Genomic DNA, 144,179 nt, shown 5'->3' on the forward strand with positions numbered 1-144,179 from the left:
AAACCGTGCCACATGAAACCGATGCAGCAGTGATGCAAAAGATGCACCATGTTGCAAGACAGGCCTCACTTGGGGCCATATGTATCAAGCTAATTAGCATTCGCAAAGGCCAAAATTCTGCGAATTTCGGCCTTTGCGAATGCTAATTAGACAAATGGTATGTATCAAACAAGTTTGATGCAAAATAAGGAATAGCAAAATTTGCTATTCCTTATTTTGCGATTGCACTTAAGGATTTGCAAATTTTGCGATTCCTTAAATGCAATGTATCAAACAAAAAATATGCAAAAAATGCCATTAAGGATTTGCAAATTACCACCAACTTCTAGTTGGTGGTAATTTGCGAATTCTTTTCGAAAAGCTTTTTTTCCAAAAAACAAAAGATGCCATATGACGCCCATACATGCCCTTAGGGCATGTATGTGCGCCATATGCCCCCAAATTTCTTTTTCAGGGGTGCAGTAGGGTGTTCTTGAGACACCCCTGCACCCTTGGAAAAATTCCTAATTTGCGATGAGCTAATTGCTAATCGCAAATTGCACCTTCATTCCTATGGGCCTCCTGGCCCATGGAAATGAATGGGTAATTTGCAATTAGCAATTTGCTCATCGCAAATTAGGAATGGTAAAGAATCGCTATTTATTCCTTAAAATTCGCTATTTAGGAAAAGCAAAATAGTTTGATGATACATATGGCGGTTCATCTCTAACAAGATAAGAAGCTTAGGGATAGATTTATGATGACTGGCGCAATGAAGTGGACATAACTTACTTCATTGGTAGGCCTTTACATGTATTATCTCCTCTGTATTCTTCATCAAGCGTAACTTTAATCTGCAATCCTGAGTAGGTCTCACCTTAAACAAACCTCTGGATAGGCCACACCTTATCGTCATCCTGAATTAATCATTTAAAATGCTAGGGACAGATTTATGATAGGTGTATGCCTCTTTTGCGCCACTGTGCGTCACTTTTCTGATGCAGCGGCGGTGCAAAAGATTTGCTATGAGGCGACAAAATTACAAATTGATGCATTTAGGCAGATGTGTCATGGTGTAAAAAAACCGTGCCACATGAAACCGATGCAGCAGTGATGCAAAAGATGCACCATGTTGCAAGACAGGCCTCACTTGGGGCCATATGTATCAAGCTAATTAGCATTCGCAAAGGCCAAAATTCTGCGAATTTCGGCCTTTGCGAATGCTAATTAGACAAATGGTATGTATCAAACAAGTTTGATGCAAAATAAGGAATAGCAAAATTTGCTATTCCTTATTTTGCGATTGCACTTAAGGATTTGCAAATTTTGCGATTCCTTAAATGCAATGTATCAAACAAAAAATATGCAAAAAATGCCATTAAGGATTTGCAAATTACCACCAACTTCTAGTTGGTGGTAATTTGCGAATATTTTTCAAAAAGCTTTTTTTCCATAAAACAAAAGGTGCCATATGATGCCCATACATGCCCTTAGGGCATGTATGTGCGCCATATGCCCCCAAATTTCTTTTTCAGGGGTGCAGCAGGGTGTTCTTGAGACACCCCTGCACCCTTGGAAAAATTCCTAATTTGCGATGAGCTAATTGCTAATCGCAAATTGCACCTTCATTCCTATGGGCCTCCTGGCCCATGGAAATGAATGGGTAATTTGCAATTAGCAATTTGCTCATCGCAAATTAGGAATGGTAAAGAATCGCTATTTATTCCTTAAAATTCGCTATTTAGGAAATGCAAAATATTTTGATGATACATATGGCAGTTTATCTCTAACAAGATAAGAAGCTTAGGGATAGATTTATGATGACTGGCGCATCACCAGGGAGGTGCCAGTCATCCTGCGCCGCTGTTCCGCCACCCATGGTGTGCTGCATTTACAATGCGGCGCAGCATGGGGCAAAAATGGCACAGATGCGTGACGCATCTGTGCCGTAAAGGTGGCGCATTGCTCGAGTTGTATCGCAAGTGCGATGCAGCTCCAGCAAGGCTCAGGGGTGCCCCATCTCCACAATGTTGCGTCAAGACCTATGCCTGCTTCAAGCAGGCGCAGGGTTTTGACGCAGCTTTGTCCTATCTGATTGTAAATGCGGCACACCATGGGTGGCAGAGCAGCGGTGCACGTTAACTGGTGCATGCCTGGGGATGTGCCAGTTAACATAAATCTGCCCCTTTACATTTAAGTATGTGCAGGGGACACAGAGTCGGTGAGGCTTATCCAAGGTTAAGAAGAGATGAGTCCTGTTCACTGAAAAATTAGACATAGGCTTCACCTTCTCAGCATCGCTGGACATGGCTAAATAATAGCTGCAAAATGTTACTCTTGTTAAACAATTTTACTATTATAATCTCTGAGATTTGTCTCTTACTCTGCAACATCTCATTGTTGTTATCTTTCTTTAAAGATAAAGACAACATCAACATGAGTGACAATCAGCAATCAGTTGATTTCGACCTCATCATTGAACTCGTAATTGAAACATCAGTGGATGTTGATCCCTTGGATGATTTAAATCCTGAGGATGAAGAAGAACGTGATGAGGATGCAGATTTGTCAGAATTATATGACATAGGATGGGAAGCTGACGTGCTTGAGCCTATGGAACTATAAACATTTATTTTAAAAATTTATAATAAATAAAAAGTAAAAATGTAAACCGTTTAATTTAAAAATAAAGACACCTTCAAAAACAGGTTATGTGTAGTGTCTTCAATAAAATATTAAAATATGCTCATAAAATTAGATCAGATTCACATATAAAATAGCACAGGTAAAATGAATATAAATTCCATTTCTTTTCTGCTATTTCTGTATTCTAAATTTGCCAAGCACTAAAAAATCTTCTATGTAAAAATGTCAAGTAGTGTTTTAAGTTTTTGATTACTGTTATTGATTTACTGTTGGGTAATAGTGGTTAATAACATTTTTTAATATATTTTACCACAGATTCAACTGCAGATCATTTCAAGATTTCACCATGCCAACCAAAGAAAGACTGAGAAAGGCTGCAAAACGTCAAAGACAGCAGGTCAATGAAAAAAAGCAGCAGTCCTCTAACAAAAAGATTTGTCAAGTCACCAAGAAAGCACCGGGTAAGAGTACAAAAACATTCATAAGAAATATCTGTAGTAAAAAAAATATTACTACAGAAAATGTTTCAGTCCAGAAAAGGAGAAGCAATTCAAACGGAAAGGAAAGGCCAATGAAAAATGTTACTGCTAGAGCAAGAGATAACTCTGTGCATGATAGTAGAAGGAAACAACAGTTTAGGGACATTCGTAAACGAATGTTCCGCAACAGGATAATTGGCAATTTGTTAAAAAATATTAAGAAAGGTCAACAGAAAGTGGTTTTTTATAAGAGAAAAAAAAAAGTTGAGAAAGTTATTGATCAGGCATTTGAAATTAAACGTAAGTTATTTATTTTGATAATCAATAGAATTAGGAAGCTAAACAAGGCAATTTATGATTTCAAAAGAAATAGTAGATGGAAGAGAATAGTTAATCGTAGTAATTTTTGTGAAGTTTTTTCTGGAGAATGGATGCATAGTTCAAGCTGTGAGGCATTTTTTAATGAGGAGAGTTATTTCCAGGATAATGATTTGGTGCATGCAGTTGACACCAGTGGTCGAGCTTATGAAGTGAAAGATGGTTGTCCAGTTGAAAAAGAAAAACTTGTGACAACAGAGGCAGAAGAGGTGTTAGGTAATGAGGTTTTAGGAAGACGTCCTAAGGGTCCTGTGTACACCTGGAAGTGTAGTAGTATTTGCAGTGTGCGACAGGATTCCATCAATTTGCTTTGTGATTTTGTACGGTCATTTAATAAGAAAAGTTTGAAGCAGAAAATGAAGTTGTTGCAAGAATTAGATCCTTGCAGAGTGAGAGAAGTGACAGGTTTGCATGGTCATTCACTGGCTTGTCTTTCCAGGAGAGTATGCCAGAGTGTTTTTCATCATTTCAGGATGCTAGCAGTGCATCATAATAAAGTGAGGAAATTAGTTAGAATGTTGTATTATGCTAAGAGTCCAGCAATTATGCTTAAACAATTATGCGCTGCTCTTTTGCATGGTTCTGAAATAGATGTGAAGAAGATATGTGAAGAAATTGAGTTTTGTTGCTTTGGAAGTAAAGAGGAGAATGTTGAAATTGACCAAGAAGAAGCGGGTAATGTGGAAGATAGTGTACAGGTTTTCAGTACAGATAATTTCCAGAGGGAAATTGCGACGTTTCAGGTCAAATCAAGTGAGAGGCCAAATTTCACTTGTGTGTGTTGTCGACGCACTTATTATAAGAATCAGACTAAGTTAGTGGATTTATATGCAAAAAGTGAAAGGGAAAATAATAGTGAATGGAAGGATTTCACAACATACTTGATGGTAGAAAATTGTTTTGATTTGGGATTGGATCAACGTGTGTGTACTTATTGTTGTAACAAATTAAATCAAAACCAGATGCCTGCTAGAGCAGCTCATAATAATCTGGAATTGGTTGAGATTCCTTCTGAATTGAAGGATTTAAATACTTATGAATCTATTTTGATTCAAAGTATCCATCCCTTTCAGGCTATTGTAAGAATGGAGCCAAAGACAGGGAAATTGCCTCCATCAGATTTACAGAGAGGATTAAAGGGAAGAGTTGTTTATTTGCCTCTAGATTTGAAGAAAAACATTAACACAATTGGAGTAGAAAAAGTGGAAGAGGAACCTCTGGTTATCTTAGTTAATGGGGTTCCGACAAAGAATAAGAAAATATGGCAAGATTTAGTGGATGTTAGGAAAGTTAAAAAGGCAACATTGTATTTGAAAAAAAATAATAAATACTATAAGAATGTATATGTTGCAGAAGAGGAAGTAAGTGAGGAAGAGGATAGCGATTTGTGTGCTGGTCAAATTGAGAAAGTAGAACCCTCTACTAGTGAAGAAATATATGAACATTATAGTGTTCATCCTTTGCATTCCAAGGAAGTCATGGGGAATGCTATTGAGTTGTTTCAAATGAAACAAGCCAAAGGGAGTCCCATTAGTGTTTGGGAGGAAAGTTTGGAAGCTCGGTGTTTCCCACAGCTTTTTCCAACAGGTCAGGGAGGAAGATATGATGAGCGACCTCATCAAATTCCTGCTTCTGAATACCGGACTTTGCGATTGTATGCAGAAGATGCTAGGTTTCGACAATGCATTCCCTATTTGTTTCATCTCCTGTTTGAAAGCGATCTGTCTGGACTGTCATATGCAGTGAACCACATCTTGAAAAGTGGTATACACATGCAAAACATCTCGGCAAGTGACTTTATGGATAAAGTCAATGTCCAAGACAGTATTTTGGATTCTCACCTGATTAATCTCATGGCGTGTCAGCGTGGTACTAATGAGTACTGGTACCGTCGTCATGGTGATTTAAAATGTATGCTGAGGAACTTAGGAACTCCCACATGGTTCCTCACTTTGAGCTGTGCCGAGTATGGCTGGGAAGACTTACTTGAATTTCTACGAGAGGCAAATGCTAACATAGAAAACATCGAATTCAAGACACCCGGAGAACTGTGCTCTTTGGATCCAGTCAATGTATGTAGGTACTTCAATCATAGATTTGAAGCTATGATGTCTTTCATCATGAATAAGAAGAATCCACCTCTTGGAGAGGTGTTGGATTTCTTCTGGAGAAAGGAGTACCAAGCAAGAGGTGCTCCTCATATACATATGTTGCTGTGGATCAAGGATGCACCTAAATTTGGAACGGATCCAGAAGACTCAGTGATGAGTTTCATACAACAGTATTCTACGTCTGCTGTTCCAAACGCAAAGGAGAAGAAAAGCCTAAGAGAAAAAGTTCTACGTTTCCAAAGCCATCGATGTGGAAAGTACTGTCGTCGTAAATTCCGAAACAAGGACAAGTTCTACACCAAATGTCGTTTCGGCTTTCCACGACCTGTGATTTCTAAAGGAAGAGTGAACAGTTTGATGTCTTCGCTGCGACATAATGTGATGAAGAAATCACCTAAAAACACATACAATTTGAAGAGGAACGAAGAGTCTAAGTACATCAACGACTACAACCCGGTGATTTTGTCCATGTGGAATGCTAACATGGATATACAGTTTGTGGCTGATAACTGTATGGCTGTGGCTCGGTATGTGACATCTTATATCACCAAAAAAGAGAAGACAGAATTGAAGGATATGTGGGGAAGACATTTCCCATGAAAAGAGCCTCAGCAAGAAGTTGTACAGTTTCAGTCTGAAGATGTTGTCGCATCGAGAAATCGGAGCTTACGAATGTTCTGACCGGTTGTCTTCAGCAAGTCTCTATGCCAAGTCCAGGAGTATCGTTTGGGCGAGTCTTGGTCTTGCTGCAACGCGTAATCGAGTTCTCAAACCTGTGCGGGAAATTGAGTATTTGGCGGAAAAGGAGCCAAACAGTACAGACATTTTAAAGACAAACATGTTGGATACATATTATCCAAATCGAAGCAGTCACCTCGAGAATGTTTGTCTGTATGAGGTTCTTCAAAATTACATATTCAAGAGGAACATCAAAGAAGATAATGAGAAAGGAGTGTATGCTGTAATAGGAAGTGAGGGATGTCTGGTCAAGCAAAGAAAATGCCACTTGGTAAACCATCGAAAATTGAGTGGCGAATCTCCTGAGTTTTTCTATTTAGCACTTTTGCAACTTTTCAAGCCTTGGCGTGCAGAAGAGGAACTGCTTGGAGATTTCCTCTGTTACGAAGACTCTTTCAATGCTGCCAAGGAGACCATAGAATGTCCTGCTTTTCCCAAATATGTAGAAATGTTGAATGCGGAAATTGAGCAGGAAGCAACGATTGCAGCCGAGATTGCCAGAGACAGTTCTCAGGACAGTCAGAGTTCTGCTTCATTGAGTCAGGATCCACTAGGAGGACCTGTTATCGAAAATGAAGCTGCCACTGCTATGAATGAAGTGGAAAGAGCCATGGCACATGCTCAGGAGGATGCGGTTAACTTAGAAGAGTTGGAAAGACAACTCAACGTTGAGCAGAGGAAAATATATGACGAAGTTACCATGCAAATTGATCATGGATTAAGTCATGACAAGAAAGAGTGCTCATGTACGTCGTTGAAGCCTGTCCGACTGTACATGAGTGGAGAAGCGGGAACTGGAAAAAGTTTCCTTATTAAAGCAATTTCATGTTATTTGCAGGAAAGGACAGAGTCATCGCTGTCTTGTGTTGTCACCGCTCCAACTGGACTGGCAGCACATAACATTAAAGGGATTACTTTACATCGTTTACTGATGCTGCCAGTGGAGCATGACAACAAATTACAATATCACAAGCTATCTGGAGATGCTTGTTGTGAAGTTTCAAGAATCTTGAGGAAAATGAAACTTCTTATCATTGACGAAGTAAGCATGGTTTCCAATGTCATGCTTGCCTTTGTGCATTTGAGAATGCAAGAAGTTCTCAAAACAGAGTATGATGTGTTATTTGGTGGCAAACACATCATTGTTTTCGGAGATCTTCTGCAGCTGACACCAGTGAAAGGGCAACCTGTGTTCAAAAAGCTCACGCATGAAGATACCAGGAAGTGCCTAGGGAGCATTGGCAATGTCAATATATGGTTAAACTTCAATTATGCTGAACTGCATGAAAATATGCGTCAGGCGAAGGATGAAGTTTACAAGACTATTCTACAAGATGTTAGAATTGGAAAAGTGACCGAGCATGGGAAAGAAGCTTTACATGCACGATTACTGACAAATTTATATCCAGAACAAGATGTTGTGCCTGAGAATATTTTTCAGAAAATTACTGAGAAGAAATCTGGAATATGTTTGATGCCAACTCTTGCAGAATGTGCCAAATTCAACCACAAAATGTTGCATTTAGAAAAGCAAGAGATTGTGAAACTGGAAACTATTGATAGAGTAGAGCATATGGGATCAACAATTATTTTGTCTGAGAATTTGAAAACAAAATTGGATTCATTAGAGAAGACTATATCTAAAACTGCAGGTTTTGAAAAGACTCTGAATGTGTGCTTGAACTGCCGTATAATTTTAAGAAGGAATTTACATGTTGAAAGAGGTCTGGTAAATGGATCAATGGGTAATGTTGTTGATTTTGTAAAATACAGAAATAGAGATGGAATTGAATTTTTAAAAATTAAATTTGATGGCATTGAGGAAGTACAGCTAATTGGTCGTTGTTCTGCTAGATTTTTGCTTGTAAAAGACTTATATGTTCGCCGTAAGCAGTTTCCTGTTTGCTTGGCATATGCGGTGACAATCCATAAATCGCAAGGTTTAAGTGTAGACAGTGCATTGGTGAATATTGGCAGTTCTGTGTTCAAGGAGGGTATGGCATATATGGCATTGTCACGAGTTAGAACTTTATCGGGATTGTACTTGATTGAGTGTGATGTGACAAACCTTTGTGCGGATCTAGATTGTGTTAAGGAATACAATAGGTTAAGAAGAGAGTATGCGCCACATTTGCCTCAATATCCTTTGTTTGAGAAACGTGTGGTAGGCCGGAAACGAAGAAATGTGACCAATACTGGGGAGGTTGTAGCAAAAAGACGAAAAGTCGATGAACCTGAAATTATAAGCAGAAACAAAAAGAATTCTGTTGAAGATGTTGTTGGTTTTCAATTTGAAAACAGTTCTGGTGTCAACTGCTATGCTAATGTAGTGGTTAATGTTTTGTTTTCTCTAGAAAATGTAAAAGAAGAGATTGTGGTCAATTCTGATCAAAGATTTTGCAGTTTGTTAAATTCTGTGTTAGAGAAATGTAGCACAGATAGAACAAAAATAGAAAGTGTGTCTGAAATTCGAAATCTGTTAGACAGATGTTCAGGCCAAACACAATTCTCTCAAAATATTCAGCAAGATTGTCAGGAGTTTTTAATGTATATGCTTGATGTATTGCATGCTGAAGGTGTAGATGTAGATCACCTGTTTGGGCTTTCTTATCAATGGCAGCATGACTGCGAGAACTGTAGGGTATCAAGTACTACTAGTGTAGACTCAGAAAGATTTATATATTTAACTTTGCCAGACAGTAAATCAGTCCCTTTTAATAAACTAGTAAAAGCAGCTGATCACAACATGGAGTGTAGCCAATGTAAATCTGAAATGATGTCCACATTATTTATACGAACATATGGCCAGTATGTTATTTTAATGTTCCAACGATGTAGGCCTGATGGAACAAAATTGACAACTTTAATTAAAAATTTAGTGGCTTCACAGTTGTCAATATCAGGAAGGTCTTTTGTAACTGCAGCAATTATATATCATGACGGTCCTTCAATAACATCAGGACATTACACAGCTTATTTAAAGTCTAGAAATGGCTGGTCATTCTGCAATGATTCTGTTTTAATTTTCAAAAAAAAATTGCCGTATGACCTTAAAAACTCTTACCTGGTGTTTTTAAAACCAAAATTTTAGGGAAAGAATCTCGGGATGTGCTCTGAGGAATTTCAAGAAGTTCTAATGGCTCCTACACGATTTGGCCTTGAGGATCAGTGTAGTACAGAGACATAACTTCTTACCATAACACTGGACGTCATGGAGAAATAAGTGCACTTTGAATGAGTTCAGAAAAACTGTTTCTTTTTATAATCTAATTGAAGCAGCCAATCAAAACATGGAGTAGAGGGAATGTAAGTCTGCAATGCTGTCTACTGTTTTACATTGCTTTGTGATTAAAAGTGATGTAGAGAATTAAATAATTGTAGTAGTCATAGAGGTAGTGTAAGTCTGCTTCATAGTAAGCAGTATCAGTGTCATAGGAAATGTAGAACATGACTGAGCAAGAAGGGGAAGATATTACTAGTCCAGGATTGTGAAAATGATCTTCAACATTTTAATTGTGAAAGTTGTGGAAATACAACATGACGGGATTGGCTTACAAGAATTCTAAGAGTTATAAATGGCTCAGACATGATTTGGCCTTGTGGAAACGTGTGGTAGAGAGCAAGAAGTCATTTATTGTATGTAACATGTTTTTCAAAACGATGGAGGTTTTCTTTCAGAAAGTGGCGGTCTGAAAGTAATAACAGCACAACAGAGTGTAAGCTGTTCATAGGACATCCTTCGACGTCATGGAAAGTAAGTTAACTTTAAGGAGTTCTGAATTCTGATTTGTTATGTTGTATGGGTTTTTTAAACACAATCATTTTGATTGTGTTTTTTTTCCCCGCTGTTATATGATGAATACCTTCAAGTCACTGTTTTTAGTGAAATTTGATACATTCTGAGAACAGCAAAAATAAACCATTTAACATGTATAATTAATTCTGTACTGTTTGTATTTATGATGTACATTTAGAACTGTGTAGGAGGCATGGAGAAGGGGAGGCTTCTGTAAGTGTCAAAGTTGTTGCATACAGTGCTCATATTCTACGTAGTCTTTCATATGATAGACTACATTTCCACAATGAGATACCTAAGCAAAGAAAACACAGGTGATATGATTGTGGAATGAGCAAAAAAAATTGCACGTTTTTCAATTATATTACCTGTGTTTCCTAACATTACACATCACATTGTGTAGATGAGGTTTAGGCCTGTTCCTGGAGACAGAGGAGGTCTGACATTTGTTCAACAGTGCAGTGGACATGACTCACTTCGTTGGTAGGCCTCCACATGTATTATCTCCTCTGTATTCTTCAACAAACCTAAATTCCATCTGCAACCCTGAGTAGGACTTACCTGAAACAAATCTGTGGATAGGTTACACCTTATTGGCATCTTAAAACAATCATTTAAAATGTTAGGGTCAGATTTATGGTGGCCGTGCGCCTCTTTTGCTCCATTGTGGGTCACTTTTGTGTAAAAGATGCACCATGTTGCAAGATAGGTTTCAGTTCATCTCCAGCAAGATACCATCAGTTTAAAATGTATATAATTAGCACTGTGTAGGGGGCATGCAGAAGCTGAAGCTTTTGTAAGTGTCAAAGTTGTTCCATGCAGTGCTGCACTTCTGGGTACTGTTTAATATGCTGCACTACATGTGCACTATGAGATACCTAAGTAAAGGCAACACAGGTGATGTGATTGTGAAATGAGGAAAAGAAACTCCACATTTTTCAATTACATCACCTGTGTTTCCTAAGTTTACGAATGACATTGTGCAGATGAAGTTTAGGTCCGTCCATGGACACAGAAGAGGTCTGGCCTTTGTTCAAGAGTGAAGTGGACATGACTTACTTCATTGGTAGGTCTTCACATGTATTATCTCCTCTGTACTCTTCAACAAGCGTAAATTTCATCTAAAACCCTGAGTAGGCCTCAGCTTAAACAAACCTCTGGATAGGCCACATCTTATCGTCATCCTGAATCAATCATTTAAAATGTGAGGGACAGATTTATGATAGGTGTATGCCTCTTTTGCGCCACGGTGCGTCACTTTTGTGACGCAGCGGCGGTGGAAAAGATTTGCTATGAGGCGACAAAATTACAAATTGATGCATGTAGGCAGATGTGTCATGCTGTAAAAAACCCGTGCCACATGAAACTGATGCAGCAGTGATGCAAAAGATGCACCATGTTGCAAGACAGGCCTGACTTCATCTCCAACAAGATAAGAAGCTAAGTCTTCTGTAAATGTCAAAATTGTTGTATATTTTGCTCAACTTCTATGTACTCTTTGATATGCTAGACTCCATCTGCACTATGAGATACCTAACCAAAGGCAACACAGGTGATGTGATTGTGAAATGAGGAAAAGAAACTCTGTTTCTCCTTCAATCTTTTCCCTTGTCTTTTCTAATTTTTAAATACATGTTTTAATATTTTTCAAATGTTTGTTCTCTCTTTCACAGATTGAAAGTATAAAAACAAAAAGTGAGTAAGTTAACGACAATTATAAGGTAAATGTTTTGTACTCTTTTCGTTACATTTCTATCACATTCACCAACTAGTAGTTCGACAGCTTCATTTCTTTAACCCTCAGTTTCCTGCCTTTGCTACTTCCCTCATTCCTTTCTCTATTACCTACTTACTCTACTCCTTCCACTCCTTTTCTCAGTCTTTCTCTTCTCATAGTTCCTCACTCTTGTTCACTCACTCCGTCTCTATTACTCTTAGTGTTTCTGACTGATCACTGTTTCACTACTTGTTCATTATGCTTTCTCTGTGTAGTTGAAGCACACTAAGGGGCATATTATGAACACAGCCAATAAAATTATTGCTGTTTTTATTGGAAGAAAACTGTTGCAAAAGTGGTTTTAGCTGCAGTTTTCCGCCGCAAAAGCGGCTTTAGCGACACATTTCTGCCGATAAAAGCTGCAAAACTTTTATTGCCTATGTTGATGATATGGTTCTATGTTATTTACATTTCTTTGCTGTTTCAATTAATCTTTTCTGTTATTTTTTCTTTTCTGTTTTCTGTTTTTTCTCTCTGTTATTCCACATGTTTTAATCTTATTTTGAACATTCACTCACATTCTCCAAGAAACTCTTCTTTGTTATTGTTCTACTCTCTTTTTTTTCTTTCACTTCCTTATCTATTTTGTTTTTCACAATTATACCCTCTTCCATCTTTTCTTCGGTAAATAGATCTATTAAACAGTATCTCTGGATAACTCCCTATAGCTGTCTTTCTTTTAACATTACTCTCTGTTTACTTCCCTTATACTTACTCTTCTTTTTTTTTTTTTTTTTTTTTTTTTGGTTCGCTCCCGGTTCGCGGACCGGGAAGCGAACGGGGAAGCGAACTAAAAGAAACAGAGCTTGCCAGAGTGCTAAACATTTTAGCAATTTTTTTTTGAAAGGGGAGGTAGTTCTGAAAAGAACTTTTTTTTTAATGTTTTTGTTGTTTTATATATTTTATTTTTTTTTCTGAACATTTTTTCTTTTTTTTGTATTTTTTGAACATTTTTATGTTTTTTTTTTGTTTTTGATGGAGGGGAAACAACAAAAAACAGGCATTGAAAAGGGCTCAACAGGAGCAAAAAAAAAATTACTGTCTGGGGCGGTTAGGGCAATTGTGATTGTTAATAGCTAGGTTTATTAAATTAATGCTCATGTTACCACATGATAGCAATGCACCGCAATACATACAGGTATGTTTGATATGAGCAAAGTTCTCCTGAATGTTTGGCACGGTTTCCCGTGCCTCTGCTGCTGTCAACGATATTAGTGATGTTGACCTGGCCACAGGAGTTGTTGTTGGGTTATCTTGCATGTCACGTATCTCCGCCTGGCTGTAGTTCAATGGATGCCACCTGACCATGTGACGATGCATTGTATGGTTTCCTTAGCTATATTTTTTATCAGTGCCTCTAGATAACCGGTCTTTACAAATCAGGCAGGTGACATACCTAGCATTTACTTTTTTTTGCCCTCGAGGGAGTGAAAAAAACTGCCAAATAAAGCTGGCTTTCCGACGTGAAACCCGGGGCACCTCCTGTAAGAACTGTGGTCCTTCGGTCTCCTCTTCCTCTAGTTCATCCTCTTCCTCCTCTGTCTGGCTGATAAACTGGGGAGGTGGTCCTCTCTTCCCATGAGGAGGTGGAGGTGGTGGTGGGGGTGCACCAGCTGAAGCAACTATTGAAGCCATTGCTCAACTCTCAAAAATGGTCTTCCTCTCACAAAGATGAAAGTCAGAGTGAGGAAAGAAGGAGGGGTTTTCATCATTTGGGATAAAGAATATTTCTAAACCAATGAAAAGTGTTATTTTTAGGTCACCTGACCTAGCCTTACATCATTATGAAACCAAAAGTGAAATGAACCAATGAAAAGTTTTATCAACAAGTCACATGACCTCTTACGCTTAAGTTACGCGCTGCGGAACGCGCCCCGGATCGCTTCCGGGTCGCTGCCCTTCGCGCCTCGGTTCGCGCTCCAGAGCGCTTCCGGGTGCGCTAACGCGGCGCGTCATAAGACGCATTACGCGGCAACGCGATACGTCGCGCTTTTGCGACGTGCCGCGGATCGCTTCCGGGGAGCTGCGCTTCGCGTCTCAGTTCGCGTACCGGAGCACTTCCGGGTGCGCTAACGCAGCGCGTCATAAGACGCATTACGCGACAAAGTGATACGTCGCGCTTCCGCGACGCGTCACGATGTTGATTTCTAACGCGGCAGTTGCGCTAACGGAACGTTTACCGTATCGCGGACTGGGTCGCGGCATCAAGATGAGCTAACGGGAAGCTTCCCGGTTCGCGGACCGGGAGCGAACAAAAAAAAAGTATTAAAAAAAAAAATTATTAATAAACATATAAAATATATTTTTGGATTTAAAGAAGAATACATTTTACAGCTACAGATATTAGCTTTTAAAAACCAATGAAATTCACTGAAAAAACCATAGGTTATAGACCATATATAGTTAGGAATTAGCATTTACAAAACCTTGAAAATTCACTGAAAAAACCATAGGTTATAGACCATATATAGTTAGGAATTAGCATTTAAAAAACCTTATTTTACTCACACAAAACCATTGAAATTCCATATATAGTTAGTTGTACTAACTATATATCGCGCACCCGCAATCCACTGCTGATCATGTCACATATTACATCATTCATGACATGGTCAGTGACATCACTGATGACATCACTGATGACATCTCAAATGACATCACTGATGACATCACTGATGACATCTCAAATGACATCACCCCCCCCCTTTCTCGACCAGGTAAATTACGTTTTTGATGTATTGAATTCATTTTTTGCCGAGACACCCATGCTGTAGGAAGTCTGAAGTATATGTTATCATTTATTTAACAGGTACCGATTGTGTACCACTTCGGACATTATTCAACAGTGAGAACTTTGTCAGCTGGCTAGCGATATTACTCAATCAGCAGGGTAAGACACTGTAATTAATTATTCTCACTTGAGGACAGAATTAATTTCAACTTCAGTCTGAAGGAGACTTTGTTGTTATTTCTTTATCATAGGTATCATCTATGTGATACTGTGCTATCAATCACCAGTGAGGATTGTATTAGCCACTTTTTGGAATTGAGACCTTCACCTATCCGTATCTCCCAACCAGTAGGGGTAAGACACTGTAATTAATTATTCTCACTTGAGGACAGAATTAATTTCAACTTCAGTCTGAAGGAGACTTTGTTGTTATTTCTTTATCATAGGTATCATCTATGTGATACTGTGCTATCAATCACCAGTGAGGATTGTATTAGCCACTTTTTGGAATTGAGACCATCACCTATCCGTATCTCCCAACCAGTAGGGTAAGAGTAATGTCTTTACCACTATGTGGAGTCAGATAGGTTTTTAATCTTTATTTTGAATCCTTAGGACCACGGTTAGTTAATTCTCTTTATTAATCTTTTTAGGGTTATCCTTATCCCTTGGTTGCCCTTGTATTCTCTTCGTCCTGATGAAGACTCGCATTCCCCAGGTTCAAATCTCCGTATGGGCATAAGACGAGTCGAAACGTCGACGTCATTTGTAGTAAACCTTGGACCAATTAATATTGTATATAGTGCTAAATAATCCTAGGACTGATATGCCTAGATGCAATAACATTGTTTTTTGATCTTATTATTTGGCCAGGTTTCAGAAAATACAATATACATGTTGGATATTGTTTTGTTTAATATTATGACCTTTTGAGCACCTCTATGATCTCGTCTCTCGGATCACTCACTTTACTCTCTTGAGCACGGTTTTTCTTGCACTCCTTTTTCTTTGTTTGGGCGACCACTCTGTTTTTATTGACAGAATTTTTTTTTATTTTTTTTATTTAAACCTTTATTGTACAGAAGGCGCGCACAGATACGGGCCTACAACCCACCGGGCCGGCCACCACAATTAAGAGACATACGAGGCAATACAGAAGAGACAACAGGATTTCTAAGTAGCTCATATGAAAGGCAAAGGCAACAAGTCTCTAAGTCGCCATCACGGACAGGATAAAAAAGGGTTAATTTTATAATAGAAATAAGGGTGTCACAGGATAATGACAAACTGTAAAGTCCGGAGTGCCGTGGCGGGCCGTGAGCAAGCCGAAGTCTCGAATACAGGAAAAAACCAACAAAGCAATACATTTTGGCAAAGGCAGAACGTGAGTCCCACATCAAGAACAATCGCAATCGCTGCTCAGCACTACCAGGGCACATAATAATAAAACAGCGAAAAATACGCTTACAAAACTAAAAGCCCTCCGTCACAACAACCCAAGGGAGGAAAAGAAAATGGGGTGGGGAAAGGGAAAAAAGGGGAGGAAGAGGACATCAAAAAAGGGGAGGGGGAAAGTGAGGGCGCAGCGTCAGTGCACGCCCCCCACGGCTAACAAAGCACCCAATACTAATTCGGCACATGGAACTAGTGGCAAAAGGAGAAATAAGTGCGTAGTAAACCGGGAAAGCAGACATATCAAAAGGGCCATGCCAGCACAAACACCCCGGGGGGCTACGTGCCGACACCCCGCCACGAAATTAGGGGATACATAAGAGCCATAGAACCAAAAAGAGGAACAGGGAAAGATACAATAAAGAGACCCCCCACCACCCCGCACAGCCCACCCTGCACCCCTGCAGAAGGCTATGGCCTACCCCCCAGCAGCGTGCCTGTCGCCCTAATTAGAACCCGAAATATAGAGAAATATAAGAAAGAAAGAATCACTTAGATTAAAAAGGGGGGGAAGGGAAAACAGGGAAAAGCAGCGGGAGAGGAGCCACATAATCAAAACCCCTTCAGCTCCCACCCCCCCGCCCAAAAATACTCAGAGCCCACGGGAAGATAATAAACACACGGATAAGCTCCAGGAACGTAAAGACGTATCAAACATAATCATACAATTATGAACGGATCACCCAACCATACCACAAAATAACAGTCCACAGAGGCAAGATCAGCTCAACCCTGTCCTCGTTTTTCGCAAACTGTAATCGTCCAGCGCACCAGGAACCAGATCACAGAAAACAGGAGGTGATTAACAGGGAGTCGAATCAAAAATACACTCAAGTTGTAGCGATCGTGACCCGGATGATCCAGAAAGTACAGTAACCACTTCAGGCAAAGCAGGCAAAGTTGCGGTGAGAATACGGAGAAAGCCGGTCCAGCGGCACCGTCACAGGATCTTCGTACGGCCATGTGAGGCAAAAGAGGCAAAGGAGACCCATCGAGGTCGGTCTAGACGGGATCCAGCCCGGGAACCTCCGGAGCAGAAGGAGGCACAGGATGAAGAAGGGCAGCGGACCCCCGTACATCCACACCAACAGCAGCCTCCAGGTCCACGACCCCAAGGAAAGTTCCAGCAACACACAACAGAGATGAAGCCGCACAAACCGAGGGGGGTCCGGCAGGCCCAACAAAGGGTCCCCCCTCCAGGATAGCGGTCGGTGCGGTCATGGGTGCCCCCCAGGAGCGCAGGGCGGCGAGGATGTCGCGAAGCGTAGGCTCACCTTTACAGTATTCAGCAAACGTGCCGCGCGGCGGACCCGCATCGTCGGTCCCCGCAAGGCCGAGAATCATGGGGCCGGCCGCCATCTTAGGAGCCCGGCGGGGCCGCTGCGAACACCGACCCCCGCCCGGGTATCAGCGGGGCAAACCAGGACACCGGTAACCACCAGCGGAAGTGCCACCAGGGCAGGAAGGGGAGCCACCAGAAGAAGGCGATGCGCCGGCACCCCACACGCCACCGGCACCGTTCTCCGAGTCCGGGCGGAGGAACTCAAAATGGCCGGGCCGGAGAACAAAGGGGAGACGAGCCAGATGTACGGTTAACCCCGTCCATGGAAGTCAGCTCCCCAACACCAGGCCGCAGGACCGCCGGACCAGGCCCGGGAGGCCGCAATCGGTCTATTAGCACATCGGCCCCTCCGACCGACTCCACACCACCACCAAGGGCCGGCCACTGCGCCTCGTTCAGCCCGGGCGCCGCCAAGGAGTGCGAGGCCCGGCCGCTCCGGAGGCCCCGAAGCAGACAGGGGCGTAACTCAGGATCCGTGACACTCAGGAATCACCGGAGCAAACGGTAAGCGCCTGTGAGTTATCGTCGTTCCACTGCACATCGTGGAATACTTCCCGGGGCAGGATAAAGTACAGGATATTTGTTGCAGTCAGGAGAGTGATCGGAGCCGAGCTAAAACGCAGCCATCTCGGACGCGAGCTTGGCTCCTCCCCCCTGACTCAATTTTTTTGATGATGTATATAAAAATACTTTCTATAAAAATGTTTGTTGTAGAAAATGGAAAACAAAATTAAATATGTTTTCTCCTAACCGTGGTTTTATGTTAATCTTGTGGTACTAAATTTTCAGTACAGAGCATACTGTGTTGTGGGTGCTCCTTGGAAGTAAATGAAAAGCTACTAAAATATATAAGGTTTGGAATTCATAGGTTCAGGACCATTGTTTTTTGATAACATTGTATACCCAGGTCCATGCCTTAGGGTTACCCCATTTTTTCTTAATGGGAAGTTATCATTCAGCAAGAGGAGGAAGAAGAGGAAGAAGAGGAAGAGCAGGAAGAGAGGCAGTTTTTGCCAGAGGAGCCCAGGAGGTCTCATTTGAAAGAAAACTTTATTTGGCAATTTTTTAAATATCCCCGGGGCCAAAAAAAAGTCAATGCCCGGTACGTAACTTGCCTGATATGTAAGAAAGATTTGTCCAGAGGGACAGATAAAAAATATAGTTACGGTAATTACACAATGCATCGACATATGGACAGGTGGCATCCTAACAACTACAGTGCTGCGCAGCTACGTGACCAGCAAGATAATCCTCCTTCTGTGGCCAGAAGATCAGTTGTAGAGGAAGTGACGGGACCAGAGGCGAGGGAGACGGTCCCAAATATACAGATGAGGTTCGGGGCAGTCAAACAAGTGTGTATACGTTGCGGTCAGATGATTTGCTACAGAGAAAGGAGCATCACTTTAATCAACTTAGCAATTGATAATCATGTTTGTTCAGGACGATTCAGAAAATAAATTATCTTTTTTTTTGTTGCTCCTGTTGAGCCCTTTACAATGAATAGTTTTTGTTCCCCCCCCCCAAAAAAACAAAAAAAATATAAACCGTTCAAAAAATACAAAAAAAGTAAAAAAATGTTCAGAAAAATAATATAAAAAATATAAAACAACAAAAATAATAAAAAAAAGTTCTTTTCAGAACTACCTCCCCTTTATAAAAAAATTGCTAGAAGGTTTAGCACTCTAGCAACCTCTATTTCTTTTGGTTCGCTTCCCGGATTCGCTCTCCGGTACGCGAACCGGGAGCGAACCAAAAAAAAAAAAAAAAAAAAAAAAAGAAGAGTAAGTATAAGGGAAGTAAACAGAGAGTAATGTTAAAAGAAAGACAGCTATAGGGAGTAAACCAGAGATACTGTTTAATAGATCTATTTACCGAAGAAAAGATGGAAGAGGGTATAATTGTGAAAAACAAAATAAATAAGGAAGTGAAAGAAAAAAAGGAGAGTAGAAGAATAACAAAAAAGAATTTCTTAGAGAATGTGACTGAATGATCAAATTAAGATTAAAACATTGGAATAACAGAGAGAAAAAACAGAATGCAGAAAAGAAGAAGTAACAGAAAAGGAATGATTGAAACAGCAAAGAAATGTAAATAACATAGGGGCATATTATCAACATAGGCGATAAAAGTTTTGCTGCTTTTATTGGCAGAAATCTGCCGCTAAAGCCGCTTTTGCGGCAGAAAACTGCCGCTAAAGCCGCTTTTGCAGCAGTTTTCTGCCGATAAAAGCAGCGATAATTTAATTGGCTGTGTTGATAATATGCCCCTTAGTGTGCTTCAACTACACAGAGAAAGCATAATGAACAAGTAGTGAAAGAGTGATCAGTCAGACACAGTGAGAGTAATAGAGACGGAGTGAGTGAACAAGAGTGAGGAACTATGAGAAGAAAGGGACTGAGAAAAAGAGTGGAAGGAGTAGAGTAAGTAAGTAATAGAGAAAGGAATGAGGGAAGTAGCAAAGGCAGGAAACTTAGGGTTAAAGAAATGAAGCAGTGGAACTAATAGAAGTTAAATGTGATAGAAATGGAACGAAAAGAGTACAAAACATTTACCTTATAATTGTCGTTAACTTAGTCACTTGTTATTTTTATACTTTCAATCTGTGAAAGAGGGAACAAACATTTGAAAAATATTAAAACATGTATTTAAAAATTAGAAAAGACAAGGGAAAAGATTAAAGGACAAACAGTTTTTCAACAACTTTGACACTTACAGAAGCCTCTGCTTCTCCAGGCCCACTACACAGTCCTAAAAATATACATTTTAAACTAACAGTATCTTGATGCAGATGAAGTGAGGCCTATCTTGGAACATGGTGCATCTTTTGCACTGCTGTTGTCTCACAAAAGTGACGCAATGGCAGCGCAAAAGAGGTGCACAGTCATCATAAAACTGTTCCTAACATTTTAAATGATTGTTTCAGGATGCCAATAAGGTGTGTCCTATCCAGAGGTTTGTTTCAGGTGAGGCCTACTCAGGGTTGCAGATGAAATTTAGGCTTGTTGAAGACTACAGAGGAGATAATACATGTCCATGCCTACCAATGAAGTGAGTCATGTCCACTTCACTCTTCAACAAAGTTCAGACCTCCTCTGTTTCCCTGGACAGGCCTAAACTTCATCTGCACAATGTGATTCGTAATGTTAGAAAACACAGGTAATGTATTTGAAAAACATGCAATTTCTTTTGCTCATTTCACAATCACATCACTTGTGTTTCCTTTGGTTAGGTATCTCATTGTGCAGATGTAGTCCACCATATGAAAGAGTACGCAGAAGTGCAGCACTGCATGCAACAACTTTGACACTTACTGAAGCCTCAGCTTCTGCATGCCCCCTACACAGTCCTAATTATATACATTTTAAACTGACAGTATCTTGCTGGAGATGACGTGAGGCCTATCTTGCAACATGGTGCATCTTTTGCACTGCTGCTGTCTCACAAAAGTGACGCAATGGCAGCGCAAAAGAGGTGCACAGCCATCATAAAACTGTCCCTAACAATTTATATGATTGTTTCAGGATGCCAATAAGGTGTGTCCTATCCAGAGGTTTGTTTGAGGTGAGGCCTACTCAGGGTTGCAGATGAAATTTAGGCTTGTTGAAGAGTACAGAGGAGATAATACATGTCCATGCCTACCAATGAAGTGAGTCATGTCCACTGCACTCTTGAACAAAGGCCAGACCTCTTCTGTGTCCCTGGACAGGCCTAAACTTGATCTGCACAATGTGATTCGTAATATTAGGAAACACAGGTGATGTAATTGAAAAACGTGCAATTTCTTTTGCTCATTTCACAATCACATCACTTGTGTTTCCTTTGCTTAGGTATCTCATTGTGCAGATGTAGTCCAGCATATGAAAGAGTACACAGAAGTGCAGCACTGCATGCAACAACTTTGACACTTACTGAAGCCTCAGCTTCTGCATGCCCCCTACACAGTCCTAATTATATACATTTTAAACTAACAGTACCTTGATGCAGATGAAGTGAGGCCTATCTTGCAACATGGTGCATCTTTTGCACTGCTGCTGTCTCACAAAAGTGACGCAATGGCAGCGCAAAAGAGATGCACAGCCATCATAAAACTGTCCCTAACAAGTTAAATGATTGTTTCAGGATGCCAATAAGGTGTGTCCTATCCAGAGGTTTGTTTCAGGTGAGGCCTACTCAGGGTTGCAGATGAAATTTAGGCTTGTTGAAGACTACAGAGGAGATAATACATGTGCAGGCCTACCAATGAAGTGAGTCATGTGCACTGCACTCTTGAACAAATGTCAGACCTCTTCTGTCTCCTGGAACAGGCCTAAACCTTATCTACACAATGTGATGTGTAATGTTAGGAAACACAGGTAATGTAATTGAAAAACGTGCAATTTTTTTTAGCTCATTCCACAATCACATCACCTGTGTTTCCTTTGCTTAGGTATCTCATTGTGCAGATGTAGTCTATCATATGAAAGACTACGTAGAATGTGAGCACTGTATGCAACAACTTTGACACTTACAGAAGCCTCAGCTTCTCCATGCCTACTACACAGTTCTAAATGTATATCATAAATACAAAAAGTACAGAATTAATTATACATGTTAAATGGTTTATTTTTGCTGTTCACAGAATTTATCAAATTTCACTAAAAACAGTGACTTGAAGGTATTCATCATATAACAGCGGGGAAAAAAAACACAATCAAAATGATTGTGTTTAAAAAACCCATATAACATAACCAATCAGAAATCAGAACTCCTCAAAAGTAACTTACTTTCCATGACGTCGAAGGATATCCTATGATCAGCTTACACTCTGTTGTGCTGTTATTATTTTCAGCCCGCCACTTTCTGAAAGAAAAGCTCCATCGTTTTGACAAATATGTTACATACAATAAATTACTTCTCGCTCTCTACCGCACTTTTCCACAAGGCCAAATCGTGTAAGAGCCATTTATAACTCTTGGAATTCTTCTAAGCAAATCCCGTCTATTTGTATTTCCGCAACTTTCAGAAAGAAAACGTTCAAGATCACTTTCACAATCATGTACTAGTAATATCTTACCCTTCTTGCTGACTCATGTTCTACATTTCCTATGACACTGATACTGCTTACTATGAAGCAGACTTACACTACCTCTATGACTACTACAATTATTTAATTCTCTACATCACTTTTAATCACAAAGCAATTTAAAACAGTAGATAAAATTATATCAACCCCTAGAATCATTATAGGCCAGTTACCTACCCTAAATTCTCTTTTCTGAAAACAGAAAGTAAGAATATTTTTAAGTAAAAAGGCAACATTGTATCGTAGTCAAATGGGAATCATTTCCGAAACAGCAGCTTTTTTTACATTTTCAATAAGCTGTGTAATAAGCGGATCTTGTCAAAGGACCATCATGTCATATAATAGCTGCAGTTACAAATGTTCTTCCTAAAATCAATGACTGTGTAGCCACAACATTTGTAATTAAAGTTGAAGACTTACTTTCATCAGGTTTATATAGTTGGATTTTAAAATGACATTATAACCAAAAGTTTGGACAAATAATCTAGACAGCATTGCAGACTTACATTACCTCTACTCCATGTTTTGATTGGCTGCTTGAATTAGCTTATAAAAAGAAACAGTTTTTCTGAACTCTTTCAAAGTGCAGTTATTTTTCCATGACGTCAAGTGGTATGGTAAGAACACCGTTTGCTTTGGGAAATACTCTGTTGTCCTTTAACTAATCCGTGCCCACCACTTTCTGTAAGAAAACCTTCTTTTTTTCCAGGAACTATTTAAAACTCAAAAATAACTTTTGACTCTGTACTACACTTATCCTCAAGGCCAAATTATGTAGGAGCCATTAGAACCTCTTGAAATTCCTCAGAGCAAACCCCGAGATTCCTTCCCTAAAATTTTGGTTTTAAAAACACCAGGTAAGAATTTTTAAGGTCAAAAGGCAATTTTTTTTGGAAAGTTAAAACAGAATCATTGCAGAATGACCAGCCATTTCTAGACTTTAAATAAGCTGTGTAATGTCCTGATGTTATTGAAGGACCGTCATGATATATAATTGCTGCAGTTACAAAAGTCCTTCCTGATATTGACAACTGCGAAGCCACAAAATTTTTAATTAAAGTTGTCAATTTTGTTCCATCAGGCCTACATCGTTGGAACATTAAAATGACATACTGGCCATATGTTCGTATAAATAATGTGGAGAACATTGCAGACTTACATTGGCTACACTCCATGTTGTGATCAGCTGCTTTTACTAGCTTATTAAAGGACACTGATTTACTGTCTGGCAAAGTTAAATATATAAATTTTTATGAGTCTAGACTAGTAGTACTTGATACCCTACAGTTCTCGCAGTCATGCTGCCATTGATAAGAAAGCCCAAACAGGTGATCTACATCTACACCTTCATCATGCAATACATCAAGCATATACATTAAAAACTCCTGACAATCTTGCTGAATATTTTGAGAGAATTGTGTTTGACCTGAACATCTGTCTAACAGATTTCGAATTTCAGACACACTTTCTATTTTTGTTCTATCAGTGCTACATTTCTCTAACACAGAATTCAACAAACTGCAAAATCTTTGATCCGAATTGACCACAATCTCTTCTTTTACATTTTCTAGAGAAAACAAAACATTAACCACTACATTAGCATAGCAGTTGACACCAGAACTGTTTTCAAATTGAAAACCAACAACATCTTCAACAAAATCCTTTTTCTTTCTGCTTATAATTTCTGGTTCATCGACTTTTCGTCTTTTTGCTACAACCTCTCTACTATTGGTCACATTTCTTCGTTTCCAGCCTACCACACGTTTCTCAAACAAAGGATATTGAGGCAAATGTGGCACATACTCTCTTCTTAACCTATTGTATTCCTTAACACAATCTAGATCCGCACAAATGTTTGTGACATCACACTCAATCAAGTACAATCCCGATAAAGTTCTAACTCGTGACAATGCCACATATGCCATACCCTCCTTGAACACAGAACTGCCAATATTCACCAATGCACTGTCTACACTTAAACCTTGCGATTTATGGATTGTCACAGCATATGCCAAGCAAACAGGAAACTGCTTACGGCGAACATATAAGTCTTTTACAAGCAAAAACCTAGCAGAGCAACGACCAATTAGCTGTACTTCCTCAATGCTATCAAATTTAATTTTTAAAAATTCAATTCCATCCCTATTTCTGTATTTCACAAAATCAACAACATTACCCATTGATCCATTTACCAGACCTCTTTCAACATGTAAATTCCTTCTTAAAATTATACGGCAATTTAAGCACACATTCAGAGTCTTTTCAAAACCTGCAGTTTTAGATATAGTCTTCTCTAATGAATCCAATTTTGATTTCAAATTCTCAGACAAAATAATTGTTGATCCCATATGCTCTACTCTGTCAATAGCTTCCAGTTTCACAATCTCTTGGTTTTCTAAATGCAATATTTTGTTGTTGAAGATGGCACATTCTGCAAGAGTTGGCATCAAACATATTCCAGATTTCTTCTCAGTAATTTTCTGAAAAATTTTCTCAGGCACAATGTCTTGTTCTGGATACAAATTTGACAATAATCGTGCATGTAAAGCTTCTTTCCAATGCTCAGTGACTTTTCCGATTCTAACATCTTGTAGAATATTCTTGTAATCTTCATCCTTCGCCTGACGCATATTTTCACGCAGTTCAGCATAATTGAAGTTTAACCATATATTAACGTTGCCAATACTCCCTAGGCACTTCCTGGTATCTTCATGCGTGAGCATTTTGAACACAGGTTGTCCTTTTACTGGAGTCAGCTGCAGAAGATCACCGAAAACAATGATGTGTTTGCCACCAAATAACACATCATACTCTGTTTTGAGAACTTCTTGCATTCTCAAATGCACAAAGGCAAGCATGAGATTGGAAACCATGCTTACTTCGTCAATGATAAGAAGTTTCATTTTCTTCAAGACTCTTGAAACTTCACAACAAGCATCTCCATATAACTTGTGGTATTGTAATTTGTTATCATGCTCCACTGGCAGCATCAGTAGACGATGCAAAGTAATACCTTTAATGTTATGTGCTGCCAGTCCAGTTGGAGCAGTGACAACACAAGACAGCGATGACTCAGTCCTTTTCTGCAAATAACATGAAATTGCTTTAATGAGGAAACTTTATCCAGTTCCCGCTTCTCCACTCACGTACAGTCGGACAGGCTTCAACGACGTACATGAGCACTCTTTCTTCTCATGACTTAATCCATGATCAATTTGGTTGGTAACTTCGTCATATATTTTCCTCTGCTCAACGTTGAGTTGTCTTTCCAAGTCTTCTAAGTTAACCGCATCCTCCTGAGCATGTGCCATGGCTCTTTCCACTTCAATCATGGCAGTGGCAGCTTCATTTTCGATAACTGGTCCTCCTAGTGGATCCTGACTCAATGAAACAGAACTCTGACTGTCCTGAGAACTGTCTCTAGCAATCTCGGCTGCAATCGTTGCTTCCTGCTCGATTTCCGCATTCAACATTTCTAGATATTTGGGAAAAACAGGACATTCTATGGTCTCCTTGGCGGCATTGAAAGAGTCTTCGTAACAGAGGAAATCTCCAAGCAGTTCCTCTTCTGCACACCAAGGCTTGAAAAGTTGCAAAAGTGCTAAATAGAAAAACTCTTTTCTTTCAGGTGATTCACCACTCAATTTTCGATGGTTTACCAAGTGGCATTTTCTTTGGTTGACCAGACATCCCTCACTTCCAATTACAGCATACACTCCTTTATCAATATCTTCTTTGATGTTCCTCTTGAATATGTAATTTTGTAGAACCTCATACAGACAAACATTCTCGAGGTGACTGCTTCTATTTGGATAATATGTATCCAACATGTTGGTCTTCAAAATATCGGTACTGTTTGGCTCCTTTTCCGCCAAATACTCAATTTCCCGCACAAGTTTCAGAACTCGATTACGCGTTGCAGCAAGACCAAGACTCGCCCAAACGATACTCCTGGATTTGGCATAGAGACTTGCTGAAGACAACCGGTCAGAACATTCGTAAGCTCCGATTTCTCGATGTGACAACATCTTCAGACTGAAACTGTACAACTTCTTACTGAGGCTCTTTTCATGGGAAATGTCCTCCCACATATCCTTCAATTCTGTCTTTTCTTTTTTGGTGATGTAAGATGTCACATACCGAGCCACAGCCATACAGTTATCAGCCACAAACTGTATATCCATGTTAGCATTCCACATGGACAAAATCACTGGGTTGTAGTCGTTGATGTACTTGAACTCTTCGTTCCTTTTCAAATTGTATGTGTTTTTAGGTGATTTCTTCATCACATTATGTCGCAGCGAAGACATCAAACTGTTTACTCTTCCTTTAGAAATCACCGGTCGTGGAAAGGCGAAACGACATTTGGTGTAGAACTTGTCCTTGTTTCTGAATTTATGACGACAGTACTTTCCACAACGATGGCTTTGGAAGCGTAGAACTTGTTCTCTTAGGCTTTTGTCCTTCTTTGCGTTTGGAACAGCACATGTAGAATACTGTTCTATGAAACTCATCACTAAGACTTCTGGATCTGTTCCAAATTTAGGTGCATCCTTGATCCACAGCAGCATATGTATATGAGGAGCGCCTCTTGCTTGGTACTCCTTTCTCCAGAAGAAATCCAACACCTCTTCAAGAGGTGGATTTTTCTTGTTCATGATGAAAGACATCATAGCTTCAAATCTATGATTGAAGTACCTGCATACATTCACTGGATCCAAAGAGCACAGTTCTCCGGGTGTCTTGAATTCGATATTTTCAATGTTTCCATTTGCCTCTCGTAGAAATTCAAGTAAGTCTTCCCAGCCATACTCGGCACAGCTGAGAGTGAGGAACCATGTGGGAGTTCCTAAGTTCCTCAACATACATTTTAAATCACCATGACGACGGTACCAGTACTCATTAGTACCACGCTGACACGCCATGAGATTAATCAGGTGAGAATCCAAAATACTGTCTTGCACATTGACTTTATCCATAAAGTCACTTGCCGAGATGTTTTGCATCTGTATACCACTTTTCAAGATGTGGTTCACTGCATATGACAGTCCAGACAGATCGCTTTCAAACAGGAGATGAAACAAATAGGGAATGCATTGTCGACACCTAGGATCTTCTGCATACAATCGTAAAGTCCGGTATTCAGAAGCAGGAATATGATGAGGTCGCTCATCATATCTTCCTCCTTGACCTGTTGGAAATAGCTGTGGGAAACACCGAGCTTCCAAACTTTCCTCCCAAACACTAATGGGACTCCCTTTGGCTTGTTTAATTTGAAACGGTATACACCCGTTACAACGGATCTTTTACTCCGCAGACCCATTACAACGCGACCATTACTCCGCATACCATTACAACGCATTGCGCTGGGGGGCGCTCTAGGATAGGTAATAAGTATAATTTACTATCCAACACCTTCCCTAGGGTCCACGGGGACTGGAGTTAGAATAGTAAATTATACTTACCACTATCCAGCGCCCCAAGGCGCTATGCGTTGTAACGGTATGCGGTGTAAAAGTCGCGTTGTAATGGTCTGCGGAGTAAAAGTATGCGTTATAACGTCATACATCCTTTGAAACAACTCAATAGCATTCCCCATGACTTCCTTGGAATGCAAAGGATGAACACTATAATGTTCATATATTTCTTCACTTTTAGAGGGTTCTACTTTCTCAATTTGACCAGCACACAAATCGCTATCCTCTTCTTCACTTACTTCCTCTTCTGCAACATATACATTCTTATAGTACTTATTATTTTTTTTCAAATACAATGTTGCCTTTTTGACTTTCCTAACATCCACTAAATCTTGCCATATTTTCTTACTCTTTGTCGGAACCCCATTAACTAAGATAACCAGAGGTTCCTCTTCCACTTCTTCTACTCCAATTGTATTAATGTTTTCCTTCAAATCTAGAGGCAAATAAACAACTCTTCCCTTTAATCCTCTCTGTAAATCTGATGGAGGCAATTTCCCTGTCTTTGGCTCCATTCTTACAATAGCCTGAAAGGGATGGATACTTTGAATCAAAATAGATTCATAAGTATTTAAATCCTTCAATTCAGAAGGAATCTCAACCAATTCCAGATTATTATGAACCGCTCTAGCAGGCATCCGGGTTTGATTTAATTTGTTACAACAATAAGTACACACACGTTGATCCAATCCCAAATCAAAACAATTTTCTACCATCAAGTATGTTGCAAAATCCTTCCATTCACAATTATTTTCCCTTTCACTTTTCACATATAAATCCACTAACTTAGTCTGATTCTTATAATAAGTGCATCGACAACACACACAAGTGAAATTAGGCCTCTCACTTGATTTCACTTGAAACGTGGCAATTTCCTTCTGAAAATTATCTGTACTGCAAACCTGTACACTATCTTCCACATTACCCTCTTCTTCTGGGTCAATTTCAACATTCTCCTCTTTATTTCCAAAGTAACAAAACTCAATTTCTTCACAAATATTCTTCACATCTATTTCAGAACCATGCAAAAGAGCAGTGCATAATTGTTTAAGCATAATTGCTGGACTCTTAGCATAATACAACATTCTAACTAATTTCCTCACTTTATTATGATGCACTGCTAGCATCCTGAAATGATGAAAAACACTCTGGCATACTCTCCTGGAAAGACAAGCCAGTGAATGACCATGCAAACCTGTCACTTCTCTCACTCTGCAAGGATCTAATTCTTGCAACAACATCATTTTCTGCTTCAAACTTTTCTTATTAAATGTCCGTACAAAATCACAAAGCAAATTGATGGAATCCTGTCGCACACAGCAAATACTACTACACTTCCAGGTGTACACAGGTCCCTTAGGACGTCTTCCTAAAACCTCATTACCTAACACCTCTTCTGCCTCTGTTGTCACAAGTTTTTCTTTTTCAACTGGACAACCATCTTTCACCTCATAAGCTCGACCACTGGTGTCAACTGCATGCAGCAAATCATTATCCTGGAAATAACTCTCCTCATTAAAAAATGCCTCACAACTTGAACTATGCATCCATTCTCCTGAAAAAAGTTCACAAAAATTACGATTAACTGTTCTCTTCCATCTACTATTTCTTTTGAAATCATAAATTGCCTTGTTTAGCTTCCTAATTCTATTGATTATCAAAATAAATAACTTTCGCTTTATTTCAAATGCCTGATCAATAACTTTCTCAACTTTTTTTTTCTCTTATAAAAAAACCACTTTCTGTTGACCTTTCTTAATATTTTTTAACAAATTGACAATTATCCTGTTACGGAACATTCGTATACGAATGTCCCTAAACTGTTGTTTCCTTCTACTATCATGCACAGAGTTATCTCCTGCTCTAGCAGTAACATTTTTGATTGGCCTTTCCTTTCCGTTTAAATTGCTTCTCTTTTTCTGGACTAAAACATTTTCTGTAGTACTACTTTTTTTTCTACAAATGTTTCTTATGAATGATTTCGTTGTCTTACCCGGAGCTTTCTTGGTGACTTGACAAGTTTTTTTTGTAGAGGACTGCTGCAACAATTTCTTAAGCTGCTGTCTTTGACGTTTTGTAGCCTTTCGGATTCTATGCTTAGACGGCATTCTCTAATTTCAAAATGATCTGCAGTTGAATCTGTGGTAAAATATAATAAAAAATGTTATTAACCACTATTACCAAACAGTAAATCAATACCAGTCGTCAAAAATTTAACACACTACTTGTCATTTTTACATAGAATAATTTTTAGTGCATTGGCAAATTTAGTATCCACAAATAGTAGGAAAGAAATGGAATGCTTCTACATTTTACCTGTGCTGTTTTATATGTGAATCTGATCTAATTTTATGAGCATATTTGACTATTTTATGAAAGACACTACACATAACCTGTTTTTGAAGTTGTGTTTAATTTTAAATGAAACGGTTTACATTTTTACTTTTTATTTCCAGTAAATTTTAAAAATAAATGTTTATAGTTCCATAGGCTCAAGCAGGTCAGCTTCCCACCCTATGTCATACAATTCTGACAAATCGGCATCCTCATCATGTTCTTCATCATCCTCAGGATTTAAATCCTCTAAGGGATCTACTTCCACTGACGTTTCAATGACAAGTTCAACGATAAGATCGAGATCAACGGATTGCTCATTATCACTCATGGTTGATGTTGTCGTTATCTTTAAAGAAAGAGAACAACAATGAGATGTTGCAGAGTAAGAGACAAATCTGAGAGACTATAATAGTAAAATTGTTTAACAAGAGTAACATTTTGCAGCTATTATTTAGCCATGTCCAGCGATGCTGAGGAGGTGAGGCCTATGTCCAATTTTTCAGTGAACAGGACTCATCTCTTCTTAACCTTGGATAAGCCTCACCGACTCTGTGTCCCCTGCTCAGACTTAAATGTAAAGGGGCAGATTTATGTTAACTGGCGCATCCCCAGGGATGCACCAGTTAATGTGCACCACTGCTCTGCCACCCATGGTGTGCCGCATTTACAATGTGGAGCACCATTGAGTAAAAACAGCACAGATGCGTCACGCATCTGTGCCGCAAAAGCAGCACATTGCAGGAATCACGTCGTAAGCGAGACATGTCTACTGCAATGCACAGGAGCAAGCCACACATTGCAAGGTGCATCACTCCTTATGCCTGTTTCAAACAGGCGTAAGGATTTGATTCAGCAATGCCATAAAGCTGACTCAGTGAAATCTTCTAAAGTCACTGTGTTAGTTTTACAGGGCTTTCATGCAAATGAATGCCCACCCTGCAACAAAACGCCTATATGAAACCTGACGCAGGTTTCATGTGGCACAGGACTTTACAGCATTACACATCTGCCTAGATGCATCAAGTTGTAAATATGTCGCAACATAGCGCATCTTTTGCGCCGCCGCTACGTCACAAAAGTGACTCACAGTGGCGCAAAAGAGGCACACGGCTATCATAAATCTGTCCCTAACATTTTAAATGATTGATTCAGGATGACGATAAGGTGTGGCCTATCCAGAGGTTTGTTTGAGGTGAGGCCTACTCAGGGTTGCAGATGAAATTTAGGCTTGTTGAAGAATACAGAGGAGATAATACATGTGCAGGCCTACCAATGAAGTGAGTCATGTCCACTGCACTCTTGAACAAAGGTCAGACCTCTTCTGTGTCCGTGAACAGGCCTCAACCTCATCTGCACAATGTGATTCGTAAAGTTAGGAAACACAGGTGATGTAATTGAAAAATGTGGAATTTCTTTTCCTCATTTCACAATCACATCACCTGTGTTTCCTTTGCTCAGTTATCTCATTGTGCTGATGGAGTCTAGCATATCAAAGAGTACACAGAAGTTGAGCACTGTATACAACAATTTTGACATTTACAGAAGATTCAGCTTCTCCATGCCCCCTACACAGTCCTAAATGTTTACAGTTTAAACTGACGGTATCTTGTTGGAGATGAAGTGAGGCCTGCCTTGCAACATGGTGCATCTTTTGCATCACTGCTGCATCGGTTTCATGTGGCACAGGACTTTACAGCATGACACATCTGCCTAGATGCATCAAGTTGTAAATATGTCGCCACATAGCAAATCTTTTGCACTGCCGCTGCGTCACAAAAGTGACCCACAGTGGCGCAAAAGAGGCACACGGCTATCATAAATCTGTCCCTAACATTTTAAATGATTGATTCAGGATGACGATAAGGTGTGGCCTATTCAGAGGTTTGTTTGAGGTGAGGCCTACTCAGGGTGCAGATGAAATTTAAGCTTGTTGAAGAGTACAGAGGAGATAATACATGTGCAGGCCTACCATTGAAGCAAGTCATGTCCACTTCACTCTTGAACAAAGGCCAGACCTCTTCTGTGTCTGTGTACAGGCCTAAACCTCATCTGCACAATGTCATTCGTAAAGTTAGGAAACACAGGTGATGTAATTGAAAAATGTGGAATTTCTTTTCCTCATTTCACAATCACATCACCTGTGTTTCCTTTGCTTAGGTATCTCATTGTGCAGATGGAGTCTAGCATATCAAAGACTACGCAGAAGGTGAGCACTGTATGGAACATGGCTATATAACTCAAAGAATCAAAATCTAAATTTGCCAAGCACACATGGGGGTGTATTTACAAGGACCTTGCACCACGGGGAAAGGTCTTAAATTACAATGGGAAAAATAACATCAGAGACACTCAAAGGCCTTATAAATATGCCCCAAGCAACCTATGAAACTCTAGCACTACATATCCAGAAACCTAATTGATTTCAAAAAACTTTTTTAAACACATCATCTAAATCAATTATATACCTACATTCATCGGGAAATGACTTAAAATGCCCTATGACACATGAAAGCGTTTTTTTAAGGCCCTTGCACCATTTTTGGGTCACTTTTAACATCGCTATGTAACTCAAAGAATCAAAATCTAAATTTGCCAAGCACAGATGGGGGCGTATTTACAAGGACCTTGCACCACGGGGCAAGGTCTTAAATTAAAATGGGAAAAATAACATCAGAGAGACTCAAAGGCCTCATAAATATGCCCCAAGCAACCTATGAAACTCTAGCAGTACATATCAAGAAACCTAATTGATTTCAAAAAACGTTTTTAAACAAATCTTGTAAAGCAATTATATTCCTTCATTCATGGGGAAGTGAGTTAAAATGCCCTAAGACACATGAAATCGTTTTTTTAAGGCCCTTGCATCATTTTTGCGTTACTTTTAACATGGCTATGTAACTCAAAGAATCAAAATCTAAATTTGCCAAGCACACATGGGGGCGTATTTACAAGGACCTTGCACCACAAGGAAATGTCTTAAAATAAAATGGGAAAAATTACATCAAAGGAACTCAAAAGCCTTGTAAATATGCCCCAAGCAACCTATGAAACTCTAGCAGTACATATCAAGAAACCTAATTGATTTCAAAAAACGTTTTTAAAAACATCTTGTAAAGCAATTATATTCCTACATTCATGGGGAAGTGAGTTAAAATGCCCTAAGACACATGAAAGCATTTTTGTAAGACCCTTGCACTATTTTTGCGTCACTTTTAACATGGCTATGTATCTCAAAGAAACAAAATCTATTTGTAAAACACTTGACACAAATCAACTTTTTAAATACACAACTTTCTTCTTAATTTTCTCCCTAAAGCATACTATTCTCTATCTAAATTAAATGAATCTTTTCTCACCTTAGCAAATACTTTATGAGTTTCAAAACAGTCTCAGACACACACCAATTTGTCTTTAGCAGAGCAAAAGGTATGCACTCCAGAGGCTGCAGCCATAAAAAGCACAGAAATGCTGTAATTCATCACACATATCTCTCATGTCACCCAATCAAAACTCTTCCCTCACTTTTTTCAAATCAACACCCTTCCCCCCTCTGCCCTTTCTGCCTTTTTTGCATAGCAACCACCTCCTGAAAGACCTCTGATGTGTGCAAGTTCACACAACAATGTTTCATTTGAACTCTGAACTCTTAGTACACCTGCATTTCCAGTGCAATCTTTCATTAAATGATTTTTTCTTGACCATTCAAAATACATCTTTCAAAGAACTCATCCATGCACCCTAACTTTCTGTTTTCAGCAATCAAAATCCACCAATCACTGCTACTGCTTCATTAACACAGAAACTCCACAGTTTTTTTCATTTTAAACTCTTATTTTTTCAACTGCCATTTCATTGCCACACTTCATCTGACTGCAGCAGAACCTTCTCTCACCATGTTTTCTGTCTGGATTGTTGGACATAGTTACATCTACTGGGCTCAACGGTATGCTGATAACAGAAATTTACCTAACCTCAATTTACAAAATGTGGAAATTAAGTGGATTGGCCACAGAAGATTACTAAAAGTGACACTTTGAGTAGTTACCTTCAGTGACACTTTGAGTTGGACCCATCAGATCGAGCTTATGACCATGAAACACCAACAGCTGGGCGGGGCACTGATCAAGGAACATAAAGGGTCATTTACGAGGCCAATGTCCCCGCTTATTAAGATCTACGGTGGTAAGGTTCTATCAGCAGTCCTGTATGGTGCGGAACTATGGGGTGGTAGTAATTTGGATCCGCTAAAACATGCCCAAAATAAATTCTTAAGAATGTCCACAGGTCTGCCACAGTCGACACCACTAATCCCCCTTCTCTACGACTTAGGTTGCCACTCGGTGGTGGACCAAGCAAGACTCCGTCCATTAACATTCTGGCGCCGTCTGTGGACAACGCCAGAACTCCATCATTATGCAGAAGCCTGCTCGGAGGTTAAAAATAGCTCTGGTGCCGCAAATATTGGATGGTTTAGAGACCTTAAGGCTACCTTATTAGCTTTGGGTTATGGCGCTCTGTGGTCCTCGCCCGAGTCAGCCAATTTCCCCTCTAAAAAGGAACTTAAAAAATGTTATTGGGATTGGGTGACTCACAACATGTATTTAAAAATGAGCCCGAGCAGTCTCACTGGACTGTTCATTGTACATAAGGACACGCCCAAGTTAGAAGGGTACTGGGATACTATAACTAAACCCTTGGACCGCAAACTATTTTTTCAATTTAGATGCGGTTCACTTCCCATTGGGGAGTTCACTAAAAAGTGGGGAACAGAAAGGTCGGGGTTTTGTCCTAAGTGTCAAGGTATTGGGGAAAGCCTGAATCACTTTTTGTATGTGTGTCCACTATACTCTGCCCCCAGAGCCAAATGGCTAAGACCGGTATGTAGACATCTAGGTACCAGATCGGCTGTGGAAGCAACTAGATTGTTAAAAACCAACCTGGATCCCCTTATTGTTGTGGGGGTTGCTAAATTCTTTGGGTGGGCCTGGGTGCTTAGAAGCAGGCTCATCAAAAATAACCAAATGGTGACTGCCTAGTATCCTGTAACCTGTAGACCCATGGTTGTACACGAGTCCCTCTGTAAAGTTCTGTATATTTGTACAAGAAGCTGATTAGCTTATCAATGATTTAATACTTGTTTTAACTGTTTTATATGTATATATTGTATTTTATGTCTTTTATGATGAACTAATCGAATAAAGACTTCTTGAACTTGATTAAAATGTCACCAATTGATACCATTGGTGAAAACCTTTTTGCATTTGCCAAAACCTGACCTGTTAATTGTGCACTGTGGAGGTAATGACTTGGGCACTTTGACTGGGGTAGGTCTGGAAATGCTTTTAAAGGACACCTTTGACCAATTGATGGCACTTTTTCCTCAAACTGCCTTGGTATATTCAAATATATGCCAAAGACAGAAATGGAGGTGGTCGAACCAATTTTGTCCACAAATTGAGAAATCGAGGAAGCATGTAAATAAGTCTGTTTCAGCTTACATGAGAGACCATGGAATGGGCTCCATGTACAACAATAACTTGCGTTACTACATGCAAGATATCTACAGAGGAGATGGAGTTCACTTCTCAGATGAGGGGAACAGAATTTTCATTCTGAATTTAAGACTGTGCATTGGTACCTACTTATAAGTACCTAAATCTACCATAAACCCAAAAGCTCTTCTCAGAGCTACCCTAACTATGATCACCATAAACAAATTTTAAATGTAATTTTTTTTTACGAATTTTCACAATTTACGCTTCCTGGAGCGCTACCCAGTACACGCACCAAGCGCTAACCGGGCGAAATTTTTTTAAAAAATGTTTTTTTTTCGCACATATGGACCTCCTCAGCCACCCTCAGAAAACCTAGGGGGTCAGGATACATCTACCGTGCCCCCTTCTACCCATTCTGAACATTATTTGCCCTTCATCTTGTATCTCAATTCTACCGAAACACAAAATGGAGGACTCCCGTAACGCTGCCGGTTCACGTACCGGGGCGCTCACCGGGAAGCGCTCAATTAAAAAAGGTGGGAAAGTAATTTACAGAAAAACTACTGGAGACACTTTCACCAAATATAGATTAGCTCATACTACATACCAATCCCTACCATTTTCACAAATTTGATTGAAATTCCATTTAGCCATTTAGCCTGTAGACCTCTCTAAATACCCTGAGGTAAATTACTTCACAAAACACATCTGAAGTGTTGGAATTGACAACCAATTAAAATGTTACTTTCATTTTCTACTTTTTTTACCTGACATTTGATTGGTTATGTACCTGAATATATATAAAAAAAGAGAGAGAAACACAGCCATTTTGACTACTACTTCCTGAACTACATTGCAAGATCATTTTCACTCACAACTTAAACTTGTTTTTAAAAGGTAAGATGTTATTTTATAAATTTGAAAACATTTTCAGATAGTTATATACTATCCCTCTGTAAGAGTTAGACATTGAGAAAGGCTTGTTTATTATAATTATGGATTGATTTAGGTTTCTGTGGTATAATTATGAATTTACTTAGGCTTTTTCACAGGCACTTTTTAATAGTACTACTTCACGCCTCAAAAGTACCCGTCTGAACTTAAACCCAACAGTGCCCTATCTCTACTGATATATTTATTTTTTATGCAAATTTCAGCACAAAAATGGAAGAAGAACAGAACGTTTCCTTTGAAATTATCCTAGACATGAACAATGAGGAAATCATTGAACCCATTGACTTGGAATTCATGGATGAATCACGAGACCATGAACTTCTACAATGTGTAGAATCTGTGGATTTCTTACTTCAATATGAGGACGGTCAAATGTGGGAAGTTATGTTCAGTCAAAAAGAAGACATATCGGACAGTCAAATGTTAGACGTTCTATTAAATTTTGAAAAAGAATCAGAAAAATAAAATTATATTTAATATTAAAAAATTGTTTGAGTCTTTAATCATTTTTATATGTAATTCATAAACTAGTACCAAATTGATTATAATGTAAAGTCAGACTTATAGTATACTGTGCACAATCCCAAAAATAAATTTATATTTAATAATCATAAATACTGCTACTTAAATAAAAAAAAACAAAAAAAAAACAACAAAAAGAACAATCAATAAACATACAATATTTCAAAATATCATAGTCTAGCATTCTTTTTTCCTTATAGTACGCTCCCCAGACCGCTTCCCGGTGCGCGTACCGGGCGCTCCCCACGCAAAAAAACAAAACATTTTTTTTTTTTTTGCCCCGCGGGGCCCTTTTAAACCCTCCACATCAAACCTAGGGGGTCAGGGAGGATCTACTATGCCCCCTTATGGTCATTTCCCCCTTTGTTTTGGCCTCCTCTTGTCTCTCGATCCTACCGAGAGACAAGATGGCGGCCGCTCCGGACTGTTTAGAATGTTGACAGACACCGGAGAGCCAATCAGCTTCGCTTCGCGAAGTTCCGTTACGCGTCAGGTACGCGAACCGGGGCGCTGCCCGGAGCGCGCTTGCAGATATATATATTTTTTTTAACGTTAATTTCTCAAAACTCACTGGAGCACATATATTGAGACGTAGCAATGGCACATCGGGCTAACAGTCCCTACAATTTTGCCAAGTTTCATGCAAATCCATTCAGCCGTTCGGGCTAAAAGTGAGGCCAACCGCCCTATGGAAATTAACATGGGAAAAACGCGTTTTGGGACCCCCCTTTTTTCTCGGCCCCCCCTTGACGAACCCCCCCAAATTTTCAGGGGCTGCTCAGAAACAAAATGTGATGTCATTTGAGATGTCATCAGTGATGTCATCAGTGATGTCACTGACCATGTCATGAATGATGTAATATGTGACATGATCAGCAGTGGATTGCGGGTGCGCGATATATAGTTAGTGCAACTAACTATATATGCGAATTTCAATGGTTTTGTGTGAGTAAAATAAGGTTTTGTAAATGCTAATTCCTAACTATATATGGTCTATAACCTATGTTTTTTTCAGTGAATTTTCAAGGTTTTGTAAATGCTAATTCCTAACTATATATGGTCTATAACCTATGGTTTTTTCAGTGAATTTCAATGGTTTTTTAATAGCAAATATCAAAAGCTTTAAAATGTATTCTTCTTTAAATCGAAAAATATATTTTATATGTTTTTAATACAATTTTTTTATGTATTTTTTTTTAATAATTTTTTTTTATTCGCTCCCGGTCCACGAACCGGGCAGCTTCCCGTTAGCTCAATTTTGTGCCGCGACTCGGTCCGCGAACCGGTAAACGTTCCGTTTGCGCAACTGCTGCGTTAGAAAACAACATCGTGACGTGTCGCGTAAGCGCGACGTATCGCGTTGTCGCGTAATGCGTCATATGACGCGCCGCGTTAGCGCACCCGGAAGCGCTCCGGTGCGCGAAGCAAGGCGCGAAGCGCAGCTTCCCGGAAGCGATCCGGGGCGCGGCGCGGAGCGCGTAACGTAAGCGTAACAGGTCATGTGACCTGTAAATAACACTTTCTATTGGTTCATTTCACTTTTTGTTTCCTAATGATGTAAGGCTAGGTCATGTGACCTAAAAATAACACTTTTCATTGGTTTAGAACATTTTTTTTTCCCAAATGATGAAAGCCCCCACCTTCTTTCCTCACTCTGACTTTCATCTTTGTGAGAGGAAGATCTGTTTTTGCTTATTAAAATAATGGCATCTGTAGTAGCTGCAGCTGGTGGACCCCCACCACCACCACAACCACCTAGGAAGTAAGGACCACCTCCACAGTTACTTCCCAACCCAGAGGAGGAAGAGGAAGAAGAAGAGGAAGAGGAAGTAGAGAGGAGGCAGTTCTTACGTGAAGAGCCCCAGAAATCCCACCACAAAGACAGTTTTATTTGGCAGTTTTATTCTTTTCCTCGAGGCCAAAAAAAAGTGAATGCCCGACATGTGACATGCCTCATTTGTAAAGATGTTTTATCTAGAGGTACAGACAAAAAGTATAGTTATGGTAACTATACTATGCACCGTCATATGCAGAGGTGGCATCCACTGAATTACAGCGTTGCAGAGATGCGTCACCTCCAAGACAACCCACCAACTCCTGTGGCCAGTACATCGGCACAGGTAACTCTGTCGGGACCAGAGGCGAGGGAAACGGTCCCAAACATCCAACAGAATTTTGTGCACATGAAGATAGTGTGCCTTTATTGTGGTGACCTACTCTCATGTGCAAATATGAGTATCAATTTGATAAACAGAGCATTTGAAAACCACAAGTGCTCAAAACGCCCCAAAAAATAATAATTTTTTTTTGCTCCCGTTGAGCCCTTTCTAATGCCTGTTTTTCGTTGTTCCCCCTCAAAAAAAACAAAAAAAATAAAAAAACGTTCAAAAAATACAAAAAAAGTAAAAAAATGTTCAGAAAAATAATAAAAAAAATATAAAACAACAAAAACAATAAAAAAAAAGTTCTTATCAGAACTACCTCCCCTTTATAAAAAATTGCTAGAATGTTTAGCACTCTGGCAACCTCTATTTCTTTTGATTCGCTTCCCGGTTCACGCGCCGGTACGCGAACCGGAAGCGAACCAAAAAAAAGAAAAAAAGAAAAAAAAGAAAAGAAAGTATAAGGGAAGGAAACAGAGAGTAATATTAAAAGAAAGACAACTAGAGGGAGTAACACAGAGATACTGTTTAATAGATCTATTTACCGAAGAAAAGATGTAAGAGGGTATAATTGTGAAAAACAAAATAGATAAGGAAGTGAAAGAAAAAAAGGAGAGTAGAAGAATAATAAACAAGAATTTCTTAGAGAATGTGAGTGAATGTTTAAATTAAGAAGAAAAACAGTAAAGGATGTGGAATGAGAGGTAGGTATAGAACCGGACTAAAAGAACAACCCTGAGGGAAAGTGTTAAGAAAACAGTGAGCAAAAGTAAATAGGAATAAAACAAAATGTATGACAGTAACTAAGTTTAAAACATGTGGAATAACAGAAAGAAAAAACAGAAAGCAGAAAAGAAGAAGTAACATAAAAGGAATGATTAAAACAGCAAAGAAATGTAAATAACATAGGGGCATATTATCAACACAGGCGATAAAATTATCGCTGCTTTTATCGCCAGAAAACTGCCGCTAAAGCCCCTTTTGCGGAAAAAAAATGCCGCTAAAGCCGCTTTTGCAGCAGTTTTCTGCCGATAAAAGCAGTGATAATTTTATTGCCTGTGTTGATAATATGCCCCTTAGTGTGTTTGAACTACAGGGAGAAAGCATAATGAACAAGTAGTGAAAGAGTGATGAGTCAGAGATAGTGAGAGTAATAGAGACGTGAGTGAACAGGAGTGAGGAACTATGAGAACAGAGGGATTGAGAAAAGGAGTGGAAGGAGTAGAGTAAGTGAGTAATAGAAAAAGGAATGAGGGAAGTAGCAAAGGCAGGAAACTGACGGTTAAAGAAATGAAGCAGTGGAACTAATAGAAGTTAAATGTGATAGAAATGTAACGAAAAGAGTACAAAACACTTACCTTATAATTGTCTTTAACTTAGTCACTTATTATTTTTATACTTTCAATCTGTGAAAGAAACAACAAAAATTTGAAAAATATTAAAACATGTATTTAAAAATTAGAAAAGACAAGGGAAAAGATTGACAATCATCCAATTTTACAAAGAAATAAAGTTAGAGATAAACATGCAGAAAAAAAGAGAAAGAAACGGTGATAGACAGTCAGAGACAAAAAGAAAATGAAATAGAGTAAATTACTAAGAGAAAAAAAAGGAAGATACTTTCAGTGACAGAAAAGAAGGATAGAAGAGAAAACTAAATTGAAGTTGTGTAAGCTAGTAAAAGAAAGTGAATAAGGTAAACTATATAAGGAAAGGGTGAATAAGGAAAACAGAGTGAGGGAGAGAGGAGACAGAGGAAGTGAAGGAAAGAGTGTCAGATACAGACTGAGTGAGGCATCTACACAATGTGATTCGTAATGTTAGGAAACACAGGTAATGTAATTGAAAAACGTGCAATTTTTTTTGCTCATTCCACAATCACATCACTTGTGTTTCCTTTGCTTAGGTATCTCATTGTGCAGAAGTAGTCTAGCATATGAATGAGTACGCAGAAGGTGAGCACTCTATGCAACAACTTTGACACTTACAGAAGCCTCAGCTTCTCCATGCCCCCTACACAGTCCTAAATATATACATTTTAAACTGACGGTATCTTGTTGCAGATGAAGTGAGGCCTATCTTGCAACATGGTGCATCTTTTGCACTGCTGCTGCGTCACAAAAGTGACGCAACGGCGGCGCAAAAGAGGCGCACAGCCATCATAAATCTGCTCCTAACATTTTAAATGATTGATTCAGGATGACGATAAGGTGTGGCCTATCCAGAAGTTTGTTTGAGGTGAGGCCTACTCAGGGTTGCAGATGAAATTTAGGCTTGTTGAAAAGTACAGAGGAGATAATACATGTGAAGGCCTACCAATGAAGTGAGTCATGTCCACTGCACTCTTGAACAAAGGCCAGACCTCTTCTGTGTCCCTCGACAAGCCTAAACCTCATCTGCACAATGTGATTCGTAATGTTAGGAAACACAGGTAATGTAATTGAAAAACGTGCAATTTTTTTTGCTCATTCCACAATCACATCACCTGTATTTCCTCAGCTTAGGTATCTCATTGTGCATATGTAGTCTAGCATATCCAAGAGTACGGAGAAGGTGAGGACTGTATGCAACAGAGCAATGTACATTACTCACCTCCCTTGACACTTACAGAAGCCTCAGTTTCTCCATGCCTCCTGCACAGTTCTCAATGTATATCATAAATACAAAAAGTACAGAATGAATTATACATGTTAAATGGTTTATTTTTGCTGTTCTCAGAATGTATCAAATTTCACTAAAAACAGTGAGTTGAAGGTATTCATCATATAACAGCGGGGAAAAAAAAACACAATCAAAATGATTGTGTTTAAAAAACCCATATAACATAACCAATCAGAAATCAGAACTCCTTAAAAGTAACTTACTTTCCATGACGTCAAAGGATGTCCTATGAACAGCTTATACTCTGTTGTGCTGCTATTATTTTCAGCCCGCCACTTTCTGAAAGAAAAGCTCCATCGTTTTGACAAATATGTTACATACAATAAATGACTTCTCGCTCTCTACCACACATTTCCTCAAGGCCAAATCGTGTAAGAGCCATTTATAACTCTTGGAATTCTTCTAAGCAAATCCCGTCATTTTCTTTTTCCGCAACTTTTAGAAAGAAAACGTTCAAGATCACTTTCACAATCCTGTACTAGTAATATCTCATCCTTCTTGCTCACTCATGTTCCACATTTCCACATTTAACTTTTTACTCTGTACTACACTTATCCTCAAGGCCAAATAGTGTAGGAGCCATTAGAACCTCTTGAAATTCCTCAGAGCAGATCCCGAGATTCTTTCCCTAAAATTTTGGTTTTAAAAACACCAGGTAAGAATTTTTAAGGTCAAAAGGCATTTTTTTTTAAAGTTAAAACAGAATCATTGCAGAATGACCAGCCGTTTCTAGACTTTAAATAAGCTGTGTAATGTCCTGATGTTGTTGAAGTACCGTCATGATATATAATTGCTGCAGTTACAAAAGTCCTTCCTGATATTGACAACTGCGAAGCCACAAAATTTTTAATTAAAGTTGTCAATTTTGTTCCATCAGGCCTACATCGTTGGAACATTAAAATGACATACTGGCCATATGTTCGTATAAATAATGTGGAGAACATTGCAGACTTACATTGGCTACACTCCATGTTGTGATCAGCTGCTTTTACTAGCTTACTAAAGGACACTGATTTACTGTCTGGCAAAGTTAAATATATAAATCTTTCAGACTCTACACTAGTAGTACTTGATACCCTACAGTTCTCGCAGTCATGCTGCCATTGATAAGAAAGGCCAAACAGATGATCTACATCTACACCTTCATCTTGCAATACATCAAGCATATACATTAAAAATTCCTGACAATCTTGCTGAATATTTTGAGAGAATTGCATTTGACCTGAACATTTGTCTAACAGATTTCGAATTTCAGACACACTTTCTATTTTTGTTCTATCAGTGCTACATTTCTCTAACACAGAATTCAACAAACTGCAAAATCTTTGATCCGAATTGACCACAATCTCTTCTTTTAAAGTTTCTAGAGAAAAGACAACATTAACCACTACATTAGCATAGCAGTTGACACCAGACCTATTTTCAAATTGAAAACCAACAACATCTTCAACAGAATCCATTTTTTTTCTGCTTATAATTTCAGGTTCATCGACTTTTCGTCTTTTTGCTACAACCTCCCTACTATTGGTCACATTTCTTCGTTTCCGGCCTACCACACGTTTCTCAAACAAAGGATATTGAGGCAAATGTGGTGCATACTCTCTTCTTAACCTATTGTATTCCTTAACACAATCTAGATCCGCACAAATGTTTGTGACATCACACTCAATCAAGTACAATCCCGATAAAGTTCTGACTCGTGACAATACCACATATGCCATACCCTCCTTGAACACAGAACTGTCAATATTCACCAATGCACTGTCTACACTTAAACCTTGTGATTTATGGATTGTCACCGCATATGCCAAGCAAACAGGAAACTGCTTACGGCGAACATATAAGTCTTTTACAAGCAAAAACCTAGCAGAGCAACGACCAATTAGCTGTACTTCCTCAATGCCATCAAATTTAATTTTTAAAAATTCAATTCCATCTCTATTTCTGTATTTCACAAAATCAACAACATTACCCATTGATACATTTACCAGACCTCTTTCAACATGTAAATTCCTTCTTAAAATTATACGGCAATTTAAGCACACATTCAGAGTCTTTTCAAAACCTGCAGTTTTAGATATAGTCTTCTCTAATGAATCCAATTTTGATTTCAAATTCTCAGACAAAATAATTGTTGATCCCATATGCTCTACTCTGTCAATAGCTTCCAGTTTCACAATTTCTTGGTTTTCTAAATGCAACATTTTGTTGTTGAAGATGGCACATTCTGCAAGAGTTGGCATCAAACATATTCCAGATTTCTTCTCAGTAATTTTCCGAAAAATATTATCAGGCACAACGTCTTGTTCTGGATACAAATTTGACAGTAATCGTGCATGTAAAGCTTCTTTCCCATGCTCGGTCACTTTTCCGATTCTAACATCTTGTAGAATATTCTTGTAATCTTCATCCTTCGCCTGACGCATATTTTGACGCAGTTCAGCATAATTGAAGTTTAACCATATATTGACGTTGCCAATGCTCCCTAGGCACTTCCTGGTATCTTCATGCGCGAGCATTTTGAACACAGGTTGTTCTTTCACTGGTGTCAGCTGCAGAAGATCACCGAAAACAATGATGTGTTTGCCACCAAATAACACATCATACTCTGTTTTGAGAACTTCTTGCATTCTCAAATGCACAAAGGCAAGCATGACATTGGAAACCATGCTTACTTCGTCAATGATAAGAAGTTTCATTTTCCTCAAGACTCTTGAAACTTCACAACAAGCATCTCCAGATAACTTGTGGTCTTGTAATTTGTTATCATGCTCCACTGGCAGCATCAGTAGACGATGCAAAGTAATACCTTTAATGTTATGTGCTGCCAGTCCAGTTGGAGCGGTGACAACACAAGACAGCGATGACTCGGTCCTTTTCTGAAAATAACATGAAATTGCTTTAATGAGGAAACTTTTTCCAGTTCCCGCTTCTCCACTCACGTACAGTCGGACAGGCTTCAACGACGTACATGAGCACTCTTTCTTCTCATGACTTAATCCATGATCAATTTGGTTGGTAACTTCGTCATATATTTTCCTCTGCTCAACGTTGAGTTGTCTTTCCAAGTCTTCTAAGTTAATCGCATCCTCCTGAGCATGTGCCATGGCTCTTTCCACTTCAATCATGGCAGTGGCAGCTTCATTTTCGATTACTGGTCCTCTTAGTGGATCCTGACTCAATGAAACAGAACTCTGACTGTCCTGAGAACTGTCTCTAGCAATCTCGGCTGCAATCGTTGCTTCCTGCTCGATTTCCGCATTCAACATTTCTAGATATTTGGGAAAAACAGGACATTCTATGGTCTCCTTGGCGGCATTGAAAGAGTCTTCGTAACAGAGGAAATCTCCAAGCAGTTCCTCTTCTGCACGCCAAGGCTTGAAAAGTTGCAAAAGTGCTAAATAGAAAAACTCTTTTCTTTCAGGAGATTCACCACTCAATTTTCGATGGTTTACCAAGTGGCATTTTCTTTGGTTGACCAGACATCCCTCACTTCCAATTACAGCATACACTCCTTTATCAATATCTTCTTTGATGTTCCTCTTCAATATGTAATTTTGTAGAACCTCATACAGACAAACATTCTCGAGGTGACTGCTTCTATTTGGATAATATATATCCAACATGTTGGTCTTCAAAATATCTGTACTGTTTGGCTCCTTTTCCGCCAAATACTCAATTTCCCGTACAGGTTTCAGAACTCGATTACGCGTTGCAGCAAGACCAAGACTCGCCAAAATAATACTCCTGGATTTGGCATAGAGACTTGCTGAAGACAACCGGTCAGAACATTCGTAAGCTCCGATTTCTCGATGCGACAACATCTTCAGACTGAAACTGTACAACTTCTTACTGAGGCTCTTTTCATGGGAAATGTCCTCCCACATATCCTTCAATTCTGTCTTTTCTTTTTTGGTGATGTAAGATGTCACATACTGAGCCACAGCCATACAGTTATCAGCCACAAACTTTATATCCATGTTAGCATTTCACATGGACAAAATCACTGGGTTGTAGTCGTTGATATACTTGGACTCTTCGTTCCTTTTCAAATTGTACGTATTTTTGGGTGATTTCTTCATCACATTATGTTGCAGCGAAGACATCAAACTGTTCACTCTTCCTTTAGAAATCACCGGTCGTGGAAAGGCGAAACGACATTTTGTGCAGAACTTGTCATTGTTTCTGAATTGACGACGACAGTACTTTCCGCAACGATGGCTTTGGAAGCGTAAAACTTGTTCTCTTAGGCTTTTGTCTTCCTTTGCCTTTGGAACAGCACATGTAGAATACTGTTCTATGAAACTCATCACTAAGTCATCCGGATCTGTTCCAAATTTGGGTGCATCTTTGATCCACAGCAGCATATGTATATGAGGAGCACCTCTTGCTTGGTACTCCTTTCTCCAGAAGAAATCCAACACCTCTCCAAGAGGTGGATTTTTCTTGTTCATGATGAAAGACATCATAGCTTCAAATCTATGATTGAAGTACCTGCATACATTCACTGGATCCAAAGAGCACAGTTCTCCGGGTGTCTTGAATTCGATATTTTCAATGTTTCCATTTGCCTCTCGTAGAAATTCAAGTAAGTCTTCCCAGCCATACTCGGCACAGCTGAGAGTGAGGAACCATGTGGGAGTTCCTAAGTTCCTTAGCATACATTTTAAATCACCATGACGACGGTACCAGTACTCATTAGTACCACGCTGACACGCCATGAGATTAATCAGGTGAGAATCCAAAATACTGTCTTGCACATTGACTTTATCCATAAAGTCACTTGCCGAGATGTTTTGCATCTGTACACCACTTTTCAAGATGTGGTTCACTGCATATGACAGTCCAGACAGATCGCTTTCAAACAGTAGATGAAACTAATAGGGAATGCATTGACGAAACCTAGGATCTTCTGCATACAATCGTAAAGTCCGGTATTCAGAAGCTGGAATTTGATCAGGTCGCTCATCATATCTTCCTCCTTGACCTGTTGGAAATAGCTGTGGGAAACACCGAGCTTCCAAACTTTCCTCCCAAACACTAATGGGACTTCCTTTGGCTTGTTTCATTTGAAACAACTCAATAGCATTCCCCATGACTTCCTTGGAATGCAAAGGATGAACACTATAATGTTCATATATTTCTTCATTTTTAGAGGCTTCTACTTTCTCAATTTGACCAGCACACAAATCGCTATCCTCTTCTTCACTTACTTCCTCTTCTGCAACATATACATTCTTGTAGTACGTATTGTTTTTCTTCAAATACAATGTTGCCTTTTTCACTTTCCTAACATCCACTAAATCTTGCCATATTTTCTTACTCTTTGTCGGAACCCCATTAACTAAGATAACCAGAGGTTCCTCTTCCACTTTCTCTACTCCAATTGTATTAATGTTTTTCTTCAAATCTAGAGGCAAATAAACAACTCTTCCCTTTGATCCTCTCTGTAAATCTGATGGAGTCAATTTCCCTGTCTTTGGCTCCATTCTTACAATCGCCTGAAAGGGATGGATACTTTGAATCAAAATAGATTCATAAGTATTTAAATCCTTCAATTCAGAAGGAATCTCAACCAATTCCAGATTATTATGAACCGCTCTAGCAGGCATCCGGTTTTGATTTAATTTGTTACAACAATAAGTACACACACGCTGATCCGATCCCAAATCAAAACAATTTTCTACCATCAAGTATGTTGCGAAATCCTTCCATTCACTATTATTTTCCCTTTCACTTTTCGCATATAAATCCACTAACTTAGTCTGATTCTTATAATAAGTGCGTCGACAACACACACAAGTGAAATTAGGCCTCTCACTTGATTTCACCTGAAACGTGGCAATTTCCTTCTGAAAATTATCTGTACTGGAAACCTGTACACTATCTTCCACATTACCTTCTTCTTCTGGGTCAATTTCAACATTCTCCTCTTTACTTGCAAAGTAACAAAACTCAATTTCTTCACAAATATTCTTCACATCTACTTCAGAACCATGCAAAAGAGCAGTGCATAATTGTTTAAGCATAATTGCTGGACTCTTAGCATAATACAACATTCTAACTAATTTCCTCACTTTATTATGATGCACTGCTAGCATCCTGAAATGATGAAAAACACTCTGGCATACTCTCCTGGAAATACAAGCCAATGAATGACCATGCAAACCTGTCAGTTCTCTCAATCTGCAAGGATCTAAGTCTTGCAACAACTTAATTTTTTGTTTCAGACTTTTCTTACTATATGTACGTAAGAAATTACAAAACAAATCAATTGATTCCTGTCGCACACTGCAAATACTACTACACTTCCAGGTGTACACTGGACCCTTAGGACGTCTCCCTAAAACTTCATCACCTAACACCTCTTCTGCCTCTGTTGTCACAAGTTTTTCTTTTTCAACCACACATCCATCTTTCACCTCATATGCTCGACCACTGGTGTCAACTGCATGCACCAAATCATTATCCTGGAAATAACTCTCCTCATTAAAAAATGCCTCACAACTTGAACTATGCATCCATTCTCCTGTAAAAACTTCACAAAAATTACTACGATTAACTGTTCTCTTCCATCTACTATTTGATTTGAAATCATAAATTGCCTTGTTTAGTTTCCTAATTCTATTGATTATCAAAATAAATAACTTTCGCTTAATTTCGAATGCCTGATCAATAATTTTCTCAACTTTTTTTTTCTCTTATAAAAAACCACTTTCTGTTGACCTTTCTTAATATTTTTTAACAAATTGCCAATTATCCTGTTGCGGAACCTTCGTCTACGAATGTCCCTAAACTGATTTTTCCTTCTACTACCTTGCACAGAGTTATCTCCTGCTCTAGCAGTAACATTTTTGATTGGCCTTTCCTTTCCGTTTAAATTGGCTCTCTTTTTCTGGACTAAAACATGTTCTGTAGTTAAACTTTTTTTTCTACAAATGTTTCTAAGGAATGATTTCGTTCTCTTACCCGGAGCTTTCTTGGTGACTTGACGAGATTTTATTGTAGAGGACTGCTGCAAGCATTTAGTAATCTGCTGTCTTTGACGTTTTGTAGCCTTTCGGCTTCTTTCCTTAGACGGCATTCTCTAATTTTGAAATGATCTGCAGTTGAATCTGTGGTAAAATATAATAAAAAATGTTATTAACCACTATTACCAAACAGTAAATCAATAACAGTCGTCAAAAAGTTTAACACACTACTTTTCAATTTTACATACAATAATTTTTAGTGCATTGGCAAATTTAGTAGTCACAAATAGTAGCAAAGAAATGGAATGCTTCTACATTTGACCTGTGCTCTTTTATATGTGAATCTGAACTAATTTTATGAGCATATTTGACTATTTTATTAAAGACACTACACACAAGCTGTTTATGAAGTTGTGTTTAATTTTAAATGAAACGGTTTACATGTTTACTTTTCATTTCCAGTAACTTTTAAAAATAAATGTTTATAGTTCCATAGGCTCAAGCAGGTCAGCTTCCCACCCTATGTCATACAATTCTGACAAATCGGCATCCTCATCATGTTCTTCATCATCCTCAGGATTTAAATCATCCAAGGGATCTACTTCCACTGATGTTTCAATCACAATTTCAATGATAATATCGAGATCAACAGATTGCTCATTATCACTCATGCTTGATGTTGTCGTTATCTTTAAAGAAAGAGAACAACAATGAGATGTTGCAGAGTAAGAGACAAATCTCAGAGACTATAATTGTAAAATTGTTTAACAAGAGTAACATTTTGCAGATATTATTTAACCATGTCCAGCGATGCTGTTTCAAACAGGCGTAAGGATTTGATTCAGCAATGCCATAAATGTGACTCAGTGAAATCTTCTTAATTTTACTGTGTTAGTTTTACAGGGCTTTCATGCAAATGACTGGCCACCCTACAACAAAACGCTCACATGAAATCTGACGCAGGTTTCATGTGGCACAGGACTTTACAGCATGACACATCTGCCTAGATGCATCAAGTTGTAAATATGTCACAACATAGCAAATCTTTTGCACCGCCGCTGCGTCACAAAAGTGACGCACAGCGGCGCAAAAGAGGCACACGGCTATCATAAATCTGTCCCTAACATTTTAAATGATTGATTCAGGATGACGATAAGGTGTGGCCTATCCAGAGGTTTGTTTGAGGTGAGGCCTACTCAGGGTTGCAGATGAAATTTAGGCTTGTTGAAGAGTACAGAGGAGATAATACATGTGCAGGCCTACCAATGAAGTGAGTCATGTCCACTTCACTCTTGAACAAAGGCCAGACCTCTTCTGTGTCCGTGGACAGGCCTAAACCTCATCTGCACAATGTGATTCGTAAAGTTAGGAAACACAGGTGATGTAATTGAAAAATGTGGAATTTCTTTTCCTCATTTCACAATCACATCACCTGTGTTTCCTTTGCTTAGGTATCTCATAGTGCAGATGGAGTCTAGCATATCAAAGAGTACACAGAAGTTGAGCACTGTATACAACAATTTTGACATTTACAGAAGATTCAGCTTCTCCATGCCCCCTACACAGTCCTAAATGTTTACAGTTTAAACTGACGGTATCTTGTTGGAGATGAAGTGAGGCCTGTCTTGCAACATGGTGCATCTTTTGCATCACTGCTGCATCGGTTTCATGTGGCATAGGACTTTACAGCATGACACATCTGCCTAGATGCATCAAGTTGTAAATATGTCGCAACATAGCAAATCTTTTGCACCGCCGCTGCGTCACAAATGTGACGCACATCGGCGCAAAAGAGGCACAGGGCTATCATAAATCTGTCCCTAACATTTTAAATGATTGATTCAGGATGACGATAAGGTGTGGCCTATCCAGAGGTTTGTTTGAGGTGAGGCCTACTCAGGGTTGCAGATGAAATTTAGGCTTGTTGAAGAGTACAGAGGAGATAATACATGTGCAGGCCTACCAATGAAGTGAGTCATGTCCACTTCACTCTTGAACAAAGGCCAGACCTCTTCTGTGTCCGTGGACAGGCCTAAACCTTATCTGCACAATGTGATTCGTAAAGTTAGGAAACACAGGTGATGTAATTGAAAAATGTGGAATTTATTTTCCTCATTTCAGAATCACATAACCTGTGTTTCCTTTGCTTAGGTATCTCATTGTGCAGATGGAGTCTAGCATATCAAAGAGTACACAGAAGTTGAGCACTGTATACAACAATTTTGACATTTACAGAAGATTCAGCTTCTCCATGCCCCCTACACAGTCCTAAATGTTTACAGTTTAAACTGACGGTATCTTGTTGGAGATGAAGTGAGGCCTGTCTTGCAACATGGTGCATCTTTTGCATCACTGCTGCATCGGTTTCATGTGGCACAGGACTTTACAGCATGACACATCTGCCTAGATGCATCAAGTTGTAAATATGTCGCAACATAGCAAATCTTTTGCACCGCCGCTGCGTCACAAAAGTGACGCAATGGCGGCGCAAAAGAGGCGCACGCCCATCATAAATCTGCCCCTAACATTTTAAATGATTGTTTCAGGATGCCGATAAGGTGTGGCCTATCCAGAGATTTGTTTGAGGTGAGGCCTACTCAGGGTTGCAGATGAAATTTAGGCTTGTTGAAGAGTACAGAGGAGATAATACATGTGCAGGCCTACCAATGAAGTGAGTCATGTCCACTTCACTCTTGAACAAAGGCCAGACCTCTTCTGCGTCCGTGGACAGGCCTAAACCTCATCTGCACAATGTGATTCGTAAAGTTAGGAAACACAGGTGATGTAATTGAAAAATGTGGAATTTCTTTTCCTCATTTCACAATCACATCACCTGTGTTTCCTTTGCTTAGGTATCTCATAGTGCAGATGGAGTCTAGCATATCAAAGAGTACACAGAAGTTGAGCACTGTATACAACAATTTTGACATTTACAGAAGATTCAGCTTCTCCATGCCCCCTACATAGTCCTAAATGTTTACAGTTTAAACTGACGGTATCTTGTTGGAGATGAAGTGAGGCCTGTCTTGCAACATGGTGCATCTTTTGCATCACTGCTGCATCGGTTTCATGTGGCACAGGACTTTACAGCATGACAAATCTGCCTAGATGCATCAAGTTGTAAATATGTCGCAACATAGCAAATCTTTTGCACCGCCGCTGCGTCACAAAAGTGACGCACATCGGCGCAAAAGAGGCACACGGCTATCATAAATCTGTCCCTAACATTTAAAATGATTGATTCAGGATGACGATAAGGTGTGGCCTATCCAGAGGTTTGTTTGAGGTGAGGCCTACTCAGGGTTGCAGATGAAATTTAGGCTTGTTGAAGAGTACAGAGGAGATAATACATGTGCAGGCCTACCAATGAAGTGAGTCATGTCCACTTCACTCTTGAACAAAGGCCAGACCTCTTCTGTGTCCGTGGACAGGCCTAAACCTCATCTGCACAATGTCATTCGTAAAGTTAGGAAACACAGGTGATGTAATTGAAAAATGTGGAATTTCTTTTCCTCATTTCACAATCACATCACCTGTGTTTCCTTTGCTTAGGTATCGCATTGTGCAGATGGAGTCTAGCATATCAAAGAGTACACAGAAGTTGAGCACTGTATACAACAATTTTGACATTTACAGAAGATTCAGCTTCTCCATGCCCCCTACACAGTCCTAAATGTTTACAGTTTAAACTGACGGTATCTTGTTGGAGATGAAGTGAGGCCTGTCTTGCAACATGGTGCATCTTTTGCATCACTGCTACATCGGTTTCATGTGGCACAGGACTTTACAGCATGACACATCTGCCTAGATGCATCAAGTTGTAAATATGTCGCAACATAGCAAATCTTTTGCACCGCCGCAGCGTCACAAAAGTGACGCACAGTGGCGCAAAAGAGGCGCAAAAGAGGCACACGGCCATCATAAATCTGCCCCTAACTTTTTAAATGATTGATTCAGGATGACGATAAGGTGTGGCCTATCCAGAGGTTTGTTTGAAGAGTACAGAGGAGATAATACATGTGCAGGCCTACCAATGAAGTGAGTCATGTCCACTTCACTCTTGAACAAAGACCAGACCTCTTCTGTGTCCGTGGACAGGCCTAAACCTCATCTGCACAATGTGATTCGTAAAGTTAGGAAACACAGGTGATGTAATTGAAAAATGTGGAATTTCTTTTCCTCATTTCAGAATCACATAACCTGTGTTTCCTCAGCTTAGTTATCTCATTGAGCAGATTTAGTCTAGCATATCCAAGAGTACGCAGAGGATGAGGACTGTATCCAACAGAGCAATGTACATTACTCACCTCCTTTGACACTTACAGAAGCCTCAGTTTAATATTTCTCAGTTCAATATTTATTTAAAGAAGCACACAAAATATAACCTTCTCATAAATGTGAAAAGCGTTTAAAAAAAAAAAAAAACGATTTTCTGGTCATAATTTGAAAACACAACACAGGTCCTATGTAGAAGCACATCCTATCAGTACTTAAATTAGCCAAGCACACATGGGGGCGTATTTACAAGGACCTTACACCACAGGGAAATAACTTAAATTAAAATGGGGAAAATAACATCAAAGGGACTCAAAGGCCTTTTAAATATGCCCCAAGCAGCCTATGAAACTCTAGCAGTACATATCAAGAAACTTAAATGACTTCAATAAACGTTTTTAAACACTTCAACTAAAGCAGTTATTCAACTACATTCAAGGGGAAGTGACTTAAAATGCCCCAACACACATGAAAGCGTATTTTGAAGGCCCTTGCACCATTTTTCCATCACTTTTAACATGGCTGTGTAACTCAAAGAAACAAAATCTAAATTTGCCAAGCACACATTGGGGCGTATTTACAAGGACCTTGCACCACGGGGAAATGACTTAAATTAAAATGGGGAAAATAACATCAAAGGGACTCGAAGGCCTTGTAAATATGCCCCAAGCAGCCTATGAAACTTTAGCAGTACATATCAAGAAACTTAAATGACTTCAATAAACGTTTTTAAACACATCAACTAAAGCAGTTATTCAACTACATTCAAGGGGAAGTGACTTAAAATGCCCTAACACACATAAAAGTGTATTTTGAAGGCCCTTGCACCATTTTTGCATCACTTTTAACATGGTTATGTAACTCAAAGAAACAAAGTCTAAATTTGCTAAGCACACATGGGGGCGTATTTACAAGGACTTTGCACCACGGGGAAATGACTTAAATTAAAATGGGGAAAATAACATCAAAGGGACTCAAAGGCCTTGTAAATATGCCTCAAGCAGCCTATGAAACTCTAGCAGTACATATCAAGAAACCTAATTGATTTCAAAAACGTTTTTAAACACATCAAGTAAATCACTTATTTACCCACATTCATGGGGAAGTGACTTAAAATGTCCTAACACACATGAAAGCGTATTTTTAAGGCCCTTCTACCACTTTTGCGTCACTTTTAACATGGCTATGAAACTCAAAGAAACTAAATCTATTTGTAAAACACTTGACACAAAGCAACATTTTAAATACACAACTTTCTTCATAAATTTATCCCTAAAGCATACTATTCTCTATCTAAATTAAATGATTTTTTTCTCACCTTAGCAAATACTTCTTGAGTTTGTAAACAGTCTCAGACACACACCAATTTGTCTTCAGCAGAGCAAAAGGTATGCACTCCAGAGGCTGCAACCAACAATGGCACAGAAATGCTGTAATTCATCACACATATCTCTCATGTCACCCAATCAAAACTCTTCCCTCACTTTTTTCAAATCAACACCCTTCCCCCCTCTGCCCTTTCTGCCTTTTTTGCATAGCAACCACCTCCTGAAAGACCTCTCATGTTTGCAAGTTCACACAACAATGTTTCAATTGAACTCTGAACTCTCAGTACACCTGCGTATCCAGTGCAATCTTTCATAAAATGATTTTTTCTTGACCATTCAAATTACATCTTTCAAAGAACTCATCCATGCACCCTAACTTTCTGTTTTCAGCAATCAAAATCCACCAATCACTGCTACTGATTAATTACCACAGAAACTCCACAGTTTTTTTCATTACATACTCCTACTGTTTCAACTGCCATTTCATTACCACACTTCATCTGACTGCAGCAGAACCTCCTCTCACCATGTTTTCTGTCTGGATTGTTGGACATAGTTATATCCACTGGGCTCAAAGGTATGCTGATAACAGAAATTTACACAACCTCAATTTACAAAATGTGGAAATCAACTGGATTGGCCACAGAGGATTAAGATGTCACCAATTGATACCATTGGTGAAAACCTTTTTGCATTTGCCAAAACCTGACCTGTTAATTGTGCACTGTGGAGGAAAGGACTTGGGCACTTTGACTGGGGTAGGTCTGGAAATGCTTTTAAAGGACACCTTTGAGCAATTGATGGCACTATTTCCTCAAACTGCCTTGGTATATTCAAATATATGCCAAAGACAGAAATGGAAGTGGTCCAACCAATTTTGTCCACAAATTGAGAAATCGAGGAAGCATGTAAATAAGTCTGTTTCAGCTTACATGAGAGACCATGGAATGGGCTCCATCTACAACAATAACTTGCGTTACTACATGCAAGATATCTACAGAGCAGATGGAGTTCACTTCTCAGATGAGGGGAACAGAATTTTCATCCTCAATTTAAGACTGTGCATTGGTACCTACTTGTAGGTACCTACATCAGCCACAGGACCCAAAAGCTCTTTTCAGAGCTACCCTGCATCTGATCACTCACAATTATTATTTTACTCTAACTTTTTTCACTAATTTTCACCAAAGTACGCTCCCCCGGAGCGCTACCCGGTACGCGCACCGGACGCTAACCGCGCGAAAATTTGTTTCGCACATATGGGCCTCCTCAGCCACCCTCGGGGGTCAGGATACGTCTACCGTGCCCCCTTCTACCCATTCTGAACATTATTTGCCCTCCATCTTGTATCTCAATTCTACCGAAACACAAAATGGAGGACTCCCGTAACGCTGCCGGTTTGCGTACTGGGGCGCGCACCGGGAAGCGCTCGCTCAAAAAAGGTGGGAAAGTAATATACAGAAAAACCACTGGAGACACTTTTACCAAATGTAGATTAGCTCATACTACATACCTATACGTACCATTTTCACAAATTTGATTGGAATTCCATTTAGCCATTTAGCCTGTAGACCTCTCTAAATACCCTGAGGTAAATTACTTCACAAAACACATCTGAAGTGTTGGAATTGACAACTAAGCATGGGCGTAAAATCCGTTCCGCTCGCGGATTTTGCGGATTTTCGGTAAATTCGCAATCCGCGAACTCTCGCGAACTTACCGAAAATTCGTAAATTCGTGCGAAGCGGATTTTTTTGCTTGGTCGCACTTGCCAACTAGAATACTATACAATTTCGCGGGAGTAAACACTCGCGAAAACGTAGATGCGGCGGGCAGCGACAATCTCGCAATTGCAAGATTGCAAAATTTGCAATTTCGCACAAGAAATCCACCAGCAGGCAGCATAAACCTTGAAAATTATGATTTTTATTAGAATAACTCCTCAGGTTGACATTTGCCTGCACTTTTTTTTTGCAAAGAGTCCATTTTGGGGAGGGGGTGGGAGGAAGGAAGTGCCCCACATTCTCCAACTTCCTGTTCCTGTCCAGCAGGCTCCTCTCAGTGCTTTCTTCATGTGCTGGTCACTTTGATTTGGATCTTGACCTGGAAGCACTCAGCAGGTGCAAAAGTTCAAACTCATCATTAGTAACCATTCCCTGTAGTGCTTCCTGAGGGGCCCCTCCAGAGTTCAGTTGCCTACTTGCAACTATTATATGACCCTGCTCTGACCCTCACAGCAGGCTCAGAGAATAGCTACAAGTATACAACAAAGGTCCTGTTAAAAAAATTACACTGCAACAGAAAGCAATTACAGATAAGGAAGCAGGTGCCAGGGATCTTGACCTGGAAGGATTACTTTTTGTGGATGCTGCTGGATATTTGGATTTTTGCAAAACTGAAAGCAATTACAGATAAGGAAGCAGGTTCCAGCCAGGAAGTTCAAATTCAGTAACACATTAATCAGTCCCTAATTCATTTATGTCAGTTGAGGCAGGGCAGGTGTGCTTTTCCACCCATAATCTACAGTGATGAACTAGAGGGTGGCATGGGTGAGCCAGAGGGTGGCATGGGTGAGCCAGAGGGTGGCAGTGGTGAAACAGAGGGTGGCAGTGGTGAAACATAGGGTGTTGTGATGAACCAGATGTAGAAACAACATGTTCGCGACCGTTGCTACCCGAAAAGTAAGTTCGCGTTTGCGAACTGGTACAAAATCCTCGCGAACTGGCAGAAATCCTTGCGAACACACAAAAAAAAAATCTGCAAATTTGCGAGAGTTCGCGGATTATGCGGATTGCGAATCCGTAAATACGCAATTTCGCGGATTGCCAATTCGCAAAATCCGCCCATGCTTATTGACAACCAATTAAAATGTTACTTTCATTTTCTACTTTTTTTACCTGACATTTGATTGGTTATGTACCTGAATATATATAAAGAAAGAGAGAGAAACACAGCCATTTTGACTACTACTTCCTGAACTACATTGCAAGATCATTTTCACTGACAACTTAAACTTGTTTTTAAAAGGTAAGATGTTATTTCATAAATTTGAAAACATTTTCAGATAGTTATATACTATCCCTCTGTAAGAGTTAGACATTGAGAAAGGCTTGTTTAATATAATTATGGATTGATTTAGGTTTCTGTGGTATAATTATGAATTTACTTAGGCTTTTTCACAGGCACTTTTTAATAGTACTACTTCACGCCTGAAAAGTACCTGTCTGAACTTAAACCCAACAGTGCCCTATCTCTACTGATATATTTATTTTTTATGCAAATTTCAGCACAAAAATGGAAGGAGAACAGAACGTTTCCTTTGAAATTGTCCTAGAGATGAACAATGAGGAAATCATTGAACCCATTGACTTGGAATTCATGGATGAATCACGAGACCATGAACTTCTACAATGTGTAGAATCTGTGGATTTCTTACTTCAATATGAGGACAGTCAAATGTGGGAAGTTATGTTCAGTCAAAAAGAAGAAATATCGGACAGTCAAATGTTAGACGTTCTATTAAATTTTGAAAAAGATTCAGAAAAATAAAATTATATTTAATAATAAAAAATTGTTTGAGTCTTTAATCATTTTTATATGTACTTCATAAACTAGTACCAAATTGATTATAATGTAAAGTCAGACTTATAGTATACTGTGCACAATCACAAAAATAAATTTATATTTAATAATCATAAATACTGCTACTTAAATAAAAAAACAAAAAAAAAACAAAAAAAGAACAATCATAAACATACAATATTTCAAAATATCATAGTCTATCATTCTTTTTTCCTTATAGTACGCTCCCCAGACCGCTTCCCGGTGCGCGTACCGGGCGCTCCCCACCGGGCGCTCCCCCCGCGGGGCCCTTTTAAAGCCTCCACATCAAACCTAGGGGGTCAGGGAGGATCTACTATGCCCCCTTATGGTCATTTCCCCCTTTGTTTTGGCCTCCTCTTGTCTCTCGATCCTACCGAGAGACAAGATGGCGGCCGCTCCGGACTGTTTAGAATGTTGACAGACACCGGAGAGCCAATCAGCTTCGCGAAGTTCCGTTACGCGTCAGGTACGCTAACCGGGGCGCTGCCCGGAGCACGCTTACAGATATATATATTTTTTTGAACGTTAATTTCTCAAAATCCACTGGAGCACATATATTGAGACCTAGCAAAGGCACATCGGGCTAACAGTCCCTACAATTTTGCCAAGTTTCGTGCAAATCCATTCAGCCGTTCGGGCTAAAAATGAGGCCAACCGCCCTATGGAAATTAACATGGGAAAAACGCGTTTTGGGACCCCCCTTTTTTCTCGGCCCCCCTTGACGAAACCCCCCCCAAATTTTCAGGGGCTGCTCAGAAACAAAATGTTCAATTTTCCTGAACATTTCAGCCAATTCCGTCCACAAACGCCAAAGTTATTAGACATAGAATTTTCAAAAATCCCATAGGAAAAAAATCCTAACTATATATACCTACTGGCGACCGCCAGTAGGTAATATATATATATATATATATATATATACATATATATATATATTATATATATTATATATATATATATATATATATTTTTATATATATATATATATATATAACAGCAAGGCTCTCTCGAGGAAAGAGGAATAAGCCGCACTCCTTAAGGTGAGTGGAAAGTCTTTTATTTCAGTTGCAGTGTTCTAGCCATACTGTTCCTAGTGCATATCGGTCTGATCACAGACCTTTCTCAAAGGAGGCTAGTCGCATAATCGGCAGGGTGGAGAGGCGTGCAGTTCTTGATGACTCATCTGTGCGTGTTTAAAACCCCCCGGTGGGCGTCACTGGTGACTAAGTGAAGTTTTCGCCCCCTGGTGGGTGCCGTGATCGGCTCGATGAATGAGGCGCGCTGCTCTTTGTAGTCCGCCCCTTCTTCCTCATTTCTGCCCCATTGGGGGGCGATGCGTAAGAAACATAGTTCTTTCCTGCTTTTCACCTACGCCTCATGCTTCCTATTTTCGAGGTAATGAGGGCCAAAACCAAGGTCCGGTCCCTGGCGGCGTCCCCTGCCCTAATTGCTCTCGCAGGAAACAAGGTTTGGTCCGATGGCGGGCAGTGGTGGAAGCTCTTTTGGTTGGCGGTGCGTGCTTTGCGGCAGGACCACTCCGCTAAACATGACAGCAAGGCTCTCTCGAGGAAAGAGGAATAAGCCATACTCCTTAAGGTGAGTTGAAAGTCTTTTATTTCAGTTGCAGTGTTCTAGCCATACTGTTCCTAATGCATTTCAGTCTGATCACAGACCTTTCTCAAAGGAGGCTAGTCGCATAATCGGCAGGGTGGAGAGGCGTGCAGTTCTTGATGACTCATCTGTGCGTGTTTAAAACCTCCTGGTGGGCATCACTGGTGACTAAGTGACGTTTTCGCCTCCTAGTGGGCGCCGTGATCGGCTCGATGAATGAGGCACGCTGGTCTTCGTAGTCCGCCCCTCCTCCCTCATTTCTGCCCCATTGGGAGGCGATGCATAAGAAACATAGTTCTTTCTTGCTTTTCACCTACGCCTCATGCTACCTATTTTCGAGGTGATGAGGGCCAAAACCAAGGCCCGGTCCCTGGCGGCGTCCCCTGCCCTAATCGCTCTTGCAGGAAAGAAGGTTTGGTCCAATGGCGGGCAGTGGTGGGAGCATTTTTTGTTGGCGGTGCGTGCTTTGCGGCAGGACCACGCCGCTAAACATGAGAGCAAGGTTCTCCCTCGAGGAAAGAGGAATAAGCCGCACTCCTTAAGGTGAGTTGAAAGTCTTTTATTTCAGTTGCAGTGTTCTAGCCATACTGTTCCTAATACATTTCGGTCTGATCACAGACCTTTCTCAAAGGAGGCTTGTTGCATAATCGGCAGGGTGGAGAGGCGTGCAGTTCTTGATGACTCATCTGTGCGTGTTTAAAACCCCCCCGGTGGGCGTCACTGGTGACTAAGTGAAGTTTTCGCCCCCTGGTGGGCGCCGTGATCGGCTCGATGAATGAGGCACGCTGGTCTTCGTAGTCCGCCCCTCCTCCTTCATTTCTGCCCCATTGGGGGGCGATGCGTAAGAAACATAGTTCTTTCCTGCTTTTCACCTACGCCTCATGCTACCTATTTTCGAGGTGATGAGGGCCAAAAGCAAGGTCCGGTCCCTTGCGGCGTCCCCTGCCCTAATTGCTCTTATATATATTTCTACCAAAGATGCTCATATTTGAGGCCGCACACCACTCGCAGGTTGTTCACAGAACATTTATTGAAACATTGCAGCTTCCCATCCCGACATCAAGTCCCATGGCCTTACGCGTTTGGAGGCATTTGCGCCTCTCATCAGAGGCCCATGCTTATAAATATATATATATATATATTTATTTTTTTCCCCCCACAAATGCCACTTGCCACCGAACAACTTGCGGACGGGTGCCGTTGGCATGTTAGTGGCTTGTACACGCAGGTACGTTTCTCACCAACTCCCTCACAGGGATTTTACAACGCACTCCACAGAGTCTCACTTCTTCAATTAGTTTTTGCAGGCAGACCGGTTTCGGCATCTCCGCCTTTTTCAATGACTTCAGTGCAAAGTGCTCGCTTTACTAATCAGTGCCCCCATTTAAATATCCATTCGGACTTCGCTATTGGTACAGGACAGTCCAGTGAGTGACGACGGACTTGCAGTCTACTCACCTTCGGAAGTCCGCCATGTCAGCGCGAGTCTTTTTATAATAAATCTTAGTGATTGTGACTGCATGTCTGTGAAAGTCCAATTTCCTTTCCACTAAGTGTGCACGAGCATGCAACTCTCTATTTTACTTCACGCTGGCTTTCAATCACAAGCTGGGCCGAATTGTCGAATGTTCCTCACCCTGCCTTATCCCACAAAACACAGATGTAAGGCCACAGGATACCTTTTTGTAACTGTATTCCAATATTTCTAGTAAATGCCAACTAAGGCACCCATTAGGATAACGGGCGGACTTTGTCCGCCCGCCATCCCATCGGAAAAAGGGACCGCCTGCATTAAGGCTGGGGGTCCCGATGGTGGCATTAGGATGCGCCTGCCACTGTGGTGGGCGCATCCCTCATGCTCTCTGCACCGCCCGCCACAATGTTAAAAATGCATGCATGCAATTGCATACACGAAGCGGCAGGCACCGCACGGTGCCTGCTGCTTCGTGTATGCAAATGCTGGGGGGTACCAAAGCTATCCCCCGTGTGCACCCCCCACCTCTCCTCTCCTTCACTCTGGGGGCCCGCAGGGGGCCCCCTGAGTGAAGACCGCATGCAAGGTATCTCACCAAGCCCATCATAATATGGCTGGCGGTGTCTAATAGACACCGCCACCATATTAATCCTTTTCCGCCCCGGCCGCAAGGCGAGCGGGTGAAAAAGCGGTGGACGGTATTTCTGTCTGCCGCGGTACCCCCACCATACTAATATGGTGGGGGGAATTCAGGTGCGGATTGCCCCCGCCAGGTCGGCAGTGGCTACCGCCAGCCTGGCTGGCGCAATCCGCCCGCCATCCTAATGGGCCCCTAAGTGTTGATGGGCATTACCTCCCTGGTAAGTGGCAGCGGTTCTGACTGTCCTGAACCAATAGGGAAGTCCGAATGGATATTTAAATGTGGGCACTGATTAGTAAAGCGAACACTTTGAACTGAAGGCATTGAAAAAGGCGGAGATGCCGAAACCGGTCAGCCTGCAAATCAAGAACAAAAACTAATTGAAGAAGAGAGACTCCGTGGATTGCACAAAACTTGATAACTAAATAAATTTAAGTAACTTCTAAAACATTACAATATAATTTTCTTAATATATAACAGATTCAACATCACTAAAATTACATCTATAAATTTCTGCTAAAAGATTTAGCACAGAACAACAATAAAATATAACACAAAGTAAGTATATGACTCCACCAACAACTAACGTAAATTATTTAAAAAAACTAAACTGAATAAAATAACAAAATATAGGTAACGCATGTTCTTTTTTTTTAACAGCTTCTAAAAAAATTGTTAATAACAGAACATCTACTAAGGTCACTCCATCAACTAAAAAGAGTAAGTATATTTATTTAATTACAAATAAATAATATTAAACACTTAATAAGATAAATAATGAAATTAACTAAATTTACAACGTAATGTTTTGATTCTCACAGATTATAATTCACAACAACTCAACCTAAAACTCCTAAACAAACATTATGGGGCTGAATGCGATGTAGGGCGGATCGCCACTGCCCGCATGGCCCGCCTGGCCTGCAAAAAAAACCCCCAAAAAACAACTCACCCCCACAATAACGCATACAAACCCACAAACATTACATAATTAAGCAACACATAACTAACACTACATAACACTGTACTCTAATCCAACACTACGGCAAACATATAAAAAACTAAACTACCAAAACAACACCTAACTACACTAAAAACGAACAAACACAGTTCTCAGTAACCTAACTACACTCCTACTACCTCGCCCCTACACTAAAACTACCATAAAAGTGAATTAAAACAAACTTACCTTAAGCGACGAAATGCAGCTCACAACCGCGACGTTCGGTCATCCAAAATGACCTAAAAACATAACAGATAGATAGAAAAGTGAGAAAACTAGAAAAAAATGGCTGTGTAATAAAAATGGAAAAAAAAGACTTACTCCTCATAGAAAAAAATGGAGAAATAATATTAAAATACAAAAAAATGTATATTTTTATATATTGCAGAAATATGCAAAAGTTTGTAAAATATATATTAAATATTATATTGACTTAAAAAAATATTTAATATATAATAAAATGTATGTATATTTCATGTACTGTAAATTTACCAGAAATATTACAATGTATACTGCAAAAACATATGTGAAAAGATATATTTGTAAATTATTTAATATATTAAATAAATGATATTCAATGTACTAATAATAAAATATACACAAAATATGTAAAATACATTTTATATAATTGTATTAAAAATAAAATGATATAAAATATATTAAAACATTGTTTACAAAACGAAATACAAATGTTTACATTTTATCCTACAAAATAATAAACCATTAAAATTAAGGTGTTTAAAATATACTATACATATATTTACTTTCGAAGTACATGACTATACTTAAACAAGCATTAAAAATACAATAGGTCTCGCCTTTGATTGAGTTTAAGCTATTTGCTTTGCTATAGAATACCATTAGCAAAGCAAATGGCTTTAACTTAATCAAAGGCGAGACCTATTGCATTTTCAATGCTTGTTTGTCTCTGCTTCGTCGTTGTCACTGTTTTCCGACCTTTACTTCCTCCTTTTCTGTGTTTCTGTCTTTTGCTCTCGATCAAACTTTGTGGAAGAAAATACGTTTGAGTCCCCAAGAACGAGTGCTGGCAGATCCCGCCGGCAACCACCATCTCAAATTAAGCACCCACATGTAGAGTAATTAAGCACGAGCATGAAACTCTTGCCTTGATAAATAATAAACCCTATTTAGCCCCAACAGCAAAATATGCAACAACCCAGGGCATCCGAACAAAAGCTGTTCGGAACCACTGTGAGATAATGGCATAATGGAGCTCTGAAGTGGGCGAGACATGGGGCACGAACGCATGAAAAGAAAGACTAGATAGACGGAGTGGATAGAAGGGTGGGTGGACCGGAAGAAGGGAGGAAGGGTGAGTGGAGAGCAAGATGGAGATGGGTGGGAGACATGGAAGGAAGAATGGGGAAATGGATGAAAAGCATGATGGGTGGAGACAAGGATGAATTGTTAGAAAGTAAGATAGAAGGATGAATGGCGATGGAAGGAAGGAAAAGCAGAGAGAAGGGTGGATCGATTGAAGGAGCTAAGCATGGATGGAATAATGGAGAGAAATAAAGCTAGATGGAAGAAGAGGTCGGACAGACAACAGGATGGTCAGAAAAAGACAGATGAGAGCTGTATGAATGGATGGGTGGGTGGATTACTAGAAAGAAAGGAAGGATGGAGGAAGCATGGTTGAATTAATTAAGAATGAATCCATCAAACTCCTCATTTTGGCCACAATATTTGCGGAATTCTCACGTGGAAGCAACTGGAAGTCTGCCTCACTCAGCGTGACATTTGGAATATGGTTCTTAGTTGAGGTTTTTTGTTTTTCTGTGTATTTTCTTGCTCGTGTGCCCCGTCTATGTTGGGCCACTGAGTAGATGCACGTTGTCTGGAAGGAGGGAGTGCATGAAATGTCAGAGCCTTCCTGTTTCATGGTCTGTTGAGTCTGCTGCCCCTCCACGGAGCCTTCGTCTTGGAATGTCCACTGTTTCATCCAGGGAAAGCTGCCTGTAATACCAATCAGGGGTAGAATCAATTGCAAGTGGTGTCTTTCCAAAGATGATCTCCCTGCTCATGCATCTGAAATTGGGAGTTTTCCCAGCCCGACCCTTCACCCTTCCACCCAGCTTTAGCCCCTTCGCCGCAGGGCTAATTCTCCCACGGCGCTGGGGGGAGGGGAGGCGCGCGCAGCACCACCGTGCATGTGACGAGCTCAGCTCGTCACGCTGCACGGTGGCGCTGTGCTCAGGATGAGCTGAGCTCGTCATGGCCACACCAGTTTGTGTGGAACGCTCAGCACAGCAGAGGAATTATCCCCGCGTGTCATGACGAGCTCAGCTTGTCATGAGCACAGCACAACCGTGCCTCATGATGAGCAGAGCTCGTCATGAGCACGGGAGGTGTTAGGTAAACAGAGGCAGCGGGTCTTGGCGGCAGTGAAAGCGATCGCTTTAAGTAAACTGGGGCATCGGGGCTCGGCGGAAGTGAAAGCGATTGCTTTTTCGTTGCTATGACAACGAAAGCATTGTAGGATGGCCTAGGGCTGTCCACAATGCGACGGACATGCGCATGCTGTCTGCTATGGACAGATGGCAAGAGCAGCCATGTTTGTCCATTAAGACACGAGCATACATGCCCTCCGCTGAATTGATTCCAAAAGGTGCTCTCCATTGCGAGTGCAGTGCATGCGCTGCTTTTGCCAAGCAAGACCTAAAAAGTACACATTTTCATTTATGTGGTAAAAATATGTTTACATTAAAAATATTTTTAAATTTCCAATTCTACATTAAAAATTTATGTAGAAAAATATTGTTAACTTTAAAATTCTGCTAGAAAAATGTACATTAATAAATATTGTTAATGTTCCAGTTCTACAAAAAAAGTGTATTAAAAATGTATAATACTTTGTAATACATTTTGAACTACATCAAAATACCTGGATAATGTTCATAATATTGTGAGAAAATGTATAACAAATGCAAATAAGAACAAATATACTGTAAAATAAAACATAAAAAATGTGTAATCAATAAGAATGTTTACAAAAATAAGTAACATACATCTCCTTTCTTATTTACATATATTTACTAAATACAATAACTAATAAACAATAACAAATGTATATGCCTAACTACAAATCTAACAAAACTCAGGGAAAATGCAGGGTATTAAACGTAATTAAATTTATACTCCAACTCCAAAACAAAATAAACTCAGGGAAAGTACTGGATAATAAACCTAATTAAATTACTATTCCAACATCAGAACAAAATAAACTCAAGGAAAGTGATGGATAATATAACATAATAAATTACTATTACAACTCCAAAAGTAAAAAAAAACAGAGACATTGCTGGAAAATAAAATATAATAAATAACTAGTACAACTTCAAATTTATGATAAAAAATTATAATTTTTCGAAATGTACCTTCATAATAATTTTTTTAATAAATAAATAATATAATTTGATTACAATTTATTTATTTTCAAAATAAATTAAAAAAAAATAGAAAAAATGTATTCAAATATAAATATAAACTCCATATATATTTTCTTCAAATATAATTTTTCATATTTACAAAAGAATTTTACAATTTGAAATTTTTAATTTTAATTAAATAAAATTTTACTGTACAGATGTTTTTTAAATAATTCTAACTTAATGAAACAATTTTAAATACGCCACAAACATATCCACTATAAATATTTCAAAATAATTAAATGACTCCACACCCTATCCCCTATAACCCCAATATTCCACTGCTAAATTTTACAAAATTATTTTAAATATTTAAATTTGAATACATTTTTAAATTACTCTCCACCCTTCCCCTATAAACCCACAATCCCTCTCCTAAAACGTAATTTTAAAAAAACCACAACATTTTTAACATATAATTTATTTTATCTATTAAACATATAGCTAATACTAATTTAATAATAATAATGGGGACCATTCTGCATTAGCACCAGCGTACCTGCGGGGGCTCCTGAACTTGCCCTTGCCTCCCCTCTGGACTCGGCAGACCCGCGACTCTGTTGCTGCTTCCCTCCCGCCGCCGCACCTCCAAAGACCTGTGTGGCCGCCGTGTGGAGGAGAGCCAGGGCTGAGGGGACTACGGGTCCCAGTGACCAGCGCGGCCGGAAGCCGCCTACCGCGAAGGAGCGCCAGGAGGCGCATAAATTACACCCCCATCGCCCGCGTTGCGGGAGCGCACGGGAGTGTGCCGGCTAAGCCCGGGCAAAGGGTCCGTCTGTGGCCATCCGGGGCAGGACGAGGCTGGGCTGGGCTGGGCCACCCCCTTGACACTCCATATTAAAAACTGTAAGACTTAAAGCCATTTGACCATTCGGTCATCTACTTGAGTTTTTTTTTAAAGTTGTTTTTACTTTAATATTACACTATTTGTTGCACTATTGGGCCCCGTCAACACTGGGCTCTGTCCTAAACAGTCATGCTTTAATTTTAACTAGAAAAGGGGGTCTCACTTAGGCTACACCCCCTCTTACCTTTTATCCCCTGTGGAATAAATAGGCGTTTGAGGCACTTTACTCTAGGGCATGCCCAGCATGGGGAAACACACCAACTCCTCCCTTTCACGCCCTAGAACCAGGCAACAAGCTGCCACGACTCAACCACTCCCAACCCTAAAAGCAATTGATCTAATGCAGCTCCAGAAAACCATAGGAGCAGTAGCAACGGCCATCGAAGATAGGGAAAGGCGCCTATCTTCAACCCCTGCATTAGCCCTTCCACGGGTAGAAGATGACGCCTCCTTCTTTGAGCTACCGTGTGCCCAGATCATACCGGAGGTGATTGTCTCTGATCCACCTTCCCCATTGGCTCCCCATCCAACAGAATCTAATGACTCTGTGTCTAGCCCCAAAAGGAAAAAAACAAAAACGACAAGAAATTACATGAAGAGGAAGAAAATATATTTCCCCATGAGAGCACAGTCTGCGCCAGTTCCTCCTCGCACCTCCTCTGCAGCACCTCTTTGGGTCACACACTTGATGACTGATTTGCAGGCTTACATAGAACAAGTAATTAGCTCCTATGTAAAACCCTTATCATCAAGATTAGATAGAATTCTTTCTCTTGTCACTAACAAATGCCCAGGGAAGTCGCAGCGAGCTAGCTCACAGGGGATTCAAGATATGGGAGAGGGCATAGCTTCTACCCCAGGCACTTCTGCATCCATGGGTTTGGTGGGCAGTACCCCGACACAAACAACCAAACAACCACATGTTATGGCCCATGTAGTCGTGCAGAAATCTACTAGTGTGCCAAATAGACCTGCAGGTACCCTTTGTCCACCTAAGGCACCTAAAGCCAATGTTCCATCAACTTGTGTACCGCCCCCACCTCTGGCAGCACCTGTGATACGGCCACGTGCTGATGGTAAACCCGTGCCCCCTGCCCCCCAGAAACGGCAGGTAGAGAGGGCATTAAAACCTGCTCCCAGCCCCCATCTTCCGCCTGAGGCTATGCCTTACGTGGTGGTGCTTACGGGAGTTCCACCCCTGGAAGCAAGCTCCACCGAATCCTACCTAGAGCTAAAAAATAAAATCATATTTTGGCTAAATCGACATAGACCAATAGTAGGACCGGGGCAGGGGGAGATTATATTTTCACGCAGAGTTAGCTGGCTGGGTACTAGACACAGGGACATAGGAGGTGACTGTGTGATTATTAATTTTAGGGACACTGAGGTCGTCAAACACATCCTAGGCAATGGCGGGCTGGAAAACACGAGCAAAATTCGCACACACCACTTGGGGTATTTTTATCCACAGACCATGGCGCAACACTCACCTCATTTAGGTGGTTATGGTTTGGAGTATAATGTGCCAGTGGCTAATAGATATAGGGCCCTGAGCTACGTTGACTGACTAATACCACAAGGGGACGACAATACCATGGCTAACCATCCCTTGGAGAGGCTGAGGGAGGGAGGCTCTAGCAACAAAATAGGGTCTGATGATTTAAACCAGTGCCCCATAGAGGTCAGTTCTACATTCCCATGCCCACCAACGAGCCTGAATGTTCCTGGGGGTGGTCGGGACACAGGTGTTTGTCAGAGGGGTTTACCACCACCCCCGAATCACACCCGGAATCTCCCGCTGGCCAGGGACCCCACAGCTCTTCTCTGATTGGGTCCTGGAACTGTCGCAGGGCTGGGGGCAAAATTGCCGATCCCGGAGTGGGGAGACCTGATGGATGGCTATGATATATGCCTATTCCAGGAAACCTGGCTCTTGTCTGCCCCACGTAGGGTAGGATTCGCGTCCTATTACACACCGGCAGTGCAGGGTCCAAGGGGAAGACCATCAGCAGGATTATGTACTTGGGTAGCAGTACACCTGGGTTGCTCGGTTAAGATAGTTGATACACATAGCCCGGACATCCTATGTATCCTTCTCACACTCAAGGACCCCTCGGTGGTGGCCGTGATTAACATTTATTTACGCCCGACCCCACTCAAGCTAGGATTATCAACCCTAGAGGCCCTGGAGGCACTACTCTTATCCTTCCGTTCCTCCTACAACGAGGTGATAGGTGCATACTTTAACTGTCACTTCGAGCCACTCTGGGGGATCTCCTCGGTCACGACCGACGAGGACGAGACTTGGTCAATCTCTGAATGCCACATGTATCCAACAAAGCGATTATCCCCATTAGTCCTTGCAATCAATAATTTGGTTGTATCTAATTCCCTTAGGGCATGCAATGGTAGATTTTTTTTTTTTTTTTACTTGTCCTCATTACACAACTGATTTTAATGTAGGAGAATCTCAGAGTCGCTTATTTCTTACTCCGCCCAGAATGTATGTTTTCGGATACCCAGACCAAATCTTTCTGGTGTTTCAGAAAAAGTGCACCCCTTACTTCCATACATTTAAGAAAAAGAGGTCTTCGTTCCCCGGATCTGAGATAAGCTAGCCATGATGGCTACTTCGAAGTACCATCAGTTCCATTTTGTTGCGGCAGCGTAATCATTGGACATATGTTAGGATGAAAAACACAAAGTCTCACTATCCCACTTCATCCCATATCCCTAGTCACCCCTTATTAAAGTCTTCCCATATATCACAAAATGTAAACTTTTTCGAACTCACACTCCTTCTTCTGTCTAATTTGTACACCCTTAAAATTGACGCTAGCCATTCATTTCGAGAGGGGGCTACCGGGCTTACCCATTTAATACAAATCTCCCTCCTAGCCAACAAGATTAAAATAAAAACTAAGTTTTCCTCAGCTTTCGATAGAGCATTCATAACCGGCATACAAGAGACCCCAAAAACAACCAAATCCGTACTTACAATTAGTTGCTTTCCTAGGGCTCGTTCTAATATCATACTAACGTCTTTCCAGAAACCTTCGAGGCCACATTTCGGACAGCTTCTCAGTGCATCTCCACTCAGTTTAGAAAGCCTCTTCGGGGTCCAATACGCTCTGTGTGTGTTGAATAAATGATTTCTTTTGAGAGCAGCAGAAGATGCAATAGACCAGCATTTGCTCATAGATACTTGCCATGTAGTATTTAAATCCAGCGTCGGCAGATCTTTTCCCCAGATATTCTCCGGAATCCTAAAGTCGTCTTCTCCTGCTATTATTAAAGCCCAGTACCAGTAGGATATTTTTTTCTTGAATTGATTTGTCTCCAGGAATTTAACTTCCAGTTCAAGGTTTCCTTTTCTAGTTTCTTTTAAAGAATTCGACCAGCTCAACATCTGATAGTTCTTTAAATTTAGAGAGTGTGAAATTTGTCCGTCGTGACAGAATTTCCCATTCGAGGAGTTTATTTTGAAAAAGAAGTTGACCCCATTCTATTATGCCTGCTTGTTTAAGTGGACCAGCAAGTCTGTCCTTAAGACAATCTGGTGTAGTTGGCGAATCCCAGATTGGGGCCTTCTCACTATATAGGGGGATGCCCAAGGTACACCTAACACCATACCATAATTTAGATGCTGATTTTAAAGTCTTCAGTTTTATCTTCTTGAAAAATTTTGGGTGACCAAATTTATAAAGGAAGTGACTTGTATTGTTTGTTATGCTTTGAAAGTACTGTGGGTAAGATTCGAAGTGGCCCAACAATGTCCTAACATATTTAAATTGAAATCCCCGACAATATTCTAATAGGTCCGGGCTAGTTATACCTCCCTGCTCTTTTTTCCTTCTTAGCTTATACCAGGCTATCCTTGGTCTTTTTGCAGACCAGATAAATGTGGATATTCTCCCCTGAATTTTTTTTAATGCCTCTTTTTTAAATTCTAAAGGAATTGCACTAAAAATAAAAGTGAATTTTGGCAAAATTGTCATTTTTATTATATTAGATCTTCCTAGGAATGTAAGCGGGAGACTACTCCAGACCTTCAGAAGTTTATTAACTTCTGTTTCTACTCTCTGTAGATTAGTTTGTGGAATCTTGTCGATATCTTTTACTAAGTCTATTCCTAGATATCTCATTTTCTCCTTACCAAATGGGGAAGCAAATACCTCGTTCCAGCTCATAATTTCTGTTTTAGTCTGGTTCATCTGGTAACCAGATATTTTACCGAAACTTAACAAGGTCTTTTCTGCTATTCTTAAAGCCCCCCTCACGTCTGATGTAAAAATCACGAGGTCATCAGCATAAAGGGCTATTTTTTTTTGCCATCCTTGATAGAAAAAAGGCTGGATTGAGGGAAGATTCCTTAGACATTCTGCCACAGGTTCAATATAAAAATTAAAAAGGAGGGGGGAAAGGGGACACCCTTGGCGAGTTCCTCTACCTATGTATATATCGGCAGTTAGTTTACCGTTGATTAGGATTTTGGCCCTGGGGGAATTGTAAATGTTTTCTACCATTTTAACTATATTGTCTCCCAGATTAAATTGTTTTAGCACTTCACTAAGGTACTTCCAGCAGACTCTATCAAATGCTTTGGCCGCATCTATTGCAATTATTGATAGAGCAGTTTTTTCTGTAATGGCAATGTCTATTGCCCCAATCAATTCTTGCGTAAGGTCCTGAAGGTGTCTTACTGCCACGAAGCCCTTTTGGTTGGAATTTATTAGAGTTCCTGCGATTTTCCCAAATCTTTTGGCCATGATTTGAGTAAATATTTTGTAATCACAATTTAATATTGAAATAGGGCGATAGGACTCGCATTTTTTTGGGTTCTTGCCAGGTTTTAGAAGGACTGAGATAGTTGCATCATTCCACGTTTCTGGAATTTTTTTGTTGTTTAAAAATATCTCATTAAAGAGTTCGGTCAGATGGGGGATTAAAACAACTTTCAGATGTTTATAGAACTCATACGGTAGAGCATCAGGGCCTGCCGCTTTGCCTCTTTTTAGATCTTTTATTACTGCTTCTACTTCCCCTGTTGTGATTGGACTGTTTAGTCTCTCTTTTTCCTCCTCTTGAAGAGTGGGAATGTTTTGGGCAATCAAAAACCGGTTAATCTCTTCAATGTCTGGATTACAGTCCTCCAAGTATAAGTCAGAAAAAAAGGCCATAAATTCCTGTTTAATGACCGTATCCTCTAGGCCGTTTTGAGAGAGATCTCTTGGATCTATGCATTTGATTTTATTTCTTACCAGGTCTGTTTTGGTTTTCCAGGCCAACAACTTCCCGCAACCTTCACCGTACTCATAATGGGCAAGTTTACTGCAGTCCCATCTTTCTCTAATTTTACTCTCCAGTAGTTCTGTTAGGCTTTCCTTTTTTTCCTGTCTTTCTTTAGATAGTTCTTGAGTTTGAACATAAGAAGGTGCCAGGGACAACTGCCGATCTATAAACGTAATATTTTCCTCTAATTTTTGAATGTCTTTCTTCATCTCTCTAGCTTTGTTACAGGCTAACCCTCCAATCCTGCCCCTTATTACGGCCTTGTAAGCCTCCCACACAATTTGAGGTACCGCGCTACCCTTATTTTCTTGGAAGTATGTCTCTGTGTCTTGCTTGAGTAGATCCACTATAGCTGAATTTAGAAGAATGGACCGATCAAATGTCCATCTCGGAGGATCTAAGTCATTATTTATTTTTAAGTTAATTTCAACAGCCGAATGATCAGAAAGATGTGCGGGAAGGTGCTTTACCATCAAAGTACTATCCAGAAGACCCTGGTCTATTAAAAAATAGTCTATTCTGGAATGGATACCCAACTTTTTGTTAGAAAAAGTGAACTTATCCTGTTTGATCCCCTTTATGTTCCATATATCCATAAGGTTGAGGTCTCTCTTGTATACCCCCAACCACTCCCTCATTTTTGGTAGGCTATTCTGGTTACCCCTGGGGGAGCGGTCTGTTCTTGGATCCAAGATAATATTGAAATCCCCTCCCAAAATCACAGGCGATGTAGTGGAAATCAAGTGAGAGTACAGAGATTGAAGTGGGGTTGGATCGTCTAAGTTGGGCCCATAATATCCGGCCACCGTAAAAGTATTATTTAGAATGCTTATATTAGCTATTGCCCACCTTCCCTTAGGGTCTGTCTCAGCAGAGATAATTCTTACATTCAGAGATTTTTTAAACAAGATTGCGACCCCTTTAATAACACACTCCTGATCTGTGCAGATGTAACAATCGACCCACTTGAGGGTACTAATTAGTTCTTCCCACTCTTTTTTAACTAAGTGCGTTTCTTGTAATATTATAATTTCACTGTCCAGACACTTTAGATATTCAAAAATTTTGCGGCGCCTACTCTTGGTTCTTAGACCATTAACATTCCATGTTGTTACTTTTAAAGATCTTTGGTTTTTATCCATTATTGGTTATGACAATATTAACAAAGCTGGGCGAGTTAAAGCTCCAGTTTAGCTTTAGACAATGTTTCTCCTTTACAAAAAGCATGATGAGGACTTTTTTTCCATTTTTCCCTAATTTGCTCCCCACCCCCTTGTGTTCCCCGTCCTTTCCCCCTCGTGTATATTCATAAAGAAACTGTAAAATAGTCAAAAAAATGTGAAGTTGAAAAGAAAAGGCACGGGGAAGCACATTCCCTCCCTGGGAAAGCCTCCCTTTTCTTTGGGCTATAGTTTAGCCCGTTTTGAGCCCGTGCCGAAAAGGATAAGAAAGAGAAAAAAAAAAGAGAAAATGCCAATGAGTGAGTTCACCCCTACCGCCCCCTATTTACAATCATTTCCTACCCCCTTCTTTTTTTTTGTCTATGTTTATGTCTATAAAGTAATTCAGTTTTTATGAGTGAGATCCACCTGAATGTCGGTGCGCATCTGTTCCAGCAAAGAATCTACTTCCAACGGGTCTCTTATATTGAACATTTTATTCCTCCACATGATCCTTAATGCGGCAGGAAATTTCATTTGGACTGTAGCCCCTAATGATCTTAGATCCGGCATTCTCTGGCCCAGCTCCCATTGTCTATCCTGTGTTACCATGGCAATATCCGAGCGAATTTTAAAAGACCAACCACCTCCACTGTACTCTCCATTTTTCAATCCCTCACTTAGAATTTTTTCTTTAGTAGTGTATGACTTAAAATTTACTAAGATCTTCCTTGGGTTCTTCCTTTCTTTAGTTTTCCTAAAAGGATCTCTGTGTACTCGTTGGATATCGTCTTCTAAGTTCAAAGCCTTGCTCCAAGGAAAGTGTTCTTCAATCAAGGAAATAATAAATTTTCTTATATCGGACCCTTCCTGCCCTTCGGGTATATTCAGGAATCTTAGGTTAGATCTCCTTGATTGGTTTTCTAGGGACTCCAGTTTCTCCTCTATCGACTTGTCCTTTGCCCTTAAGTCTCTAATATTCTTCTCTGAAACTTCTGTTCTCCTTGCCAGCCCCTCCGTCTCTGCTTCCACTAAGGAGACCCTTTCGTTCAAAGTGGAAAGCTTATGGTCTAAAGATTCAAATCTCTCATGAAGCTTATTCTGATTTTCCTCAGAGACTTTAAACCTAGACCTCATCTCCTCCAGCATCAGCTCCAGCAAAGCCTCTGTAGTGTTGCCAGTGTTGCCAGGACCCTTTCGGGAGACGCTCTGCGGATTGTCACCATAAGCTAGTGGAGTGGGTTGGGTAACTGGATTGGTAACTGGCTGAGATGGGGAAATAGACCTTATCGGTAAGGGGTCCAGAGAGTCAGGCTGTGAATTCATTGTAAGGTCCTTCTCAGGACAACTCTGGATGAGATCCTGTGATGACACCGGTGCCGATGCCGAGGGAACCGGTTGTGCCATTAGGGGTTGAGGGTCTTGTACGTTTGTAGAAGCTACTGAATTTACTAAGCTCTCCTGCCCCCCCAGGCTTTCAGGAGAGTGATAATCAGTTAAGACTTGGAGAGTCGCGCTTTCTGCCATATCTTTACCACTGATCTTTTCCTGTGCTTTAAAATAAGATCTTAAGGACGGCGTAACTTTTACTTTATCACCTTTTCCCCTCTTTCCTAGGGCCAAGTTGTCGCCCGACACTCCCTTTTTATTTACGGCAACCCCTGCCTGTAAGTTCAATGCTTTCCGTGTAATTCTCCTTGTAACTCTAGGGATTACCGCCTGCTTTGGAGTAGGTGGAGCCAAAGTTTTAAGGAACTGCTTATTTCTGAGGTTGTAACTAGATTTTACTGTAGTGTCTGTCCCCGCCGTTTTAGCCGTTTTAGCCTTACTTGCCTCTGCCTCTGTTAAAATTGAGTTCTGCTCAACTCTCTCCTCTTCTGGGGCTACCGAAAAGAGGGGTCCTGACTGTTTATTTGGGGGTATAACCTCTTTTAGATCTTTAAATACAGCTTGCGATACTTTTGTGTCCCCTCTCAACCCCTCCAGTTTTAGACCATCTGGCGCGCCTACAACGCCAAGCCTTATATCAAATGTGCCCAAACCACCGAAAGGATCTGCAGAGATGTGAACAATCCCCTCTTCTGCCTCACTGATAAATGTTAATCCAGATGGACTTGTTAACTGCTCTGCTGCCTCTAGATTATTTGCACAAGGGTCATCTAACGAAGAGGGGAGACTGCTAGTCACCTGAAATACCTCTCTTTCCCCCCCACATTTGGCTTCTTGGGCTGAAAATAGAAGATCGGCCCGTGGATTTTCATTTGACCCCTTTGAGTCAGCAGAGTACTGATAGGGTCTTGGCCATAACTCTGCCCTACTCGCTCTCCCTCTGAACGTTTGGACTATTTTGCTAAGAGCTTGTAGACAGTGTTTTCTAGCTCTAAACGCTATCTGCCACCGTCTTAATCCACTCTCCGGGCAGGTAGTAGCGCCCTGACTCGGGTGCTCACAAGCGGCACCTGGAAACTTGGGAATTACCGATGTGGTGAAAACCATCCCCCTTTAATAACCTATGGCTTAATCACTCCCTTAATCACCCCCTGGGGATGACGATTTCGCTCTCTCCTCAGTTGACAGGGTATGCCGGTAGGACTGCCCAAACCAAACTGGGTTGCTTTCCCCGCCTGCCTCACCACCTCGCCTGCCTCGGCACCTTTCCACCTCAACCGCGCTCGGCACACCCTAAAGAAAACAACATCACCTCACCTCACCTTCCTCCGTAAGAAGTTGTGTCAAAGCGGTAGAAGTAAAAACACTCCTAGCTATTTTTCCTGCTTTTCCTGCTGCTGCAAACTCCATAGTCTCTTAGTCTTTTAGCTCTCGCTCAGCACTGCAATCCACTCCGTGCATCCGCGCTTGTGGGCTCCTCCCCCCTCTCGAACCGCCGAGCTGCTCGCGGGCTGCGGCCGCTGTGACTCGCCTGAATCAGTGTGGAGCCGGGAGCCGCGGAGCCGGAACAATCAACATCCGAAATCCGAAAACAACACCTCCTAGATCTCACATCTGCCCTCCAGTGCACTAACAGGGGCTCCCATCACCTCTCCAGCATTAAGGGTAAGCGGCAACGGGGCTATCTCACTCTGGCGATAACTCAGGCACGGAGCTCCCGACCGGACTTATGGACCGGCCGCCATCTTTCCCCCACCAACTCTCTGTTTCACACACACAAACGTACTCATCTGCAATGGTATATCTGGTAACAATCTACCATGCAATGGTAGATTGTTACCAGATATACCGGGTGCTCACACTTTTAACAGACCAGACAGAAGCACCACAATAGATTACATTCTGCTTAGCGTAGAATACTGGGCAAAAGTAAAAACATTTAGGGTAGGCCCCCGGGTCGAGAGTGACCACAATCTCCTAACGCTGGAATTGGACACCCATCTAGGGGCACACAATACACAGATGACAGTGGAATCCTCCCAAAATGAGAACTACCTGCAAAAAGCGGGAGGTAGACGAATTGGTTGGGCGAAGGTGGCATTAGCCCCGGGCACGTTAGCAGAAATCTACAACCATGTAGCTGGGGCCCTACTAGCGGCTAGCGACTTGACAGGGTCTAACCTAGACCCATCGAGCCTTTTGGCCCTCCAGCACATCCATAATGAGCTTCTTTCCGCACTGGTAGGATACTTCTACACCTCCAAGCTGGCTAGGCCTGGGGCCCGGAAGAACGAACAACACTGGTTCAACAAAAACTGCAGGGATGCGAAAACTATCCTAGTAAAGGAGGTTAAAAAGGGGTCACCCAGACGGATTAGAAAGGCCAGACTAAACTATAAAACTCTAGTTACAGAGGCCAAATCTGAATGGGAGGTAGATAGGTGGGATAAGGTGAGCAGGGCCCTCGCCACCCGGGACTATAGATCCTTCTGGAACCTGGTCCGGGGGGATCGGTGACAGAGATGCCAGCCATATCACCTAGCCTCAGTGAGGACACATGGCTTGCCCACTTTAAACCCCTATACTCACTTGATCCCCTAGTTGATCCAGTTGCCGCAATGGAACTAACAAGACCATTGGCTCGTGAGCCCTCGAGGGATATAACCCAAGTCAACTATCCGTGCACATTGCTGGAAGTAAACGCAGCACTAAAAAGCCTGGCCGCCGGGAAAGCTCCAGGTCTTGACAGAATTCCTGGTGAACTTTACCGGTCCGACCAAAGGGTCTGGGCGCCCTACATGTGTGTCCTGTTTAACGCCATTATGCAGGGTTTGGATATTCCCCGTACATGGTTGGGTGTGGAAATTATCCCCATTTACAAAAAGGTTTCCCCCCTCGATCCTACAAACTACCAACCCATCAGTTTGATCGACGTATTGCAGAAGATCTTCGCTCGAGTCCTACTGTTCAGGTTGCAGAATTGGATGGATGACCACCACATCCTAACCTCCCTGCAGGCAGGATTTCAGACAGGAGTATCCACGATCGACCAACTGTTCAGGCTCCAGCTTATATACTGGAGGATTGTTGCTTTAGGGGCAGGTAGTTTGTTTTTGATTTTTGTGGACCTCAGGTCCGCATTCGACTTAGTTAACAGGGACAAGCTTTGGGCCCTGCTTCTGGAGCTGGGTGCCCCGACCTACTTGTGTGATCTCTTTAGACGAATGAATGAGGGCAATTATGCCAGGGTCAGGTTTGGAAAAGGTGGGTAGCTGACGGCCCCGTTCCCTGTTGACAAAGGCGTGAGACAGGGGTGCGTTCTAGCCCCCACGCTTTTTTCCCTATATCTTAATGGGTTGATCGCACAACTGGCGGGGGCTAGGGACTTGGACTCCCCCTGCCTGGCAGGGCGGAAAATACCGGCGCTAATGTTCGCTGATGATACCCTCCTATTATCAAAATCTTTCGGGGTATCCAGCGAACACTGGAGGCTTTTTGTGGCTTCTGCAGGATGAAGGATTTGGAGATCAATGTCTCCAAAACCAAGTACATGGTGTACAATCTTTAAAAAAAAATCAAATTGCACCCATCCTCACATGGATGGATTGCCTCTGGACCGAGTGTCAACATTTGACTATCTGGGGGTTACCCTTAATGATAAAATGGACTGGTCCTCACACGTAGCCAGGGCGAACCTGAAACTATCACAATCCTTGGGTGGCATTTTAAAAGTCTTCAATAAAACATCCCAGAAACTAGTGGGTCTGCCGGTCGAAATATATAAAGTGCAGGCACGCGGGGGCGAGATCTATGGGGCGGACCTCTGGGGGCATGCCAGCACTTTCTCACTTTCCCTTACGGAGAATAGCTTCATCAGACGGATCCTGCGACTCCCCAGTAGTACTCCCCTAACTCCCCTAAGGTTCGACCTGGGATTAGTCCATATACAGGATATTATTTCGAACCGTCCACTCCTATACTGAAGACGGCTTTGGTCCACTCCAGAACTAGAGAGTTTCAGAGAGGATCTGCGCGATCTTCTGTTTGTAAGTGGAGCGGGAAAGATCCCATGGCTGAGTTATATTAAACATCTTACTCTAGCACTTGGAAAGGGGGATCTGTGGATGTCTCCCGAGGCGGCATGCACCCAGATTTCTAAAAATTCTTTGAGTGTGGCCCTAAACCAACATCGCCACGCCAGTGTATTTACAAATCCTTCCATGGGTAGGCTGACTGAGCACTTTCCTGATTTCAAGGCACTCCCAGGATTCGCGAAATCCTTGGACGATATCCAGCCCCCGCTGGCCAAGAAGCTGTACATCCAATTTAGGCATGGCTCACTGCTGCTTAGGGGTCTCACCCATAAGTGGACTGGGAGCACACAATCAGTGAGCACGTGCCCCGGGTGCGGGGCTGCAGAGGAGACAGATCAGCACGTTCTGCTCTTCTGCCCCTCATACCGCAGTGTGAGGGCCAAATGGATAGTTCAGTTTTGTAGGTCCAGGGGTCTCAGAGACTTTAGGGTAGTGCTGAGAATTCTAAGAACGGACACCACGGCCTTGGCTGTGTTTGCAACATCAAGGTTCCTTTTATCCATGTGGCATACTAGATGTGCAATTTTAAAAGGAAGTCCAAAAACACTCCCCAACAGTTAAGGGCTTTTCCCTTGATCATAATAAAGGTATTCATTGTGTGGGGTCCTATCTACTATTCTATGTCTGTTATCATGAGATGGGTGTACTGTTTTGTATTGATTTAATCCTTTTGTACATTTTATGATACAGTTTTTATTGTGATTTTTTAAATAGTTTTTAATTCTCTTTTTTTAAATTAGACTATGAAATTGTAAATTGTCTTTTTATGGTTCTTAACCGAAAATAAAAGCTTTGACTGACTGACAATAATAAAATACTAACATAAAAAAATATTATTTACAACTATATATATATATTATTTTTTTTCTAAAACCTTTATTGATTCGATCAAAGCAGTACAAGCGCAGGCCTACAACCACAGGGGCCGGCCGCAAACTCAGGAAATATAAGCAGAAGCATTGCACATGTTTACGGCTCAAGGAGTAATCACGGTGTAATCATAATACATGGTTGTAGGCACCACGAAGCACAAGGATGGAAGAGGTTTCATTTTTTATAGTTTTGAAGAAGTAGCTGTGGCTATATCATCGAAGGCATCACACTACACAATAAACAAGAAGAGACGGGAGGGGCATATCCCTCCACGCAATCAGGAATCGGTGATGAGCAATACGGCCTAAAACACATTACGCCCGCCGAAGGCAGGCCAGGAGTAAAGGTCAAACAATGGCAAGCAATTTAGCGAAAGCATCATCCGAAAAACCCACCCAGTGCAGATGACCGACAGAGAAAGGATGAAAGAAGGAGATACAGCCAACCCTACTAAGAAAGGAAGAGAGAAAGGGACCATAGAACAAAACAAACTAAAATAACAAACCCCCCCCCAACACCCGCCACCCTACATCACCGTAATGGCTATGGCCTACCCCACTAACAGCGTGCCTGTCGCCCCAGAATTACCCTAAAGAAAGGAAAATAAAAGATAAAGAAAGAGAGGAGAACAATAAAACACACTCCCGGTCTCCTTAACCCCCCGCCATTAGCGACCTCCCCAGGACATATTATCCACTATTAAGAGCAAGTATTGACCCCATACAAGGGGAGGACATCATCAAAAAACTGCCCGACTCCCATTAGAGTAAAAGGTACATTTCCGGCATAAATCACAAAGCACGGCTAACTCCAAAAAAGTCAAAAATCAACCCTGACCAGTACAGTTCTTTACAAACGCCCAAGTGGCCCGAGCTACGGTGACATCAAGGTAGTCGAAGCGTCCAGATCAATTTGGGGCCGCAGAATCGGGTTGAAGATAGGAAACAAAATGGCGACATCCGAAAATACGACAACAAAGGATGATGAAAGGGAAGGGCGATTCTTTCCGAAAGTCACTGAAAAACTGTCCATGTTGCTCACAGCCTTTAGCGACGATGTTTCATCAAACAGGAGTCCGGTATGGAAAGCCAACAACGTTCGTGGGTGCGCCATCTACGAGGCCAGAGTCATAAAATTGGGATAAAGCAGGTTTCCGCTCGAGGACCTCGGAAGGACATGCAGGATATTCTTCGGGAACCATAGCTCGCTGATAACTGGTCGGAACATCGTCGTCCGGTCTCAAGCAAACAGTATCCAGCGTTACAGACATCCGTTGGTACGTGACAACAAAGTGAGAGTGGAGCGCCCCAATGGCGGCCATTACGGACCTCAACGATGGCGCGCCGTCCGTCCCCTCCATCTCCGTCCCCCGAGACGAAGCAGGACTCGGGTCACGGAACACCGTCGAGGCACAGGCACACACTGAGCTGGCAATAACAGCGGGCTCTTTCACAGCAGGCAGAGACGGCACCTTCGCCACCCGCGGGGGCCAGCCCGTCAACCCCGGCCTCCCAGAAGGGTCTCCGGGCGTCGGACCCCCGACCGTGGCTACCGATATTACTTGCGTCACCGTACCATGTCCTTCGAGAAGCTGGTTGCTTTATTATCAGCCGGAAGCGGAAAAGTAATCCGAGATCGGGAGACCAGATGCACCCCTGGTCCCACAGCCGCTGTTGTTCACTTCCAGCCCGAATGGGCCAGAAATCGAGGTCCTGGCGGAAGCCCTGGAGCAGGCCGAGGATAGAGCTCGACGTAACTTCGTCCCCCGGTAAGTTAGAAAAACCGGACTTGCACCTCAGGAGTCAGAAAGACTTCATGCGCATGGGAGTCCGGCACGATTGAAGGATAATAGACAGGATATACGAGCTGCCGGCAGAGGTCGGCGGAGCCGGGAGCTTATGCGGCCCTCTTACTACAACTATATTTTCGACATCGACATTTACAGAATCAATATTTTTGCATAACATTAAATTCGATATTTTTGACAACGAGAAAACTTACCTCAATATTTTCAGCCATCGATATTCTTGAGTTGATATTACTGCACCATGGGGTCATGTTTGGCACACTAGTGGTGCTAAAAACGTATCCAATGACACTACCCGCAAGGATGAATATTTGTGAAATGCATATGGTAAGGTAAGTGGATATGCTCCTATATGTTAGGTGTGGATGGTGTATGTGAATGTGTGATCACATGTGTTGATGAACCAGAGAGAGATATTTTTGCAGATGCATTTTACACTTTAGAATTGCAAGCTTGGTTGTGGCATTATGGTGGTGCTACCGCGGTTTTTCAGGATATGTGTGGACAGTGTCACTGTCAGACTCACCACAAACCTGCAGATATGAATATTGCTGCAGGAACAAGATGGAACCCCACTAATCTTCTCTTACTTCGGCACTACTTAACATTTCCAAGACTGGCTCAGCATTGTTGTTGAAGAAGGGAAAACCAAGATCGAGAAATGAGAGACTGGGCACAAAAGACACCACACAGCAGGTTTTGTCATTTGGAGGTTCTCTCTAATTTTCTGCAGTTTTTCATGAGTGATGGCTTTTTTATACTAAACAGAAAACATCACTGTTACTCGCTGCTCTTACAGCAACCTAAAATACACGCACCTTTTCAGTTACACGGATTTTAGATGAATGGTAACATTCTCCAGGAAATGAGACATACCCAAGATTCACTCTAGTACGTACCTGATGCAGTGTGAAAAGTATTCATATTATCAGTGGTGCACTACCTTTATCTTATTAGAGCTAAAATAATCACCATAAGATTGGTCTTGTGCCAATATCCTGTAGAAGTTGTTAATGCTTCACAACTTGAGACACTGATCGGAAACAAAGAATCATGCAGCATCTGGATATAACACTCCGGAGGCCCAACAGAAAGTTGTTACTTACCGCACATCTTTGTGGTAGAATCCGAGCACGTAGGTGCAGGGGACAGTACAGGGGTCCACTAGTAGTCCTACAACCAAAACAGGTAATATCTCAGCAGTGAGGACATACCGGAATCGTCACCCCTTGAAGGCCGCCTGCTGGATAGGCCGTTGCAGTCCAAGGCGATCTCCCTGACCTATAGGAAGCTTAGTAACAATATGCCTGATTCCTTTGGAAAACTTAAGGAGCGCTGGGAAGGGAACCTTGGGCAGATCGATGAGGAGGATTGGAGACAGGCACTGATGCCATCTGGAGAGGCTGCCATCACACTTAGATTTCGACTAATCCAACTTCGTATCCTACATCGCTCCTATCTGACGGGGATAACGCTAGCAAAAATTGGGTCGCGACAAGATGACCTGTGTTTGAAGGGTTGCAGACAGTCGGCTACCTTTTATCATATGGTGTGGGATTGCCCGTTAGTGCAGAGACTATGGGATAGAGCCACGACTCATCTGCAATCTGCACTGGGGAAAATGCTCACCCTGACACCCCGCTTGGGCTTGCTAAATATATGGGAGGATACAGATCTTACTGGGACGGAGCAGCAGTTTGCGACGCTGGGCTTCACTCTCATTAAGCGGGAAATAGCGAGAGGTTGGGGAAGAGTGACACCGCCAGCAGAGGCGATCTGGCCGAAAGAGCTTGACAGATATATGGTAGCTGAAAAAGAAGTGTTTATCACTAGGGGGTGCCTGAAGAAGTTGGATAGAAAATGGTCTGGTGGAATTCTTACAGGGGGGAGATATGTATATCACCTGTGGTAGAAATAGAAATACGAAGACGAAGGGGCGGGGAAAACATTGTTTAAGGAATATGTAATTTGGCCTTGGTCCTAAGTACGATGCTAATTGTAACTTGCAACTGTTTCTGTATAAGTACTGGCTGTGTTGTCTGTCATGCAACTTTTCAATACAAATATATTAAATTTAAAAAAAAACAGGTAATATCTAACTCTGAAGATAGCACTGTGAAAGGTTGAATAATTCCAAGGATGAAAGGAAATTATTTGAGATTACACTACAGGAGAAATTTCAAGCAGCTTGGCAAAAATATACTCCATGGAAGATGGTTTTGCTAACTAGCTTGAACATAATCTTGACTGGAGCGCCAGGAACATAGGTGAAGAGGTTAGCCCAAGCAAAGGAACACAGGCAAAGAGAAGCAAAGGAACAACGGCAAAGAGAAGAGTCCAAACACAGGCTTCCTCTCATCAGTGGGGAGCAGAACCCAGCACCTGATCATGCCTCAGGTGTCATCTTTATACACTCACGGATCCTTGAATCCTGTAGTAGAATTTCAAATGCCAGAACCTTTGAAGCCTGTGGAAAATCCCTGAATCCTAATTGCTAGTCAGTTGTGAGCACAGATTTAAAAAAGTGCATTTTTGCAAACTACTGAAGTCATAAAATATAAATGCAGCTTTCAAAAATTATCTACTTATGCACAAAATGAATTACACACAGGCAGATAGGCCAGGAGCAAATTATGTGTCTTCGACAGAACCATGAATGTGGCTTGTGCATATGTCATTCACAAAGAAATACATCTACCTCTGCACTCTGCCTGAGCACCGTTTCTGCACAGGGAAGGCACAAGGAAGAATGCCAACAATTTTGTCCTTTGTCTGAATTTTTAATCCATATGTGCTGATGCTCCCACAGGAATAGAAAGGAAATATTTTTTTTAGATGCACACTTTAAAGCACTTTGGGGGAAACTCCCCTCTTGAAACTGTGGATAGCTGTGTAAGTTACTTCTTACATTAGCAGACCACAAGCTGCCATCCACACAGAAGCTTCTAAGATAGCGCATGCATGTGTGTTACTTTAATATTCAAGAAGGGGTGGGAGTGGGCTGCACAGCAGTAAACCTTGCAGCCCAGCCCTCAATCTGCAAGTAAAAGCCCATTGGTAAATCAGGACCTGCATGCAAGGATAGTGCACCAGTACATTTATGATAACTAAATGGCCATTACAAATGTGTGGGACACGAAACGGTGAGCCAAGGCTGCGGTGTGAGATAGTGCGGTGCGTATTGTGACTTACAAGTGGTGCCCCCAAACCACAGTGCAGGCAGCGATACTGATGTCGTCGTGGAGCAGCACCGGCAGAGATACCATGGCGGCAGAGTGAAGCGAGGCAGTGCACAGCGCGATGCCCACAGGTCACGGTGCAAGCAGTGGCTTGTTGATGACGTTGGACAGACCAAGGTTGAAGTGAGAGATGCGGCGTTGCCCTCTGCGGTGCCTTCAGATCACGGAGTCTGCAGCGGCGTTATTGACAATGTCGAGTTGCTTTTTTTTCTGATGCAGTCCCAAACACACAGTTCCAGGGACTGGGAGCAGATGAACTTGAAGTCTTTGTCATTCCTGAGACTTCTTGAACACGGGGCAAGCTCTGCCTCAAGCCCTTGGAGAAATTCCAGAAATGAAGATGCAGAAAGTGCAGTCTAGTTCTTTCACTGCCCAAGACAGAAGCAGCTACTGTAGGCCAACACAGCAAAGTACACAGCAAAATGGTAGTCTCTCCTCGCAGCTTCTCCAGCTCTTCCTCTTGGCAGATTTCTTGATCCAAAAGAGTTCTAAAGTCCTGGGGTTGAGCCCCAATATTTATACCACATTTCCCTTTGAAGTTCAGTGGCGTTGGCACAAAGTACTCCTGGCACACATAATCCATTTCAGTCCTGCTATGGCCATGTTCACTACAGGAGGTGAAAACACCATTGTAGAAAGCAGACACAGTCCATTCATGTGCATGGGCAACTCTTCCCACCACTCTAGAAGCAGGACAGACCCATCAGCCAGGCTACGAGTAACAGAGGAAAGGTAGGGCGCACCTCGGTCCCCTTTGTGTCCCTGTCTAGGGTGAATGCACAAACTAGTCCCTGTCGCTCTAAAACCCAGACAGCTACTTTGCAAACAGGCAGAGGCACATGGATGGTTAGACAGGGAAATATCCACTTTGTAAATGTGAGATTTCCAAACGCACAATATAAAAATCATCTTTACTAAAAGATGTATTTTAGAATCCTGAGTTCAGACATACTAAACTCCACCTTTCTATCAGCTGCCTCTGGCCAGCTACGTTTGTAAAAGTGCTACAAAGCAGCTCCCATGTTAACGTATGGGAGAGATAGCCTCTGAACAGTGAAAACGAAATGCACATTGTTTCTCTATCAGGACATGTAACAAACACCAGCACATATCCTACCTTTCTCCCACACTGCACCCTGTCCACATGGATACCCTGTGCCTATCTTAGGGGTGTCTCATATGTGAGAGGAGGAAAGGTTGGTATCTGGCAAGTGGGTGCACCTGCCAGGTTGACATGGCAGTAGAAACTGCACACAAACACTACAGTGGCAGGTCTGAGAACCCTTTGAATGGCTGTTTGTATGGGTGGCACAATCAGTGCTGCAGGCCAACTAGCAGCATTCCGTTTACCAGCCCTGGGCACACACAGTGCACTGTACTAGGGACTTAGGAGTAAATCAAATAAGCCAATCATGGAAACACCAGTCCATAAACACAATTTGAAGTAGGAGCACTTGCAGTTTATTACTGATCAGCAGTATTAAAGTGCGCAGAAACACTAAACTAGCATAAACAATATCCAGAGTACCACCAAAACCAGGGGGTCAAAAGCAAAAACACTGGGGAAACAAGCCAAAAGAAGCCAGGTCTAACAGACCCCAAAAAAGAGGAAGGGGAGAGATGCAGGATGAGCAGGGCTGGTTATCACACGCAGTGGCCATGGTCATATTTGGACTCAAATGTCTCCAAAGGATTATATTAATTGAAGTGAGATTCTGGTTATACAATAGCACAATGGAACTTTTACCAGCAGAATGACGGCCCTTTGGTTACTTAGTGACTGTATTACATATTCTGTGCCAGTGTCACACAATTTTGCTGTAGCACTGATACAAATCTGCACCATTATTTGCATCAAATCATGCTGGTGCAAAAATGACATCTAACCAATGAAAATGTTTTTTTCCCTTTAGTACATTAATGCAATCTTTATTTTCGCATTGCACATTTGATGCAAATGACCATGCATTAGTTCTGTGGCCCTGGTACAGAATTTGTACTGGTTTTTCACAAAATTGGGCCACTTCATATTGACTTCAAATCATACATTTCAGATTACTGTACAGTTATTGGGTTTAATATTTCTAAGAGGAATTAATCTGACATTAAATAAACAATGAATTTCTAAGTGTAATCACCCTGGGGCATCTTGGTGATGGAAGTTAATGTTTCTATGGTTATTTAATCACAGAATGGACTAGTTATTCATCACCTAATGGCATCCTGGTGCTGTGGTTGAGTAAGTGACAGATGAAAACCAAACTAGGTTAAACTAATTGAAAATGTGGGCTGGTGGGTCTTCAGCACTTAATGGAATGATCTATGATACGAGATGTTACAAAGACCAAGCAGTAGTCAGTCACAAAGTTACTCGGCTGGGACAGAGAATACTTTTCCCCCCAGATGAAATTGCCTCCTATGCGGGTTTGAAGCAGGAAGCTGAACGAAGGTGGCGAGAAGGAAGGTACCTTGACATATGGGCTTTATTGGCAAACGCACAAGCGTCATTTAGTACCTGATGAAAGAAGCACAGGGGCTGAAACTAACAGCCTGATTCATGTACAGGCCGTTTTGCGTGGCCCTAATAGCGAATCATAGCGATTCTCTATTGAGGACACGCAAAACGGCATTCATGTAGGAATTGCTAATGAAATAGCGATTCCTACATGTTCTTTATTTGCGAGTAGCAATTTGCTACTCGCAAAAACTCCCCATTCATTCCTATGGGCCAAGAGGCCCATAGGAATGAATGGGGAGTATCCCTTATTTGCGAGTAGCAATTTGCTACTCGCAAATAAGATAGCGATTTTAAGGGTGCCAGGGGTGTCCAAAGGACGCCCTGTAGCACCCCTAAAAGGCACATTTGAACAGGTGTTGCGCACACACATGTCCAAAGGACATGTGTGTGTGCAACATGCAACTTAGAAAAATGCTTTTAAAAGCATTTTTCTGAGTTTTTGCTATTTACCGACAGGTCTGACCTCTCGGTAAATAGCGGCCCCAAAAGTGGAAAATCGCTATTTTTCTTTGTGTCATGAATAGCATTTGAGGAATCTCTATTAGAGATTCCTTGAATGCCATTCCTCGCAAATATGCGAATTCTTACATAGCGATTTTTGCATTTGGGATTGTGAATACCAAATGCAAAAATCGCACTCGCAAAGGGCCAGATTCTCAGAATCTGGCCCTTTTGCGAGCGCTATTGCCTACATGAATCAGGCTGTAAGTTCTCTGTTTCACTGTCAGCCAATGTTGTTTACTGTAGGCCTCTGTTACATGGTCAGATTTGCACAAGGCAAACTCCAGTCTCACTGCCATGTTCTGGAAGAGTTGCAATTTGGCGAGTGTCTAAGATTCTTTCCCAGCACTCTCGGATGAAACTCACAGGAGTACAGCATTTACTCGCTTTTCCAAAAGCAAAGGTTATTCACCAAGCCAATAAAAAAAGAGGGTGCCCAGCTGGCTTGGCTAAAAATAGGTATTCCATAAATAGTGTAGCAGGTAAGTACCTCTGATTTGTCTGTATTTAGGGGTCACTACGATGGTGGTGAACCAACCACAGGCAGCCTGCCAATGGAGGATTCACCGCCATCGCAAAGCACTTTTCCGTCCACCAGATTATGCTGGAAATTCCATCCGCCACGGTCCAAACCAGGCAATCGTTACGATTGCCTGGCGGACCCACCCCACATCTACAAAATGATGGCGGTGCCTAGTATGTACCGTCCACCATATTATGATGCTGCATCCCCTACTGCCTGTGTATAGCGGTTCAACTGCCATTCACAGGATGGCGGGGATGTTATTTTGGGGGCCAGTTGGAGGCCCCCCTCGTGCCAGGCCCAGGAGACTTCAGTTTTGCAACATTTCCCTGCACCAGGTGGCAGGCTCCAGTTGGTGCCTGCCACGTAGTGCATGGTAATGCAAACAGTGTATTTCGAACATTGCGGCGGGCACTGCAGCCAGCATCACCAAACTGCAATGATGCAACTGCCACAGTGCTGGTCGCATCATAATCTCATTTGCGGGATTGCTGCCTTACAGGCAGCCGGTCCCAAGCCCCGTAATGATGGCAGATGGACTAATGTCTGTCTGCCATCTTAATGAGCTCCTTAGTTTCAACATTGTCCTGCCTATCCAAGTCTGACATGCATCTAATAGTTTGTGGATTGCTAAATCGTTGGAAGGCTATTTTGCTAGGTATTTCTCTCCCAACTTAACAACTGGAGAGCTGGGATATTGGCATGGAAATGCTTTACAGCAAGGGGTTTAGACTAGATTTCTTAAACATGCGTTTGACTATGCTTTTCTTCCAACAACTGGGAACTTAATCAGAACTGATGGAGGCATTTAAAACAGATGAAAGGACAGGAGTGACAGAGGAAGATAATTTGTGTAAAACCCTAGCTGGACAAATGTCTTCATGAAACCCTGAATTAACTGACATTAACAGCTGTTGGGTTTGAGTATCTTGAAAAGGGGGAATGGCCTCCACTGGGGCACTTCCTAGTGTGATAGTGCCATCTCCTCTGAATATTCTTGGTGACAGAGCCAGCCTCTGATGTTGTCACTCAAAAGACAAATCTTATTAGTGAAAAATGAGCCCAGTCTGCCACACAATTCTTGAGATCGAGGTTAAATAATGAAGGGGTACTGGTTGACAAACAGGTTGGATTTGAATGCTGAAGGACCTATTTGGTGTGCCTTCACATACAGGTAGGTGCTCATCTCCTTGTCAGACTTATCATGATTGTGCTCTGTGCTTTTTGATTAACAACCTACATAATAGATGATCATGGGGGATGTGCCGATTATGTCATTAAGCACATATCAGACCTAACATTTTGACCAATCATATGGTGTGAGTTAATTACTATTCAAGGGTTGGCAGGAGACAGGACCCCAAAGCAGGACAACATCTGCCATCTTGGGAGCTTGCAGTAGAGAGCAGACGACTGTGACCCAGGTCATTATCACCAGATCTCAGTAGGAGGTATGATCAATGATTGCTAACACAACTGGATGCCTCAAAAGATAGCCTCTGCTCCCAAGTAAAGTGCTCTATGTCTGAAGGTATGTCTTTTTTTTACTACATTCCTTATTTTAATAAAGAACAACATCCCTCTCAACTCGCCCATTTTTGGCAGGTGATACTTGTCATGGCTGGTCTCGCATCCACTGACCCACAAGCCTCCCTTCTTCACTCACTTGGGAGGTAGACTTTGCTTTTGTGTTTTCCTGGGCTCTGACATAGCCAACACAAGACTGCATTCTGCCAATTTTACAGCACAGGGATTAGTCCACAGACAGAGGTCATGAGTCAAACTAGTGCTACTTTGAAAACTACATCCTCACAAAGATATGTAACCTAACCACTCCTGCAAAAAATCTTAAGCAATACCTCATATGCTTTGCATAAAGGGCTTTAAATATGCTCAAAAAAATTAAAAACCATTAATTTTTCAGTTTAAGAAATCTGGACTTCCCCATCTAAGTGGGGTGTTGACATGGTTAAGAGCACATCTTGAAATCTTCCACACCAAGATGTTGCAAAAGGTTCAGAATAATGGTAGTTGAGCTGATCCTCTTAAAGGTTCTTAGCTTGTCACAAGGCCAGTGTTCTTGATATAAATACTGCATAGAGTTATTGTGTGAACTCTGATAGACCGAGGAAGCGGTATGTGTGCTTTCAAAAGTCCTCGATCTAGGATGGAAATAATGCACAATACTGGGACTTGTAAATGGAGGAATTGTCTCAGAGAAGTCAGATCAAGCTAATCTGTTTAGATTCTAAAGTATTCCAAAAGTATTTCAGAACACCCTATTGCTACTCTATAAATATGGTAAGCCTATGTATCATTCAAAGGAAGAAATAGCTGATACGATCGTTAATAGCTTTCAATGTTACTTCTTCCCTCCTTCCACCCACCCTTCAGCTAAGTATGGGCTGAAAATCCATTCCGCTCGCGCAATTTTCGAATTTTTGGCAATTTCGCAGTCTGCGAATCGCGCAAAATTGTCAAAGAATTCGCAATTCGCAAGCTGGTGGATTTTTTTACTTGGTCGTGCTTCAAAAGTACAATCTCGCGTGCGGCGTTGCCTTACCTTGATTCTGAGTTCGCCGAGTTGTTTTTCCTCCTGGTTTGCGTGCGCTGCGCTATTTTGGATCTGGCTGCGTCATCACGCGAGACTTTTCGACCGTGAGTACGTCATAGCGGACCACCATCTTGCACTGCGAGAGTTTGAGAACGCGACTACATCATAAGGGCCCGCGATCACACATCGCCAGAGTAAACAATTGCGAATACATAGATGCGACGCGCAGCTGAATTCCGGCAGGAGATTTGAACAGCTCGCTTTCCCGAACTTGCAAAAATTGCAATTCTGCACAAGAAATCTACCGCAGGCAGCATAAACCTTCTGTAAATGATGATTTGGATCAAAATAACTCCTCAGATTTACATTTGGCTGCACTTTTCTGTGCAAGGAGTCCATTTTTGGGGGGGGGGTGGGAGGAAGGAAGTGCCCTAGAGTCTCCAACTTCCTGTTCCTGTCCAGCAGGGTCCTCCCAGTGCTTTGTGCATGTCCTGGTCACTTTTCATTTGGATCTGGAGCTGGAAGGATTACTTTTTGTGGCTGCTGCTGGATATTTGTATTTGAGGATTTTTTTGTTTGGATCACTTTTGGATTACTTTTGGATTTGAGATTTTACAAGTAAGTTGGTGTTGTTTGTTTGGAGCATTGCAGTTGCTGCAACTACAATTTTAAAACTTTTTCACAACTTTAAAATATATATATTGTGGGTAGCCACAGTATCCAGTAGGCCCAGGGTTAGTCATGGGTGCATGATACAACTGTTTCTGTCAGTTTTGTTGAACTTAAATATCATTTATGTCATGGAATTGAATAGCTCAGTGTTATATGTGGATTTATTTTTTATTTTTGGGGTGCGTGTAAAGCCACACTAGCCAGTAGGCCCAGGGGTAGTCAGTGGTGCATGGACCAAGTCTTTCTGTGGGGTGTCTTGAATTTAAACATCATTTAGGGCATGGATGGCATTGGATTGTGGTGATTTTTGTGTGTTTTTCGATTTTTGGGGGTGTTGTTGGGACCTGGCCATGTCGGTGGGGGCCATTGTGAGGCCTGGTCCAGGCAGGGCCTGGCCATGTGGGTGGGGGTCAAGGAGCCATTTTGAAGCCAGGCAGTATGCTTTGTGCCATAGACCTGCACCCAGTCTGCCTTGCTTTCATCCATTATGCCCAGGGGTAGTCAGTGGTGCATGGACCAAGGCTTTCTGTGGGGTCTCTTGAATTTAAACATCATTTAGGGCATGGATGGCATTGGATTGTGGTGATTTTTGTGTTTTTTGATTTTTTGGGGTGTTGTTGGGGCCTGGCCATGTGGGTGGGGGCCAATTTGAGGCCTGGTCCAGGCAGGGCCTGGCCCTGTGGGTGGGGGTCAAGAGGCCATTTTGAAGCCAAGCAGTGTGCTCTGTGCCATAGGCCTGCACCCAGTCTGCCTTGCTTTCATCCATTATGCCCAGGGGTACTCAGTGGTGCATGGACCAAGGCTCTCTGTGGGGTCTCTTGAATTTAAACTTTGGGTGTTGTTGGGGCCTGGTCCAGGGCCTGGCCATGTGGATGGGGGTCTAGGGGCCATTTTTAAAGCCAGGCAGTGTGCTTTGTGCCATAGGCCTGCACCCAGTCTGCCACCTTTCATCCATTATGCCCAGGGGTACTCAGTGGTGCATGAAACAACTTTCTCTGTGTGATCTCTCTTCTATTAATGTAAACATCCATTTTTGATTAGAAATATTTGCAATTTTTATTTTTGGTCTTTCCGTTTTTGGGTGTGTTGCAATAATAATAAATGCCTAGTTGCAAATATTAATTGAAGCACGACATATGCAACATTTATTTAACTGATGTTCCTCTGGCTTCCTTTGCTTTTTTTTGCACAAAGAGAACCACGAATCGTCCTCATCGTTCATCATCAGTGCCAGGAAGAAGTCCTGCTGTGGTGTGTGCAGCACAGCATCACGTGACGTCAAATGTGGCCACAGACAACTCTGCAACTCGTGCAACTGCGGCCTGCTGTTCTGACATCTGAAGAAGATGGGCCCAAAGAAAGGTGTCCGTAGCTCCTCTACCAAGAAATTTGCCAGTGCCACTGCCAGTAAGAAGGAGCAGAAGAAGCAAGTGACGCCACTTAGGAGACTGGTGTGCCCACAGACACTTTTTTGGGGAAAGAAAAAACCTATGCCTGCAGCAGGGGTATCCGCCAGGGACCAAGCTGGGAGCAGCACCTCAGCTTCATTGATCTCAGTGCCACCAGGCCAAGTTAGGCCCAAGGCCATGAGTGCCACAGAGGCAGCCACTTTAATTGCTCAATCACCATCAACCAGTGATGTTGGCGTTGACTCATTGCAAGAAAGTAGCATCCGATCAACGCAGGGTGTAACTCATCTGACGAGTGTTCAACCACAGCCGCAATAACAACCACAGGTGCAACAAGGAGAGACGCAAGGAGAGGCGCAAGGAGAGGCGCAAGGAGTGGCGCAAGGAGTTGCGCAAGAAGTGGCGCAAGGAGTGGCGCAAGTAGAGGCGCAAGGAGTGGCGCAAGGAGTGGCGCAAGGAGTGGCGCAAGTAGAGGCACAAGTAGAGGCGCATGGAGAGGCGCATGGAGAGGCGCAAGTAGAGGCGCATGGAGAGGCGCATGGAGAGGTACAACTGCCCACAATGCTTGTTCCTCCAGAAGTAGGGGCACATCAGGAAATCGAGATTCAAGCAGAGGTATCATCCGAGCAAGTCACTCCTCTTGATGATCCATTGTCTTCCAGATCCCCAGCAAGGAAAAGGTCAAGGACGGCTAGTACAAGTTCTTATTCAAGCCCCCTTCCTTCTGATGATCTAAATCTTGATTGGAACCCACCAATACAGTCTGAGAGGGAGGCACGCCATGAGCCGACAAAGGTATCTAAGCCTAAAAGGAAGGTTCCCGCAAGGCTTTCCCTTATTGGTGATGACGACAAACAAGAAGTAGAAGTGGTGTATTCTGCTGCTGATGAACACTCTGACGATGACGACCCAGTCATCACAGTCGTCACTCCAGCCCCAGCGGGCATACAGCAGACAGACATTTTTACCCTATCCTGAATTGCTGCTGAGCGGGATGTGGGTGGCGTGGCACTGGTACCACCACCAACACAGGTAACTACTACATCAACATGACCTACAGCTGCCATATTTTCTCTTCAGAAGGGCCGGCAGGGACGTCCATTCAGCTCGACCTCCGTTACCTCAAGTAGTGGTGCTGTAACTGTAAGTGCACAACAGAGTCGAATTCGGCCACGCCCATCTGTGGTGTTTCAAAAACTGCTTCTCAGGGTAATAAGAAATTGGCAGACAAATCTGGAATATCAAAGTACAAGTTTATTAAACTTACATGAGGTGAGGCTGCGTCTCACAATAGCCGCAGCCATTGTAGGAGGCAGTCTGCAGATTTCAGAAAGCTTCAGCGTTATATACATTTCAGAGTTACATAGGAACACAAAGAAAGGGGCAGTCCTGGCTCATGTGAACACACAAAACTACCTAATATGGACATGTAAGATCTGCTTGCTCAGCCAAGTGGGAGGAACTAACAGCTTCAGCACGAAGTGAACACATTCCTATTTGAGGCTAATTAGTAACAGATGCAGACCCTACCGGGCACTTCTGAGCATGCGTTAAAGTGGAGGAGGCTAAACATATCCTGTTACTGGGCAGACTTCAGGTGCAGCTAACAGAAAGGTAGGACAAAGCACATGGTGAGCACATGGCAGCTAAGATGGCTGCCAGACATGCTAAAATGGCTTCTATAAAGCGGACAAGATAACTTCTAAATCCAAGATGGCTTCTGCTAACGCTAACCCATTAATGCCAAAATACAACAGACGCCCGTTTTAGCGTTAGCTGAAGACATTAGAACAATCCAGTAGGAACATAAGACAGGTGTGCTCATTAGCTCGCATAAATGTATCACTTTCCTAATACATTGTAAGGTAAGCATTTTCCATTCTAAACATTTCATTAAGGCATGAGCAGGAATTCAAAAGAACGGGACATTAGATCATAAACTATTCAAACAGTAAGAGAAAGTAGCGACCACTTATTACAGAGAAAATTAGCATTTTCACAACCCTAAGCAAAAGCAAATCCTAAAATCTTTCAGAAAACACTATATACTCAGGTGAAACAGTGGCAATCCTTCAATGTTCTCAGGTTGAAATAGGAATACTTTTTCTTAAAGAATAAACTTCACTCTACCTTTACTAAATGCAATACTACTCTAAAACACTATCAAAATCAGTTCCTCAGCACCCAATTGTCACAACTACAACTGTACCCAGAATCATTTCAAAGTCTCTCTGGCAGATTTCTATTTTCCATTGAATCTCCTTCCATTGTTTCATTGGGCCTCTTGATTCAGGCTGTCCATGAAGATGGTGTTTTTCAGTGTCCGTTGGAGTGCCCTCCTGGCAAACACTCACAGCTCACTCGAAAGTCTCAATGTCTCAAGGCATGGCACTCATCTCTCTCCTTTGTGGCAGACACTACAGACAGTGTGCTCTTCATGTATCATGAGCACAGAGCATCTTGTGCAAACTCAAGGGGAGAACAAAAGCAACAAACTGCAACACTTTCAGGCTCCAACACTTTCACTCAGTGTCAGAGAATGCTCAGGCTGCTCTTTCATAGATACTACACATGTAGTGCCTTCTTCCAATCTTAGACCTTCCGGTGAAATGCCATTACGTTGGAGCAAAACGAAAAGGGGAGTGGCCAAAAACTCAGGCCAAAGGGGATCAGGGGACCGCGCGCTGTCAGAGGTTCAAGCACATGACAGTTGAGCAAACTGAACAAACTGGATGACAACCCTGTTATCAAGCAACAGGGATCCTTCGCATCTTTGAAACTAGCTCCTCTTTTCTTTTCTTTTTCTTTTTCTTTCACCGCTGGTTGACGATGCAAACAAAATGATTTCAGAGTGACCATTTAACTTGGTGGCGATCACTCATTCAACTTGACTGTTTCTCTGGGTGCTGGGACTGCAAACCAATACTTCCTGCTTTCATCTAGCTGTCAATAATGGGAGTTAGGATTCATCTTGGTCATTTGTTCTGCAGGGTATCACTACTCTCCCTTTGACTCTGGAATATCCTGCAGAACCTAATGATATAGGAAGTAACACAATCATTAGTTTCCTCCAATTGAGTGCAAAAAACAGTTCGGTATTTAACAAAAGGCTGCAAACAGGTTGCCTGCAATCTTCAAAAGAGTGGCCATATGACATGTGACTATCATGATCTAAAATACTCTGTCATTCTCATAAAATACAAACACAAAACAGTGACTCTAATTTCTGTAATTGGATTTTCAATATGAGAGCATATCCGCTACCATCTAAGGGTAGATAGCTACATGAAGAATCTATGTGAGTGGATGTCCTCACACATAATACATAATGACATTTTCTAATGGGGTAAAAACATTTTTTCTCTTAATCATTACACATGGGTGTTCCTAAATCTCTTATCTAGAACATCTCAAAAATCAAAATCACACAATGACTTTATCAGGGACATGTAGACAAAGGCTAATTATCAAAATGTGGAAACACAAAAAACCGAAGAACTAAAAAATCCTAATGTTTCCATTATTAAAACACATCTGGTCTATCAAAAATTAAAGCAGCAGGATTACTAAATGTATAGTGTCTCCTATTGAGGTGGAAAACTTATCTTGCTATAATATTAAATCAGTTTATCAGACTATCACTATCTTATCAGTCAGACTGGAAAACATCAAAAAATAGGCCTAAAGAAAATTCCTAAAAATCAGTGTGGTCATACAAAAGAGAATTATACATAATATGGTGGTGGTCTCTAATATCGTTGCATTCTAGGATTGTTAACCTGAACAAAGGAATACAGAAAAAAGAAATAGAAGTAGGACACGGCTAAAATCCTCAATAACTATGCACAATGTAACATCAGGGGAGAGGCCACAAAAGAAATGGCTATAGGAAAGACAAAAATTACTTGGGTGATAGTCAAGTGTGTGACATAATACCAAAAGCATGGACAAAAATAGTGCAGAATTTTGGACAATGGCCCCTACACCATATACAGTAATGTCAGTTAATGGTCCAGCTCCTTCTGCAGGGCGAAAAAATGAAAAGTTTAGATCACCTTTAACAAGCGCCACAAATCTATAATTTCATCCTTAGGTCCAATCAAGGATACATAATTTAAAACTACCCGGTCCATAAGGGAGAGGACAGTATATTGTGACTCCTGTATATCTCTTTATATTTTACTTCAATACTATTATGGCCAAATTGTTTGACATACACTGATGTGTTGTCTATTCTTCTCCACAGCATGCAAAACATCATGCCTGTGAAATTTAGTATCAAACACAAATTGTACCAAATTATTGCAACATGACACATATCGTCATATATGTCTAGTGACAATACAGGCAAAACTTGTAATAATTTCCTAGGCAACAACATAAAACAAACAACATGTGCCAAGCCATCAGATATACATGCAATATAGCTAGCACAAAAAGCATAGACACATTACAATAGCACATATAAAACACACATAAATAAACAGTGACGCATGCATTCATGCATCCCAAAAACCCAGAAATGCAGGCCTGCTTCATTTGTCATGTTCAGAATGAAAAATCAAAATTTCACCAAAATTATACTTTCACTTACAAGCCACCCTTTGACAGGAGATCATTATTCACTAAAGATCAAACTGTCAATTAAAACTTACAATGTCACTTATGACACGCTGTGGACCAGCAGTAACTATTCACAAGGAGGGAAATGCAAAATCATGAAAAAAAAAAAAAAACACACGAACATTTTTGCACAGAAGTCATAATAAAAACCCATCTATTTTCAACATACTGCTAACACAGCGCATATTAGACAAAATCCTAACTGTCAACCAACCATCCTTCTTTTAAAACCTGCTAACCCACTTTAATATTGGCTGCCCAAAGATAAAGCTCTTTCACAGACGCCCTGCGTCCCATGCACTAGCCCATCCTTGAGGCCCTTTTGGACCCTTGGCACTCGAGGCCCTGGGAGCCTTGAGGCCCTTTGAGACCCTGGCCCTCGAGACCCTGGGAGCCTTGAGGCCCTGCTTTGTTTACTCTCTCCAAGGCTTGTCAGGAATGCACTTCTCTGAGACAAAGCCCTAATCTAATGAGCTGCAGATGTGGACGTAAAAGCCTCTCGCAAGCCATCTAATGTCCAAGCTTGAATTGCTGCAAGTCAGAGAAGCTTTACCAAGCAGTCATTGCTCCATCTATCTTCACTTATTGCTAAACCCCCATCTCACTCTCCTTAAGGTCAAACTCTGCCAGGCACACCGCACGCTCCTTCAGACCCCTCTTTCTATTCCCTTCACTCAAACTGACAAAGCCAGAAACCCTTCCCCACACTTTTTAAGCTTCAAAAATCAACCCTATTGAAAAAAACACATGTGATATAAATCTTCTTTCAGGGATAAAATTCATTTAGTCCTATATTATAAAACATTTACTGTAAACAAGTTGCAGAACATAATAACATAGCAGACCAACTTTAAATTAAATGTTCGCTACCACCCTATGCGATGGTACTCATTTATCAACTCTAAAAAGATGAAAGAAAAAATAGGCCCCGCCGAAAATTAGAACCTTCAACTCTGATATTAAACATAAACCTCTGCATCAGGCACAGTGGCTCACTGAGCTATGAAGAACAACCTTGACTAATAACAACCCACAAGTTTGTAATATGCACAAATATGCATTTTCTGAAAGCCAGAAACACTGCAAAGCTATCGTAAATGGCCAGAAAGCTGTGTTAAAAAAGGCCATTTCACTCAATTTCGACTTTTAACTTTGGGTCACTTAAAAATGAAAATCCTACAATTGCATTACATATTAATCATCCTCAGAATGTGCTGTACATGTTGCAAAGAGCGAACACGAGGCATATCACATGTAATGCCTTAGAAAAATGAGCTTTTACGCCTGCGCCAAGTGAAAACCCAACATGTAAATGTCCTAATTATGCAGTCACACATTACTTAAATCAAATTGTAATTTTAAGGGGTCATAGTATGAGTACTAAGCTTTATAAATATCAAAAAACGATTTTAAAAAACACTCATTTTTTTTTCTTCAAATTTTCCCATGATTAATAATTTTTTGTTATTATTTTTTTTTCTCTAAACCCAATCCTAATTGCTAAACCCACATTTAAAAACCGAACTGCATCTTTTGCCTATCAGTTTAGATGCAGTCATATATGAGCCTATGCACAAAAGTCTTACTGAAAACAAAACAGATTTTCGCGCCAGAATTTTAGAAGGACATTGAGCAACAAAACCAGAAATATAACCCTTTTTCTTTTTACTGTGTTTAAAAAGAGAGGACAACCACAATTGAAATGTCTGTCTGTGATACAAAATAACGAACCTTACTTTGGTAACCCTCTAAAACCCTTATTCTGAAATGCTAAATTCAGAGCGTGGGGAACTAACGGCTAGGCTCTGGCTGAATAAACATTCCAATGTCATTTATGGCCTTTCAAAAAAAACAACAGCTGCCGTTCTCAAGGCGGGAAGGGCCTGCACAAAGCTGACCCCAGAACTTCCAGTCTTACTGAAAAAACAGACATTTCCAGAAAAACGTGTGCCACAAGATGCATTTAAACGTAGCAAAAATTCACTTCAGCTAAAATTTTAGCATTTTACATATATGAAAATGCATGTAAGTAAAAAAAAGCTACAATTCGTTTTCCCTACAGAACACACAATTTAATTTTGAGGCCTTTCATATTCCCAGTGAATGTAATTTTAACTGTATCTAATTTAAGCCTGCAACAATTTGCACATATGCATTTTGCTTAATGTATAAATTAAAGAGCAACATATAGCCATTTTAGCATGTCGCATGGTAAATTGCTACATGTTCATGTAATTTCCACCAAATTTTAATTAATCTAACATTTTACTTAATAAACTGAAAAACATTAAGAATGCACGATACACACATTTTCAGCTCATTTCAAACAGAAACATAAAGTGTTCAAAACATTCAGGACACGCAGGACAGCGCTGTAGACATTTCGTTTCATAAATTTGCGCCGACGCTATTCACAACAGAACTTACACTAACAGAAAAACCCACAGAAACATTTAGACACAATTTGAACCCACAAATCAACACATAGAACTGAACATAATGGACAGCTACAAAGGCTGTACCCAAACCAAACCACTTTGTAAATACGAAATGTAGATCATATTTACAAGAACCATTTCTCAATAATGTTTCAAAAAACTGCAAAAAAACACAGCCCAACAGACGGCTGTATAGGCACAGAGCCACAATACTCTTAATGCACTAACTGTAAGTGGCAGAACACCAAAAATCGTTCTGCATCTCTGCCATTCATAAAATTACGCAGAACAAAGGATCCTGACATGTAATATGTCATATTTTTAATTCCCTGGGGATACGAAATCACCAAGGAAGAAATATGTTTCATACCTAACCTATTTAGGTATCCCTGCTAAGGGAAAGCCGGCTAATTCCTTAAGTCAAAACTGGCGCCCATCAAATCAAGCAGCACATCCTTCGAAGTGCGCGGCAAACAGGCATTGCTTCAGAAATAGTGCAAAATCTACACTATTTATATGGAAAGAGCGCTTAATCATTGCGCTATACAAACATTTTGAGGAAAAATCCTCGCATTTACCTGCCTATATGAGTTGCAACACATACATTTCAAATTCAAATTCAAATTCAAAAAGACTAGTCCCACAAATTCAAATCAAATAACCATAGCAAGCGTATCCTAAAACTGCCTTGCCAATCCCATGCTTCAAAAAGCTCACAGCAAGTACCTTAAAAACGGTTCTTACCAATCAAGAGCGTCCAAATTCTAACTGCCAAGTTCTAAATGACCTAACGGTCTCTCTTTTTATTTTTTTTTCATTTTGTTACTCACGCCAAAAATGTTCTCAGTCAGGGGTGACAGCATGTGGAGGATCCAAATCAGGGATCAGAAACACAGTGGTGGGCTGCAGACAAAGAATCCTCAGAATCTCCTGTGCACAGGGTACCTCCATGGCAGAATTCAGTCCTGGGCCCCTCTGTAGATATTCTGTCTCCTGACACCAGATCACCCCAGCAGACAGTCACCTCTCTGATGAGTCCCTTCGTGGTCGCCAATTGTGGTGTTTCAAAAACTGCTTCTCAGGGTAATAAGAAATTGGCAGACAAATCTGGAATATCAAAGTACAAGTTTATTAAACTTACATGAGGTGAGGCTGCGTCTCACAATAGCCGCAGCCATTGTAGGAGGCAGTCTGCAGATTTCAGAAAGCTTCAGCGTTATATACATTTCAGAGTTACATAGGAACACAAAGAAAGGGGCAGTCCTGGCTCATGTGAACACACAAAACTACCTAATATGGACATGTAAGATCTGCTTGCTCAGCCAAGTGGGAGGAACTAACAGCTTCAGCACGAAGTGAACACATTCCTATTTGAGGCTAATTAGTAACAGATGCAGACCCTACCGGGCACTTCTGAGCATGCGTTAAAGTGGAGGAGGCTAAACATATCCTGTTACTGGGCAGACTTCAGGTGCAGCTAACAGAAAGGTAGGACAAAGCACATGGTGAGCACATGGCAGCTAAGATGGCTGCCAGACATGCTAAAATGGCTTCTATAAAGCGGACAAGATAACTTCTAAATCCAAGATGGCTTCTGCTAACGCTAACCCATTAATGCCAAAATACAACACATCCTCCACTTCACCTGGCATTGAAAGTAGCACCTCCACCACCAGAAATCTCAACTCTCCAGTTTGGGACTTCTTCAGTATTAGCAAATAGGCGGAAAACCTAGTTATTTGTTAGATTTGTAAAACTGTAGTTAGTCTGGGTAAGCTTGGTACCAACTATGGTACCGGAGGCCAGAGAGGCCATCTCCAAAAACACCACACTATCCAGTGGGAGGCGCACCTAAGTAAGATCCAGGAAGCCAAAAGTACAACAAATCCAAATGTATCCATTGATATTGCATGTGATGATGATGAGGGGCTGATGATCGTGCAGGGGGGAGGTGAAGAAGCAACAGACATTATTTTCTGGTACACACAGTACCCCTGGCAGCAGCACTGCAGTGGTAGCGCCCACACCCTCTACCCCAGCAACATCTATGAGGCACACTAAGAGTCTGGGAGAGACACCAATGCGAAAAAGTACATCAATGAACCTAACTGGGTTGAAGAAATCTGGATCGTCATCATCACGAATGAAAACGGTCCAGACCCCCATTAAAAGCATGTTTTGGTCGGAGACGCCATTTGAACGCATCCACCCAACGGCACGTCTTTATAATGCAATGCTGGCTAAAATGTTAGCGCTGGACCTTCTCCCTTTTTCTTTCGTGGAAGAGGTGGGTTTTCTAAAAATTGTGGCAACAGTCTGCCCTTAATGGGAAGTTCCGAGCCGGTCCTATTTTGCCAGAGTTGCGATTCCAGCACTACATCAAGATGTGCTGGAGGTGATAAGTTGCAAAAAACACAGTTGATGGACAGAATGTAGAACAATGTCATACATTCACCCCAGTACAAGGATCTGGGCCTAAATCCATTGTTTTTTTGCACTCCACACCACCCTGGGTTAGACACTGGCTATATGCAAATCAGCTCTGACCCTGTGCCTCATGGGAACAGTCCAGTCCGAACTACCAAGCCATGTCTTTCCCAGACCGGAATCAAGCATCCAAGGACCGGTTTCTGGGTATCAGCCTTCATTCAGCCTGGATAGCTTGACTCCAGTGGTGTGGAGAGCCTGGGACTCACGTCTGAGCATACCCAGCCCACTCGGGGTGAAAATTGCAAAAAACACAGTTGATGGACAGAATGTAGAACAATGTCATACATTCACCCCAGTACAAGGATCTGGGCCTAAATTCATCACTTTTTTGCACTCCACACCACCCTGGGTTAGACACTGGCTATATGCAAATCAGCTCTGACCCTGTGCCTCATGGGAACAGTCCAGTCCGAACTACCAAGCCATATCTTTCCCAGACCGGAATCAAGCATCCAAGGACCGGTATCTGGCTATCAGCCTTCATTCAGCCTGGATAGCTTGACTCCAGTGGTTTGGAGAGCCTGGGACTCACGTCTGAGCATACCCAGCCCACTCGGTGTGAAAATTGCAAAAAACACAGTTTATGGACAGAATGTAGAACAATGTCATATATTCACCCCAGTACAAGGATCTGGGCCTAAATTCATCTTTTTTTTGCACTCCACACCACCCTGGGTTAGACACTGGCTATATGCAAATCAGCTCTAACCCTGTGCCTCATGGGAACAGTCCGAACTACCAAGGCATGTCTTTCCCAGACCGGAATCAAGCATCCAAGCACCGGTTTCTGGCTATCAGCCTTCATTCAGCCTGGATAGCTTGACTCCAGTGGTTTGGAGAGCCTGGGACTCACGTCTGAGCATACCCAGCCCACTCGGGGTGAAAATTGCAAAAAACACAGCTGATGGACAGAATGTAGAACAATGTCATACATTCACCCCAGTACAAGGATCTGGGCCTAAATCCATGTTTTTTTTGCACTCCACACCACCCTGGGTTAGACACTGGCTATATGCAAATCAGCTCTGACCCTGTGCCTCATGGGAACAGTCCAGTCCGAACTACCAAGCCATATCTTTCCCAGACCCGATTCAAGCATCCAAGGACCGGTTTCTGGCTATCAGCCTTCATTCAGCCTGGATAGCTTGACTCCAATTGTGTGGAGAGCCTGGGACTCACGTCTGAGCATACCCAGCCCACTCGGTGTGAAAATTGCAAAAAACACAGTTGATGGACAGAATGTAGAACAATGTCATACATTCACCCCAGTACAAGGATCTGGGCCTAAATCCATGTTTTTTTGCACTCCACACCACCCTGGGTTAGACACTGGCTATATGCAAATCAGCTATGACCCTGAGCCTCATGGGAACAGTCCAGTCCGAACTACCAAGCCATGTCTTTCCCAGGCCGGAATCAAGAATCCAAGGACCGGTTTCTGGCTATCAGCCTTCATTCAGCCTGGACAGCTTGACTCCAGTGGTGTGGAGAGCCTGGGACTCACATCTGAACATACCCAGCTCCCTCGGGGTGAAAATTGCAAAAAACACAGTTGATGGACAGAATGTAGAACAATGTCATACATTCACCCCAGTACAAGGATCTGGGCCTAAATCCATCGTTTTTTTGCACTCCACACCACCCTGGGTTAGACACTAGCTATATGCAAATCAGCTCTGACCCTGTGCCTCATGGGAACAGTCCAGTCTGAACTACCAAGCCATGTCTTTCCCAGACCGGAATCAAGCATCCAAGGACCGGTTTCTGGCTATCAGCCTTCATTCAGCCTGGATAGCTTGACTCCAGTGGTGTGGAGAGCCTGGGACTCACGTCTGAGCATACCCAGCCCACTCGGGGTGAAAATTGAAAAAAACACAGTTGATGGACAGAATGTAGAACAATGACATACATTCACCCCAGTACAAGGATCTGGGCCTAAATCCATCGTTTTTTTGCACTCCACACCACCCTGGGTTAGACACTGGCTATATGCAAATCAGCTATGACCCTGTGCCTCATGGGAACAGTCCAGTCCGAACTACCAAGCTATGTCTTTCCCAGACCGGAATCAAGCATCCAAGGACCGGTTTCTGGCTATCAGCCTTCATTCAGCCTGGATAGCTTGACTCCAGTGGTGTAGAGAGCCTGGGACTCACGTCTGAGCATATCCAGCCCACTCAGGGTGAAAATTGGAGGTGATAAGGGCAGCTATGCGGAAGAGTGCTGTTCACACTACCCACCTGACAACAGACATGTGGACCAGTTGCCAAGCCCTTGATTACATGTGCATCACTGCACACTGGGTCTCTTTTGCAGGGGTTAGAGACAAGATATATCCAGGTGTTGACAGTGACACCATTTTTTAAGCTAGTCGGAAACATGCAATAGTAGCCATGGTTTCCATGGAGAAATCTCATACTGCAGTAAAAATTTTAGAGGAGTTTAACAGTAAGGTCTTTAAATGGCTGCATCCAAGAAAGCACATGATTGGTTATGTTTCCACGGATAATGGCAGTAATATAGTTAGGGCCATGAATGTTGGTGGCTATTTCAGAGTGCCGTGTTTGGCGCACAGTATTAACATTGTTGTTCAAGATTTCTTGAAAAAAGAAAACAAAGTTAGCAAGTTACTGACCACCTGCTGAAGAATCTGCACACATTTCAGCCATTCTTTTAAGGCCCGGAAGCAGCTGAGGATCATTCCACGTGACTGTAGAGTGCCAGTCAGAGGACTCATCCAGGAGGTGGCAACAGGTTGGAACTTCTACATGCTTGAGCGTCTGTTTGAGCAGTGCTTGGTAATCAATGAGTATGTCTTTGCACGGGTTCTTCTATGAAAGACATGAGGCTAGAGGTGGAGGAATGGGACCTAGTTAAAAGCCTGACAGACATGCTTCGTCCTTTTGAGGTCTTCACGGGTGAAGTCAGCAGGGAGGCCTGTACTTTGGGCAAAGCTATCTCATTGTTGCGCATGCTAGAGCACCAACTGAAGGCGGTGTCTTCAACGTTCAAAGATGGTACTGACAAGCGAGACGCATATCAGTTGGCGGAGAGCTTATTAACCCGCCTAATTGACAATGAAAGGCTTAAAAAAATACATACATAACAACATTACATTTGTGCCACTATTCTGGATCCACGGTACAAAAAGGCACTGGCCAGCAATGCATTAACTCATTTTACTGAAGTAGATGTTTCAAAGTACAAACATTGGCTAGCTCTGTCAGCCACTCAGTTCCAAAAAGACTGGCAGGAAATTGAAGGAACCGGCAGCAGTGCTACTGAATCAGCAGGCCATCCGGCGTCAAGGTCTACTTCTGTGGCCAAAGGCAGTCACTTCCCCTCACAGCCATTACTGACACCAGCAACCGTATCATCATCCTCACCTGCACCAGGCCCAGCCATAATATTGTCGGAAGCGGATTGGATAACTCATCAAGGGTTTGCTCATTCCAGTGTTGATGCAAAGGCCTCAGATGGTACGCAAAGTTCAGCACCCCTGGATGACATTGAGTGGATGGTGCAGGCCTATCTGGATGACCCAACAAAACTCTAATCACAACAAATCCATCAGCAGCACTGTCCGTCTTATTTCCTTATTGAAGGTGCCGCTGTCTGCATTCCTGAAGTTCACAAGTTCACAACTCAGTCATGCTCCTCTATCCTCCTCCTCCAGACTCCCCCTATCCATTTCCCTCAAGGCAGATGGCTGGATTACACAAAATCAAGAAACTGTTGCTTCGTAGACGAGTCCCCTCAAAGGAAGTGGGACTGCGATTACTGACTATATACTGATTGCTGACAGTTACTTCTGAAATTGACACGAGAGGCTGCCCTGTGGGCCTTCACTTTATTAACAAGATGTGGACAAAAAGTGGAACAGCTAATGAATAATGAGATGGCATGCAGTGGACAGCACTGGCTGACTGGCTCTGATGAAAGCAATTGCTGTTTGTTTGTTGTGCATGAAATGAATCATATGTCTTCTGTTATTATTTAATCTTTTAGACACTAAATGTAACTCAAGTCTACTCAGTTTTTTTTTATCTTGTTTAATTCAAATTGTATTTCTACTGCAGGGGCCACTACGTTGCATTTTTTAATATGTAAAATGTCCTTGGACTCACTGTGTGTGTAGACTGCGACTGCATGAATAACATTGAGTTTGCCAATATACCATGATGATGATGAGTCTTGATGATCAAAGTTACATAATATCTTTCTTCTTTACAGTCACTCACTGGGATGGATGGATCATCATCGTCGGTTTACGGAAGAACTATGGCCATTTCGTGAGTGGCAAACAGGTAAACCAGACAACAACAACTACAGCAGAACTACATGTCTGTCTAGTCGTGGTATGGAGTGGTCGAGCCAGTGTAGTGTTGTTATGCCAGAGTCCAGACAGCAGTTCATGTAAAATTGCGACTATGTGGCTTTCTGCATACAATTAGATATACTTTGTCTGTCTGTGTCAAAGAGGTATGCTACATCAGGTTGCTTCACTCAGTGGTGCCTGCCTTGACCGTCTGCATGGCCCTGGCCTGCTGTGTGCTAATTACTATCCTTGAAAAGGAGACTCAGAGTACGCACTTTAGAAATGATGCTTGTATGTAATACTGTCGCCTCTGAAACTGAAAGTGTTATTTTTGCACTACACACCGTACCTTATATTTTTTTCTCCGTGGTGTTTTAATATCACTTCCTGTTTTTCCATCAACAATTACAGGCTGGCTTTTACCCTGTGCGATGGGAAAAACGATTAACTCAGGCTTACCATTAGCGATCCGCAATTCCGCATCCGCCAGGCAGGCAGTGGACAGTGTGTCTGGTCACCAAGATTGATCGACGAAACGTCAGATGGAATGGAGGAGTACCACGAATAAGAGGAATGGCTGGATGCATGCAACTTCCCAAATTGAACAGGACAACTACAAAATACAGTTACAGTATCCTCTTCACTTCTCCTTATCTTTTAAATAATGTTATTATTGTGAACTTCTATGAGTGTGACTCTGTGTGTTTGTTTGCTCTCTGCTTCAAATTCATCCCTCCAGCTATTTGATAAGTTTCTTTGCTATTTTTAACACTAATTTAATGTACTAATAAGTGTTTATTCTCTCTGAGGGCAGATAGGCAAGTGAAATTGCGTAATTACTGCAGCCCTGTACTGTCAAATTGTTTCTTCATAGTTAGTAAGTTGTAGTAAGTACTACTATTCAGTAACCTAACCATCCATTTAGCAAACAACTTCATGCATGCAGTAGTGCACTTCCTTTATGTCCCTTAAAAGATTTTTGGATATCTTCGTATCTAAAGATTTGTTTTTCTTCATTTGTTGTTTGTCATGCTGTGTTTTTTATCCTCTCTCCACAAAACTTTCCCCAAAACCCCCATTCCCATCCAATTTTCAAACCCTAACCCTCTACCCCAGGGCTGTGTGGTTTTCATTGAGGTGTGACTAAATGACAACAATAATTCCACACACTTGCTGGGGAGGATAATGTCAAAGCAACAGAAAATCAATTTCAAGGCTGGTGAAGGAATCCGAGGATATATTCTTATTCTTATTCTGCTTGACACACACCCATGAGTATTTGCAAATCAAATCAGAATTTCATGTGCGCCATCAAGTGGATTGGTCATCAACAACATCCTCCTCCTACAAGTGACAAATTGAATGCTTACGCTGCTGTGTCCTTCACCTTCAGTACTATTTCTTGTAGTAGCCATACTCCACGCAACTAGTACTTATATTTTTAATACTTTAGCATTGCTTAGGCTACAATTTATGACACTGTTCTTGTATACTGTACTATCTATCGTACTGTTCTAATGCTACGCTCAGGCAACTCAATGTTTCATTTCCTTTTTTTTCATATGCTGCTACTGCCAGTCTGTACCACTACTACTACCACCACAACGATGACATTTCATCCGTCCAGGATTCGATAGCCAACCTTAATCGCCATTTGCCATGCAGCCAGCCCTGTGCCTAGCCCTATTCTCAAACACAAATCACAGGTAAGCTAAGCATTTTGGGGGAGGAAGAATAATGGAGTAGGAGGAGAGCAGAGACTGACAGTAGTACTAGTAAAGTAGTAGGACGATTCGAGTCACTAACTTTGTCAGTGGCACTTTTGTTCAAATTTGGGCAATTAGACAATTTGAATCAACCAGCCATTTAAGTTTCAGGAAAACAAACGTACAGTTAACCCACCCCTGCCTCCCCCACAAAACAGTAAAAAAACGCAGATGCTATGGTTAAGTTGAAATAAATAATTATTTGAACCCTAATAAAAATAAACTATCTCACAAGAAGACCCGACCCACCCCCCCAACCCCAAGCAATGTCCATGAAATCAATGTCCCCAGTCCAAAAACCCCAACGCCCAATCCCCCCCCCAAAAAAAGTCTTTAAAAAAGGGGCTAGGGACAGTCTCTCTACTTCCGCCGGCAGTGTCCTTTGGCCAGGTGGTCACGGTGCTCTCTCCTTGAGCAGGGCTTTCAGCCTCACCACCTCCTGCTCAAGGTTGGACACTCTGAGGGTCAAGCGGTGCACACAACCCTTGCACTTGCAGGTACTGTGGGGGGCAGCTGTTGTTTTTGCTGCTCGGCGGTGGCGGGTAGCTGCCAGACCGCGACTCCATACTGCTGGAGTATTGCGCTGACCGTATGACCCAGGGGCAGCGAGGAGGATGCAGCTGTTGTCGATGTCGACTGTGGTTCCTCCTCTTCCTGGGCCACCAGCCGCCGATATTCGGCGACAATTGCCTCCAGCTTCCGTTGCCGGGCCCGTCTAGCCAACTCCTTCCTTGTTAGTTTGGAAGGAGTATCTATATGAAGAAAGAAAAACATACTGTAACCAATGCTCTTTAAGATTAACACAAAATAATTCAGCAGAAAGTTGTGTCACAGTAGCATTAGAAACTTGCAAGCACAGTACATAACATTTGTGGCACGTATCTATCTAACCTCCCACTTCGTCGCCCTCTGCTCTAACATTAGTGGGAGTTTCAGGAATTGTACTAGCAGTAAATGGACTCACTACATTAGACTAATACAGTACACCAGTTTTCTTTCTTCTCTCTTGTTTAGCGGAAATTGGTACGTAAACTTGTGGAAGCCGGCATAATGCCAGCGAAGTCAACTTCCACCCGAAAAAAACAGACACAAGCCATGATGACACAGACTTGCTTTACTGTTAGCAGTCCAGTATATGCAGGTGGTGAAGCTCTTACTTTTCTATTACGTGTGGCACTAGCCATACTCTTTTACAAGGGCTACTGCTTAATTAATTTAACTTTCACCCTGCCCTGCCCCTGACTACTACGAAAGGAAAATGAAGAAGATAAATAATATGATCATCTAGACCTTCACAGGATATTTGCTTACATATGGGATGGCATTTAGGTGCTTTGTTTTTGATTGAGTGAACACCGTTAGACCACACATGAATGACAGAGTTGTAAAAAATTTATTAACAGAGGTAGTGAGTGAGTGGTCACCGTAATCGCCGGATATATGCTGTGCTTGCAAACTACTATTACTAGTCATGGTAGTATTCTGAAAAATTACAACTTCTACTTTCCTCTGCTTTGCTACTCTGGCACGGATGTGCGGTGTTACATGCTCTTCAAAGTAACACTCTTCATCCAGTGACCGTCTACTCTGTCTACATACACCTATGCTAACTATGAGGTAGATAACATCCAGGCAGGCAGGCATCCATCCATTCAAAGTAAATGTCAATCATTCTTCTTAATGTCTGACCCTCAACTGGACAAACCTTACTTTTTCTCACCAAAAAACAACCTTTTTATTTTATTTTGTAAAACGCCAGCCATGCATCCGTGCTCGACTTGCATTTGAATTTGAATCAAAGGATATATTGCGCACACATACAGTTTCTGTTTCACCCACCCAGGCAGTACTCTTTTCATTCTCCTTCCACCCATCCTTGCTTCAGCCTTCAACCGGCCATGCATCAGATTCCCAGCCACCTCGGGTAACATTCAAAAACAAGTATCATTCTTTGCCAGTCATTCTTTTTCACTCGCTCGTCCTTCCTTACACCCTTCTTTCCCTTTTCGTACATCCCATCCATCAAGTTCATCTCTGATCTGACTTGGCTTCTCGATTAAACTTTCACAGCTGAGTTGAAGTGAAATTTAGAGGAGGCCATTGGTTACTCGTCAACTCCCGCCGTTATTGCTAATGAGAAGTCAAGGGTGACCGTCTTCTGCCTGGTTGACAAAAACTTAGTTCTTAAATTAGTAAGTCTTCTTAACAGTAAAGTGTATTTGTACTGTACCACATATACACCCCTGCAGAGACCCACTCTGACATCTCAATAATTAAAGAATATAATAGCTTACCAATGCGCGCCACTACCGTGGCATCCCCCACAGCAGTTCCTGCTGGCTGTGGTACCACATCCGACCCTGGAGTGCCCACCTCCACGCTGGCCCGGCACTGGTGGTTGGCCGTGCCGATGGTGTTACGCCTAGAAAAAACATTTAATATTTTTAGATGCCAAATACACCACTCCCTATTTTGTCTAGGAATGAAAAAAAGTTACTAGTACTACATAATCAAATGTAATAATTTGTGACTCTCTAGTCTACACTAAAAGTGTCACTTTCTTCAGGGAAGAGTGTTTTTATTCATGCTTAGCCATAGCATGTGATGCTACACTTATTGACACAACTGATGAATGCTTGCTTTTTAACACGCACCATTTTTCTCATAACAGACAAAAGCTTCCCTTCTACGAACAAGAGCAAGATCATCATCATACGTTAGGTGGAGTCGTCAACGATTCATCCCCACCAAGACTTTAAGTTCCATCCAGGTGAGGGCTCTCCCACAATTAATGTGTGAAATCAGCCACTTTTCAGTCGTTCACCGTTTGTTATATGTAAGTATGGGCGGAAAATTCGTTCCGCTCGCGGAATTTGCGGATTTTCCACGATTTTGTGATCCAGGAATCGCGTGAAATCGCAGCAAAATCCGCGAATCCGCGAGCGGGACGAATTTTGCTCAGGAAGCACTTACAGGGTTAAAGCAGGTGCCCAAATTGAAGCTAATTTCTGTGTAAAATGGTTACAAAGAAATTAACTTCAACTTGGGCACCTGCTGTAACCCTTTAAGTGCTTCCTGAGCGGCGCCTCGTTGCCTACTTGCAACTATTCTCTGAACCTGCTCTGACCCTCGAAGCAGGGTCAGAGAATAGTTACAATTAGGCAATGAGGCGCCTGTCCCAACAATTAAACCTCAGCAGGAAGCACTTACAGATAAAAAAAAGCAGGTGCCCGAGTTGAAGCTCAAATTCAGTCACGCATTATAATCAGCCCAAGAATCTAGTGAGCATGGTCGATGCTAGGCAGGTGTGATTTCTCCCCAGATCTACCGTCTACAATTAGCTTTAATCTGTGATGGAGGTCTAGGCATCCACAAGGTTCTCGAGCGCAATCCCCCTGTACTTCCAGTGACCAGGAGGCTGCTTTCTCCTCATCTGCTGCGCTGATCGGCCTCTGACCTTTATAAACTTGAGGCATGTGAACTCGCACAGAAGCCCGGCCACAGCCCACACACACTAGGCTATGCAACCTCTTCCCACCCTTTCCCCCACTGTGATGGACAGCTCACTCGAGGGACCTCGGCGACTATGGGCGCAGTGGCAAAGTTACAGACACACGGGGTCACTGAAGACAACTCTTCCGGGCCTTTACGCTGCTGTAGTGCAGGAAAAGCACGATACATTTACCCAACGAGGTAGCACTCACTGCTTTCTCCTCATATGCTGTACTGATCGGCCTCTGACCCCTTATAAACTTGAGGCATGTGAACTCGCACTGAAGCCCGGCCCCAGCCCACACACACTAGGCTATGCAACCTCTTTCCGCCCTTTCCCCCACTGTGATGGACAGCTCACTCGAGGGACCTCGGCGCCTATGGGCGCGGTGGCAAAGTCTCAGACACACGGGGTCACTGAAGACAACTCTTCCGGGCCTTTACGCTGCTGTAGTACAGGAAAAGCACAATACATTTACCCAACGAGGTAGCACTTACTGCTTTCTCCTCATTTGCTGCGCTGATCGGCCTCTGACCCTTTATAAACTTGAGGCATGTGAACTCGCACAGAAGCCCGGCCCCAGCCCACACACACTAGGCTATGCAACCTCTACCCGCCCTTTCCCCCACTGTGATGGACAGCTCACTCGAGGGACCTCGGCGCCTATGGGCACGGTGGCAAAGTTACAGACACACGGGGTCACTGAAGACAACTCTTCCGGGCCTTTACGATGCTGTAGTGCAGGAAAAGCACAATACATTTACTCAACGAGGTAGCACTTACTGCTTTCTCCTCATTTGCTGCGCTGATCGGCCTCTGACCCTTTATAAACTTGAGGCATGTGAACTCGCACAGAAGCCCGGCCTCAGCCCACACACACTAGGCTATGCAACCTCTTCCCACCCTTTCCCCCACTGTGATGGACAGCTCACTCGAGGGACCTTGGCGCCTATGGGCGCGGTGGCAAAGTTAGAGACACACAGGGTCACTGGAGACAACTCTTCTGGGTCTTCACGCAGCTGTAGTGTAGGAAAAGCACAATACAGATTTACCCAACCAGGTAGCACTTACTGATTAGCCAGTAGAAAGCACTCCAGTTAAGTATGGTGCAAAGTGCAAAAAAATCTGCAATTTTGCAGGAAAATCCGTGAATTCGCGGATTTGTTTGCAATTTCGCGTGAATCGCTGATTCGCAAATTTCACCCATACTTAGTTATATGACATTGAGTTTAATAAATGTTTTTATATAATGCACAATTTAAATTTTTACAGAGTACACAGAGAGCTAGTTGTTTTACTTTTAATAAAGCTTTAAAACTTACATAGACTCTGTGGTTTTTGGTCATGAGTGAGTGAGCAAAAGGGTTTGCAATTTTCAAGCATGAGTCCGTGACTCTGAGAGGTCGGGACTCTGACTCCATAGTCTTATGTTCTGGGTTGTATAATCATTGGGGATCATCGCTGCATTCGGGAGCTAAATAATGACTCTCTGACACACTAGCTAGTCAGTAAGTAGATTGGGGGGGTTCAACTTCTGTTATGACTGAGGTATGTGGAAAGTCTAACTGCGGCTATTATAATTTAAAACCAATGCCCTATTTCTTGTCCATAGTTCTGTATGAGCAGAATAGTCCCTGCAACAGTAGTAGTATTTCCTCCTATCCAATCAAAAAGTAAACTAGAATCTTATTCTTGGAGGCCATTGACATTTTATTGTTGGGAATTGTCAAAGCATAAACATTTAAAAGACTTCAATAGACATTATGGACAACTCAGAGGACTGCACTCAGTGCCTAGAGCTATTGCTGAATAGAATAGGAGTTTTGTTTAACACCTTTTGCCAACTGTGCAAGCTTACCTCGCTACACAGACAGACTAAGATTAATCTAGTAGTACCACAGAGAGTCATAGTAGAGGCAGGATAAGAATTTAGAAACAGTCTACAAGAAGATCAAAGACGATTTAGGAAAAAATAGAATTATGAGGAACGTTTGGAATAAATAGGTGCTGTAAAAGATAGGGAAGTATAATTATTAATATTAACAGGAAAACTTACGGGGACTAGCAGAGGCGCCCTCGGCGGTCCTATCCTGGCCTTCCTGCTCTGCCGGCGCCGCTACCTCCACCTCTGTCCTCTTGCCCCTGGGGGATCTGATGTACATGAAAGAGAGACACAAACATGGATGATTGTTGTCAACCAAATCAAACAGTTCAAAAAAACAATAACAAATTATTTTAAGGAAATAGACAACAATTGCACTAAATTTATTGACCTATCTGCTGTGGTTTACTAGGATATTAGTATTGCTAGATTTACGGACCATCTACTTGGAAAGTTATGTAACTCCCTAACCCAACTACAAAAAGGTTCTAGGACTGGCAGACAGCACTCCGCAGCACGCGAAGTGACAGACACAGTCCGCCATGATTGCAGACCGCTAAAAAGTTTCCTACTAAATAACCAGTCATAATATACTCAAACTATCAATCCACCACCACTATCTCTTCTTAGTGGCAGGAGTACAAGGAAGGACTGGACTTGAGTCTCTAGTGTCTAGTATTACGCAGTTCTGTAAAGTACACTCATACATAATCACCCAGGCCAAATGAGCACAAAATTGAAAACAAGTAAGCATAGTAGCACCGCCAGTGAGCAGGCGAGCACCTGCAATCACAGAACCTTTTGAAACATAATTTACCTGCAATGTAATCAGCAGTATTCTTGCTCTTCGGAAAAAAGAAATATTTGCAATATCATAACACAGAGCAGGAGAAAACCAAGTAGTGGTTAAATAGCTACTAGTACTCACCAAGCCCAGGGATCTCGACGCAAAGCAGGACGAGCAGGTCTTGTTACCGGTCCAGGATGTCGGACCACCGGTGCGTCGCCTGGTTGTAGGTGCGCCGGACCCCAGACTCCCGACACATGGCCCAGCACACCTTCCCCCATAGCTGGCGATGCTCCCGGAACCCGTACCCGGTAACGGGCCTCCCGCGACGGTCTTGGGGAGGTGGCGCTGTACAAAGAACACCAGTGCGGCCACCTCCACCGTGCTGAAGATCTCCCTGGGACTTACTGATTCCCCCTTAACCTCCCGCAAGGGAGCCGGGTACGGGGTGCAGGAGTTTTCCCCTTGGACTTGCCGGCTCCCTTTGCCATGGTCCTGGGTAAAAGAAGGAAAGAATAGGGAAAACAAGTAAATAAAAGAAAAGAGAGAGCTAAACAAAAAAGTAGTTATTAAAGTAACAAAAAGTTGAAAAAAACACAAAATATAGATGTAGAAAAATAGAGAGATAGATAATGAGTAAAAAAGATTTTAAAAAAAGTTCAAAGAAACAAAGGATTGCAAAGATTAAAGCAGGATAGAAAAAGCATGCCCAGAATCATAGCAATGAATGAAAAACAAGGTAGCACTTACTGCTTTCTCCTCATTTGCTGCGCTGATCGGCCTCTGACCACGTGGGTAAGATTGCGTGATATTTCCCCCGCGAGCACGCAAAAACAGAGGAGAACACGTAATTGCGCCCGCACTTAGGAAACACACAACGCCAGCATGCAACTTGCGCCCGGAAACGGAAATACGCAACGCGAACACTGAAAACAAGATGGCCGCGCCCATGTACGACCGCATGGGTAACTTCGCGGTAGCTGCGCTAAAAAAAACCCTGCGAACATGCAAAAATAAAAAATCCGCAAATTGGCACAAATTCGCGGATTTTGCGTACCGCAAGTACGTATTCATGCAAATTCACGTACCGCAAATTCGCCAATTTTACCCATACTTACCTTCAGCATGACATCCGAGGCTATCAGTGAAACCTACGGCTAACCTTCCAGCTTAGGGGGTCAATAGGATGTCAGGAGGATCGCCACCGCCCACATGGTGGTGGCGATCCACCCGACATCCGTCCAAGCCCGTCACCCATTTGCCCCCGCCATATTACTATGGCGGGGGGACCACAACGGATGGAAAGACCATCCGCCGCTTTTCCGCCAGGTCGACAAGTCTACCGGGCAGAAAATAGTTTAATATGGTGGCGGTGTCTGCTAGACACCGCCATCCATATTACGATGGGGCGGACACATGCGTTTCCGTGGCGGAAAGGCGTGCGGGAATCTCTTGCGGGGGCCCGTTGCGGACCCCCAGGGATTCTGGGGGATGCACAAGGCATTTCAATGTACAACGTGGCAGGCACCGCGCGGTGCCTGTCATGTTGTGCATTGAAATGCATGATATGCAATTTTGGTATTGCGGCGGGCGGTGCTTTCAGCACCCCCTGCCACAATGTTAACTATGTGGGATGCGCCCGCCAGTGTGGCGGGCACATCCTAATGGCCCTCACGGGACCCCTGCCCTTATGGCGGGTGGTCCCTTTTTACGTTGGGATGGCAGGCGAACACAGTCTGCCCGCCATCCTAATGTGCCCCTAAGTCTCATGCAGACCCACCCTCTGGAAGAGCAGAAGCCTAATGCTACATTCAAACCTTGTTGATGTTTTGTGATGCAAAAAAATCTCTTTTCAACTCTTTGCCTAAGACCCAGGTTCCTTCCAGAGAGAAAGGTCAAGTGACTGGACTTCTTCCATCAAATCCACCATCCAGTGCTTGAAATATTTTGCCAGGTTTTTGTGTCACTAACATTGCTCTGGAGAGTGTGAGCCCCTGCCATGAGTTCCCTGTAGTAGTTTTTGTTAATTTTAATGTTTGCCTTACCACACGCAATACTAATGCATGTGTGCTGAGTGCACATCTCTGACATTGAATGCAACTCCAGAATGGGTCTATCTAGTCTGGAGGGTCACAGCATTTACATCCCCTATTTACAAGTGTAACTAGCATCAGCTCGCTCAGCTGTGGAGGACTGACAATTGTGGCAGCAGGAGCATGATAATGGCAATGCATGCCTTTTTACCTGTGTCAGTGCATGGAGTGTGCTAACTGGCCTCTCTATTTCAATGTGATCTGCCAATCACCTGCAACCAGGTGAGGTACGTGGATGTTGCATGTATCCATTCATGATAAGCATGTAGTAAGATGAGCGTAACATGTGTATGCAGTCATTGACTTTCAGCATCTTGGAATCCATTTTATTTCCAGTATGCATGTGGTAGATAAGATGGAGGATTGGAAAGAGCCTGTCAAACAGTTGATGTAAAAGGCAGGACCTCAGCAAAGCATTCCTAAGTCTTTTGTAGTACATCAGACTCTAGGTTGTGGAGAGTTGGAGACAGAGTATTCTTTTCGAAATGCAAGGAGAGCACTTGCCATTTCCTGCTCTAAGGGGTCTCACTTATGGCATTTTGGCAAAGGGCAGCGCAGCAAGGCACCTTGCTGCTCAGCCCTATGCCAAAGTAAAAGGATGTAGAAGGTGTTCATCGTATTTAAGCAATACGGTGCATTCCTGTCCTTTCCGTCTGTGCTGGTGCCATTTTGGCAGCCTAGTGCCAGCATAGGCACCCTTGCACCATGGTGCAAAGGTACCACCGTTGCAGGCAGGATTGCTTTTGCGCAGTAAGATGCACCTTACTGCATAAAAACAATCCAGCCAGACATTTTCCTCTTTCCTTGTGTGCGCAGATAGCAGCACACATGTAAAGAAGAAAAAATGAGTAGAAATACAAATATTTATCATTATTACATCACCCCTGGGGAGGCGTAAGGGTTTGCTGCTTCAGCAGGTTTATGTGACTAAGTAAATCTGGGTCAACGTTAAAACCAATGGGTGTTGTGTGGGAAAATCCACAGCAAAGCCCATGAAATGCCTCTCTGGCGCAGAGTAAGGCAATGGAGCAGCTTGCCTTGCCTTACCTTACTCTGTATCTATGAGTTTATTCAAAGCCATGCACAGTGGCTTTGCATGGCTCATAGATATAGTTGAGAGGTTTGCGCTGCCCAAACATCAGAAAAAGTTACACTCCGGTGGTGCAAGCCTCTCATAAATAAGCCCATCAGTCTGCAATCTAGGAATAAGAATGGGGCAGATCTACCAGCTATTGTACAAAGATGTCTTTACCTCAGAATGCAGGCCTTATACCGCAGGAGAAATTCTTTTGTGTGCCAGGGTAGGAATCACTGACTTTAACTCCATTTGACCAGGATTGGGAAGAAGAGCCTAGTAGTTGTGCTTTCAATTTACCTTCAGGAAATGAACTGACTAACTGTTGAGGAGGAGAGCCGGAGGTACACTTGCACATGGAAGATTATATATAGAAAAGAATAAAACTGCAAAAATCTGAAGCAGAACAAACTGAAATTTGCATTGCTGCTGTACCAGGGAAAGACCTGTGATAAAGGATGAGTCTAGAAGCATATGCTGCTTTTCTTCTTTTATTGGTATAACAGCACCACCAACGCACAGCCAGCTGGGAAGCCACAGTCTCCAACTGACTTCATGGAACCTTCTTCCCTGGAGACAGGGTCTAGACTCTGGCCATGGAGGTGCACTTAAAGGAGAATGAATACAAACAAGATCACATAAAATAGTTACATAGGAGATCATAACACATCCCCCTTACAAAGGAAAGAAAGAAAGAAAAAAAAACAAGGAAAGAAAGAAAGAGCAAAAGAATAATGCATCAACATTAGCCACAAGGAACAGAGGAGCAATACAGAAGAACATGACTCTCACTTTAACATAAAATCGTTCAAGCAAATAGGGACACCCCTATGCCTTTTTGGAAGGCTCTTGGGTCTCCCTTCATTAACCACCTTCCCACCAGTACCTCCACTGGAATCAGTGGACCCACAGGGAATCCCACCCTCGTCAACAGTGTTAAAAGATGCGTCTAGAAGGATATGCTACTTTTCTTCTTCTATTGGTTTAACAGCACCACCAACACACAGCCAGCTAGGAAGCCACAGACTCCAACTGACTTCATGGAGCCTTCTTCCCTGGAGACAGGGTTCTAGACTGTGCAGGTGCACTCAAAGGAGAACGAATCCAAACAAGATCACATAAAATAATTAGATAGGAGATCATAACAACCTGCACCGAAGTGCCGGGTCCATTCTAAGGACGTTATTAAGAGTGCCATTTTAATTCCTATGGGGCTGGTAACTGCTGTGTTTTGCTCCCTCAGAATATCGAGGTCCACGGATTTACCACAAACTGGGTGTTTTTCTCCCCACAATTTCACGTATTTCAAGCAGGCAAAATCTATGTTAGAAAAATCGAGGGAAAAAAAGGAATCACTATTAGGACCAGATACAAAATATACAATTCCTCAATTTCTGATCCTCATTTCTCAGTGGAGCCTAAGAATCCCACTCATATTCCTGTCAGTCATCAACTCTGCCGCCATAGAGCTACTGGTGCCTTAGGTATCAGTTACTCTGAGTGGTGGAGTTTGTTGAGGATTTGAGAGGGCAAATGTAATGAGGTCCTTGGGCCCCGAGTACAAGTCTGGTGGAGTGGTATTTCAGAATGAGGTGAATATCTGATGCACCCACACCCTGGATTGCCTGGTGCGAAAACACATAGGGCCAGATTTACTACTTATCACGCAGTGCAGCAGCCGCAAATGCTGCGCTGCGTTGCCGGAGAGAGAAGGTGAGCACCATATTTACCGAAATGTGGCACTCTTCTACCCTTTCCCTAGCGCTCGCGATGAAATCCACTGCCGTGCTCCACAGAGATACCTTTGCGTCATAGTGCAGGGGCTACCATTTCTGTACAAAATTCCATCCATTGACTTGAACCCTTTTCCCTCTTTTTATGTGTGATGCACTTTACAGCACATGTACAAAGTCGGAACAGAAAGGAGAAATGAAAGCATTTCTCTTTGTTGCGTCTACATCAAAAGGGCGCTGACATTAAACCGTCTCTACTTTATTTAGTAAATAAGGTTTAGCGCCAGAAGCCTTAGGTGGATGCAAGGGAATGCCCATGCTCCACCCATGGTACGTTCCTTGCCGCTAAGTAATGCAAAGCAGTGCTTACATTGCTTTGCGTTACTTTCACATTATTTCCAGCGCTAAACAAGTTTCATGCTGTAAAATAAATCGGGAAAAAAGATTTTGCACCGATTTGCATCCCTTTTGTGACTCAAACACAGCGTAAAATCTTAGCAAAACTCCCCCTAGGTCTGGGCATACCAGGTATGGATTCGCACCCACTAAAACCACAGGCAGCGTGAGCAGGGCTGTGGTCTGAGGCACAGCGTGGGGGGCCAGGGGCGTCTCATTCAAATACAGTGGGCCTGGTCGCATGAGCCAAGAAGACAAGTAACTCGTTTTGTTTCAGTCGAAGGCAGGTTTTTTGTATCACCTGACTTGAAGGATCTGTCAGGTGGACCTCTGCAGCACATATCTCTGTGTTGCGGTTTCATGTATTTTTATGCAAATTGTGCAGCTTTAATGGTATTTATTTATCGAAATAAAGCTTTTGAACATGAACATGTGTTGCGGAGGCGTGGCTGCAGAATCTGTTGCACAGCACCATTTTATTAACCAAGAGCTTAAATTGGAAATTGACTTCTTAAGTAATCTCAAAACTATCCGTTTTCTGGACAATTCCCATTCTTCAAATACCGTAATTAAGTCTTATGTTCTATAAACTTAATCCGTATACACCTCACAGACGGTTTTGCTCGTAAAACGCATTCTGTCTGCAAAGTCTGCTAATTAGCTTAGTACACAAAGCCACGTGAGACCACCACAGAAAGGAATAGCTGTTTTCCACCGCGAATTCCTCGCAGGAAATAAAAAAAGAACACAAAAGAGGATGGTGAGAAATTAAGATATCGTTTATCTTCGCTGTTTATTGAACCTTGCAAGGCAGGAAGTAACCCGCAGGCCTTGAGGATTCTAGACCAAGAACAACATAGGTGTTCAAGTGAGAGCCACAATATCATGTTGACTTCTCATTTCACCGTGATAAAGACCAAAATAGGAGGAGAGAGGTATTTTAGAGCCACAGCCGGAAAGCAGGAATGTATGCTGCTAGACAAAATTCTGACAGGAATAAAATAGGAAGCAAGATCAGAAAGAAACACAAGGATAAGGCTGCCAATGCAGATTCGTCCATGCTCTTTCCAGAAACAAAAAGACAATTTCATTTTGATTAATTTTTCCCCTTTTCACAACTTTGAATATGTCTGATCTTGCTCGTCTTTTCCTGTGTTTAAAACAAGATTTCTCAAATACTCTCCCCTATCAGTCTTTTTCTCCTACTTCCAAACATTGGCCCTTGCTCTTACATTAGTCGCTTTCCTGCACAGACTCATATCCCCGCTCCCCTCGCTTCTTAACCTCTTTGTAGGGTGTTATGAATTAACTCTGCAGTCTGAATTGCATTTTCTCAGGCTCTGTTTTTCGGTGTCTTTCGGGGTCTACGAACAGCCCTCTTCCTTTCTTTCTCTCATAATAACTTTGACCCTGATCCTTAACATTAAGACTCTTTTTATAATTTATTTATATTTATTTATTTATTATTTAGAGGTTTAATGGAGTGCTATGTGTCATATTTCAGTGATGCGTTTACTTGGCAGCCTCATACCAGCCATCACCCATGAGATCACTACCTACTCCAAACTGGATGAAAATACTCGGAAATGCTGTATAATTTAAGGTCCACTTATTTTGCCCTGGACACCATATAATGTTTTGTCTACTAAGCCTATTCCTGTCCTTTCCAAGCATAGAGAATACTGGAGAATGGGAGGGATGGGCAAAGTTATAAAGACTGGCCTAGACATTGCAGCTATGTCTTGTGTTCTCGGTCCAATCATCACTCTTGAGGAATACCAAAGTAAAAAATGGTCTTTGCGGTCATCAAAAATAACTTAGGCCTCAATAAAAAAAATATTGTTGCAGCACACGCGTGTTAAAAGTTTTCTGTACTCTCACTCTCCTTACTACTGTTCTCCTAATGGGCCCTTTATGATCAGACAATTTGCAGCATTTCCATTTTCCACAGAGGCAATGACCCTCTGATGAATCTTTCTCTGTCAATGGGAGGGGAAGAGATTAGGGTGACCAACCACTACGTTAGCTGTCTAAGGAAGACCACGCTCAAAACCATGCTGTAGAAATAAAGAATTCGCAATAGAAACATCCAATCTCCTAAAGAAGTAAGTCGGACTAGAATTATACAAACCAAAAGTTCTGCTACGGCCACACAGAATAAAAGAAGCAGAACTTGATATTCTGTAAAAGCTCACTGATCCCCCTACGACACATTTAAATAGCTGCAAAATAGTAAAGTTTCAATGGAATCACCAACAATACTCAATAGTAGACTAAACCAGATATTAAATTAATGTGTTTATTGTATTAGAGATTTAATATGTATAGTAATAAGCAGTCTTTTAAGTCATCGGATTAAAATTATCACATCTTGCAATATAATGCCAAGCATTTAGGCAAAGCTTCAAAGAATGATTATGGCATAAATCAATTTGCAGAATCCAACACTCATCAAAGGCAGAAGGATAATTAATTTATCTAATAGCTCACGGTCCTAAATAAAAAGGGGAAAAAGTTCAGATTTAAATTCCACTTAGGGGAAGTTCATTAGTATGGGACAAAAGAAATAAGGAAAATGAAATGGATCAGCAAAGAACGGCTTCAGTCCATCAGCTATCAACTGTGGCATGCACGAAAAAAGAACAAAGTAAAGGAGGTTCTCGAAAATTATCAAAAATAGATCGACCCTCTCTCACAAGGAAAGAGGAAAGTATGATGATGCCCCTCCTTTGGGGTATCTTCTTTTATAAAGTCTCTGTAAGAGTCCTATTGATGTAGCATCACACCACTGTTGGAAGATAGTCATGTGATCAGATTTACATAATCTCATCTACAAGATAGTTCCTCATGCTTGTCATTAGAAACGAGAGATTTAAAATCCATATAGGCCTAACAACCTGAAAAAGAATACAAAGTATCAGTTTTTAGTAACTGCTGAAATCCTGTTCTCACAGGAACAATTCACTGTGAATGTTGTGGGAACATTTAGGAATGTTGAATGTTTGTACTGAATAAATAAGTCAACATTTTACTAGTTGCAAAGTACCATTGTAGTTAGCCATGGAAAAAGTCAGCATTAGAGAAAAAGCATATTTGAAAAAGTCCCCTTGATGGAATAACAATTTTAAATTAAATAAACTCTAAACCTATATCAAATATAATGCAAAAAAAACATTTTATATTGGAAATAAAGTTGAACTTTCATCAAGTATTACTACATTCAAAAGTGCGTATACATTTCTAAGTTTGTATTACAAAAATAGTTTTTTACTTATGATAAACTAGTTTTATCAGTTTAATATTCAAGTTCCTATGTAGTATTTCTACATTTTTGCACTGACTTTTTTATATGGTGCCTTCTAATGGAAAGCAATAGAAATACTAGGGCACTTTATTAATAGCACATTATTTTATCAGCAAATGCCAAAAAACTAAGTAATCTCATTATTTGTTTCAAAGCACGTTTTTACTGCACTTCTACTACACTTGTCTCAGTTTCATACATTTGCTGTGCCTAACATGTGCAAGGTCTACTTTCAGCTTTTTGTGTCTTAAATCAGTAAATGTGTTGTGTATTATGATTGTTGAAATCTTGTGTCATCAAAATCAAAGGCATTGAAACACTACTACATCCAGTAGTTTAATATAACTAAAATTGAGGAATGAATGCATCATAGCAATACTGAATTTAGGATCCCAACAAGAAAATTCTTAACACGAGAATCTTGACACTGCAGTCTTTAATGCTGAAGAATCATGCTAGGTGCAGACCATGTCGATCCCTTTCATATCTCTGATAGAGGCCTACCATTAATTTCCGCCCAGGACACAGCCATGCTCTTGCGACCATCCCTGAATACTCTCAGGCAGGGATTGATCAGCAACAGAATATTCTAATGGACTGGTTGATCAGATTCACCTGCTAATGATCATTGATGAAGAATTTTTCCCTTGACCAGAGACCCAGAAGGGCACTAAGTGGAAATCACACTTTTTAAAGCTGTCCCCTACACATAGCCAAAGCCCTTTTCACACCCAATAGATGCAGGTTATAGTCAGGAGAGGAAGGAGAAGGTAAAATGTCAGGCTATTACTATAGCTGATGGTATTTTAGTAAGAAAGGCTGGATCCTGCCTTAAAATCATGTCATCTTCCATGATGGTAAAGAAAGGAGAACAAGACAATACTGTTCCCAAATCATCAATTCTATTAGGCAAAGTTATAGCTACCATAACAGTAACTTTCATAGTCATGAACCTTCTGTAAGCTGCACCCAGTTGCACAAAAAGATGATCTTGAAGAGCCTACGATTCCAGGGGCAGATTTCCAAGGAGGAGTCCATTTTTAAGAGCAAGGTGAATCATGGAAAACTTCTTTAGCAAACAGGAAAACAAATTACTTTCATCACTCACAATTCTCCATGGATTTTTAAACTCTTTAATAGAAACTCCTTGGGATCTCAAGGTGGACATATTCACTTTCTTAATAAAACTATCCCAGAGAAACGGAAAAATCATTCATTTTGTTCTATAGAAAAGAATGATGGGAACGAGTTAATGGAGGATAATGATAAGGTATTTTGGAAGGGGAAACCATGACCTTTTTGTCCTGAATGGCACTTACATAATTATGCCCGAGATTGATCCCAAATCTTTTGTAGCCGTGCAGGGATTCAAAGAAAACATGGGAAGGTATACAGCAGATATTGTGGCCATTTCACTTAAACAGAATCCACCCCCATGCTCTGTTCTCCAGATATCTGGAACAGTATCTCTGAACCAGGTAGAAAAGAGATCTAGATATGTGAATCGTAGTCTCCTTCATATCTGATGAAATACTTGTGGTATCAATGTCATTTCCTGAGATGGGAATTTGCAGCTCAAACAATCTGCGTCCACATTTATATTTCACTCAGGTAAATCATTCTCAAGTAGAGAACACACCTCTCTGACTAGAAACCAATACTCCAAGCAACATCTCTGAGGGATTTTGTTCTTTTCCACCCTGACAACTCAAATAAGAAACTGTAATCAGATAGTCTGTTCTTACAGGAACCTTCTCAGAGTTTCTTCTCTGCCATTAACACTCTGCAGTTGAATGATAGATGACTGTGATGCAGAGATCATTGGACTTTGAACTGCACAGGCTTTCAATATGGCTCTCCATCCTAATGAACTTACTTTTGTGGTGATGACACAATGTCTTTCATCCTTTCATCAAGTTCTTCCACTTCAGCTGTGAGCGCATAGCCTGAAATTATTGAACATAACTAACGCCATCTTGTCTAAATCACATGAGCACATAGCAACAGTGCAGACACAAGCATAGGGCTTCAATGATTACCAATTAAATGGTATATTGCAGTGCTCAGCTTCTGGCGGCATGGTAAGACCAAGTAGTGAGATATGAGGTTTTCATTCCAGCTTTGGCAAATATTTCTAAAAAGGTTGCATCTGAAGAGAAAAAATACTCTGTTTTACTAGTTTAAGGAATGTACCAGGAAGGAGTTGTTACACATTTAATGAATGAACAACTGTATTCATTGCTTGAGAACTAAGACGTTGATCAAATTTACTTTGCATTGGTAGGATATATCTATCTACGCTTAGAGTTTTTTTGTTAGACATTGCTTGAACATCAGCTTGGTGTGTGTCCTGCAGCTAAATGATCTTTGCTCTCAAAGAAAAATCCTGCTAGTGAATTTTTATTTAAGAACATTGTGTTGAGGCATGCTCCAATGTAGCTCCAGGTTTGCATGAGGGGAAATTAGAACTAACTGATTGATTCATTTCAAAACTGGAGAAAACAAGTATTGAGATAGATCACAAACGGATAAAGGTGAAGAGGGGCAACAAAAAAAGTACAGGACACAATCAGGGCCCTGCAGTCTCAACCAGAGCCTTACCAGAGAGTTAAAACTATGCACTAATAGAAAGACATGGATTGCCAAAGGCCACTAATTTGGAAAGAAAACCATGGCCTTCTGGGTGTTGAATTTAATTCCAATAAATATCAAGCTCTTTATTGCAGTTGGCTAGCCCTTCTTCCAATGTATTAAATGGCTATGTTGTCTCAGATATGATTTCACTATTTGCAACCCCTCTAATGCTCTCCCTTCTCATGGAGCATGGAGAAGGCAGTCAGCGAAATACAGAAATATGTTCCATGCAGCCTTGCTATCATTTTCGTAAACAGCGAGTAGCTTATGTCAGTCCAAATGGGAGTACCCTGAATTAAAAATGCTAGTTGTTGAACCGAAATCTGAGCTACCTTTTATGAGCATCTACTATTGGACCATGTGATCAAGTGCTATTAGGTAGGTTCACTCTAGAGCCAAGGGAATAATCTTTTGGAGGGCCTGCATCTTGAATAGAACTGATCTTATCTGAAAAACTAGTATTTCAAGTCTGTGTCCTTTAGAGACTTTGGGGCCCAGAAAAACTATGGAATAGACTCAGGTCTCTTTCTCTCCTTTCAAAACTGGAACTACTGTTTTCTTCAATTGAAGATCCCAAATCACTTTCTTGATGGCAGACCCCTTCTTTGGGTATTTTGACCATGGGTTTGACTTGACCCCCTTTCTCTCAAAAGGAACACAAAACGTCTACACGATAGCCTTTTTGAATTACTTACTTCACCTGCTTGTCTGAGGTAGATTCCTCCCATTTTTCCTTGTAGAGGAAAATGTAACCTCTCACTGGTATTTCCAGAAGGCTCTTGGTATAGTAAGGAATATGGCTGTTTGCTTGGAGAGGATTGCTTCTGTTTCTTTTGCAACTTCTAAATCTTCCCACTCAAACTTTTCCCAGGTTTACAAAACTGGGAGGATTGATTTTGCTTTCTGGAGGGTTGTCTGAAGGATTTTCCTTAACGCATTGATTAACTTTTTGCTTTTGATGCCTGAAAGATGAAGACTGCTTTTTTTCTCTTTGAACAATTTGTCCAGATTTCTCTTTCAGTTCTGCTCAGAAAAACTTTACTTTGACTCCCTCGAAATGTATTCTCAAAGTTGCTGCCTTATGGGAGGTCTCTGTATGCCAGTCTTTTGACATGAAATTCCTTCTTGCTGACCCTATTTCTCCTTCTGTCAGGGTTGCCATTCTTACAACATTGAAGGATATTTCCAACAAAAACTATATTTGTATCTCATACCCTCAAGAAAAGCAGAACATTTGGCCTTTTCGCCAATGATTTTGAACAGACACTTGAAATCTGGAATTAGGGACTGAGATGTGTAGGGACATACATTCTTGCCCCATAGGAAGGTGAGTTTCAGAATATGCCTTTTCAAAGATTAGTTCCCTTCTTTATTTCTACTGTCTTTGATTATGGCCTTGCCTGACATTGAAGTTCCTCTTACAAGACTTCCAATCACAGAGCTGCAGCCTCTCCCCCTCCGCTAAGGTGGAGGAGTGTCACCCCACTGTTCTCTGAGCAGTTAAAAAAGGAAAAATAAAATGATAAAAGAGCAATGGTATTATAATTTTAGTTTTTTCATACTTCTGTGGCTCAGTTGGTTTGTTTCATGCGGTGCGGGCTGGACTGGCCAGAGCAGGTGGGGGAGTGGTGGGCATTTACTAAGTCTGTCTGACGGATGTATGACATTACAACGCATGCTTTTACATCGCATGCCTTTACAACGCGGTATTTACAACGAATACCTTTACAACGCATAATGCTTTTGGGCGCTGGATAGTGAATAGTTTAATTTACTATTCCAACTCCAGTCCCCGTGGATAGTAGGGAAGGTGTTGGATAGTACATTAAACCTATTCCCTATCCTAGAGCGCCCCCCAGCGCAATGCGTTGTAATGGTTTGCGTTGTAAAAGTTGCGTCGTAAAGGCACTGCGTGGTAAAAGTTGCGTTGTAAAGGTTTGCAAAAAATCCTGATGCTGCATTGTACAATCATTGCCCACTTATATACGGGTGCTCTTCATATTTACCCTTATGTGGCCTTTATCAAATGAAAGAATATTTACAGAAACTTGACGAGCCTAATATTCAACATTGTAGTTTGCAGGTTTATGGCTGCTGAAACAGCTTGCCTAAATATCTGGAAGCTCAGGAGGTTAAACAGGTGGCGGAGTAACTGCCTGCGGTGCTCAAGTAGTACAGGGTATAAACATATAGAGCAGGTCTCCTGATGTTTTTCACAGGGTCTACATTTTGTGTCTGTGGGTTGAATTTGCCCTTTCGGGAGGTGGTTAAATGTTGAGAGAATTTGAAAACCAAATGCCAGAAATCTATTTTTTATATATTTTGGTAATTTGTTCCCAAATGAGGCTGTTTCCCCCAAAGATTACATAATGATAAAATTATCCATGTTTGAGAATGCTGTTCTTTTCGATATTTGCACCCAGAGCCCAGCCCAGGCACTCACATTCGCGGCTTACCAGAATTAGTTCTGGCTTACTCCCAAGGTTCATACCTCACGGAGTTGAGGATTGTTCACATGTGCTTCCATATATTGAGCATGGGCAGCTTTACCTCCAGCTTTAATTTGCTTCATTTAAAACTATTGGGTGCATCTGGTGGCACTGACCTGATTTTTAGACATATCTTGAAAAGTGCACTTTTTCCGAAGGCTGATTGCTGCGGGAGGCCAAACTCTACGCAGACCTGAGCTGCTGATGCTGTTTTTGAGGGCCGACTCCTTTGTTAATTTTTGTTGTCAGTGCATCTAGCTGTTTAGCCTCTTTAACAGGCATGATTTCACTTCCATAAGACAGAGTTGGTTAAAGCTTTGCCTGCATAACCTGCAGGATCAGGTCCATGCTATAACCATGGAGCTTTTTCCCTAGGGTCGATAGAGCAACCTGGAGTGTAGGCCTTATTTTGTATTGATGCCTTCTGTTTCTTGAAACATCCTTTTGAATCTAGCCAGACCTCAACATATTTATATTACAGGACCATCTCCATGTCAGCTCTGCCCATACACAATAAAATTATCTCCTGTAGATAATGATTGTTTTTCAAGATTTACCACCAGTTTGTTTTACTCTGTGTAGTCAGAGAGGGCGTTAAGCAACCACTGTAGACCCACCAGGGTGTGGCTCAACAGGATCAGATCATCTGCATAAAGAAGATTAGATAATGGCATGGTTCCTAGGATTGGGAGTGCAAAGTGGCCTTGTCTAGCTCTCCTGTGAGGTATGAAATAGAGGTTGAAGAGCAAAGGGGCCAAGATGCACCCCTCTTTAAGGCCATCTGTAGCGGGGTGCCACCGTCTCCTAATTTCATCTGCAACCAGGTTCCTGTGTATCATAGCTGTATTAGACTAAAAAGCTCAATCGGCACACCCAATGCTTTTAACCTCTCCCATAGTCTGTTATTGTAGACTCAAACTAAAACTAAAACTGCCTTAAATTCAATAATGCTTTCATAAAGTGCAGTTCATTTCTGATACGCATGATCCATTAATATGGAGATTGCCAACAGGTTAGAAAGGCAGCCCTGATTTTGGTGGAATCCCAATTGGTTTAGGGAGGTGAGTTTGTTGTCACAAGGTTCCTGCTTTTTTAACAATAACGTTGCAAAGTATTTGGCTTTGATGTCAATTAGAGCAATGAAATGATCATTTTTATGTGTTCTTGTTACCCGTTTTATAAATTGGGTGGATTATTAAAGCCCTTCAGGACTCAAAATGTTCTTCAGTCTACACCACGATGAGGCTATGGCCCCATGGCTCTTTTTTAAACATGGCCTGAGGTAGCTTATTTGGGCCAGGTAAACAGTCTCTGCGTGCTTTAGCAATGACCTTCTCTGTGTCTTCACTGGAAAATATAGTGCCTGACATCTTTTTAAGGTGTTAAACATCCCCCATTTTGAGGTGACTGTAGTAAGTTCTTGTGCAATTCCAGTGGCAACATCAGTTATTTCATACTGGCTACATCTATTTGAACTTACCTGGCTCTTATTCCCAAGCCGATCCTCGGAGACCAAAACATTATTTCTTAAATAAATTATCCAGGCATGCTCACTGATGTTTACGTTATTAGATTTCGTGACTGGTAGTCTTTTTTTGTAGATCTGTACAACATTTTTATCCTTACTTCCATAGATACGTTTTGGCCAGTAGTTTTCGTTCTTTGCCTTTTTAGTTGCTCAAAGATCATTCTTACATTTCATCCTCTCACCTGTTACTGCTGCCCTTAATAGAGGGCATTTTGGAGTTGCTCTCAAATGCTGATTTAACTTTTTTAGATTTTTTTAAGTAGTGAGTCAGATTCTGCTCCTTGTAGCAGTAGTATTTCAGCCTCAGGTTTGTTCCTACAAGGGCCGGACTGAGAGTGGAAACCAGCCCCAGGCAATTGCGTATGACTGGCCTCCAGGGGAGAAGGGGGGCTGGCGGGAACGCTGCTGCGCTTTTGTTACAAGAGGCCGATTATTCAGCACTGCTGCAAAACCAACCCCCAGCAACAAAACTGGCCCCAAGCTTCCGGCCAACTGGAGGAAACACCCGGTGCCCGCTAAGGTCAGTCCGGCCCTGATTCCTACACATCCCCACAGTATTCATCCTAATACAAACTATGATTAGTTTAAGTTACAAAACTGATTTGAAATGGGTGTAATACATTGCATTATTGCAATCCAAACTGATGTCATTTCCGGAAAGGCACCCTTTAACAGCTCAATCACAAATCCTCGTACATCTCCCCCCTCCTTTCCTTCCTGTACGCCAAGTAGTCTAACGTTATTGCGTCTTTGTCCATTTTCTGATTCTTCCAGTTTCCAGAGCATATCATTTGTGGTCTTCTCCTGATCCCTCTTAGTGTCCTGTAATTTCACCACATCTTCCTCCAGTTTGCCTGTTCTTTCCTCCACCTCAGAGACTCTCCCGACCACCTCTTCATACATTTTACTAATTTTATGAAGTGAAGATTGGATTCTTTTATTGGCATGTCTAGCTCTTCTCTTCGCACTTTGACTCTCAGTGCGGGCCTCATCCTGTATTTGCTTTAAAGTGGATAGTAAAACTTCGAAATTAGAGGGGCTTCCATCAGCACCCTGAGGGTTAACTTGCAAGGTGCCAGCGCTTATATTGTCAGGACCCCCTGTGGACATCGCCCGACTTTCCAATGTGTTGTCCCACTCAAGTCTTTTAGCAACTGATTTCGCAGGGGTCTCATGATGCTCCCTAGCCAAGGTCTTATGTCTAGGGTTACTTCTTTTACTCTTGCTCTTGCTCTTACTCCTGCACTTGGCTTTGTTTTTTAATGCAGATTTACTCTTTTCTGTGGGAACGGGGTTTAGCGCTGTCTTGACACCTTTCTGAACTGTATCATGTTGTATGACGATGAGCTCTGCCTTACTGTCCATAGAGGTTGAGACGCTATCAGATTCCGACTCTTTATCATTATCTGGTTCAGTATCAGATAACGACCCTACAGAAGTTTTCAGCTCTGAGTCCAGCAGTGGGCCCGGATCACTATCCCCACTCTCGTCCTCATCATCTGCCTCATCGTTACCCGTAAAGAAGACATCTTCACTGGGTGAGGCTGGGACTGATGCTGACATAGCTGAAACATCTCTATTAGCCGCATTCCCAGGTATTGTCTTACATGCCACTATATTGACCATCCCCGGAGCCACCATCTTGCCCCCATCCCATTGGGGCAGGTCCAGAATCGTTGTATCTGTGCCGTCTAATATATATATACCCTTATGGGCTCCATCCTGGGGTTGTGTGGTACCAGCCGCGTTATATGTTACTGACGCTGACTCTGCACCTTTAACTGCAGCCTTACTACGGCTGCTCTGATTGCTTTCAGCCTTGTCCGCCTTTGGGTTAGCCCCGCCCCCTGCTGGAACCGTTGAAAAGCCCCGCTGTCGTGTGGGCTCTGTAATTTCGACACAACCGGCTACTGGGTCCACCAGGAGAGTCGCGCCCTCGATTGGTCCCACGGCGCACCTCTCCCGCTCCGCTGCAGCGCGCCTCTCCCGCTCCTCCACCATCGCGCCACACAGTGTTCTCAACGAGGGGACGGGGAAACCTCGAGCAGGCTGCTGAGCTTGTTGGACACATGGTAGGGGCGAAAACGTCTCCACGATTGTAGTTTGCCGCAGTAGAGATTCTTTTCCTGTTACCTCTCTGACAGTTGCCTGCACCTCGTTACGCTTCTTTGCCAGCATCATTTTTTTTGTCTCGATCTCCTTTTCACGAGCCTTGCGCAGCTTACATTCTTTGGCTGCCTCTCGTCTCTGTTGCGCTTTTGCTCGCGCTTTCCCTCTCAAGTTGGAGGCAGGGGCCCCAGAACCATCCGGGTGCAGATCATCATTATCGCCTTCGTCACCCCATCTATCTTGCGGCTCCCTGTTCCTTTTGGGTGATCGCATTATCTTGGGTGCCATCTTCCTGAGCCAACCCCTCCAACCAATCTGCCCAGACTGCACGAGACGTGCTAAAAGGGAGAGTCCGGCTGTAGAGAGGTTTTTTGATTTAACCTGCGGGATCACATCCAGTCGTAGAGGCCATAAGAAAAGGGCTCCCAGCATCGCTACCATCAAGTGCACCCTTGCATGTGCCTCGGTACCTGCGTCCTATTCAGTAATAATTGCTTTCACCGCCATATACATAAATGATCGGACAGGGAAACAGTCCGTGTAGCGAGATGCATCCCCAAGGATAATCCATTAAATTTCATTTCTGTGGAGGGTAGCCATTGTCATCGTGATAGGGATACACCAAAAGCAGAACGAAAACTCCATCGGGAGGAAGGTCTTGCCCCTCAGTTCACCATCGGGTGCCTTTCCGGAAATGACATCATGGGACTGGGAACATGAGATTCAACGGGCACACCGACTCCCAATGATGCGGAAAGACACTCAGGGCAAACCTCGCGCAATATTGATCTACATAGGCAACTTTTTATTGCGCGAAGAAATAATTAGTAAGGCAAAGCCACATGCTAAGTGCACCTATAAGGACGTTGTGTTTTTTGCTCGGCCTGATTTCTGCCACGTCACTGTGGAGAGGCGCTGGCGGATGCGGCAGATGATCACCCTTTCCAGAACATTGGTTGTGAGGTTTATCTTCTTTTCCCAGCAAGACTGAAAGTGGGGTTAAATGGAATCTTTAAGGTTTTCCACTCTGAAATTGTGGCTCAAGAGTATTTAAGTTTCTTACGTGAATCTAGAAGTAAACAGAAGGTACAACAAAGGGAACTTGAAGAGCGTGGACCACAGCTGGTAGCCGTTAGAGACTTTTCTCGGAAGAAGTAGACTGTATAATTGATGATTAGGGAATCGAGGTGGGTATACATTGGTTTAGGGGGTTTAGGGGGTTTTCTTATTTGTTTTTCTTTTTCGGGTTTGGGGAAGAACGAGGGGTAGCTGAGGGGAGAGTGAATGAAAACACTAGGGGGGGCATCACCCGATGAGTTTAATATGAGCATCGGGGGGGGGAGGGGCGTCATCCCTTCGGCACCGTAGGTCAGATATAGGTCTGGTTGACCTATTTGCCTGTAGGGGGGTGGGAATCTGTGGGAGGGCAGTCAGGGGAGGGGAGGGGGGAGAGGGGCAGGGCACAAGAGCATTGAAGAGGAAGAATATGACTCAGACAGGAAGTATCATCATAGACTACGCAATGAAAGGTATAAACATATTGGGATAGACCTCGAGACAAAAGCAGGAAAGAATAGACCACCTAGGTTGAGTATTAACAGCGTGCAGTTAGTAGACTGTCCCTTAAACATCCAGACATGACAGTTAGATTCGTAACATGGAATGTCTGTGGCCTGAACGATGCACAAAAGAGGCAAAAGATAGCAGTTCGTCTCCGACAGATAAATGTAGATTATGTATTTTTACAGGAGACACATGTAATGAATACTCAGGAGTTCTGTCTTAATCAATTAGGATTTCACTTGATAGCAAGATCTAAGCTAGGGGCTAAAAATAGAGGGGTAGCTATCCTCTCAAGGAGTAAAAATGTGGTGATTGGTAGAAAATTAGAGGATCAATGGGGCAGATGGGCCATGGCTGAGACTTTAATGGAGGGCGTCTGGACAACCTTAGTAGCAGTATATGGCTCAACCCAGGACGACCCAGAAATCTTGCAATTCCTGGATACAGAATTAGTGGGCTGGCCATCTCCAATTGTTATAGGAGGGGATCTAAATATTAATGGGGCGGATGGGCTGGGGGTAGGGTCAACCGGGTCCTATAAAGGGAGGAAGAGAAGAGTATACAAAGCCCTCATCAATCTTTTAGAGAATAACAGTTTACAAGATGTCTGGGGCAGCATTAAACCGGGTCAAACAGGGTTCACATATTATTCAGCACCTCATCGCATTTGTGTACGACTAGACTATTTCTTGGTTTCAACAGATTTAATGAACAGACTAGAAATTGACAGGCTTCCCCGTATTTTAAGTGATCATAACCCTTTAATACTAACAATGAAGGTGGAAGGGAGAATTAGAGTAAGCAGGACTTGGACCTTTGAAAGAGGACTCCTTCTGGATAATAATTACATACAGCATATGGCTAAATGGATCCGCGAGTTCTTTGAGAACAACAGAGGAAGTGCCCCAGTAGGAGTAGTCTGGGATGCCTTTAAGGCTGGAGCGCGGGGCGAGACATGTAGCTTTAGCGCTCATAAAAGGATGTAGTGTAGTTCCTATTATCCCAATAGGCTCTGCGCATTGGAATAATACCTTCAATAGTATAGGCCTAGACCAGACGTTAACTAGGTCTACTACTGTCGATATTAGACTTAAAGTTTTGGGTTTTGCCAGCTAGCTCAGAGTTCACTAGAAACGTTCTCGAATAGGCAAGGAGGAGTTGAACCTCCCTGGATAGACAAGAAGGGATTTAGTTTCTGACAACCATAGAACATGACAACTTTGCTCTCCCCTAATCAAGAGTGTATCTCGAGAGTCGTGTGAAAACAAAAGGCAATTTATTTTACTCAGTCAGTACGTGCATTCTTAGTCTCATCAGATTGTAGAGAAAAGGAAGAGACGGGCGTGTTCAATAAAAGATGTTATTTATTGATCAGTCTCTTTTCTCATACAAGAGAAATGGATCGATATTATTGCAATACTTATGGTTAAGTAAAGTGCATACATTAAAAGCAGAAGTATAAAATAATACTGTAAAAACATTGATATGGTTTCTAAGCCATATGAAGGTTTAAAATGAATAAGATATATTACATACATATATATACATTTGACTAATCGTACTCAACTGGTGTTTCTAACTACGCCTACCCCGTGTACCTGACCTGAGTCTAATGAGTGGCCGGGAATAGAAAGTTACAGTTTAAGTTAAGTTTGTTTTGCCAAGTGAATGACTAAAGAATTCTCTGTGAGGGGTTATTCAGTTCTGTACCTGGAATCTAGGATGGATGAGGGATGGTATCTCTCGTCTCTGGTCTCGATATTCCAGGTTGCCTGCGAGGGCTACCCGGAAGCGCCGGAGCTGGATTTCTCGGCAGGAGAAAGCAGCGTCTCGTTCTCAGCGCGTCAGGAAAGGCGGGGCTGCGCCAGCGGGGTCTGCTCTGCTCTGGGCTTCGGCAAGTCTGGCTGCTCCGATCTCGTCACCACCGCGTGTGTTTGCATAGGGCAATATCGGTAATATTTATACCTTTAAGGTGCCGAGATTGACGTAAGGATGGACATAGATACGTCAATAAGGATGTCATACGACCAGGTCGTTAGCACATTCTTTTGCTGAAGTTCTCGGTGAAATCAAAACAATGGCCGCAGGGTTTTTCCCAGGTCTGTCATAGGTTTGATTTGTTTTGAGAACTCCGTATGCCTTATCAGGGGCTGGAGGAATATCGCTTGTCTAATTAGATGGCAAGCGTTATGACTTAATCAGATAACACGTTCCTGTGCCGTAGTGTGGCTTTATCAGATAACGGTTCCTGCATCATGGGGGTTTTCTGCCTCATGGGATGGCTGCTAGTTAACTTGTTAGTTTGTTAACCAGAATAGGGTCAGGAATAGGGGGATCGATACAGAACCTATAGGAATACATCACACCCACTCCACGCTAACTATGGACATATTTACTAATCTATGCATAGTAAAACATACTGTAGAGTATCGTGTATACCTTACCACCCCAAAATACATAAATGCATTCTGAAATTATCAAATATACGGAAAGGAAAAAAAAAAGCATTTACATGTATTGTATGCACTCAAGCTGTGAAATAATGCTAAAGTAATCACGCATTTGTATACATTATTGCTAAATGGTATATGAGAATTTACACATGAAATGGCTCTTAATACAGAAAAAAGTTTCGAGACCATTCCATCACAGAATAAAATAATTATGAACATACCAGCGGGCAGCTAATGTCTATAAGCTATCTAAAAGTAGAAATCTTAGTTCTCTAAGAATAGTTCTTACTTTAAGCAGAAGATAGTGTCCCGAAAAATATGCAAAAATATTTTGGGGCTGCTGAAAAAATTGCTGTCCGTGAACTGGAGGGAAAAAATGTTCATGGTATTTTGCTATTCTAGTTGAAGGCCAAATTCAGGGAACGCCGTGTACGAGCTTGCTCAAAAGTCTCTATTTCTGCTCTGGTGAGAACATCATATCATTTAGACTCTCGAAAAAGTTGTCAACAGCTTCCTGGGAGAGTTCCACTAACTCGGAAATAGGTGTAACCATGCATTCGTGCGCATGATTGTCTCCATTGACATTTTTATTTGGATTGCTGACAGAAGGTCGTACCTGATCGATGCTGCTTTCATTTTGAACCTCACTACCCCTTAATCGTAGTGGTGAAGCTTCCACGAATGCCGTCATCAGGATTGGTAGCCGTTGAGGGCAGCACAAAGCATGAGCCTTTGTTGGACTCAACAATGTTTCTGCATCCATTGGCGCATCCGATTGTAGCCTCAGACAGGTGTCTAACACGCATTCTTCTCCGCATAGCAGGCACCTTAATACAGGTAAAACACATCGATGCCACATTGGTCGAAATGAAAGAAACCAAGTCATGTTCAGGTCTCTAAGCCGGGGTAGTCCCAGGATTTTTGATATCCGGTCCCGGTATCCAATGGCTAGGATTGTTTCTTCCCTTGTCGCAGGTGTTTTGTCTGTGACATGGTTTGCCATAACGAAATATAAGGACTAAGAATAGGATTCCTGCAATTAGTCCTAAAATGAGGGGAAGTCCGCCAAAAATCGAATGGACGAAATCTGGAAAAATACCCAGTATGGCTTTGAATGGTGTTAATGCCATCGAAAATACTGTCTTAAATACTTTTGAGACTCCACTGGTATCAGAAATATTTAAGATTTCATTCAGGATTTCTGCGAAATGTATGGGGGAATTAGTCGATAACAATGAATGTATCTCTGCAGTCGTCCTTGCGACTAGGAGATCATACGTTTCTTTTGATGACGTGAGCCTTGTCGGCGTCTGAAGAAGCACTGTTTTCATTCTGCTTAAAGTATCTATTCGAATAGAAGTAATTTTCAAGTTGGGCCATGCCCTTGCCTCCCTGTCTGGAAAGGAGCTGGGGAACAATAAGCGTCCACAGCACTTGACCTTCGCAGTCGTAGTTACGAGATAAGGAGTCCCGGGCATAAGACTACAGCATCTGCGGTCCACAATTAGAATGTAACTCCCATTATAGAGTCTTTGAAAGAATGGTTCTATCTCTGTAGCAGGTGTGCCTAGCTGGTGACATGAAAGGTTATTTGAGGTCCCTTCACAGGCTCCATGCAAACTAATTCCGTTACACAGAAGTGTACCGCTTAGTGACATCGCACAATTATTGCCACTAAGAAACACTTTCTGACCTTTATTACTGACACATGCATGTGAATAGGGCAGGTTCCATGTTGTTTTAATGTATCCTTTCCCCAATTTTTCGTACATGCCAGCCTGTATATATTTTTGGCAGTATTGAAACCTGAAGGTTGATATAGGAATATTAATTATCCCATGTATTATCCATTCACTGACAGGTCGTTCTGACATTGTCACTGGTAATCTTTCGAGTTTCTCAATGCTCAGGATTGTATAATCAGCACCCTTCTGGGCCATACTGATTTGTTTATCAGTAAGGTTAAAGATATTGAAAAGTGACGTTGTGTTGATTAAACGCCAAGGCACATAGCCTGAACGCAGATTTTGTAACGTCCAGCCAAGCTGTACAATAGAGCGCAATTGAGACTGACCGTGTTGTAATAACAGTAAGTCTTGCGATATTATGTCGATTGCTGAAGACACAATGCTGTCCAGAGAAAAAATTCTGGAGGACAGAGTCATTAACCCATTGTCCACTACAGAAAGTGATTTTTCCAAATTAATACGGTCAATTTCCCGTATTCTTTCTGCTGTCTCAATTTGAGTAACCTTCCAGGCCTCATTGTATGCTGCATATACAGAGGCTGGCATGAAACGTTTCTGACGCTGTTTGCGCGGTCCCATAATGAAATCACGCAAGTCAGCACCATCAGTAAGTAAAGTTAGGTGTTGCTTAATTTCTGCCAGTGTGGAAGTTTGTAGCCATTGAAGGCATAATTTGCCCACACTGTAGGTGGTTATTATTCCTGGGTGTTGTCTTTGGGAATATCTAGGGTCTGGCTTGGTCATTTTGAACCCCTGTGTTTTGTTCAGGAATCTGTCTTGACAGTTATTAGTATCTGTGGGCCAGATCAACCATTTTTTCCAATCTGGATGTGTTCTGTTTTGGTTTAATACATAATTTACGTCTATCTCTTCATCTGTGGAGCTATTGCTGTTCATTGTTGGTTTTGGAATAGACGGTTTATTTAAGTCTTTGATTTTGGCTAAGCCAAGACAGGTAGTTTGTTGAACAGTGTCATTTAAAAATGTAATTTGTTCTGGGATCATGCAGGCTCTAAACAAAGATTCTATACCCTGTACTTGCCATTCTTTTGTGCCCCAAACACTTTTCAATTCAACATTTTTGTCCCAATAATCAAAACCAAAAGTATTCATTTGTTCAAAGAATGAGTCTGAATATATCAATTTTGTGTTGGTTATCATGGTCTTTGTCCCTGTCTTATTTGACAATTTAAAATAAAATGTTTCAGCATTACTTATGTTAAATCCTGAAAAGTATGAATATTTGTCGTGAATGGTTCTTGAGCTTCCTTTTGGAGGGGTTGCACAATGTTCCCATTGATTATAATTTAAAACATTTCTAGGTTGTGCAGATCTATGTAGAAAATGGTTACCATAGTGGTTATAACAGTACATACTATCATAATTTGTCGAACCTTGCAAATAATCATGTTTGGTAAATTTAGCAGACATCACTAAGTCAGACATCATATTGTTTATACTTTCAAAGACCCAATCATCAGCAAATGTGCTTGGTTTTACGAAGTCACTCAATGAGATTTTAATTTGGTGTGGATATTTCAGGATTTCAACCGGACCATAGATTTCGTAGTCAGTGTTGTCCCATGCTACCCCACCCGGTATAGGATTGGCTGTGAAGTTGACTGAAGAAAGTTCTCTTTTCTCGACGTGTGAAGATGTGTGTGGTTTGAGGATCAAGTTGATTTTCTGACTTGCTGTGTCCATTTTAGCATATTTTCCCTCAATGAAGCGTCCCAAAGTTAGTATCATGATGAGCCAAAGTATGAGGATAAATGCACCAAACCCCACCCAAAATTCAATCCATGGAGAAATCAGATATGTTTCTTTCAGTTGTTTCAAAAGTACTTTAACTTTATCTTTAAAGGTTTTTGTTGATGGCTGTGTTTTTGATTCAGTGAAGTCCTCGGAGGGATCATCGAAGTTTATGAATTAGCCGGATGCAGTTCTGTCAATTGTTCCAATTGCTTCAGGATTACTGTTTCTTGCATAGTCGTTTGTTACTTCATTATAGGTTGGTGTGTCTCTGCTAAATGTTTTTATTTGGGTGTTCAGAGGTCTAAGTTCCATTGCATTGTTGCATAGTCCTTGTCGTTCTTCTTTAGGCGTTTCGAATGTGATTAGCCTCTTTGTTAGGACCTCTGTACTGGTAGCAAACCTTGGTGTTCTGCTACTTATGGGGAGTCCACTTGGCCTACTATTTGTTATCGGCCACATGATTGTGGTTTTACCAGGTCGATGGATACAACTCGGTTCTCCTTTTTACCAGCAAGCGGCGGTAGTACTACTGATCTTGTCCCGTTGACAGACAAGACAGGAACTGCTTTTCTGTAAGAAGGCCCAAATTCCTTCTTTACCGCGATCTTTTCTCTGACTAGATCCCCGACTTTTGGAATCCAGACAGGTCTTGCTGGGACAGGTGGTGGTTCTTCAGTGGTTGTTGGCTGCTGTTTCAACTTTATGTTGCTCAGGTCTTTTCTTGTTTCGTTTAAGTCCTGTAAAATAGCCAAACGATCTTTGATATCAAAGCTTTTTTCCTTTACCACTGAAGTCTGACTGTCAAGGTCAGAGATTAACATCCTAGTTCCAAATAATAATTCGTACGGACTGAATCCCTTCAGAGAATTTCTTGGCAGGTTATTTAGACTACGTTGGACACTTATTAGATGTTTGACCCACCCAGCTCCCGAACCTAATATCCTTTCCGTTATAGATTGCTTTATGCCTTGGTTTTTTCTTTACACCATCCCGTATCCCTCAGGAAGGAAGTGAGAAGATTCCCGCTGTGCTATGCTCATTTGGCCATGTTTCCCTCAGGGCTAGAGTGAAAACAATGGTCAAACGTAGCATGCTCTTAGCGTATATGCCATTTAGACTCGCAAATCTTTGTATAACAGTCCAGACGTCAGCCGAGTGCTGTTGATCTACATTATAAGTGGAAACTAGCCTGTATATGTTAATCGCAAGCCTTGCTTTTTACTGTTGATTTTTTCTGGAGTGAAACGACACGGTATTACACCGTATCTCTCACCACTGCGATTCCTGTTACAGTTTGGGCAGTTCTTTACAAACATGGTATGATGCAGGCTCATGCCTGGCCACCAGTACCTTGATTGTAATTCTTCCAGAGAATCTTTTAGTTTGAGGTGTCTGAGACCCTCGCCCATATGTGCGTCTGCGATTAACAAGTTTCTCCTGTCCATGTTTAGAATCACTCTATCCCCCACTCCAAGGATTCGAGCAAAAGGGACGGAGTTTGCATCGATTATGTATGTATAATTGAGTGGATAGTTGATCGGTAGCACTGAGCAGTCGCCTTTTGATGACGTTTTCACCGCCAGCACCGTTTCACCGTCAATATACTTCACAGTACGCTTTTTTCGAACTACGGAAGCCGATTTAGTTGCTACCGCTGTGGCTGTTTCAGCCAATGAATTCCCTGCAACGTGAACGCCATCACGCTGATGACTCAGTGAGTGTGTCACGTGAGTCTTTGGTAGTTCTTTTTGTAAAAGAGCTATTTGTTCCCAGATCAGTTTCTGCTTTATTGTTGCACCTGTGTCATCTTGTAACCGTTTTGAATCCATGTCTGCAAATCGTTGTTATATGATTTGACGCAGTAATATGAATCGGACACTATAAGTGTCGGGAATTCGCGATCCGCATTATCTAGCGCCATTTTCAATGCTATTATTTCAGTTTGTTGTTCTGAATTAGTTTCTACTGAGTGTGTTTTTGTTAATAGAGGTTTTAGTTTACCTCCGCACCACACTTCTTTTGTAATCTCACATGTGGGGTTGTATGCTTGTTCTCCCCAAACGGAGGGTTGAGCCTGTCCGTCTGTATAGATTACACATGCGTATTGTCGTAAGGGCAGAATGTCGATAGGCAGAGGGAATGTTCTTTCATATTCTAGATTTTTCAATTCCTTTAGTTCTGGATCAAAGTAGTAGTATACTTTGTCCGTTGTAATTGAATTCACCCATTGTATCCATTCCGGATTCAATGTTGTTGTTGGTAAATTACCCGGGGTTGTTAATGCCTCAAAGGCTGATTCTGCTGTTCTGACTGTGATGTGTCTACCGTCCGCTTGATCTTTTTCTCTAGCTATTGCGGTTTGAACTGCATGAATAATGTTTTCTTTAATGCTGAATTTCTTTTCAGCTTCTGTGTACAAGTGTGATTTGAATGCAATTGGTACCTTTTCTCCCTCATTAGAGGTCAGGTATGTGAATCCGCATCTTCCTGGGATGACTCGAATCACAAGATTGCGTGTGTTGTCACGTGTTTCTAATTTTGTTTTAATTAGCATGTCTGTTTGTAAGGATCTCAAAATTTCTGTGTGTATTTGAGTCCAATTGGTTTTTTCAAAATCTGGTTTTATTAGATCATAAAGGGGTTTGACCCTTTCTGCGTAATTTGCAATGTATGTTCTTCCGAAATTTAGGAAGCCTACAATTGACTGTAGGTTTTTTAGTGTTCTAGGTGCTTGGAGTACGGCACATTTCTCTAGAAAATTGTCAGCCAGGCTTTTGCCTTCACTTGATAATTCATATCCTAAGAACAGGACTGTCAGATGGGCAATTCTGGATTTTTTAAAGTTGAATTTGTAACCCTCTGCTGCGAACCCAAGTATTATGGTGTTCACTCTCTTCAAGTGAGTCTCCAAGTCATTGTCTGTTAAGTATATGTCGTCAACATACGATAATGCTTCGTCGTCATATGTTTGTAGTAATTCTGTTACTCTCGCTGAGAATACTCCCGGGCTGTTCTTGTACCCCTGGGCTAACCGACAGAATTGTTTTTGAGTGCCATTTATTGAGAATGCAGACAAATATCTGCTCTCTGGTGCTATGTTTTGACAAAAGAATCCATTAGAGATGTCTAATGTTGTTTTGTATTTTTTGCACACCATGTTATTCATTAGTGCATTTCTATGCGAGTTTTGCACTGCGAAAGTTTTGCAACATGAGTTAAGGTGTCGGTAATCCAAAACTAGACGATATGAATTGTCTGGTTTGGAGACCGGAAACAAAGGGTTGTTCATTTGTGAGGTGCAAGTTTCAATCACCCCCTGGTATTCTAATTGATCTAGGATTTCTTTTACCTGTTTTTTAGCTTCTTGCTTAATTGGGTACTGTCTTTGTGCAGTAGGTTGTGATTTTAACTGGATTTTGTGAGGAGGAGAGTCCTCATCCCATCCTACATGATTTTTATATAAAGCAGGAGCTAGGGCTACTGCCCACTTTCTAGCAAGTGTGTATTTTTTATGAATTGGGATGTGATTTGAGAAGGCAGGCATAATTATTTCTTCGCCATGAGGGCACTCCCTGACAAACTCTGGTGGCCAGTCTTTTTCAGCTAGAAGGATGTCATAGCCCTTGGAGAGATTATCCCAAAATAGTCCCCTTATATTTCTAGTCTTATCCCCCTCTATACGTAAAGTTATTTCATATATTTTGTGAGGTTTGCTAACTCTGGTGTCTGCAGTTTCCACTTGAAGATATTCATTCGTGTCCACTGTCTCCAGATGATTCATAAGGACTTTGCGAGCTATGCTCACTTCTGCTGCGCTGTCTAGCATTGTCTGAGCCCATTCTCCGTTTTTCAGTTGTGTCCTCAGTATTCTCGGCATTGTTGACTACCTTGATACTAGCTACCTTCTTTTTTGGAAATTGTAATTTCTTTTTTAGCTGAGCAGGTTCCTTGTCTTTGGACTTGGCGTGCTCTTCTCTTTGTTCTGATCGTCCTCTTCTTTCCGATTTCTGCGAGGAAGTCTGAAAAGATTGAGAGGGACGTGTATCAATGTCTTGATATCTATCAGGCTTCTTTATATTATCCCTATTTCTAAGGTTATATCTTTTCCCAGAGGGGTCACTTTGGGATGACCTGTGTCTTTGGTTCGGAGATTTTTCTCTCCGCCGAGGAG

Source organism: Lissotriton helveticus, chromosome 5_1 (assembly GCF_964261635.1).
Source record: "Lissotriton helveticus chromosome 5_1, aLisHel1.1, whole genome shotgun sequence".
NCBI lineage: Eukaryota > Metazoa > Chordata > Amphibia > Caudata > Salamandridae > Lissotriton > Lissotriton helveticus.